Source organism: Anomaloglossus baeobatrachus, chromosome 5 (assembly GCF_048569485.1).
Source record: "Anomaloglossus baeobatrachus isolate aAnoBae1 chromosome 5, aAnoBae1.hap1, whole genome shotgun sequence".
Classification (NCBI taxonomy): domain Eukaryota; kingdom Metazoa; phylum Chordata; class Amphibia; order Anura; family Aromobatidae; genus Anomaloglossus; species Anomaloglossus baeobatrachus.
This window is the reverse complement of record NC_134357.1, coordinates 515594984-515739162: the sequence shown is the minus strand read 5'-3', so window position 1 is coordinate 515739162 and position 144179 is coordinate 515594984. Positions and strand designations below refer to the sequence as shown.

General features: G+C 49.1%; 1 pseudogene; it reads left to right on the top strand.

Moving 5' to 3' along the window:
- The first annotated feature begins 75138 nt into the window (after positions 1–75138).
- LOC142312865 (uncharacterized) lies at positions 75139–76690 on the top strand (annotated as a pseudogene).
- The last annotated feature ends 67489 nt before the right edge of the window (positions 76691–144179 follow it).

The window sequence follows — 144179 nt, the reverse complement described above, 5'->3', positions numbered from 1 at the left end:
TCATCTCCGCACATACTGGCCTCTATCATCTCCGCACACAATGCCCCCTCATCCCTGCACACACCGGCCCCCATCATCCCCGCACACAACTCCCCCGTAATCCCTGCACACACCAGCCTCCATCATCCCTGCACACATCGGCCCCCATCATCCCCATACACAACTCACCAGTCATCCCCGCACACACTGGCCTCCATCATCCTGGTACACACCGGCCTCCATCATCCTCGTACACACCGGCCTCCATCATCCTCGCACACACCGCCCTCCATCATCCCGCACACAACGCCCCCATCATCCCCGCACACACCGGCCCCCATCATCCCCGCCACTGTCATCCCCGCACACACCGGCCCCCCGTCATCCCCGCACATACCGGCTTCCATCATCCCCCTGTCGCGGGCGGGGAGGGCGCAGCGCTCACCACGCTCGGGTCCGGCTCTGGGCTGCTGCTTGCTCGCCGCTGCTTGGTGTCTCGAGCGGTGGGCCGGATCCGGGGACTCGAGCGGCGCTCCTCGCCCGTGAGTGAAAGGGGGGTAGTTTGGGGTTGTAGGGTATGGTCTGTGACGCCACCCACGGTTTGTGGTGAGGTTGGACACTACCGCTGCTAGTGACGGGGATCCTGGGAGCGATGGCAGGGAGCAGCTTGGGTGTTGTTTTCCCCCTCCGTGGGTAGGGGTTGGTTGTCCGGGGGCCCGGTGTGGTATGACGGGGGAGGCAGGGTTGGCGAGGTGCAGGGTCGCGGGGGCAGCGCGGTGCCAGATGGCACGGTGGTACTCACTCAGCCAATGACGAATACAGAGTCTCCGGTAAAACAAAGAGCTGGATGGACGGGTCCCGCAGCCGGCCGCGATGGTCACTCCCGTACGGGTGGTGGTGACTGCCTTTCCCTGCACCTGTGGTGTGTTTTCGGCCCCGATGGCTTCCCACCGGTAACCCGCTTCCCAGCTTGGATAGATGCCGAGGGAGCCCATTTTGCCTGCAGGCTCTGGCCCTGGGAATTGTAGCCTTGGCGGTGACTGTATTTCCCTTCTCGGTTTGGACGGTTGCCTTCAATAGGGTCTTTGCTGCTCGGAAACCCCGGAGGTTCCTGTCGCTAACGGATTTGACCGGTTTAACGGCGACTCCAAGCCTGGTCGGGGTCCGTAGGCCCTGCCGAATGGTGCTGGCTTCTTTTTGCTCCCCGGTTCAGTACCGGCGGGCCACCGCCCGACCCCGGTCCCACGGTTCTGCGTCGATCGGCCTCTCCTGCAGACGGCCACCACCGTCTGCCAACCTTGCTGTATGTACCTGGGCCACGTACCCGGACACGGTCAGACTGCTCCTCACTTGCCACTTACTCCTTCACTCTCCCTAACTGACTGACTGACTTCCTTTTCCCGCCTCCAGGACTGTGAACTCCTCAGTGGGTGGGGCCAACCGCCTGGCTCCACCCCACCTGGTGTGGACATGAGCCCCTGGAGGGAGGCAACAAGGATTTGTGTGTGCGGCTGATGTGCCTAACCGGGGTGTGGGGTGTGTTGTTGCAGTACCTGTGACGTCCTGGCTTGTCCAGGGCGCCACATTCCCCCTTGGTTAAATGCAGACCGTCCGCGGGCAACCCGTCCATCACCGGTTTTATTTTTGCAACTGAAAAAGATAAATATACGGTAAACGGCAAACATATTAACATAAGCATTTTTCATGAAACTTCCCTTAACGGGAGGCACTTTCTTTAACATTACCAACGGTACATTTTTATTAACAACACACGGCTTCTGCTCTCTCCCACCCAAACAACCTGGTCCTGATGCTGCCCGTAAGAAAATGGGCAGCACCCCTTGACCCCAGTCCAGTTCCAGGCTGCCCGAGCAGGTACGGGTACGGTATTTCATACCCTACGGTCACTTCAGGGGACCCACGTCCATGGGGAACCCCTGACCTCCGGAGGATGGCCACCGGTCCAGGTGGTGGCCGGGCCCCAGCCTACTCTGCTGCGGGCCCTTCCTCCAATCTGCCTCTCCGGAGGCGGCAACGGAATAAAGCCAATTATTTACATGCCACAAGTTTGTGGTTGCCCTGCAAGTTCTCAGGCATGTCCGTAAGCAGTTCCTTACGCAAACGGTGCAAAGGGTCCCTTCGGGGACTACTTGCCGGCAACGGCCGGTTCAATCACGTTTGCTAATCAGGTAAACATCTCGGTTGATTAATTTTCATTTACTCATTTAACAACGGTACTGGTGGTCCCAACGGGGACAACGGTGAAACGGGGGACCGCTGACTCTGGAGCGTCTACCACCTCAGGGGGTCGGCCCACTCAGGGACTGGATGATACATCGGGTTCTCCTTCCAAAAGCAGTGCAGTCTGGAGCCGCTGAACGCCGCTGGGAACGATGGCGGGGGCAGCGTGCTTGGAATCTCCTCTTCCATTAGCTGCACTCTCTCTGGGCCACCTGCTGCGGTGCTGGCCCCCGGCTCCCACGCAATCAAGGCTGGTTCAGGAGCTTGGGTAGCCGATCGCGACGCGGCACGGCCGCCGCGGCCCCTTGCTCACGGGCCCATACCACGGCAACCATTCTGCGCATCTCCGCCTTCCAATCCAGCAGCTGCTGCAAGCTCTGCGCCCTCACCTTCTAGCAGAACCAGCCCAGCTCCCGCTCCAGCCAAGCAGCGGTCCCGGCGGTGAGCTCACCCGGGCCGCAATCTTCAAAGGCTACTCCGCCTCGGCTCCCCCAGAGCTTAGATGCTCCGGTGGCGGCCACTCCCGCGCTCCAGCCCAAGGACGCCGCCATCTCTTCATCTGCGTCCCCCCTTGGTCTTTTCTCAGCACCTCCTCTTCAGGGGCGGAGTTTCAGCTTTCGTGCCTCCACTGCTCGAGAAGACGCTTGAGCGGGGAAATATTCGCGCCCAAGATGGCGGACTCTGACATTTTTTGGCCGGACACCTCCGGCAGGACACAAGGTGCACCTGTACCAGCCCGTAGAGCGGTAAGATCCTATTCGTGATGCCAATTTGTCGCGGGCGGGGAGGGCGCTGCGCTCACCACGCTCGGGTCCGGCTCTGGGCTGCTGCTTGCTCGCCGCTGCTCGGTGGCTCGAGCGGTGAGCCGGATCTGGGGACTCGAGTGGCGCTCCTCGCCCGTGAGTGAAAGGGGGGTAGTTTGGGGTTGGAGGGTATGGTCCGTGACGCCACTCACGATTTGTGGTGAGGTTGGACACCACCGCTGCTAGTGACGGGGATCCCGGGAGCGATGGCGGGGAGCAGCTTGAGTGTTTTCCCCCTCCGTGGGTAGGGGTTGGTTGTCCCGGGGCCCAGTGTGGTATGACCGGGGAGGCAGGGTTGGCGAGGTGCAGGGTCGCGGGGGCAGCGCGGTGCCAGACGGCACGGTGGTACTCACTCAGCCAATGACGAATACAGAGTCTCCGGTAAAACAAAGGGCTGGATGGACGGGTCCCGCAGCCTGCCGCGGTGGTCACTCCCGAACGGGTGGTGGTGGCTGCCTTTCCCTGCACCTGTGGTGTGTTTTCGGCCCCGATGGCTTTCCACGGCTTCTCACGGAACTGAACCAAATTCCTTTACCGCCTCCAGGACTGTGAACTCCTCAGTGGGTGGGGACAACTGCCTGGCTCCACCCCACCTGGTGTGGACATCAGCCCCTGGAGGGAGGCAACAAGGATTTTGTGTGTGCGGCTGATGTGCCTAATCGGGGTGTGGGGTGTGTTGTTGCAGTACCTGTGACGTCCTGGCTTGTCCAGGGCGCCACACCCGCACACACCGGCCTCCATCATTCATGCACACAACGCCCCCATCATCCCCGAACACACTGCCCCCCATCATCCCCGTACACACCAGCCCCTTCATCCCCTCACACACCGGCCCCCGTCATCCCCGCACACACCAGCCTCCATCATCCCCGCACACAACACCCCCATCATCCCCGCACACACTGGCCTCTATCATCCCCGCACACACCGGCCTCCATCATCCCCGCACACACCGGCCTCCATCATCCCCGTACACACCGACCCCCGTCATCGCCACACATACCGGCACTACCTGAGTGAAGTCTCCGGTGACAGCGCGGCTCACTACAGTTGTTGCGTGGAGCTGACATAGAGCGGTCGTGTTCTACAGCGCTCCCTGTCAGCTTCATGTAGCAGAGCTGAAAGCATCAAGTGGATTACTTCGGACCTGGATGGGTGTTTGGGGATTAATAAAGTGGTAAATGAAGGCTTTTTTTGTCTTTTATTCCAAATAAAGGATTTTTTTGTTTTGTGTGTTTATTTACTTTCACTACAGATTAATCATGGAAGGTATCTCGGGGAGATGCCTGCCATCATTAACCTAGGATTTAGTGGCAGCTAAAAGCTGCCATTTAACTACTTATTACCCCAATTGCCACCGTACCAGGGCAATTCGGGATGAGCTAGGTAGTGTCCCGGGACTGTCATATCTAATGAATGCGGCAATTCCGGGGGGCTACTGGCTGATATTGTTAGGGTGGTGGGCTCCCCATAACATGGCGCTCCCCATCCTGACAATACCAGCCTCCAGCCGTGTGGCTCTATCTTGGCTGGTATCAAAATTGGGGGGGGGGACTGCACGTCTTTTTTTTTTTTTAAATTATTTATTTATATATTTTACTGCACGATATAGACCCGTCCACCGGTGGCTGTGATTGGTTGCAGTGAGGCAGCTATGACTCAGCGTGGGGGCGTGTCTGACTGCAACCAATCATGGGCGCCGGTGGGCGGGGAAAGCAGGCAATATGAGATTGAATAATGAACGGCAGCCATTTTCAAAAGAGGAAAAGCCGCCGGAGCTTTGTGACAGCCGTGCAGCTGATTGGTGAGTAGGAAAGAGAGAGGGATTGTGCCGGGGACACAGGACGCATGCAAATACGCGACATGCGCACATAGCCTTACTGTGAAAAGCCACGCTTTTGGTGATTGAACCGTTATCGAACGTTAACTCGAACTGTCGAACGTGAAGCAAATAGTTTGAGTTCGTCGAACGACTCGAACATCGCCCAAAACAACTTGAATTTGAAATTGGTGAACGGTTCGATTCGAACATCGCTCATCTCTAGTGAGAACACAGATTTTTACAAAATTCAAGGGGATTACTCATGATTAAATTCGCTCATCGCACACATCTACTCCATGAATGACATACCTAAACAGTCTTGCCCTTGTGCTCTATACAGAGTAACCACACAGGCCCACCATGTACATTGTGTACCCATACACCTTTACTCCTTTAAGATGTATCCATCTCACTCGCCCCATCCCACAGGCTCCACTGTGTACCCATATGGTACCCTCCATCTTGTACACCTCTGCCCACTCCTGCTCCTACATACATGGCTCCACCTTATCACCCTTGTACATACCTGGCTCCAGCTCAAGCACCTCACGCCAAAAAATGCTCCACACCATCGAAATACAGCTCTGCCCCATCCCCCTTGTACACCCAGGGCTCCACCTCATCCACAGATGGCTCCACCTTATCCACAGATGGCTCCACCTTATCCACAGATGGCTCCACCTTATCCACAGATGGCTCCACCTTATCCACATTTGGTTTCACCTCATACACAACTTTGTTTTAGTGTTTTTGTTGTGTTTAGTGATGAGTGAATCCAAACTGTTAAGTTTGGGGTTGGTACAAATTGCGCTCATTGCTGAAAACCGAACACAGACTTTTTACTGTACGACTAGTTCCTGTTCAGGTTTGTCACCTGAATAAAGCTTGCTGAAAGGTTGGAGAGCAATTAGGAAGTTTTTAGGCTGTGATTACTTCTGGAGCCATTGCAGCCATGCCAAGTATTAGCATGGCTGTAATTTGCAAGGGAAAACACTGTAACAAAAAAATAAATAAAAAAGACATAGGCTAAAATCACATCAAATCTTTATAAAGCGCTAACATCTTCTACAGTGCTTTACATACTGTACATCAGGAACACTGTCCCCGTTGGGGCTCACAATCTAGAGTTCCTATCTCTATGTCTTTGGAGTGTGGGAGGAAACCAGAGTACCTGGAGGAAACCCACGCAAACACGGGGAGAACATACAAACTCCTTGCAGATGGTGTCCTTGGTGGGATTTGAACCCAGGACCCCAGCACTGCAAGACTGTAGTGTTAACCACTGAGCCACCGTGAGGCTACAAATGGAAGTTAAATATCAGTAAGAGCAGAATAGTTATACATACTGTGTTTCATGGGTTTTCACAGAGGATCACACTGCAGTCAGACTCTCTTCTAGACCGGCTAATTAAGGTTCAGGAACATTCACTGCTTTCCCTGCCCACCTTCTGTGCCAGTGTCTGTCAGTTTGCTATATAGTAGTGTAAAAATAAATAATTGACATCACCTGCTCACAGCCTTTATTGGCTGGTGACGTCACGCAGTTCAGCGGAGGTCACACCCAGGCTCCATTTTGGTTGTCAGTGATTCCCAAAGCCTGAAGAGAGCGTGTTTCTCTTCTCTCCAGGATCCGGATGTAGCAGTGCTGAGATCATTGTGGGCTCTCATATGGATTACATTGGATCTGCAAGGGTGTTTTGTAGTTTAATAAGTTTACCAAAGGTGTGAAAAAGGGTGTGTTTATTTTACTTCAAATAATTATATTATTTCAAATAAATAATATTTTCACTGTGTTTTGTTTATTTTCACTTACAAGATTAGTAATGGGGGAGTCTTACAGATGCCTCCCATTATTACTAATCTAGGGCTTAGTGTGAACTGTCATTAACCCCTCATTTTACCCTGATTGCCACTGCACCAGTGCTGGGTAAAGGCTGTAAATGTCACATCTAATGGATATGATAATTCTGGACAGCTGCAGGCTCGTATTTTTAGGCTGGGTGGTACCAATATCCATGGTGCTTCCCATTCTGATAATACCAACCCCCACTTGTCTGCTTTACCGTGGCTGGATATCAAAAGTGGGGAGACCCTACGATTTTTTTCCCCTCTGTTTTGATATCCAACCATGGTAAAGCTCACAGGTGGGGGCTGCAACCTGCCAATGTAGTTTTACCTGCACCACTGGTTATCAAAATATGGTGGAAGCCTATGTAATTTTTTTAAAATTATCTATTTGTTTTTACACTACTATACAGGACACTGGTTGGGTGGCATCTATAGCAGTCTGCAACCAATCACAGACACTGGCACAGAGAGTTGGCGGAGGAGGCAGTGAATATTCATGATTCTTAATTGGTGGGCATAGTAGAGAGTCCGACTGTAGCGTGAACTTCTGGGAAAGACTGTGTGTATTTAATAAATATATATATATATATATATATATATATATATATAAAAATAAACAAACTATACTGCATATATATATATATATATATATATATGCAGTATAGTTTGTTTATTTTTATATATATATATATATATATATATATATATGTCATGCTTTTACTACCATTTCACTTCCACCACAGTACGCTAGTGCTTACTATGGCAATTTTACAGCCCCGAACGTCACGTCCCCATTGTTATCCGAGCTGACAACTAAATGTATATAGAGAATCAGCCTGATAGTTCTAGTATAGCACTGGCTTTAGGTTATAAAGGAAAATCCTGGTGATTGGTTCACTTTAATTACCATAGTATGTATATTCACCTTCATCTCACTTTGAGCAAATGTAGCACCCACATGGCAAGGGGTTAACTTTACTCGTCGCCTGGATCGAAGACTGGATCGAAGACCCAGGTGTGTCTCTCACCCCCAAGCTGTGCCTTGACTGACTAAGTTTGAAGATGCTCCTTCCCTTTTCCCCAAGTGGTGCTCGTCCCCCAGGTGGTTGGCCTAGTGACCAAGAAAGTCCATGTCTCATGATGGCCACCCCCTCTCTACCCAAGACCATCCCCCTGGTGGGAAATCACCTAACTGTATGTGGTTTGTGAATGTGAGAAACACCAGCGATTAACCTATCCTTACCCGGGATGAGTACGACATCTTAAGGGAGGGGCAGTACCCTGTGGCGACTAAAGCCTCAGGGGCACCACAAAAACGTCCACACTTTCATTATTTGTTGAGGTTTTTTTATCTTGATATTTGTAAGTCAAATCCAGGAGTGGGTAAATAATGCAGCAGTGGTTCCGTGTTACTATTAGGCTATGTGCACACAGCGAGTATTTGGTGCAGCCTTTCTGCATCTCTTGGCAGGAAAACAGCATAATATACCTGCATTTTTGCTGTGATTTTGATGCATTTTTTTACAGGCGTTATTGGTGCAGATTAAATCTGAAAAGCTAAAAGAATTGCCATGCTGGTGATGTAAATCTGCACCAAATCTACAAGGAGAAAATAAGGAGCATGAGCCTGAGACTTCAGGAATCTCATTCACTTTGTTGGGATCAGGAAACCCTTCAGGTTTTGTCACAAATCTGCGAAAAAAACCCTCAGCAACATCTACACAGGACCCTGTACTTTTCCTCTGATTGTTCCACTTCTGGTTTAGTCTTAGGCCGATTTCACATTTGCATAATTTTTTAAGGGAAACGGAATTCAGCACAGATGCAGTACAGTAGATTAATTTACAGTGTATGCGTGACGCCATGCGGTTGTGTGCTTCATGAGTGACGCCCTGGACAAGCCAGGTAGTCACAGATAGAGCCCCGCACAACACCAGTCCCCTCACTAGGTAACACCAGCCAACCACATAACACCCTAGTCACCTCGCTCAGGGCTGGATGAACACACCGGGGGGCGGAGCCAGGTAGTTGGACATGCCCACCGAGGAGTTCAGAGGGCCTGAGGCACGAAAACACGGTTAGATCAGTTTTGACAGTTAGTTTGAGAGTTGAGTGGAGGGGGTCAGCGCTGTGACAGACTGACAGGTGCTAGCGTAGGAGCCCTGGTACCTCTGGCTAGGAGGCATATGGAGGCCTCTGTCTGCAGGTGCCAGGAAGACGGCTCGGTGGAACCGTGGTGGACCGGGACAGGGTAGTGGCCCGCCGGTACCGACCCGGGGCACAGACTCGGAAACCGGAGCACAAGAGGGGGTACTCAGTCCCTGAAACGAGGTCTAGAAACTACTGGACTGAGTTAATTAACTGATTGCGGTCTGGACTTTAGGTCCTTTCCCACCTGAAGTCCCTCATAGAAGACAACAGCCCAACGAGGGGGATAGAAAGCCATTGCCAAGGCTCAGAGATCCCACGGGCCAGCGTCTGCGGGCAAACGGGCTCTTACGACATCCACAAGCCGGAGAGTGGACTCCTGATGCTGCAAACGCAGGTAGTCCAACAACTCAAACAGGTGCAGGAGAAAGGCAGAGACCACCAACCGGGTGGGGGAACCTGACTGCAGTCGGCTGCGGGCACCGACCACCATCATCTTGGTTTACCAGAGACTCTCCAGCCGCCCATCTCCCTGCACCGCCAAAACACCCTCAACGGGTCCCGGGGCTACCATCCCTGCCCATGGAGGGGTTAACAACTTGCTGCATACCATCTCCCCCGGGTGCCCCGTAACTGCAGCGGTGGTGTCCACCTTCACCACATCCCGTGGGTGGCGTCACGAACTTAAAACACGGCTCCAGCCATACACCTACGTCCCCAAACCGCCAACCCCTTTTTGGTCGGAGTGACCGCAAGACCCCCCGGGTCCGGAGACCCCCGAGCCACCCACTGAAGGTCCGGACCCGAGCGGCTCGGTTGCAGCCGAGCACGGGGCGGCACACATGCACAACCGCATGTGTCCACATGGTGTCGCGCTTCCACTGTAAATGAATGTAACTGTACGGCATGTGTGCTGGATTCCGTTTACGTCAAAACGACGCAAATGTGAAACCGGCTTTACAAATCCTGAGGTAAAATCTCCCCAAATCCTCAGTGTGTGCACTTGTCCTCCTAGAGGAGCGCGGGGCCTTGTTGGGCTTTCTTGTAGCAATACATTGGGGTGTGGCTCTCTCGGGCTGTGCTCCTTTATCCTCCCAGATAACTCCACACTGGTTTATTCCCAGTCACACATGGCTCCTCTATCTTCCCCTGTCAGTCTGAGGCCTTGGTAAGCACAGAGAGGTGAGTCCCTGGAGTTGGGGCTCCACATTGGGCACAGCTTGTCCTGGCTGGATGGATTTAATGCTTTTTGATATAAAATTGGTAACTAAGAGCCTCATGTTTTATACGTGTATAGAAGAAGGAATTCATGTAGCCATTAATGGCGGTGTGCTGACCCATCGTGTATGTATATGATTATATATCACCACAGCTTATTTGTGCTCCTGTACATTAATACTACAGGTGTGCGGCTCTGAGCTTTCTTGTATGGATAATGTGACATCACAGGTCCTGTAAGCACAGAGCAGCCATATATCTAGTGTGCGGCTCTGCAAGTGGAGGGATGTGGAGAATCCCCATTACTGGGAACAGGCGCAATTAACCCCTTTGGTATTGAGACTATTTAGCTGTTTTTGTGTTGCCACCGTCTAAGAATAAAAACTTTTTTGTTTTCCTCTCGTAGATACTGTATATACTACATTGAAAGACAAAAAATATATATAGGTCACATAGTACGGTGCCCCTTATTTGGCCTCCACATACAATCCCACAGTACCACCCATTCCCCATAAACACAGAATCGACGGTATCATCCACCCCCCCCACAGTATGTTTCCCACTAACAGAATAATTTCCCCACAGTACAGCCTTTCCTACACCCATCAAACACACATGCACTATTATACTGCAAAGCATTTAATCTTTTTTTTTTTTTTTATCTACTTTATACTCTATGGCACCATTTTCAGGCCCCAGTCTTATTGCTTTATATCCTTCTTCTACCAGCCGTATTTCCGGTATGTGTGACATGTATTTTCACACATACCGAAGACACAGACACGCGCAGTTATAATCAACAGGTCTGCGCACTGGGCCTGCACAGACCTGTGTTTTCACAAGGATGTGTGCTCCAGATGTGGACATGTCTGTTTTCTGATGGCACCACAGATGTCATATGGACCGCACACTGATGTGGTCCATGTGATGTCAGTGTGACATGTACCAAAGGAAACACGTATCCCTGAAAATAAAGAATTTTCATACTTGCCTGTCTCCAACGCTGCTGTCAAATAAGGAATAACGTTTGGAACACCATTCTAAGTCCGAACTGGGTGCAAAAACCTAAAAAAACATCACTATGGGGAGATAAGGTATGCACACCAGTGACTATGTAAGGGGAATACATGAAATAGCAGAAACTGCTGTGTGAATACTGACTTGAAAAATCCAATAGCTATATGTAAGAGTGAAAATGTGAAAAAACGCTTCTGTGTCGCGGGCGGAGGAGGGGACGCCGCGCTCTCCCTTCTGCTCGGGTCCGGCTGGCACTGCGGCCTGCTGCTGCCGCTGCTCGGTGGCTCGAGCGATGGGCCGGATCCCGGGGACTCGAGCGGCGCTCCTCGCCCGTGAGTGAAAAGGGGGTTGTTGGGTGTGGGGATTGTTTATTGTCCGTGACGCCACCCACGGTTGTGGTGATTTGTTGGCACCACCGCTGCTCTGTATGGGGATCCCGGGAGGGATGGGATGGAGCAGCCAGTTGTTGTGTTGCCTCTCCGTGGGTAGGAGTTGGTGATCCCGGGGCCCAGTGATGAGTTGGGAGATGCAGGGCTTGGTGGGCGCAGGGACGCGGGGGCAGCGCTGTGCCTTGCGGCACTGTGGTACTCACTCAGCCTGAGACGATGACACAGTTCTTGGTAAAACACACGGCTGGAAAGACTGTTCCCACGGACGGCTGCACTTGCTTTCCCCAGTAGGTGACAGTGATGTCCCTTTGTCCTGCACCTAATGTTTCTGTGTTGGTAGCGATGGGTTCCCACCGGTAACCCGCTCCCCGGCTTGGGTATGGGCCGGAGGAGCCCTACTTTGCCCGCAGGCGCTGGCTCTGAGAAACTGGTGCCCTGGCGGTGGCGTTGTCTCTCCTCAATGGTTGGACTGTTGCCTTCAATCGGGACTTGGTTGTTTTGGAGACAGACGTCCCCTTCACTGACAGATTTGGCAAATTTACGGCGACTCCTAGCCTTGCCGGGGTCCGAGAGGCCCCTGCCCTGGTGCTGACTGTTCTTCGTATACTGCTCCACACCGCCGGGCCACTACCCGTCCGCGGTCCTTCCAGCAACCTCCGAGCAGTCCCCCTCCAGACTATCACCGCCGTCTGCTGACCTTGCTGACACTGTCCTGGCACACAGCCGGACCAACTTCAGGCTTTACTACTCTTTTTTTCTTCTGCTTCTCTACTACTGCACTTCCACTTCACTTAGCTTCTTTACCACTCCACTGTTTACTCCTTCACTTCCCTCACTTGACTCCTCTTCAGACTCTAGTCTGGCTTCAACTGCCTGGTTTCTCCCGCATCCAGGGCTGTGAACTCCTCAGACAACATACGTGTGCCAGATCATGACACACGGATGGCCATACGCATCTGGGGCGCCCCTGAGGCTTCCGTCGCCACAGGAGATATTGCACCTCAGCCAGAGGTGTGGTATCTCATCCCGGGTAAGAATGGGGTCAATTGCCGTAATTGTCAATTGCCAGCAACCCCCATAGATTTACTCATGGGGCCGTAAGTCCCATCACTGGTCCCAATGATGTGGGTGGGGCCTAGCCATGGGAAGTGTGGGAGGAGTCAGAAAGAGTAGAAAAAGGGAACTAGGAAGTTCAAGTTGAGTCGGTCTAGAGAGTCTAGGCAACATAAGCAAGGATGATTGACCTTAGGGAGATCAACATCCAGCACCACGGAGACACCATCACGTGTTTCTCAACGCAGAAGAAGGCCCCCCTGGGAAAAAATGCAAAACAAGACTGCCGCGGAAACACCATCACATGTTTCTCAACGCTGGCAGGAAACTAGCCAGGTCTTTCACCGGGAAGGAACAACCACTGGAAGGGCAGTCTCCAGTCAAGGATACTGCCTATGCCAAAACATGGTATCCATCCACAGACAGCTGTTTCAGGGTATTTGCCCCTCATTAGTGTGGAGTAGGAAACTGGCTAGTGGGAGCAATGCCTAGTAAAAGACTATATAAGCAAGGATGATTGACCTTAGGGAGATCAACATCCAGCACCACGGAGACACCATCACGTGTTTCTCAACGCAGTGATTCTAGAACAAGGCCCCCTGGGAAAATATGCAAAACAAGACTGCCGCGGAAACACCATCACATGTCTCAATGCTAGCAGGAAACTAGCCAGATAGTCTAGGCAGTCTAGTCAGTCTGTCAGGCAGTGAGAGAGAAGGAGTGAGGAGGTGGGCTGTCAGGAAAGAACAGAAGACCGAAAGGACAAAACAGAAGGAGGTTCCTGGTGGAGATCCTGGGGTCTAGTTAGGCCCAGGTGACACTGAAAGAAAAAAAAAAAAGGATTCCAGCGCCACGGAACGGCAATTGTCCCATGACCTGTCCCACTGACAACGTCGGGTGGAGGGATCTTGCTGCATTCAGGGATGGTCCCTAGACAGAGGGAAGAAAGACAATTCCTCAAAAGTAAAAACGAAGGCCTGGGAGATTGTTGCAAGCGTCCAGGGCCACTTCCCGCCACAGACACTTGGTGAACAGGGCAAGATACGACTGCGGTCAGCCCCCTTTGTACAGGCCCTGAGGTGGAGGCCAAGACCAGCTAAAACAGTTGAAGGCTAGGAAGTCAGTCAGAAAAGGACACGCACAAGAGGGGTACACCGGGACTGACCCTTGACCTATCTGGGATTGGCGGCAGCCACTGACAGCGGATCCTGGCATTCCGTGGTTGACCGGTCAACTGCAGTACTGAGACTGAACAGTGAGTAAAACATCTTAACTGCAAGCCCTGTGTTGTCTGGTTTATCCTGCACTTCGTTAATAAACACCATAGACTTTACCAAGCACCAAGAGGTTGCCCCGGGGTATCCGCTCTACCTGTGGAGAGCAAGAAACACCTCAGCTGCCATAACGCCAGCCCCGGAGGTCCCTCCCAGCAGCTGCGGCGCCATAGCCGCAAATTACCACATGTGGCGTCACGAATATTCATATAAACATTATCATCATCTCCCCAATATCGCCACATTAATTGACTCCACCAGGGTCACAGAATCGGGCCCCGCCATCGCTGACTACCCCGGACTAGTCCGGCCCGACACTGTGTCACCTAAGGCCCTGGGTGGGTGAGTCATCTTTCTGGCATCACGAACAGGATTTGAACAAGACCCGTTAACACGGGTGACGTGTGCCTTAAAGAACTGTGTTTAATAGACTGTTTGTTCGTGTGGAAAAAGCCGCCGCCATTAAAACTGCGCAGGAAGAAAGGGGGCGTGCCTGAAAAAGAGCGCGAAGATAAGCTCCACCCCCTCTGTGCCCTGTGGGTGTGTTGAAAAATGGTGCGCTAAGAAACTGACTGTCTGGCAGTTAATGCTGATACTTGGAGGAAGAAGCAGCTGCCAGAATGTACTGGATAGTGGGCGGAGGGATGCCGTCCGTAGTGGGCTGGGTGCCGGCCTGGCGCCAGGGAGTGGTCTATCCCCCGGCCCCGCCTGTGGAGTGGAGAAGGGTGCAGCCGAGCGTTGGTGACAAACGCTCGAGAGCAGACACGAGCGGCAACCGGGAAGGCTGCAGGAGCACAATGGCAGAGTGTTCAGTACCAGTACGCCCGGGGAGGCGTGGGAGGAAGACTCCGATCCAGGCGTGAATTACCGGATGATGGAGATGAGGCAGTTGGCCCGCCGGTTGCGAAAGCTCGTAGAGGAGGCCGGGCGGCAGACGGGGAAAGGCGCTGAACCGGAGTGTGCAGGTGACCCCCAGGTGGCATCCAGTGGAGCAGAGAGCCAGGAGTCCCAGACCGCTGCAACCAGACCGGGTAAGGGAAACATCACCCCTGCCGAGCTGGACCCGGGATCTCCCGCAGCGCTCCTGCCCAGTCCCCCTGCTGGTGAGTTAGAAGCTGCCACAGATTGCCTAAAGGTCTGGGCTGCCGCCGCGGAACCCGGTAGCAGATGCACGACCCCTGGCCGGCAAAGCCCCGATCTCATCCTGGGGCCCTTGCCTAGCCCTCCCACCGGGGAGCCCGGTGCCGTCTCACCCGGAGTAAAGTGGGACGCCACACCAGTCCGCGAGAGTGGACCGGTGGTACCTTTACGGCCGGAGATGACCGAAGCGGCCACGACCCTGGTGTGCCAGCGACAGAGCAGTTCAGGTTGGAACGAGAGTGCCGGGAAGTGAATCGGGCCAAGAAGGAGGCTGCCAACCTGGCTGACAAGGCCAGAATGCGGAAGGCAAAGAGAAGGAAGCACGGCCCAATTTGGAGGGGCCGCATAATCGATCTCGACTTAGAGAGAAGCTGGGGTTTTATATGCGAGCCTGGACTGGGCAAGGACATCTTTGTGTCCGGCCGGAAATAGAAGAGCACCTGCGTCAGGGCCACCCAAGGTGCGACGTAAAGATCGGCGACCGGGTCGAATACACCCGCTCAATGGGGACCCGAGGGTGGTATGCCCTGGACGTGCACGTCCACAGGGAGGATGCAGCACCAGTGCCCTCATCTTGCAGCCCTAGTATGAGCATCACCAGTCAAGGGACTCAAACCAGCCTGGCATTGGCATTTGTGCTGCCAGAAGATGAGCCCGAAAACTATTGAATGCACAGACATTTCATGTGAATAGCCTCTCTTACACCCCCCCCCCCCCCTTTGTTCTTTTTGAAGAAGTCACCTTTCCTGAATCCTTGGCCCCTGTTCTTTTTGAAGATGACCCTACCCCCCTCACTGCTTATGTTTTACCGGGACACTGGACTTTTTGTGGACAAAGTGTAAATGTATATTGTGTTTTATTTCTCTTCCTTATTTCTCTTCCTTAGGAAAATGATAGTCCAGTGGCCCACATGTCCATCAATATGTGTGGTCAGGACTCTAACACGTAAATAGTTGCAGCAGTTGTGCCCCCTACCAGAATTATGGTGGGAAAGTACTCCACAGCACTTGTGCATTTGGACAATAAAGTGCACTAAAGACTCCAAAGTAGTTTAAAATGTTTTGCAACGTTAAAGAAAAGTGCCTCCCATAAAGGGATGAAACGTTTATTGTTATCTTAGCATACAAAAATTTTGCAGTTAACACCACTGTATTTTTGTTTCAACCCGCGGCTGTGTTGGGATTTGCTGTGGGGGAGTGTGGCACACCTGAGCCTTCCATCGCCACAGGAGATATTGCACCTCAGCCAGAGAATAAGAATGGGGTAAGAATGGGGTCAACTGCTGGTGTACAGACAAAACTTGCATACACCGGGTCAGGGATATGAAGAAATGAAATTCCAGCATCCAGGTTCCAGATTATTTTAAAAAACGAATTTCTTTATTCCAAAATGATTTATAAGGTCATTCCATATGTATAAAAACAAGTGGCAATTATCAAACAGGTACGCGTTTCGGAGGATCACCTCCTTAGTCTGAGACCAGGTCTCAGTAAAAAAAGTAAAGTAAAACCGAAGGCCTGGGAGATTGTTGCAAGCGCCCAGGGCCACTTCCCGCTACAGACCCCCGGTGAAGAGGGCAAGATACGACTGCGGTCAGCCCCCTTTTGTACAGGCCCTGTGGTGGAGGCCAAGACCAGCTAAAACAGTTGAAGGCTAGGAAGTCAGTCAGAAAAAGACACACAAGAGGGGTACACCAGGATTGGCGGCGGCCCCTGACAGCAGATCCTTGCATTCCGTGGGTGACCGGTCAACTGCAGTACTGAGACTGAACAGTGAGTAAAACATCTTAACTGCAAGTCCTGTGTCGTCTGGTTTATCCTGCACCTCGTTAACAAACACCATAGACTTTACCAAGCACCCAAAGGTTGCCCCGGGGTATCCGTTCTACCTGTGGAGAGCAAGAAACACCTCAGCTGCCATAACACCAGCCCCGGAGGTCCCTCCCAGCAGCTGCGGTGCCATAGCCACAAATTACCACAGGTGGCGTCACGAATATTCATATAAACATTATCATCATCTCCCCAATATCGCCACATTAATTGACTCCACCAGGGTCACTGAATCGGGCCCCGCCATTGCTGACTACCTCGGACTAGTCCGGCCCGACACAGAGTCACCTAAGGCCCTGGGTGGGCGAGTCACATCTTCAACATGGCCATGCAAAACAGACGTGTTTGCACAGATGTGTGAAGGAAGACTTAGGCCAAATGCGCATGCCCAATTTTTTTGCCGTGTTTCTTTCAATTTTTTTATTGGTGCAGTTTTTCTGTCAGTAAGTTCAGACTTTTGAGTTTCCAGCACAGTCTATGAGAATTTAGATTTGCTGTACATACGTTTGTAGTTTTTGTCAAAACCTGACAAAAAAGCAGCAGCGTGTTCATTCTTCTTGCATTTTTGTCACCTATGTTCCCAGCGTCTTTTCTTATTAGTCGGCCTGGCACAATGTCATATACGTGTTGTTCACTGGATGGCCAATCGTCCAGAAATTCCAAGACGGTCTGTAAAAATAGGCACTTTTCTGCTCTGTCCATAAATAAATAAAATTTAAGGTGTCTGTGATGTTTTTAATTTTATTTTTTTTCAATTGAAGTAGAAAAAAAAAACTTCTGACATTTTGTAATTTTAAAGTGAATGTAGCTGATGTCTTTAGATCAGAATTATTGGCTGTAGACATCTATCACTTCTTAACTGTGGCTTAATAATATGTCGGTAAAAAATACAGTTTGTCCATTATTTTCATAAGTGATCCAGAAAAAAAAAGTCAAGTTGGCTACCCTGGTTGTGCTACAACAAAGATATTGCATGACATATTAATCCGAAAAGTCAAAAGGGATGCCAATTGGTCAAAGGAGGCACTCGGGGATCTGGTTTGGTGGCCATGAACTACAGATGCGGCTGCTGTTCCAGAATCCTGCAAAATCATTTTATTTATCTAACATGACACAAAGGGCCGGCTCCAGGTTTTTGAGGGCCCCGGGCGGAAGAGTCCCAGTGGGCCCCATAAACACGCAGACAGACACATGTACACAGATACGTACATATTTAAAGACAAACTCACAAAAATGCATATAAACAGACAAATCTATAGTCATATACACTGACATACATAGATACACATCATACATGCATACATACAGACACACACTGCTCTGCTGCATACATACAGACATAGACAGACACACACACTTCTCTCCATACATACAAAACATACGGACACACACATACTGCTCTGCTGCATACAGACACACACACACACACACACACACACACACACAAACTGCTCTGCTGCATACATAGACATAGACAGACACACACACACACACACTTCTATGCATACATACAAACATACGGACACACACACACACACACTGCTCTGCTGCATACAGACAGACACACACACACACACACACACACACACACACACACTGCTCTGCTGCATACATACAGACATAGACAGACACACACACACACTTCTCTGCAAACATACGGACACACACACACACACACACACACACACACAAATACTGCTCTGCTGCATACATACAGACACACATACACTTCTCTGCATACATACAAACATACGGACACACACACACAAACATATTGCTCTGCTGCATACATATAAAACCAAAAAAGAAAAAAACTAATACAAAGGTCTATAATGTATACAAAATATTTTATTAATTAAAACCATTTAATCTCAAGAGACACAGCTGAAGCTGGACAATAGGCGTCACAATCCATACAATCATATAATCCCTGTCTCAAAGCTCAATATAAATATGGAGTATATATATAAAAATATAAAACTGAATAATATATCACAACATTATATATGATCAACGATATAGGAGTTCATCAAGTTATATCTCAGACCAATAGATGTATAAATAAAAAACACATTTATCAGTTAATCATAAAGTGATAAGTATATAGATAAGCAAATCTTGGACCAATACATAAATGTGGCCAAAAATTATGGTTACTAAACAATAAAAAAGTGCAAAATAAGTAAATAAAAAAATAAAAAAGAGAGAGGAGAGAACAGTGTGTATACATATAAATATATTGTTATTTAAATAGTTAAAAGAACAGCCAAAGCTCCATAGATGGCTGGAGAGAGTTAATGGTATTACCAGTACTTAGAAAGGGAGGGGGGAGGGGTGGATGATAAGTTCCCCAAATGATAAACTCTCAAGATGGAGGGGATATAAGTATATATATATATAGAAATGTATTAACACTCTGGGACAAGGGGTAAATCTGAGAGCCCTTATTGAATGATACCAGGGACAGTAGCTGTGACAAGGATAAGGATATGCAAGTCTATTGGTCATGTAATAAGATTAGAGGTAAGTAAACACTGCAGCCTTGTCCAGTGCAACTATGATAATTACTGATGCATAGACTGAATGCCCTAATCAGAGGCACAGGCAAAAAACAAAGCCTGTGATCTGTGCATGGACTCTGAGCACTGGTGAGAACAGAGAAGTACAAGCAGGCACAATACCTGATAGCTGCAAATGTCACCAGACACTGATACAGGATTGTGACGCTCCCCGACGCTGGCGTTTCAGCGCCTCCTTCTTCAAAGGGGGAAGAAGAAGAAGAAGGAGGCGCCGAAACGCCAGCGTCAGGGAGCGTCACAATCCTGTATCAGTGTCTGGTGACATTTGCAGCTATCAGGTATTGTGCCTGCTTGTACTTCTTCGTTCTCACCAGTGCTCAGAGTCAGTGCACAGATCACAGGCTTTGTTTTTTGCCTGTACCTCTGATTAGGGCATTCAGTCTATGCATCAGTAATTATCATAGTGGCACTGGACAAGGCTGCAGTGTTTACTTACCTCTAATCTTATTACATGACCAATAGACTTGCATATCGTTATCCTTGTCACAGCTACTGTCCCTGGTATCATTCAATAAGGGCTCTCAGATTTACCCCTTGTCCCAGAGTGTTAATACATTTCTATATATATACTTATATCCCCTCCATCTTGAGAGTTTATCATTTGGGGAACTTATCATCCACCCCTCCCCCCTCCCTTTCTAAGTACTGGTAATACCATTAACTCTCTCCAGCCATCTATGGAGCTTTGGCTGTTCTTTTAACTATTTAAATAACAATATATTTATATGTATACACACTGTTCTCTCCTCTCTCTTTTTTTATTTTTTATTTACTTTATTTTGCACTTTGCACTTTTTTATTGTTTAGTAACCATAATTTTTGGCCACATTTATGTATTGGTCCAAGATTTGCTTATCTATATACTTATCACTTTATGATTAACTGATAAATGTGTTTTTTTTATTTATACATCTATTAGTCTGAGATATAACTTGATGATCTCCTATATGGTTGATCATATATAATGTTGTGATATATTATTCAGTTTTATATTTTTATATATATACTCCATATTTATATTGAACTTAGAGACAGGGATGATATGATTGTATGGATTGTGACGCCTATTGTCCAGCTTCGGCTGTGTCTCTTGAGATTAAATGGTTTTAATTAATAAAATATTTTGTATACATTATAGACCTTCGTATTCGTTTTTTTTCTTTTTTGGTCTTATCAGTAATCCCCGAAGTGGTCTCATGGTCCCTTTTGTACCCCTGCACCCCTAAAGACACAAAATAAAAAATCCACATAGATGAATACATAGGATACAATGCATATGTGTGTGTATATGTATATGCATAATAAATTTTATATATGTATATGTATATGTGTGTGTGTGTGTGTGTGTGTGTGTGTGTGTGTGTGTGTGTGTGTATTTTGGGGTGTGGTACGGGCGTCATCACTTAAACTGTTCTTTGTGATATTCTGCTGCATACATACAGACACACTGCTCTGCTGCATGCATACATACAGACACACACTGCTCTGCTGCATGCATACATACAGACACACACACTGCTGCTTCATCCATACATACAGACACACAGCTCTGCTGCATACATACGGACACACACACACTGTTGCTGCATACATACTGACACACACATACTGCTCTCCTGCATACATACATACAGACACACAGCTCTGCTGCATACATACAGACAGACACACACATACATACTGCTCTCCTGCATACATACAGACACACAGCTCTGCTGCATACATACAGACAGACACACACACACACTGCTGCATACATTACATACAGACACACACAAACTGCCCTGCTGCATACATACAGACACACAAACTGCCCTGCTGCATACATACAGACACACACTGCTCTGCTGCATACATACAGACACACACTGCTCTGCTGCATACATACAGACATGCACTGCTCTGCTGCATACATACAGACACACACACTGCTCTGCTGCATACATATAGGCACACACTGCTACAGACAGACACTGCTCTGCTGCAAACATACATACAGAGACACACACACATACTGCTCTGCTGCATGCATGCATACATACAGACACACACTGCTCTGCTACATGCATACATACAAACACACACACTGCCCTGCTGCATACATACAGACACACACTGCTCTGCTGCAGACATGCAGACACACACATACTGCTCTGCTGCATGCATACATACAGACACACACATTGCTCTGCTGCATGCATACAGACACACACAGCTCTGCTGCATACATACAGACACACACTGCTCTGCTGCATGCATACATACAGACACACACTGCTGCTGCATCCATACATAGACACACAGCTCTGTTGCATACATACGGACACACACTGCTGCTGCATACATACAGACACACATACTGCTCTCCTGCATACATACATACACACAGCTCTGCTGCATACATACAGACATATACACACACACACTGCTGCATACATTACATAAAGACAGACACACACAAACTGCCCTGCTGCATACATACAGACACACAAACTGCCCTGCTGCATACATACAGACACACACTGCTTTGCTGCATACATACAGACATGCACTGCTCTGCTGCATACATACAGACACACACACTGCTCTGCTGCATACATACAGACACACACTGCTACAGACAGACACATACTGCTCTGCTGCAAACATACATACAGAGACACACACACATACTGCTCTGCTGCATGCATGCATACATACAGACACACACACACTGCTCTGCTGCATGCATGCATACAAACACACGCACTGCTCTGCTGCAGACAGGCAGACACACACATACTGCTCTGCTGCATGCATACATGCAGACACACACATACTGCTCTGCTGCATGCATACATACAGACACACACATTGCTCTGCTGCATGCATACATATAGACACACACATTGCTCTGCTGCATGCATGCATGCATGCAGACACACACTGCTCTGCTGCATGCATACAGACACACACTGCTCTGCTGCATGCATACAGACACACACATACCGCTCTGCTGCATGCATACATACAAACACACACATACTGCTCTGCTGCATGAATACATACAGACACACACATACTGCTCTGCTACATACATACAGACACACACATACTGCTCTGCTGCATATATACATACTCGTACATACAGACAGACGTCCCACACATCTTGCTCTGAGGGGCCCACACACCTTGCTCTGTGGGGTCCACACACGCGGCTTCGGGGAGGGGGGCAGGGCATACATCACATGGGGGAGAAGCCCATACAGTTCACCGGGGTCCATAAATCGGGGAGTGGGGGGCACGTACAGCGAGTGGGGAGGGAAGGGGTGTCGCATATACCACTCAGGTCACGGAGGAGATGGGGCCCACACAGCGCCGGAGGGGAGCACTGTGCTGGGGGTCGCTGGTTGGCACTGCGCCTTCTTCATCTGTGGGACTGAGCAGGACGCCGTGCTGTAGCTCCACCCACAGATGAAGCTCAATCCAGGAGGACGCAGCGAACGCTGTGGTCTGCGTGCCTTAAAGGAAAGGCAGCCACAGTTTCCTGCTGAGGACTGCGGTCCCCGGAACTCGGCCCAGGGGCAGCAGAACTGACGAGGCCGAGTGGGACCTCATCAGCTCTCCAGGGCCCTGGCATGCCGGCCCTGATGACACACTTCCACTTGACCACTGAAGCCACTCACTGGCCTCATTAGTTGTGCCTGAATGCAGGACCGGAGTCACCACCCAGGCAAGTGATGGGGCCCTGGACAAATGGGGAACCCAATCGCTGTTGGCAGGGGAGGTAATCTTTTTGCGGACCCGGAGCAGATTTCTGGGGACCACAGTGCTCAGTACATCAAGCACATGGCTGCCAGCACTTTAAACCCACACTTGTAGTGCGAACACATGCACAGAGCATTCGCTTCTGAACACTGAGTGCACATCCATTGAAGAAGGGTGTTTGTGGGTGGAGTCGGCACACCATTTGATTCAGTCCCACAGATGAAGAGGAGCAGCAGCAACACCTAAGGCTGCTTTCACACCTCCGGTTTCTGCAATGCGGCACAATCCGGCACTTTGCAGGAAAATCGCAACCGTTTTTTTTTTGCTGCCGGTTGCGTTTTTTTCTGCATAGACTTTAATTAGTGCCGCATTGTGCCGCAAGGCCTTGCGTTCCATCCGGTTTTTGCCGCATGCGGCAGATTTAGCCGATGCGGCGGCCGGCTGGAACGTTGCCTGGCACGTTTTTTCGTGTGGCAAAAAAACCCGCATCGCGTCGCATTTGGCCGATGCGGCGCATTTTTCAATGCATGCCTATGGCGGCCGGATGCGGCGCGATGCGGCAATAACCGCATCCGGCCGCCGGATGCGGTTTTTGCCACTGCGCATGCTCAGTAGCATGCCGCAAGCGGCAAAAACCGGACTGGCCGCAAAGGAAAAACTTATGCAAAGGATGCGGTGTGTTCACCGCATCCGTTGCATAGCTTGCACAGCCGGATGTGTGAAAGTAGCCTAATGGGGTGTGTGTGTGTGTGTGTTCTAAAATTCTGTTCCTGTTTCCCTTACCAGGACTGGATCTCATGAGTTTGTGAGCTCTTTTTCCATAAGCAATAGCTCTACCATTGAGCCTCTGCCTGTACTGATGACCATAGAAGGATTTGGCAATCTTGACCTGTAGTGCAGGCAGGTAAGCCAGAAGCAAATTAATCAGTTACATAGAAATGCAGTATATATCTATATGGCTATGTAGGTGAAGGAAGAAGTCCGATTCTTTTGATCCTATAAAACTACTATAAAGAAATGAGAAAAAACTACAGAACTATAATTTTATTTTGCACCCCCCACTTGGGATCAAACTAGCAATTTTCAAACATATTACAGTAACCCCAGCTGTAAAGCCACAGGCTCTGCTGACATTAGAGAGAGGATTTTATATACATGATTCTGCATTGCAGCTTCTGCCTCCACAGCAGATTACACTGGACATAGAGATCCATTGTACAGAGCAGTCTCTGTGTCCTGTGTAGAGATGAGTGAACCTGTTTAGTAAAGATACACCAATTTCAAAGTCGGTACGAGCCTGAGCATGTTTGTTTGGGTTCTACAAACCAGAGCCCTTCCCCCAAAAGTTTGGTAATGTTTGTTGTTCGCTTTCTGCCCCAAATGATGCTCTCATTTCCAAAATTTCCAAAAATAGTTATTTTGTTTAATACCGCCCCTTTTTTTTTTTTAGCTGTGGATGTTGCTGCAGCAAACATCCACAAGGTTCAGACAGAAGAGTTTCTGTGATTGGCTGCCTAAGTCACATGTCCGTGCACATATAAATTGTGCACATATACATTGTGCACATGTTGGCTCAGCACCATTTTGTGAATGTGAAATGTTAGGGAAGCTGCTGTATCTGCTAGACAGTGAGCTTTGATATGGAAAATATGCTAGGTACTTCAGATACGAGAGATATAGTTTACTATAGGGATGTGCAATGTAGGGAAAGGTGTGTATGTGCCACATATCGGTACATTTCATGATTGAAATAGGGATTGGTAGTTGTAGTGACTGCTAAAGAGTTGCCAGTGAACCATGTAAATAAGTATTGCTATGTATTACTGGCTGCTGAAAAGCATGCAAACACAGTCATAGGTCTTGTTACTTGCTGGTGCGTGACTTAGAAAAATAGCAAGTGAATTATCTAAAAAGTGGTTGTTGGCAATTTTAATTGCCTGCTGAAAATTACACAGTTATATGTATTACTTGTTAGTGCCTGGCCTAAAAAATCCTAGGCAAGTATCTAAAGTGTTTTTTGCCAATTTTAATTGCCTGGTAAAAATTCTTCTAAAATAGTTATATGTATTGTTGCTCATTAGTGCCTGTTCTAAAAAATTTGGCAAGGAAGTAACTAAAGTGTTTCTTTGCAACTTAAATTGCTGCCACCTAAATTGTGCTGTGAAATACATGTATAGGTATTGTTAGTGGTGTCTGCTGAAAATTTGCTATTGAGCAAGCTAAAAAGGTCTTCTTGGCCCTTTACCATGTCTGCTCCAAATGATATAGTGAACCGCTTTTGTAGGTAGTAGGAGTAGGTTTTAGTGCCTTCACAATATTGTCAACTCGGGCAGAAATAAAAAATAATTTATCTTTTGTTTCAGGTGTCTGACAGGTGTGAGCATAGGGTTGAAAAACATCAGTTTCAAAGGGGAAGGGTACATTAACCATGAGTGGTAAATCACAACGAGGTTGTCGTGAAAGAAGGAATAGGCGGGATGTTGGAGGTGTACATGTGCAAGTTTTGTTAGTCAAAGGTCTAGTGAACAAATGCTGGTTCATACTTTCCCAAGAGAAATGAGAACAACTTCCGTTTCTGGACAGCCAGAAGTCTTAAAAGCTGGTCACATATGTTATCCTTTGGCCACCACAGGTCCGCTCCAAAGATTCCCAGACTGTTGAGAAGGAAAGCATATGCACCGATGCTAAAAATTTTTGTCAGTTGGATTCTGGCCCAGATGATGTAGGGTCCCAGCAGGATCCAGACCTTCGTCAACTTACATTAACCCCCAGGGGTGGAGGGGATGATGATGATTAGACTCAGATACCTGAGGCGCACGCGTACTGTATTGTGTCCTGTGACGTCTGGTCAGGAACAGGAGGAGTGGGACAACATAGAGCTTGATGATGGATTGTAGATCTCACTTAATGTGAACCCAGAGGCATGCAGCTGTGTAGCTCAGCAGATTAGGAAGAAGGTGAGGACATTACATTGGCAATTCCCGCACAAACACGTAGGCAGAGTTGCCTAGTCTGGGCCTTTTTTTTTGAGACTGTAAAGGATGACACAACTTTAAGTGGCAATGTTGTAATCAACGACTGAGTAGAGGCAAAATTTTAAAATAATTTGACAACTACATGTATGAACAGGAACATGCATGACCAACATGCATAACTGCGGGGATCTCACTGCGCTAAAATGCGGACTACCGGGCCTACCCAACCACCGGCCACCAAATCAACCGCGTCTGTTACTACTTCCTCCTCCTGTCATAAACACCTCATGAGCCAAGTAGTTGAGTGTCCAAAATTTGTGATCTTTACACAACATTCTTCACTAGTGGACGATAGCACCACATGTTTAAGTTTTAGATCTTGCTGATCCCTTTAAAAGCGTAGACCGCCTAATGTTCATTAAGATGAACAAGTTGTTGATGTCCAGTGTCCTTGTGGTGCTGCACTGTGAATTTGTTGTTTTGGAAGCTTTTCAAATCCCCCCCCCCCCACAGGTGTTTTCTGTACCTTATGTTTTGCCTCCAATTGAATCCAGTTGGGTCTGGCGAATGTAACCCTTGTACGGTTTGGCAAACTGAACTGTGGGGAGGGGTTAACTCATCTATTTCTCTATTCTAGAGGGAGTAATAAAATTACTAAAAATTTTAAAAAATTGCGCGCTTTTTTTTTTTTTTTGCTGAAATAATAAATAATACAAATCAGCAAATAACATGGACATATTTAGTGACCATGTAATTGTAACAAACACAACATATTTTTCTCTATAAAAACCTATAGAAAAAAGAATAATGTAAAGCTGAGGCTGTGTTCACATGTAGTGTAAATGCTGCAGGCTTTTTTTTGAAGATGTCCACAGCGCGCAACGCAATAACATTTTTTTCCCTGATTAGTTTGTATTTGCTGCATTTTTTTTTTCCCCCAGATATTTGATCCATGTTTGTTGCAGATGTGAATTTAAGTTTTTAATGCATTTTAATACTACAGAAAAGTCTAGATTCTGCATTTTAATAAGGCAACTGCAATTTTTTTTTTTGCTTTTTCTTGGGTCTACCAAGAATCCTATTGATGGGGGGAAAAAAAACCCCACCAAAACTGCACAGTTCAGCAGAGTCCTGTAGGCGCGCCGAGGGCAGAGATTTCATGATTCCGCATCCACGTGTGTGTGTGTGTTTTTTTTTTTTTTTTTTTAGCATAGTTAGGGGCTTCTATGTGGAGTTAAAAAAAAGTAACTGCAGTTTTTTTAAAGTGCAGAATCAAAGCTTTTCTGTACTATAAAAACGCAGATTAACGTCTGCATCAAAAGCAACAAAAAGAAAAGAAATAGGAAAAAGGCATAAGAAATGTAGCAAGAATACATTAATCAGAGAGGATTTTTATTGTATAGTTTGGTGCGGACAGCGGCAGAAAGGAAAACACTGGGTTTCTGCAACATATGAACCCTGGCCTTACAAACACACAAAAAAAATGTCATTGTGAAGCTTATATAAATATGAGAAGGTTCTGGCTGCTATGAATAAATGAATGAACAGTCCTGGGCATCTGTTGAACATCCTTAACTTCCAAATGGGTGTGGCTTGGGGTTTGGCTAGGGACGTGGTCAAAATCTGCCAAGGCATGCTGTTCTAGTTATGCCATCCTGTGATGTGTACGGTAAATACTGTAGCCTCCTTGTCTCCTGTGATGTGTATATACAGCAGTGACCGTGTGCTAGCAGTGACATTACCAGGCACGGCACACATACAAAATTAAAGGACTAATCTCAGTGTGGCGCCCCTGAGGCTTCAGTCGCCATAGGATACTGCACCTCACTTACGGTGTGGTACTTATCCTGGATCCAGAGGAGGTCGGTACCGGTTTTACAACACACAAACTGTCAGGTTGCCCTCCCCATTGGGGACTGGGCTAGGGTCGGGTCTTAAGGTAGTCACCAAACATGAGAGGGGGGGGCTGCCACCCATTAGTGACAGAGAAGCAAGGGAAGAGTGGCCACCAGTGGGAGTTAGGAGCTGACACAACAGTAAGGGAGTTCTTCGGCAGGAGAGGAAGTAAGCAGACTGGTTTTTCGGTAGCTCCCGTGGGACATAGGAGTTAATACGGTCGCTGTGGGGAGAGCTTCATTGCTCCCTCGGGACCGGCGCAGTGCAGGGTGCAGAGCCCTAGGGGGGAACAGACTTCACGTTGGATCAACAGAATCTGCAGGACAGGAGGATTGTACATCCCTTTGGCCACCACTAGCTCCCGGAGCACAGTAGCATGTAGGGTCCAGTGTTGTGCTCCAAAGTCAGAACCCACTGCGGACCCGTGTCACCTGCGCAAGGGATGGAAACTACAATCTACAAGAACCGGGGTCCCCAAGTAATTTCAGGCCACAGGGATCCATCTTTAACAGCGCAAGAAGGAAGGACCCACAGAAAACCAGACTGGTACTGACCTTCCAAGGATCCGGGATCAGCTGGGGCCCAGCATGGCAGAGACCGGTACCCTGAGGAACAGTGAGTAAAAAGAACTGAACTGCAGAAGCTGACTCTGCCTCCTATTGCCGTCGCTGTCGTCCCACGCTTCGGCGCCAGCCATCACTACAATCCTCATCATCTTCCCCGTAGCCTGCTTCAACTGTGGGGAGCAGAACCAACTTTGCTGCGACACTATTAGCCCCGGAGGGCAGCACCCGCAGCAGTGGCTAATCCCTGGCCACATACCACAGGTGGCGTTATGAGACAAACATCCTTCTTCATCATCCCTTTTATATTGTACACCTCGGGGGCACGAAGCCTGGCAGGGCCATTGTGCTATCCCCAGACCCGATATCACCGGCCCGGAGACGAGTAAAGTTAAACCCCTTGCCCTCTGGGTGGTACATCAGCCTTGCAGCATCGCTGCTGGCAGACACGGCCACACAGAGCATTGTGTGCGGCCATGTCTGTTAGCGTGATGGCCATCAAACAGCGTATCCTGCACAGCCACGTGTCTGAGGAGCTGGACAGGAGACAAGCGGAGCAGGTGAGGTGAGGCTTTTTTCCAGCTTCCCTATATTAAAGATATCTGTAATGTGTATGTATGTGTGCCGCCCCTGCAGCAGTCTCACTGCTCTGATCCGGGGGTTACTATGGCTCGATGGTCTCAAGTGAAAAGGGGGTATTTTACAGGGGATAAGAGTTCATGATGCCACTCGTGGTTCACGGTAAGGGGAGTACCGCCACTGTCGATGGGAGTACCCAGGGGAGATGGAGTGGGGCAGCCAGATGATGTTCCCTCCACGAGTAGGGGAGGCCCTGGGACTCGGAATGATGAGGTGTAGGGGAGCGCGGTGCAGTTTGGAAACAGGGGAGGACAGCGTACTCACTAGGGCTGTGTTGGTATGAATGCGACCAGAAAGCAGACTCGGACACAGTAGTAAACAAAGTCACTGGGTGACACTGCCACTTCAGGGGAGCTCATCCGAGAGTCCGCTCCCGTTGGTATTGCTGGTACCTCACCTCCATGCACTGTATTTTAGATGTTCTGAGTGACCCCTCTGCTTGAAACTGTCGGGGTCCCGCTCCCCACTGTTAAGCAGGGAAACTGTGCTCTCGATGGCTGACACTTGGGATTTCAGTGGGCCACATAAGCTGGAAAGCCTTATCTCCCTCTTTGTGCTCTTGCCTTTTGATCTCTGAGCTCTTGGGGAAAGTTCATCAAGACACTATCCTCCACAGGTTAATTATCAGGTTGCATGAAGCTACTCCCTGACTTAGGGTCCAGTACCCTGCCGTGCTCGGTCCCGGTTCGGTTACTAGGTACTCCGGTGCCGGCCGTTCTCCAAAACTAAACTGGGCACCCTTCTCCAATACCCTGCGACTGGGTCTCTGACTCCTTCGGTCCTAGACCACCGCCTGCAACCTAGCCAAAAGTCCCCAGGGAGTTCCAACTCCCAGCTCCTAGCTCTTTGGGAGCTACTACTGAACTGACTCTGCTCTGCTCTCCACTTCCTCTCACTGACTTCCTCCCTCCCACCAGCCTGCCTGACCTCTAGGCGAGTGGCCCTTTTCCAGCTAGACCACCCACTGGTGGGCCTGACAAGGTGTGGTGTGAGGTGTGACTAGGTTTTGGATGCTGATGGAGCAATAGCAACATTCAGGATCCCTGAACCATGGGGGGTTGAGTCCTGCACCAAGAGAAGAAAGAGGGTGCAGTACCCTGTGACACTCTGACTAGTTCAGGGGCGTCACATATGTATGATGTGTATATCTACAGTGGGGGAAATAATTATTTGATCCCTTGCTGATTTTGTAAGTTTGCTCACTGACAAAGACCTGAACAGTCTATAATTTTAAGGTTAGGTTAATTTTAACACTGAGAGAAAATCAAAAGTAAAATCCAGAAAATCATATTGTATAAATTATATAAATTTATTTGCATTTTGCAGAGAGAAATAAGTATTTGATCCCTCTGGCAAACACTACTTAATACTTGGTGGCAAAACCCTCTTTGGCAAGCACAGCAGTCAGACTTTTCTTGATTATGAGGTTTGCGCACATGTCAGGGCGAATTTTGGTTCACTCCTCTTTGCAGATCATCTCTAAATCATTAATATTTTGAGGCTATCACTTGGCAACTTGGAGCTTCAGCTCCCTCCATACGTTTTCTATAGGATTAAGGTCTGGAGATTGGCTAGGTCACTCCATGACCTTAAGCTGCTTCTTTTTGAGCCACTCCTTGTTGTTTTGGCTGAATGTTTTGGGTCATTGTTGGACTGGAAGGCCTCACCGTGGCCCATTTTTAATGTCCTGTTGGAGGGAAGGAGGTTGTCACTCAGGATTTTGTGATACACAGCACCAAATATTGTCGTATTGATTCAGTTAAGTAGTCCTGTGCCCTTAGCAGAGAAACATCCCCAAGAGATAATGTTTCTACCTGCATGCTTGACAGTGGGGACAGTTTTTTCTTTTGGTCACAGGCAGCAGTTCTCTTCTTCCAAACACGGCGAGTTGAGTTCAGCTCTTTGGCATTAAGTTTTGTCTTCTCTAACCACAGCACCGTCTCCCAATCACTCTCATAATCATCCAGGTGTTCATTGGCAAACTTCAGATGGGCCTGCACATGTGCCTTCTTGAGCAGCGTGACTTTGCGGGCACTGGAGGATTTTGATCTATTACGGCATAATGTGTTACCAATGGTTTTCTTGATGACAGTGGTCCCAGCTGCCTTCAGATCATTAGCAAGTTACCTCTGTGTAGTTTTAGGCTGATCTCTCACTTTCCTCATTATCCTGGATACCCCCCCTGGTGAGATTTTCTATGGTGCCTCAGATCAATGTCGATTGACACTAATTTTTTATTTCTTCAATTTCCTTACTGTGGCAGCTCCAGTCACCACAAAGTATTGCACCTCAGTTAAAGTGTGGTATTCACCTCGGGTAAGGAGGGGGTTAATCACCGGTGTTCCATATTCACACATTACATACAGCTTAAGAGCCTACTCACTGGGGGGATGGCTCAGGGTAGCTAGGGGGATGGCTATCACGAGGCATGGGACTTTCCCGGTCACTGAAACCAGCCACCTTGAGCGAGAGTTCCACTTGGAGTAGAAGTAGGAGCAACTCACACAATCTTCAGTCAGTCTTCCCGGGACATCAGTTCTGGTGACACGACACCACCATCTTCTCTTCATCTTTCTCTTTCACGGGGCCTAAGCTTGGAGGGGAATGCTCAGCCTGGGTTCCTTACTGCTGGAGGGGCAACTCTTACAAAGAATCTTTTTCAAACACCGGTGGCTTCTTCCAACTTATCCGAGGTCAACTGAGCCCATCACAGCAGTGATCAGTGCTACTGCGACAGCAACCGGGTTACTTAAAGAACTATGAGTAAAGACACCAGGAATCACAGCGGCTGACTCGGACTCTTATTACCAATACCCCGCGCCTCGGTGCCAATGTCACTAGTCCCCTCATCCATCCTCCCCGTGGCCCGCTCCACCTGTGGGGAGCGATACCATACCAGCTGCTACTACCATCTGCCCCGGAGGACGGCAACAGCAGCGGCAGCTAATTCCCTGGCCACGTACCGCAGGTGGCGACACGACAAACCTCCACCTCTTAACCCCCAGAGGTCACAGGTAACAACACACACCCCCACCCCAGTGAGGCACCAGCAGCCAACAAGTCCTGACCGCCTCCCTCAGGTCTAGCCAGGCACACCAGGTGGGCGGAGCCAGGCAGATATGCACGCCCTCCGAGGAGTCTGCTGGCCTGCGGCAGGGAAAGGACAAGTGAGTCGAGTGGGGAGAGGAGGAGTAAAAGTGGTGAGCTGAGAGTCGGGGGACTAGGACGGAGCCTAGGACCCCTTGGAATGGTCAGGCAGGCAGACGGTGGTGGCCGTCTACAGGAGTCCAGTCAGGGACTGAACTGCGGAACCGTAGGGATCGAGAATAGGGTGGTGACCCTTCGGACCCGAACCGGGGAGCTAACAAGTCAACCGGAGCACCAGGCAGGGTACTCGGACCCCGTTCTAGCCCAGAAGCAACCGGGCTCAGACAAATCTACTGATTGCGGTCTGGACCTCAGGGGTTCATTCCCACCCAAAGTCCCGATAGACGGCAACAGCCCACCGATTCCGGATAAGAGCCACCGCCAAGGGCCAGAGATCCAAAGGGCCAGCGCCTGCGGGCAAAAGGGCTCCTCCGGTACCCAAAAGCCGAGGAGCGGACTACCGTTGCTGAAGCATAGGAGTCACTATAGCAAATTTAAAGGTGCAGGAGAAAAGGCGACATCACCAACCTCACTGGGGGGACACACAGCCGGCTGTGGGCACCGAGCTACACCGAACTTGGTTTACCATTGACTCTGTGTGGTTTAATCGTGAGTACACCAGTGCCATCAGGCACCGTGCCACAAGCGAGTCCCTGCGTCCTGCAACTCCCTGATCCTGCCACCTGGCCCCGGGACCAACAAACCCCCTACCCACGGAGGGGTCAACACCAAGCTGCGACCCACCTCCAATCCCGGACGAGCCCCCACACTCTCACCGCAGCGGTGGTGCCCATCACCTCACCAGAACCCGTGGGTGGTGTCACGAACTGTTACCGGTCACCGCGGCTCCGGCCGTGAAACCGGTCCACCCCAAACAACTAAACCCCCCCCCCCCCTCTTTCCAGAGCGACGTTGCCCCCGACCCGGAGGCGCTCGAGCCACCGACAATCCGAGCCTGGATCCGAGTGGCTCGGCGGAGAGCAGCCGAGCCCCCAGGGCGGTACAGATCCATAGCTTCAACCTACATGAAGCGGTCACATGTTCACTCCAGTGCCATTTTCTTTTGCTTTTCACAGTGTAGAGCGCTCTGGTGTTTTTTCTTTTGCTTGTACACTTCATATCAGTCTTTTCTGTCATTATGTGTCTTTCTGCCACTATAATGTCCCACTTTCCTGCATTTTGTAATTTTGCACCCTTTGGTGCCTTTCATGTGGCACTAAGGGGTGCTTAGCCTTGTATTTAGCCAAAAAAATGAAAAAAAATGACGTGGGGTTCCACCTATTTTTGTAGCCAGCTAGGGTAAAGCAGACGGCTGCAGCCTGCAGACCACAGCTGGCAGCTTCACCTTGACTGGTAATCCAAAACTGAGGGCCACCCACTCTGTTATTTTAAATTTAAATAAATAATTTAAAAAAAAAAAACACGTGTTCCCCCAAAATTTGGATCACCAGCCAAGGTAAACCGGACAGCTGGGGTCTGATATTCTCAGACTAGGGAGGTCCATGGTTATTGGATTTTCCCCAGCCTAAAAAGAGCAGCCTGCAGCCGCCCCAGAAGTGACGCATCTATTAGATGTGCCAATCCTGGTGCTTCGCCCCAGCTCATCCCGTGCCCTGGTGCGGTGGCAAACGGGGTAATATATGATACCAGATGTGTAATGTCACCTGGCATCAAGCCCTGGGGTTGGTGAGGTCAGGCGTCTATCAGACACCCGACATCACCAACCCACTCAGTAATAAAAAAAAAAATAGACGACAAATACATTTTTATTTGAAAAAACACTGCCCAAAACATTCCCTCTTTTTTACCAATTTATTAGAAAGCAAAACAAATCCAGGTCTGCTGTAATCCGAGGGGTTCCCATGATGATCCATACCATAGTCCCTGTCCCAGTCAATGAAGAACAGAATGTTCCCCATTGGCTGGGAGAGCAATGCAGTGACCTGAGCTAACATCAATAGGTCAGCCCAGGTCACTGCAGGGCATGACAAGTGCTGCTGGCAGGAGCATAGCGAGGTGCATTACCTGCGCTGATCTCCGGCACTGCTGATAGCAGACCTGTCACTGACTTCAATGACCTTTACAGCCAAATATCGCGAGAGCCTGTGACGTCACCGCTAGTGACAGTCTCTGGTTGGCAGCGAGAGTAGGAGATGTGACAAGCGGCGGCCATGGAGGACAGTGACAGCTAAGGGCGGGAGGGCGGGACTTCATCACCACAGGTAAGCCAAGCGGGGTAATGTGTGTGGAGTGCCAGGTGGGCGGAGCCAAGCGGGGTAATGTGTGCAGAGTGCCAGGTGGGCGGAGCCTAGCAGGGCCACGTGTGCAGGTGGCGGAGTGCGAAATGGGTGGATCCTAGCGGGTCCATGTGTGCGGGTGGCGGAGTGCGAAGTGGGCGGAGCCTAGCGGGGCCATGTGCGCTGAGGACGCCAGTGCCGGGGACTGCATGGCTGGGGACAGGTGAGTGTGTGTGTGTGTGTGTGTGTGTGTGTACATGCCGAGTGCAGGAGGAGGCGGAGCCCAGCGGGGAAGTGTCGGCTCCCTGCACACGTAACTAGGATAAAGCTTTGCTTGGATACCCGATGTTTATCTTGGTTACCAGCTTACCGCAGGCTGCCAGCGATGGCTCCCTGCACACTGTAGCTGTAAAAAGCCCTGCTTTTGCTGATAGAACCGTTCTCGAACGTAACTCGAACTGCCGAACTTTTACAAAAAAGCTCGAGTTTGAGTTCTAACTAGAACACCCACCAAAATCACTCGAACCACGAACTGGAGAACCACGCTCAACTCTACTTGAGAGCTCTAGTTTCCAAAATAGTGTCATAAATGCAAAAAATATTGTCCAAAATTTGGTACTAACATGAAGTCCAATATGTAATTGTGGCGCCCTGGACTAGCCAGGTCGTCACAGGTACTACAACACACCCCCCCACCCCGAGACAGGCACATCAGCCAGACACACAATCCTTGTTGCCTCCCTCCAGGGGCTGATGTCCACACCAGGTGGGGTGGAGCAAGGCAGTTGGCCCCACCCACAGAGGAGTTCACAGTCCTGGAGGAGGGAAAAGGAAGTCAGATGAGGGAGAGGAAAGTGAGTAGGAGTCAGGAGAGGAGTGAAGTAGTAGTGGAGGAGCAAACTGACCGTGTCCGGGTGTGTGGCCAGGGCACCAAGAGCAAGGTTGGCAGACGGTGGTGGCCGTCTGCAGGAGAGGCAAATCGACGCGGAACCGTATGACCGGGGTCGGTACCGAACCGGGGAGTGAAGTGAAGCCAGCACACTCAGGCAGGGCCTGCGGACCCCGACCAGGCTTGAACCCGCCATTAGAAGTCAAATCCGTCAGGAAACCCCAGGGGTTCCGGTCACTAACAGCCAAGACCCTATTGAAGGCAACCGTCCAACCAGCAAAAGGAAATACAGCTACCACCACAGTTAGAGCTCCAAGGGCCAGAGCTTGGGGGCAAAAGGGCTCCTCCGGCGCATATACACACTGGGGAGCGGGTTACCGGTGGGAATCCATCGGGACCGAACATACACACAGGTCCAGGGAAAGGCAGCCACCACCAACCGTCCGGGAGAAACGACAGCAGCCGGCTGCGGGACCCATCCATCCAGTCGTTTGGTTTACCAGAGACTTTGTGTACATTTGTGGCTGAGTGAGTACTACCGTGCCATCCGGCACCGTGCTGCGCAGTCCACGCGACCCTGCACCTTCCCGACCCTGCCTCCCCGTCACCTCACCGGGCCCACCAACCCCTACCCACGGAGGGGGAGAACAACATCCCAGCTGCTCCCTGCCATCGTTCCCGGGATTCCCGTTACCAGCAGCGGTGGTGCCCAACCTCAACACAACCCATGGGTGGCGTCACGGACCAAATCCCCAAACCAAACTACCCCCTTTCACTCATGGGCGAGGAGTGCCGCTCGAGTCCCCGGACCCGGCCCACCGCTCGAGCCACCAAACAGCCATCGCAGTAGCGCCGGACCCGAGCGTTAGCGAGCGCAGCGGCGGCGGCGCCCTCCCCGCCCGCGACATAATGAAAAAACTATCTCAGAATCACTGGGATCAGTTGAAGCGTTCCAGAGTTAGAACCTCAAAGTGCCACTGGTCAAAATTGCAAAATTTGGACTGGTCAGTAAGGTGAAAATTAGCTCTGTCACTAAGGGGTTAAGATACTAACCGCAGGATACAGCAGTGGTGAACTGCCCAGGCCAAAAAACTAATGCACTACCAGGATGCAACCAGACTCCCAATAGATGGAGACATCACAGGTTCAAGAGGAGCAATTCACTCACACAACTCCCAAACATGGAGGGGGTGATCACTGGATGATAAAATTTGCACATAGGGCTCCGTTCACACTTAAAAGTGCATAGTAACACAGTCAGCAGCCTATTACACATCCATACTATTTGACCAGGCGCGCTGCCCGTGTGGCGCCCTGGACTAGCCAGGTCATCACAGGTCATCACAGGTAACACACACACACCCCCACCCCCAGCAGTTTACAGCAGTCATTCCCAGTGAGACCTGATTTCTTCCCTCGGGTTCAGACAGACACACCAGCTGGGTGGAGGTAAGCAGATAGGCACGCCCACCGAGGAGTCTAGCTGGCCTGAGGCAGGAAACAAGTTCAGACAAGTCCAGGCAGAGGAAGAGAGAGGAGGTCTGCAGAAGGGCAGACGCAGGCTGGGACCTAGGTTGGAGCCTAGGGCCCTCGTGTAGCCAGTCAGACAGACGGTAGTGGCCGTCTGCGGGAGTCGGGAAGACAGTCTTGGTGGAACCGTAGGTAGCCGGGACAGGGTGGTAGCCCTTCCGGTACCGAATCGGGGAACTAGCTGGAAACCGGAGCACAGGAGGAGCATAGAAGGAGGTGCAGGAAAGGACTCACAATACCAACTCAGGGGTCAGGGGAAAAACACTGCAGCCGGCTGCGGGACCCGTCCATCCAGTCGTTTGGTTTACCAGAGACTTTGCATATCTTTGTGGCTGAGTGAGTACTACCGTGCCATCCGGCACCACGCTGTGCAGTCCAAGCGACCCTGGCCTGGTCAACCCTGCCTCCCCGTCACCTCACTGGGCCCCGGGACCACCAACCCCCTACCCACGGAGGGGAGAGAAACCTCCCAGCTGCTCCCTGCCATCGCTCCCGGGATCCTCGTCAATAGCAGCAGTGGTGTTTGACCTCCCCACAACCCGTGGGTGGCGTCACGGACCAAATCCCCAAACCAAACTACCCCCTTTCACTCACGGGCGAGGAGCGCCGATCGAGTCCCTGGATCCGGCCCACCGCTCGAGCCACCGAGCAGCAGCAGCGCTAGACCCGAGCGTGGTGAGCGTAGCGCCCTGCCGCCCGCGACACCTGGTACTAATGTGCACCATATAGGGAAGGGGACTCCATTATGCAAGTCCAAATATAAAGGGGCCTGGCTGCACACTATATAAAATGTTATGTGCAAAAAAAAAATATATACAAAATATCTGAGGTATTAGTCGATATTATGGCCAAAATAACGGTATCATTGTGTGTGTGTGTCAGGTTCCTATATGGTGTCAGGATCTCATCATCTATTTCTCCATGGAGGAGTGGGAGTATTTAGAAGGACACAAAGATTTGAACACGGACGTCATGATGAAGGGTCCCCTGCCCCTCACATCACCAGGTAATAGACAAGAGCAAATACACATGTGTAGCGCCCAGGGATATGGGGTTCTCGGTCCCAGGCAGTACTTATACTCAGAATGTCACTTTGTTGGCCGTTGCCCGGTCCAGTGCCCTGGGCCCCTTTTGTTAATGGGGGGTATTTACAGGGGAGATGAGTTTTTTTTATGTGACGCCACCTGCGGTTGAGGATGGAGAACCGCCGCTGCTGAATGTGGGTACTCCCAGAGCTGGTGGTGATTGCAGCAATGATGTTAGGCCCTCCGCCCTGTGCGATGAAGAGTTACAGGGGCAATAACTGAGACCACATAGGGTTGTCTTTAACGGTCTCTACTCACTGTGGACCCAGGGGTGCTGTTTCAGGTCCCTTGGAGGACCAGGGCCAATGTAGTAATCCAGGTTGCTCTGTCCCCAGCACTCTCAGTTGATTGGGTCCCCGTAGCTTGGAGTGTTTGGGGGCCCGACTGTCCCTTTTGGAGTACAGTCTCCTTCTCCGTACAGCAGGCAGTGCGGACCCTGCGGGGAGGTAAGTGTCCAAACCCCGATCCTAGTTTACTGCTGAGGCCCCCGGATTATTTGGTTCGGTGAAGTCCGTGAAGGTGTCCTCACCGGGCAGGTATTTATCAAACTGTTTGAAACTGATGCTTGACCTAGGGCCCTGTGCCCCGTTCATGCTCCGGTCCCAGCGGTATCTCGGTACCCGTCCTGGCGACCTCTCTCCTGTGCCCCCGGGTCACCATTGCACGGACCCAGCTCAGACATGTCCGCACACCTCTCCTGTGTGCCACACTCTCCTAGACCAGAGGTTCCCAACTCCACTCCATGCTAAAGAAATCCTGAAAACATGCACTGTTGGTGTGCCTTGATGACTGGAGTTGGGAACCTCTGTCCTAGACTGACTCCTGACCCCTCCCACCAGGCTGGCTAAACCCAGGGACTTGTTCCCATGGCGACCATGCCCTTTACGTGATTCACCCTCTATGCCCAGTGTGGAGTGGAGAACTAGGATTTTGGTTGTGCTTTAGTGGAATCGGCATTGGTACTCCAGGTCCCAGTGGGTAGGTCCTGCATCCACAAGAGAATGCAGTTCCCTGTAGTTCCCTGAGGGTCTCAGGAGCACTACAAATGGTCTATAATTATCTGTATGTAAAGAATGAATTCAGTCCTTGTATATGTTTCCTCCAGCTCTATCCAGTAAGAGGACAACACCAGAGAGATGTCCCCGTCCTCTTCTTCCACAGGACTGTAATCAAGAAAATCCAGATGTTCCTCAGGATCAACAGGTAGATGGAGAGAAGGTGCATGAAATCTTCCTATAATGTGTAGACGGCTGTGAAGGTCTTGTGCTCAGTCTTGTTTTATCCACCAGTATTATATGTTTTATACTTGTGTAATGAACAGTGGAGATGTCAGGATTAGAGCTGATCATACATGTGACTTCTCCATCTGTCTATGACTTTAACAATATCTGTTTCAGGGTGAAGATCTGACCCATATTAATACTACAGACATATATGTGAGGGGTGATGAGTGGTGGAATGAGGAGATTCCTACAGATACCCGCACAGGTGAGTAGTAACCACTAAATTTAGAGAAGCCATAGATTCCACCCAGTCACAGTCAGTATACTGCCACAAACTCACTACATGCTGCTCGATCAAAAACTGCCTCCATTCTTTTGGGCATAACCCCCCCCCCCCTTTTTTTTTTTTTTTTTTTTTTTTTTTAAATTGAGATATATTTCTGCCAGAGCTTACAGGCTAGAGAGTCCACCCAAACCTCAGGAATAGAAGATATTGACCCTTACCTGCCCAAATATCTCTAAACCGTAAGGTCAAATGACTGAAAACGTACAATGTGTTGACAACTTAAAATATCTTGTGGAAAATGGTATAATCTCCATGATGGACCCCCTAAGAGAAAGCATGGGATAATGATATTGTTACCTCCTAGAATCTTTGCATCTTACTGAGTGAATCTACCTTCTCTCCCTTCTGTGCTGCTGAACCTGGAAGTAGGGCATTTAAGAAAAAGCATTCAGTGGTGATTTCATAATCTCAAACAATTGAATGAAGCAAAGTCAACAATAGTGATGGGTATACTCCCATCACTGGGACGATGTCTCTTGCTGCCCACAAGGGAAGTTCTTGTCTGCGTAGACATGACATCCCAATCTTCCTGAAAGGTTGCCCTCAGGTCATTGAGGTTCTGGGGTATAGAGTTAAAAACGCCTACACTGTGACTCAGCTGATCCCATAGGTTTTCTATGGGATTCAGTTCTGGAGAAAGTGCAGGTCGCTCCATTTGAAGTTTCAGTCTCTAGCAGCCGTTGCCTAATGATTTTTCCAATTAAGAATCAATAATGGAAAAAAAAGAAGAAAGTTTTGATCTTTTCTTTTATCTTTTTATTGAAGGAATAGGGAGTGCTGTACAATTGCAGAGAGTCCGCCTAAAACGTTTCGGCCTTACTCCCGGCCTTCATCTGGTCGGACAAACTGACTATTTATGTAGAAGTCCCAATATGAGCGAAAAAGGACCAGTGTTGGTATGGACAGTCACTTGTCTGGATGTGTCAAAGTATTATCTAGTGATGATTAAGGATGTTTCCAATCATCGGTCGGTGATAAAAACCGGTTGAATTATAAGTGGTTCTGTAAATCAGGAAGAGGGCTGCAGTCTCTGCTGTTGTGTGATGTTCACATTATGCACGGCTGTATGGAAATGGCAGGATGGCAAGATATCATCTGGCAGGAGCTATATAGCTAGTGAGAAGGGGAATTTAGTTGCTGCAGGTGGCACATAGAAGAGCGTTCCTAAATGCATGCACAGGACTATGTTATGTGGTAGAGGTGCATGTCACCTCACCAGACGCACGGCACACATGCAGTTCGCCTCCTCCATCGCTGGTCTACATAGAGGCTTTGGTATCCCCAGCAATCGCTATACCTCAAAGGCTTCCCACATAGCTCCTATCTCCTGACTTTGAGTGCTCCAGTTTATATGGAATTTATTGATCCTATGCACCTCTACCACATAACATAGTCCTGTGCATGCATTTAGGAACGCTCTTCTATGTGCCACCTGCAGCAACTAAATTCCCCTTCTCACTAGCTATATAGCTCCTGCCAGATGATATCTTGCCATCCTGCCATTTCCATACAGCCGTGCATAATGTGAACATCACACAACAGCAGAGACTGCAGCCCTCTTCCTGATTTACAGAACCACTTATAATTCAAGCGGTTTTTATCACCGACCGATGATTGGAAACATCCTTAATCATCACTAGATAATACTTTGACACATCCAGACAAGTGACTGTCCATACCAACACTGGTCCTTTTTCGCTCATATTGGGACTTCTACATAAATAGTCAGTTTGTCCGAAAAGATGAAGGCCGGGAGTAAGGCCGAAACGTTTTAGGCGGACTCTCTGCAATTGTACAGCACTCCCTATTCCTTCAATAAAAAGATAAAGAAAAGATCAACACTTTCTTTTTTTTTCATTATTGACTCTAAACTCCGGCACACTTATTTTTCCAATTATCTCCTTTTTTCGCCTGCACTTATTCCTCCAGAGCACCTGAGTTAAGTGACGCTAGGTCCTTTTCTGCTTTGGTTGCCTAATGATTTAACCTTTTATGAGCAAGAGCATTGTCATCCATGAAGATGAAATTAGGCCTGCGTTGTTCATGTAGTGGCACAATGACTGGATTAATTATGTTATTCAAGTAGTAGGGGATTATCACTTTACCAATAACATTATAGGGCGGTTGTGTATTGACTAGACTTTCATGCCTGCATATAACACCACCACCACCAAAGGCTCGTCTGGAGACATCAGTGGCTGATGCATACGCTCTCCTTGACATCTCCAATATCATTGGTGGCCATCATATCTGCTCAGTGTGAATAGACTTTTATCAGTGAACAGTATCAGTGTCGTAACTACAGTCTGATGTGCCCCGATGCAGAGTTTGAGCCTGGGGCTCCCTCTCCCACCTCATCAGATGTATGGGCCATGTTAGGGTGCCGCCCCCGCGACAGCCGACGGGCTGCTCGGATCCGGATCCGCAGTGGCTCGAGGGGTCTCTGGACACGAGGCGGGGTTGCGCGGCCTCTCAAAAATAAAAGGGGGGTTGAAAGGGTGGATTGGATAATGTTCGTGACGCCACCCATGGTTCGTGGTAAAAATTGGGATACCACCGCTGCTGCGTTTAGGGGAGAGGGGAGCGCCCGGGAGCGATGGAATGGCAGCTATTGCTGTAAACCCCTCCGTGGGCAGGGGAAGGTGTCCCGGGGCTCTGTGCTGGCAGGCTGGGGACTTGTTGGGAGCAAAGGAGCACAACGTACTCACACAGTCCAGAGATGCTGACACTGACACCAGGTAAACCAAAGTCTTGAACGCCCTGCAGCCTTAGTCCGAGCACGTTGGGTTCGTGCCCTTTTGGCGTTGCTAGTTGGTCTGAAGCCTTGTCCCTTGGCACTGTGTTTACACTTGGTGGATCCCTTTCGCCTAGAACTACTCGGGTCCCGCTCACCTGCGTGGCTAGCAGAGTGAGCTTGCTTTCAGGGTTCACGCTTGGGATTTTCTGGACAGTTTTGGGAAGTCCTATCCCTCTCAGTGCGCTAGTACCCCGATTTTGGAGCGGGTGGAGAGCGGTTCGTGAAGATTCCGTTCCCGTCGGGTGAATTACTGGGCTGCGTGAAGCTACTTCCCAGCCTAGGGTCCGCTTACCCTGTCGTGCCCTGGCCCCTGCTCGGTTGTAGCACAAGGCCGCCGGTCTGCCCTCCGTGTCAGTACCGTGCCCCCTGTCACTACCCCCTACGACCGGGGTTCCAGCTCCTTCCAGGCCAGACCAACGTCTGGCACCTGGGACGGTTACAGGATCCCAGCTCCGCAGCGTGACCTTTCCTGTCACTGCTCACTGGCACGTCTCTCTCCTTCTCCTTCTTCTCCTGACACTTCTGGCCCTCCTTCTACCATCCCTCCATTTGGGCAGCACTATTCCCTCAGGATTTGTGTATACCTGTTCTTAGCAACACCAAAAGGACAGGACCCGTAACCAAGGAGGAGTGGGTACCATGCAGAAGGGCAGATTGCACGGCACCCTTGTGACGATCTGATAGGCCAGGGCGTCACAGTAGCATTCTAAATCCTATGAAGACATACAAGTTGCCCCTCCTCTCTCTCTTTTATTGTGCAGTAATGTCCCCAATCCTGGGCCACTTCCTGATAAATATGTCCCCATCATGACCCTATCCTGGTGTATGACCCTGATCATAAATATAGCTTGGTATATATGGCCCCACCCTGGTATATATATCTCCATCATTGCCTATCCTGGAATATAGCCCCCCTCATTGTGGTATATAGACTCCATCATGCTATATAGCCCACTACCGCATTGCACACAGTAAAAAAAAAAATAAACAACTGTACTATGTGTTCACTTTCATAATGAAGCATATGGAATTTTGTATAGAGAGCTACGATGGATGGATAGACAGACAGACCGTATGGACAGACAGGCAGCTACATATTGCACACTATACAGGACAAAAATATCTTACACATAACACATACATAGAGCACATACCACATGATTAACATTATACTCACCTCCTTCTTGGCCTCCTGGAGTTTAGAAGCCAATTCTCTGGCCACAGCAGTGCAGGCGTCCCTCCCCCCTCTCTGTGTGGTGACGAAGGGAGCAGACAGGACACAGAGCACACAGGAGGAGAGGGCACCCTGTGCTGGAGCCTGTGCACTGCAGTAGCAGCAAGTGAAAGTGAACTGCTGCTCCCTGCGGCACCCTATCTGCTGGACGGAGCCCTGTGGGGCTGGTAGCCATGGTACTCGCCTACCCTGCGCTCCCTCGGCGTCATCCTGTGATGCTGGCATGCCGGCAACTGACTAGCGTGTAAGTGACACAGCGCATGACCTTTGGAGTGCCAGGATTCACCATAATGGGCTCCAGCTGATCCTAGGTAGTTCGGAGCTCAAGTCCGGTGAACCATGTATTAGTGCTTGTGAACCATGTATTAGTGCTCGTGAACCCTGTTTGGTGGCGTGAAGCTTTGTACCTTGGTCATTTGGGTCACCTTCCAGTGCATTCGTGTGTGGCTGTGGTGCTTGGAGTCACCACAGCCATTGGTTTTGCTAGTGGAGCCCGTAGGTTATACTCCTCTAGCCTAGGGACCAATCCCCGTGGTACGACCTAGTCCTTCCACCTGTAGGTTGTGTGGAACAAGGCCATGGAAGGTTGGCTCCCGTGGTCTCTAGGACCCTTTCTGTTGATGCCCAGGCCAAGTGGTACCTGCTCCAGGCCGCGGGTCTTAGCTCGTCCACTGCTTCTCAGACTGAAATCCACACTTCACATTGTGTTCCCACTTTGTACAATGTGTTTCCACTGCTACGACTCCACATCCCCCCCCCCTCCCCCCGGCTTCGGGTATAATCAATGCCCTCTGCTATGTCTGATGAGGTATTTCTGAGCTTGGGTGTTGTGCTTTGTGTGCAGCGGTGTTGACCTGTTCCTTACCCAGGATGGAATACCACACCTCTAACTAAGGTGCAGTACCTCTGTGGCGACTGAAGCCTCAGGGGCGCCACAGATGGGCAGACCAGGACTGTAAAAGTCCAGAAACACGCGGGTTCAAAAGTAGAGATGAACGAACTTGTTTGATAAATGTTCATCAATTTCAAATTCGGTAAGAGCCTTAGCTTGTTCATTCGAGCTCGGTAACCTGGAGCCCTTTTCCCAAAAGTCGGCAATGTACGGTTTTGTTCAATCACTGCTACCGATTTCAAAAAATGCTTTCTCATAACATGTTATACTGTTGTATAGGATTGTGGTGTTGTGTGATGAATGTGGTGATGTGTTTAAAGGTTGGAGGGAGTGTGGACTCAGGAGAAGCCAGATGCACGCATTTGTTTTTTCTTACCTTTATTTGCCGATGTTCCTGCAGCCAATCACACTGCAGCAAACATCCATGAGGTTCAGACACAAGGTCTTGTGTAATTGGCCACCTAAACCACATGTCTGTCTGCTTATAAATTGCGGACATGTGGCGTTTGCGCCATTTTGTGAATGTTTAAATATTGGGGAAGGTGCTGCTGCCGGAGCAGCCAGACAGTTAGCTTAGTAGGGTTTAATGATATTTAGTTGAAATAGATGGTGGGTACCTGCACATTTTGGAGGTTGTTTATGTGGTCCGTATGGAGGTAATGCAGATCCAAACTGACGTGTAGCATTCCACTGGTATGGGAAAAACACAAGGAAGTATGAATGAGTATGAGACAGTCAGGGACCTGTTGGTTGCAGTAGGACCATTTGTGTGGACTTATATTTACGTTCCCAGGTGGAGGTAGGACTTCTAGTGCTCCAAGGTTGTGGACTCTGGAGGGGCAGAAGGGGGTATGAATCACTAGAAACTTCCTGAAAGGAGTGATCAGTGAATAAAAAAGGGGGTCAGGATTAGTATTGTTATTACTGGTCAGAGTAATAAAACCGTATTGGTACCTGGCACATGGGGCTATCGGGTAGGGATGCCCAAATCTTTGGTGCCCAAAAGAAGGATTTCAGGCTGTAAATGCACAAGGATAACCTAACTGGTTATAGGCTTTATATTATTCCCTAGAGGGTCTGGTTGATGCAGGGAAAGAAAAAGAAAATATATAAGGAAAGTGCACATGCCTTACAGTGGTGGTGGTCTGCTATGTGACCGCTAGATACACAGGATAAGGCTTTGCTTGAGGGTGTGCTCAGTCACCGTGAGTATGAAGGCTATGGACGACCGGGTTTGCCCCTGTGAACCACGGTGCACGTGGAAGAGTTCTGGCCTGAAACTTTTTTCCTCCACTGACCACCCGCAAGGGGAAAGCTGGGATTATCCTTGATGAAGGTTTCATTGCCGTTGGATTGTGATCCTGTTTTGCCCCTCACTGGCTTCCATAGCCTTCTAGTGAGTGATGTCACCCAGCTTTCCCCTTGCGTGTGGTCCGTGGAGGAAGTAGTTTCCGGTTGGAACTCTCTTCCATGTGCATCACAGTTCACCGCTCAAACCCAGACGCTCACAGCACTACAACTTCTACCTCCACGTGGGAACCTAAAGGCAAGTGAACACTAATGGCTCTACGGTAACCAACAGATCCCTGATTGTCTCATGCTCATTTCATACTATCTTATGATTGTTCCATACCAGTGGAATTCTGCACGCCAGTTTGAATCTGCATTAGCTCCTCCTTAGGGACCACATAAACAACCTCCAAAATCGGAAGGTACCCACATCTACTTATATTCTATTCATTCTCATTTATTCCTAAAATATTCTCATAGTGTTTTCCAGCTCTATTAGCGCAGCAGGGATAAGTACTTGTCAGTGCTTGCTAAAGAATTGTCAGGGAAGGATCTAAATAGGTATGGCTACATATTATTGGCGGCTCCCAATTAAAAAGTGAAACCCATTTCTAGGTATTGCTATGTGTTATGGCCTCTTCCAAATTACACAATCACATTTTACAGGAATTCTTACTTAGGGCTGCCTGCTGTCCATTTTCTAGTCAACTAGGTAAAAAGGTCTTGGCAGTTCTCAGTGTCTGCTCTAAATTAGACAGTGTACAACATTTGGAGTTATCAGTACTTTTTCTGTGCTTTTACAATATTGCCAACTCGGGCAGGAAATGAATAATCATTTATGTCAGATGTCTGACAAATGTGGCTATAGAGTTGGCAAACCTCTGCTTGAAAGGGGAACTGTAAATCAACAATTATTGGTAAATCATGATGAGGTCAAAGCTCAAGTAAGCAAATGCCGACTCATCTGATTCCAAGAGAAATGAGAACGGCTCCCATTACTGGACAGCATACTCCACCAGATTTCTTTGGCATATTGCTTCAACTTTGAAATGAGCTTTATAAACAGCAGGTGCTACAGTAGATGGCAAGCGTTGCACCAAGTGGCCTCTCCTCCTCTTCCTACACCTCAACATTACAAACAGTTCCTTCTTTAGTTCAATTAACTTGTTTCTGCCACAAATCTCCAACTGGCAAACTGACTGTGGGGGAAGCATACAATGGCGAGTCAGCAGAGCTGTTCACACATTCTATCCTATGAGCATGAGAGGTCTGCTCCAAAGATTCGCAGACTCAAGAGGAGGAAAGCATCTGCACCAATGCCCAAATCACTTCATCCTATCAAGGATTGAACTCACAAAGGGAGTCCGAACAGGATTCCGACCCTCGTCAACTGACGTTAACCTCCAGGGGTGGAGGTGATGATGATGTTGACCGAGGTGCATGCATACTGTCATGTGACGTCAGTTCAGGAAGAGGAGGAGTGGGACAATATAGAGCACGACGATTAAGTTGTAGATCCCACATGGATCTGTCCCCAGCACTCTCAGTTGATTGGGTCCCCGTAGCTTGGAGTGTTTGGGGGGCCCCGACTGTCCCTCTTGGAGTACAGTCTCCTTCTCCGTACAGCAGGCAGTGTGGACCCTGCGGGGAGATAAGTGTCCGAACCCCGATCCTAGTTTTCTGCTGATGCCCCCGGATTATTTGGTTCGGTGAAGTCCGTGAAGGTGTCCTCACCGGGCAGGTATATATCAAACTGTTTGAAACTGATGCTTGACCTAGGGCCCTGTTCATGCTCTGGTCCCAGCGGTATCTCAGTACCCGTCCTAGCGACCTCTCTCCTGTGCCCCCGGGTCACCATTGCACGGACCCAGCTCAGACACGTCCGCACACCTCTCCTGTGTGTCACACTCTCCTAGACTGACTGCTGACCCCTCCACCAGGCTGGCTAAACCCAGGGACTTGTTCCCATGGCGACCATGCCCTTTACGTGGTTCACCCTCTATGCCCAGTGTGGAGTGGAGAACTAGGATTTTGGTTGTGCTTTAGTGGAATCGGCATTGGTATTCCAGGTCCCAGGGGGTAGGTCCTGCATCCCCAGGAGAATGCAGTTCCCTGTAGTTCCCTGAGGGTCTCAGGGGCGCTACACATGGCCTATAATTATCTGTATGTAAAGAATGAATTCAATCCCTGTATGTGTTTCCTCCAGCTCTATCCAGTAAGAGGACAACACCAGAGAGATGTCCCCGTCCTCTTCTTCCACAGGACTGTAATCAAGAAAATCCAGATGTTCCTCAGGATCAACAGGTAGATGGAAAGAAGGTGTCATGAAATCTTCCTATAATGTGAAGACGGCTGTGAAGGTCTTGTGCTCAGTCTTGTTTTATCCACCAGTATTATATGTTTTATACTTGTGTAATGAACAGTGGAGATGTCAGGATTAGAGCTGATCATATATGTGACTTCTCAATCTGTCTATGACTTTAACAATATCTGTTTCAGGGTGACTATCTGACCCATATTAATACTACAGACATATATGTGAGGGGTGATGAGTGGTGGAATGAGGGGATTCCTACAGATACCCGTACAGGTGAGTAGTAACTACTAAATTCAGAGAAGCCATAGATTCTTCTCAGTCACCGTCAGTATACTGCCACAAGCTCACTACATGCTGCTCGATCAAAAACTGCCTCCATTCTTTTTGGCATAACCCCCCCCCCCCTTTTTTTTTTTTTTTTCTTGAGATTTCTGCCAGAGCTTACAGGCTAGAGAGTCCACCCAAACCTCAGGAATTAGAAGATGTTGACCCTTACCTGCCCAAATATCTCTAAACCGTAAGGTCAAATGACCGCAAACGTACAATGTGTTGACAACTTAAAATATCTTGTGGAAAATAGTATAATCTCCATGATGGACCCCCTAAGAGAAAGCATGGGATAATGATATTGTTACCTCCTAGAATCTTTGCATCTTACCGAATGAATCTACCTTCTCTCCCTTCTGTGCTGCTGAACCTGGAAGTAGGGCATTTAAGAAAAAGCATTCAATGGTGATTTCATAATCTCAAACAATTGAATGAAGCAAAGTCAACAATAGTGATGGGTATACTCCCATCACTGGGACGATGTCTCCTGCTGCCCACAAGGGAAGTTCTTGTCTGCGTAGACATGACATCCCAATCTTCCTGAAAGGTTGCCCTCAAGTCATTGAGGGTATAGAGTTAAAAATGCCTACACTGTTACTCAGCTGATCCCATAGGTTTTCTATGGGATTCAGTTCTGGAGAAAGTGCAGGTCGCTCCATTTGAAGTATCAGTCTCTAGCAGCCATTGTCTAATGATTTAACCTTTTATGAGCAAGAGCATTGTCATCCATGAAGATGAAATTAGGCCTGCGTTGTTCATGTAGTGGCACAATGACTGGATTAATTGTTATTCAAGTAGTAGGGGATTATCAGTTTACCAATAACATTATAGGGCGGTTGTGTATTGACTAGACTTTCATGCCTGCATATAACACCACCACCAAAGGCTCGTCTGGAGACATCAGTGGCTGATGCATACGCTCTCCTTGACATCTCCAATATCATTGGTGGCCATCATATCTGCTCAGTGGGAATAGACTTTTATCAGTGAACAGTATCAGTGTCGTAACTACAGTCTGATGGGCCCCGATGCAGAGTTTGAGCCTGTGGCTCCCTCTCCCACCTCGTCAGATGTATGGGCCATTGTAGTGTGCCGCCCCCGCGACAGCCGACGGGCTGCTCGGATCCGGATCCGCAGTGGCTCGAGGGGTCTCCGTACCCGAGGCGGGGTCGAGTGGCCTCTTGAAAATAAAAAGGGGGTTGAAAGGGTGGATTGGATAATGTTCGTGACGCCACCCATGGTTCGTGGTAAAAATTGGGATACCACCGCTGCTGCATTTAGGGGAGAGGGGAGCGCCCGGGAGCGATGGAATGGCAGCTATTGCTGTAAACCCCTCCGTGGGCAGGGGAAGGTGTCCCGGGGCTCTGTGCTGGCAGGCTGTGGACCTGTTGGGAGCAAAGGGGCACAACGTACTCACACAGTCCAGAGATGCTGACACTGACACCAGGTAAACCAAAGTCTTGAACGCCCTGCAGCCTTAGTCCAAGCACGTTGGGTCCGTGCCCTTTTGGTGTTTCTAGTTTGTCTGAAGCCTTGTCCCTTGGCACCGTGTTTACACTTTGTGGATCCCTTTCGCCTAGAACTACTCGGGTCCCACTCACCTGCGTGGCTAGCAGACAGAGCTTGTTTTCAGGGTTCACACTTGGGATTTTCTGGACAGTTTTGGGAAGTCCTATCCCTCTCAGTGCGCTAGTACCCCGATTTTGGAGCGGGTGGAGAGCGGTTCGTGAAGCTTCCGTTCCCGTCGGGTGAATTACTGGGCTGCGTGAAGCTACTTCCCAGCCTAGGGTCCGCTTACCCTGTCGTGCCTTGGCCCCTGCTTGGTTGTAGCACAAGGCCGCCGGTCTGCCCTCGGTGTCAGTACCGTGCCCCCTTTCACTACCCCCTGCGACCGGGGTTCCAGCTCCTTCCAGGCCAGACCAACATCTGGCACCTGGGACGGTTACAGGTTTCATTGCCGTTGGATTGTGATCCTGTTTTGCCCCTCACTGGCTTCCATAGCCTTCTAGTGAGTGATGTCACCCAGCTTTCCCCTTGCGCGTGGTCCGTGGAGGAAGTAGTTTCCGGTTGGAACTCTCTTCTATGTGCATCACAGTTCACCGCTCAAACCCAGACGCTCACAGCACTACAACTTCTACCTCCACGTGGGAACCTAAAGGCAAGTGAACACTAATGGCTCTACGGTAACCAACAGATCCCTGATTGTCTCATGCTCATTTCATACTATCTTATGTTTGTTCCATACCAGTGGAATTCTGCACGCCAGTTTGAATCTGCATTAGCTCCTCCTTAGGGACCACATAAACAACCTCCAAAATCGGAAGGTACCCACATCTACTTATATTCTATTCATTCTCATTTATTCCTAAAATATTCTCAGCGTTTTCCAGCTCTATTAGCGCAGCAGGGATAAGTACTTGCCAGTGCTTGCTAAAGAATTGTCAGGGAAGGATCTAAATAGGTATGGCTACATATTACTGGCGGCTCCCAATTAATAAGTGAAACCCATTTCTAGGTATTGCTATGTGTTATGGCCTCTTCCAAATTACATAATCACATTTTACAGGAATTCTTACTTAGGGCTGCCTGCTGTCCATTTTCTAGTCAACTAGGTAAAAAGGTCTTGGCAGTTCTCAGTGTCTGCTCTAAATTAGACAGTGTACAACATTTGGAGTTATCAATACTTTTTCTGTGCTTTCACAATATTGCCAACTCGGGCAGGAAATAAATAATCATTTATGTCAGATGTCTGACAAATGTGGCTATAGAGTTGCCAAACCTCTGCTTGAAAGAGGAATTGTAAATCAACAATTATTGGTAAATCATGATGAGGTCAAAGCTCAAGTAAGCAAATGCCGACTCATCTGATTCCAAGAGAAATGAGAATGGCTCCTATTACTGGACAGCATACTCCACTAGATTTCTTTGGCAGCCGCATATCGCTTCAACTTTGAAATGAGGTTGATAAACAGCAGGTGCTACAGTAGATGGCAAGCGTTGCACCAAGTGGCCTCTCCTCCTCTTCCTACACCTCAACATTACAAACAGTTCCTTCTTTAGTTCAATTAACTTGTTTCTGCCACAAATCTCCAACTGGCAAACTGACTGTGGGGGAAGCATACAATGGCGAGTCAGCAGAGCTGTTCACACATTCTATCCTATGAGCATGAGAGGTCTGCTCCAAAGATTCGCAGACTCAAGAGGAGGAAAGCATCTGCACCAATGCCCAAATCACTTCATCCTATCAAGGATTGAACTCACAAAGGGAGTCCGAACAGGATTCCGACCCTCGTCAACTGACGTTAACCTCCAGGGGTGGAGATGATGATGACCGAGGTGCATGCATACTGTCATGTGACATCAGTTCAGGAAGAGGAGGAGTGGGACAACATAGAGCACGACGATGAAGTTGTAGATCCCACATGGTGTGAACCCGGAGGCAGCAAACTGAGCAGCTCATCAGATGAGGAGGATGAAAACGAGGATGTTACATTGGCGATTCCCACGCAAGCACATAGTGATACAACCATAAGAAGCACTGCATCCTCAGCCACAACTCTGGCTGTGGCCAGCAGCGGTCTCGATCTGCAGTTTAAAGGAAGGTTTACCTAGCCTGGGCCTTTTTTGAGACCGTAAAAGATGACCCAACTTTAGTTATCTGCCAACATTGTAAATGACTCGGTAGAGACGGTGTTGCACCCCTGGACTATCAGGTTGTCACAGGGTACTGCACAAACTGCCCTTCTGTGCAGTATTCCAAGTCCCTCATGGTTCTTGGTCCCTATCTAAATAGTGTTTCCTCCAACAGCAAATCAAATCCTAGATACACCCTGCACCACATCCACCAGGCACACCAGTGGACGGCTTGAGTGGAATAGAGTCGCCCACCTGGGGGGTCAGGGAGGGGAGGTGAGGAGTGTAGTAAGTTGGAGTTGGAGTTGAAGTGTGTAGAGAGAGTGAGTGGAGGTCGGGAGCGGTGGCTCCTAGAGAAGCTGTCTAGGTTGTAGACGGTGGTCTGGGCCTAGAGGAGTCAGACCCCCGATCGCAGGGGATTGTGGAAAGGTGCCTGGACCTGTAGAGGAGCACAGCCGGCAGCCTAGTACTATCACCGGTCTGGGACTAAAGGCACGACTGGGTACATGGACCCTAGGTTGGGGAGAAGCTTCAGGCAACCCGACAATTCCCCTGAGGAAAACAGAGCCTTTATGATCTGTTCCCACCCACTCCAGAATCTGGGCATTAGCGCAACGAGGGGGATAGGACTTTCTAATCTAAAACAGTCCAGAAAATGCTAAGTGTGAGCCCTAAGAGCAAGCTCCCACACTTAGCCACAGTGGGGAGTGGGGCCCGGCAAGTTCCATACTACTAGGCCACCTCGTTGAAGTTAAACTTAGTGCCAGGAGGCAGGTCACAGATTACTAGGCAACACTATAGGGGACGGGACCAAGACGAACTCGCCTCAGCGGCACCCAGAGAATTGGTTTACACGGTTGTCAGCGTATGCTTAGTGATTGAGTACGAGACCCCTGCATCCCACGACATCCCCCTCTCTGGGTCCCGGGACATCCCCTCTCCCCAACCCAGAGAGCTTCTGGCAGCGGGCGTCACAAGCATATATCTATATATATAATTGCCTTATTCTGTCTGTCTGTCTGTCTATCTGTCTGTCTGTCTGTCTGTCATGCTCCGAAATTGTGTCCTTACGGTGACACAAAGCTGATTGGCCGCTGGGCTCGCCATGGCCCCGCCCCCCACACGGATTGGCCTCTCGCCCCGGCTCTCTGCAGGCCCCGCCCCCCTCACGCAATGCACGCTCGCTGTGGCCCAACTGACACGGGCCTCCGATTCCCAGGTGAGTACACACACACATCAGATCACACTCACACTCACACTCACTCTCACACACACCTCACACACACCTCACACATCACAACATCCTGGGATATCGCTTGCTTCTACACCGGCTGCGTCAGGATCCCGGCAGCGCCAGACATAACCTTGCGATGCTGGGATCTTAACGGAGGCCGTGAAAGCTGGTAACCATTATACACATCGGGTAACTAAGGTCCCTTAGTTACCCGATGTGTATCATAGTTACCAGTGTACACCGGCTCACACTCACTCTCACACACACCTCACACACACATCACATCGCATCCACACATCAAGGTCCTGCAGCTGCGGAACATACATGACATAACAGCACACACATAACAGCACACACACACACACACACAAATCAGATCACACTCACTCACACACACACATCACATCGCATCCAAATACTCACAACATCCTGGGATATCGCTTGCTTCTCGGCGGCGATATTGTGCTGTGAGCTTCCAGGACCTGACGGAGGATCACATGGCCAGAAGCATGTGATATCCCCGGATGTTGTGAGTATCAGCGCGTATGTGCAATATCGTCAGTGTCTGTGTGTGTGAGTGTATGCGATCGGGTGTGTGTGAGTGGATGCGATCGGTTGTGTGTGTGAGTGGATGCGATCGGTTGTGTGGGTGAGTGGATGCGATCGGTTGTGTGGGTGAGTGGATGCGATCGGTTGTGTGGGTGAGTGGATGCGATCGGGTGTGGGTGAGTGTCGGCAGAGGAGCACGGCGTGCTGGAGGAGGCTGGGAGCAGAGAGGCTGATCTTGGGGAAGGCTGGGAGGGGGAGGCTGATGCTGAGGGAGGCTGGAAGGAGAGAGGCTGAGCAAACGTGCTCCATCCGCCATACTGCGCACTCCCCATCGTGCTGCATCCCACATGCTGCGCACTCCCAAACGTGGTCCATCCGCCATGCTGCGCACTCCCAAACGTGGTCCATCCGCCATGCTGCGCACTCCCAAACGTGGTCCATCCGCCATGCTGCGCACTCCCAAACGTGCTCCATCCGCCATACTGCGCACTCCCAAACGTGCTCCATCCGCCATACTGCGCACTCGCAAACGTGCTCCATCCGCCATACTGCGCACTCCCCATCGTGCACCATCCGGCATGCTGCGCACTCCCAAGCGGATGGAGCATGATGGGGGGTGCGCAGCATGGCGGATGGAGCACGTTTGGGAGTGCGCAGCATGCCGGATGGTGCACGATGGGGAGTGCGCAGTATGGCGGATGGAGCACGTTTGGGAGTGCGCAGCATGGCGGATGGAGCACGTTTGGGAGTGCGCAGCATGGCGGATGGACCACGTTTGGGAGTGCGCAGCATGGCGGATGGAGCACGTTTGGGAGTGCGCAGCATGGCGGATGGAGCACGTTTGGGAGTGCGCAGCATGGCGGGTGGAGCACGTTTGGGAGTGCGCAGCATGGCGGATGGAGCATGATAGGGGGTGCGCAGCATGGCGGATGGAGCACGTTTGGGAGTGCGCAGCATGGCAGATGGAGCACGTTTGGGAGTGTGCAGCATGGCGGATGGAGCACGTTTGGGAGTGCGCAGCATGGGGGATGCAGCACGATGGGGAGTGCGCAGTATGGCGGATGGAGCACGTTTGGGAGTGCGCAGCATGGCGGATGGACCACGTTTGGGAGTGCGCAGCATGGCGGATGGAGCACGTTTGGGAGTGCGCAGCATGGGGGATGCAGCACGATGGGGGGTGCGCAGCATGGGGGATGGAGCACGATGGGAGGTGCACACCTCCCCCCAACACACACACACACGCGCACTGCACAACACACACACACTAGGAATCACAAACAACGCCCTACACAGACACCCACACACACAGACAACGCTGCACACACAAATATACGCACATACTGCACAACACACACATTGCTCAAAACATACCTCCCCCCAAAACACACCACACCCACACAAACCGCACAACACACACACACACACACAACGCTACAGACACACAGCGCTCCACAAACAACGCAACACACATACAACACCGCTCTCACCCCCCGCGACACTCAGAACATGTACAGCGCCCTACACAAACACTTGGTAACTACACACAACAACATCTATATATATATATATATATATATATATATATATATATATATATATAACAAAAATCATACATGAACTACACAATACATAAATTCTAGAAACCCGATGCGTAGAATCGGGCCACCTTCTAGTATATATATAGATAGATAGAGATAGATAGAGATAGATAGAGATAGATAGAGATAGATAGAGATAGATAGAGATATATAGAGATATATAGAGATATATAGAGATATATAGAGATATATAGAGATATATAGAGATATATAGAGATATATAGAGATATATAGAGATATATAGAGATATATAGAGATATATAGAGATATATAGAGATATATAGAGATATATAGAGATATATAGAGATATATAGAGATATATAGAGATATATAGAGATATATAGAGATATATAGAGATATATAGAGATATATAGAGATATATAGAGATATATAGAGATATATAGAGATATATAGAGATATATAGAGATATATAGAGATATATAGAGATATATAGAGATATATAGAGATATATAGAGATATATAGAGATATATAGAGATATATAGAGATATATAGAGATATATAGAGATATATAGAGATATATATAGAGATATATATATAGAGATATATATAGAGATATATATAGAGATATATATAGAGATATATATATAGAGATATATATATATAGAGATATATATATATAGAGATATATATATATATAGAGATATATATATATAGAGATAGATATATATAGAGATAGATATATATAGAGATAGATATATATAGAGATAGATATATATAGAGATAGATATATATAGAGATAGATATATATATATAGAGATAGATATATATATATAGAGATAGATATATATATATATAGAGATATATATATATATAGAGATATATATATATAGAGAGATATATATATATAGAGAGATATATATATATAGAGAGATATATATATATATAGAGAGAGATATATATATATATAGAGAGATATATATATAGAGAGATATATATATATATAGAGAGATATATATATATAGAGAGATATATATATATAGAGAGATATATATATATAGAGAGATATATATATATAGAGAGATATATATATATAGAGAGATATATATATATAGAGAGATATATATATATAGAGAGATATATATATATAGAGAGATATATATATATAGAGAGATATATATATATAGAGAGATATATATATATAGAGAGATATATATATATATATAGAGAGATATATATATATAGAGAGATATATATATATATAGAGAGATATATATATATATAGAGAGATATATATATATATAGAGAGATATATATATATATATAGAGAGATATATATATATAGAGAGATATATATATATAGAGAGATATATATATATATAGAGAGATATATATATATAGAGAGATATATATATATATAGAGATATATATATATATATATAGAGATATATATATATATATATATATAGAGATATATATATATATATAGAGATATATATATATATATAGAGATATATATATATATATATAGAGATATATATATATATATAGAGATATATATATATATATAGAGATATATATATATATAGAGATATATATATATATATAGAGATATATATATATATATAGAGATATATATATATATATAGAGATATATATATATATATAGAGATATATATATATATATAGAGATATAGATATAGTACCCCCTTCATTTCAGTTGACACACGACTCCGGGTCCGGAGACCCTTGAGCCACAGCGAACCCAGGTCCGAGCAGCTCGGCTGCTCCCACGGGGGCAGCACACGTGCATGAACAGGGACATGTGCAACCAATGTACAATACTGTGGGAATCTTATTGCACTAAAATGCAGACTAACTGGCATACTGAACCACTGGCCGCCAAATCAAACATGACTGCTGTTTTCTTCTGATACTATTCTCACACAGGTCTCCAATCTCAAAACCTCCTCTTGTTTACTCGCTACAGTCAGGCTGAGTGAGAGCTTGTCTAGTGTTATGTAAGTGACCATGCCTGGTGTTTTTGATCCATGTGAGCCACCGAGCACACCACATGTTGCACAATCCACCATTACATCTCTGCCACTTACATCTCCATAAGTCTATTATACGGTCATGTACACCTTACTCCACCCTCTCTCTCTCAACCTCTCCCTTAATGTAATGTAACACATGTTCCGACAGTGCAGAGGGAATCCCCCCACCCCCATACAGCTCAACCAGGGCTCAGCGAAATCGGGCAGTGCTGAATTTAATATGCGTTGGAGAAGCAAATCACACTGCATAAAAGTTTTGGAGAGCCATCTGGGATCAATTTAGAAAATGTCTGTCTCCACTGAACCTGGAGCCAGGGAAGGCCATGTGCAATGATGTTGCAAACCTGATGGCAGCACTATGCCTGGGCCACATCACACACGTGCCTTGCATGGCTAACGTCCTAAACCTGGTTGTACAGAAATTTCTAGCCCACTATTCTAGCCTGGATGCACTGCAAGGCACAGCTGCTATATGCCCACTTCTGCTGTTTGCACCCCACAGCTAATCAAATTGCAACGCTGAAAAGGTATTTCGGCCTACCAGTTAACCGGTTGCTATGCAATCTGCAGACACGGTGGAATTCCACTCTGTACATGTTGCAGCAACTGTGACAGCAGCAGCAAACCTCGGTGCAGTATGCCTTCACTCATAGCCTGGGACCACACAGTACGGATGTGGGGTAATTCATGATTGTTGAGTCTGCACAGATGAAGGACTTCTGCACCCTCCTGCACCGTTTCAAAATGGATACAAAGATGGTTAGCACACTTTTGAATACTCTGTGGGAGGAGGTGGTGGTCCCATAGGAAGAGGAGGAAGTGTGTCGCCCTGGACAAGCCAGGGGCCACAGAGAACAACACCCCACACTCCCAGCAGGCACATCAAGGTCAGACAAAACCCTTGTTGCCCTCCTCCAGGGGCTGATGATCACACCAGGGGGTGGGCCAGGCAGTTGGTCCCGCCCACCGAGGAGTTCATAGTCCTGGAGGCGGGAAAACCAGGAGATAGAGTTTGGAAAGGAAAGAGAGCAGATGGAGTAGTAAAAGTGGAAAGAGAAAAGTGACAGCAAAACAGCCTGAAGTTGGTCCGGGTGTGTGGCCCGGACAGATCAGCAAGGTTGGCAGACGGTGGTGACCGTCTGCAGGAGTGGCCGATTGGAGTCTACCGTAAGGACCGTGGACGGGTGGTGGCCCGGCGTTAGCGGACCGGTACACAAAGAGAAGCCAGCACCAGTGGCAGGGGCCTTTCGGACCCCGGCAAGGCTAGGAGTCGCCGTGAAGTTGCCGAATCAGTTAGTGAAGGGGACCTCCGGGTTTCCAAACAGTCAAGTCCCGACAGAAGGCAACAGTCCAACCCAGTGAGAAACACCGCCACCGCCAAGGCAACCGTTTCTCAGGGCCAGCGCCTGCAGGCAAAAGGGGCTCCTCCGGCCCATATCCAAGTCGGGGAGCGGGTTACCGGTGGGAACCCATCGAAACCGTACAGACAGAGTAGGTGCAGGGAAAAGACAGTCACTGCTAACCTGCAGGGAACAGCAACACCGCAGCCGTCCGAGGGACCCGTCCATCCAGCTGCTTGTTTTACCGTGAACTGTGTCATCATCATTGGGCTGAGTGAGTACCTCCGTGCCGTGCGGCACAGCGCTGCCCCTGCGACCCTGCACCTCAACAGGCCCCGCAACCCGCCTGTCATCCATTCCTACCCCATCAACGGGCCCCGGGACAACCAACCCCCTACCCATGGAGGGGAGGATTAACAACCAAAGCTGCTCCCTGTCACCGCTCCTGGGATCCCTGTCCAGAGCAGCAGTGGTGTCCACACAATCACCACAACCGTGGGTGGCGTCACGGACAATCTTCCCTAAAACCCAAACCACCCCTTTTTCACTCACGGGCGAGGAGCGCCGCTCGAGTCCCCGGGATCCTGCCCATCGCTCGAGCCACCGAGCAGCAGCAGCAGCAGCCGGACCCGAGCAGTGGGAGAGCACAGCGTCCCCTCCTCCGCCCGCGAAAGAAGCAAAGGAGGATGAGGAAGGCATACTATTTCCTGTAATGTCCAGACAGTTATTGCACATGTGTTTGAGAGGGTGGAGTCCAAAAGATAAACTGGTAGTGAAGGTGTAGGAGCCAAGGAACAAATGGAAGAGGAAGATGTGATTGGCACTGAAAAGAAGATTCTGATAGTCTCTTTTGTCTGTGGTTGGTGGGAGGAGGCAAGCTTGAGCCTTGCCCTGCCACCAACAGAACATGAACTTAGATCTCATGGGAGCGCCCGACACATGAGTGCTGCCTTGCTGCAACATGATGTCCATATTGTTGGGATTAGAAATACAACACCTGGCAAAAATTATTGAATCACCTGGCTCTGAGGATGTTCATTCAGTTTGTTTAATTTTGTTTAAAAAAAGCAGATCACAGACATGGCACCAAACTTAAATCATTTGAAATGTCAACTTTCTGGCTTTAGGAAACACTAAAAAAAACATGAAAACATAATGTGGTAGCCAGTAACGGTTACTTTTCAAGACCAAACAGGGGGGAAAAAATTATGGAATCATGAAAAACAAGCAAACAAAAGAACATTCCAATACATCCCCAGTATTTTGTTGCACCACCTCTGGCTTTTCTAACAGCCTGCAGTCTCTGAGGTATGGACTTAATTAGTGACAAACAATACTCTTCATCAATTTGGCTCCAACTTTCTCTGATTGCTGTTGCCAGATCAGCTTTGCACGTTGGAGCCTTGTCATGGACCATTTTCTTTAACTTCCACCAAAGATTTTCAGTTGGATTGAAATCTAGACTATTTGCAGGCCATGACATTGACCTTCTGTCTTCTTTCAAGGAATGCTTTTACAGTTTTTCCTCTATGGCAGGATGCATTATCATCTTGATAAATGATTTCATTATTCTGATTCATGTTAGTCCACTTGGTGCAACAGTTCTTCAAAGTGTGATCACTCCTTTTTAGATGCAGACCAACAAGCAGATCTTATTTGATGCAGGTGTTAGTTTTGGGAATGAAAATTTACAGGGTGATTCCATAATTTTTTTCCCCCTATTTGGTCTTGAAAAGTAAGTTATTGGCTAGCACATTACGTTTTCATGTTTTTTTTGTTATTATTTCTTAAACCCAGAAAATTGCCATTTGAAATGACTTTACTTTTGTTAAAAAAAAAAAAAAAAGCAGATCACACACATGGCACAAAACTAAACAACTGAATGAACATCCTCAGAGCCAGGTGATTCCATAAGTTTTGCTAGGGGTTGTAGTGCTGACTACTGGGTTGCCACTATGTTAGATCCACGTTACAAGACTAAATTTAGCATGTTTCCTCCTGGAAAGGGACGTACAAATTCTGCATGCCTCCCAACTGTCCCAGATTCAGTGGGACTGTCCTGATTTGAGGGCTCTCTGCTCACAGCTCTTGTTCTGGCTCCTCCCCTCAGTGCATTGAATAAAGTAACTTCGTGCAGTGCATAAATTAAATTCTAATCTGCTTTGGTTTACTGGCAGAGGCCAGGACTCAAACTCATTATCTATAGGCAGCAGCTCTACCATTGAGCCACTGCCTGCACTAAGAAGCATAGGAGGATTTGGTAATCTTGACCTGTATTGCAGGTAGATTATTCAGTTACATAGATATATTGATGGATATACACTACATCTCTGTGTGGCTGAAGGAAAAGTCAGATTCTTTTTGTTCCCATAAAACTATAAAGAAATGAGAAAAAAATACAAATATATATATAGAAATATTTTTCTTTTATTTTTACCCTCCTTGGCTTCAAGCCAGAAACTTTCAAACGTGTTCTAGCAGCCCTTCTAGCTGTTGAGCCACAAATAATGATGTCAGAGAGAGAATTTGATACAGATGAATGACTCCACAGCAGATTACAGTGGACACAGAGATGCTGCTCTGTACCCGATCATGGAGGAACCAGCTCCCGGGACTGCTGAATGGGTGGAAGCCAAAGACTGCGAAGATGTGCCGCAGGATCCAGACCCAGGCTAACCATATGCTGGCAAAATGGATGGCCGAGATGAGGGATCTGGCTGCAGCTGTCCGGGCGCGCGAAGAGGAGATGGCCTTGGAGGAGCGGGTAAGCGACCCACGCCCCTATGTTCCACCGGAACCGGCCCACCAGGCTGAGGAGCTCTGTCTGTCCCCGTCCGCCATGTCGCCTCCCTCGCTGCCCGTACCTGCAGTTAGTGACCCAATTGGTCCGCTGCCCCAAGCAACGGCAGCGATACCCGTTCCATCTGCCTGTGAGGACCCAGCCACGGAGTCCTCTGGCCATGAGCACACCACTGCTCCGGCACCCGTATCAGCCCCACGCCAGACCAAAGCCCGGAAGACAAAGATGACATCACCCCCGCTCCCGAAGATGACGGCGGGCTTGATGACGTCGGCCAAGGCAATCCGCCCGGCCGCAACAGAGGCGACGCCTGACCGGAAGTCGGCACCAGCAAAGACGTCAACTGCTCCCCAGTAACCATTCCCAGCTGAGGCGCAGCCGGGATGCACCTGCAGGGCGGCAGAGCAGGCCGCGGATCAGCGGAGCCCTCCACTTCATGTTAAGCCAGCAGTGAGGGTGTCCGGATGATCCAAGCCCCTGAGCAGGAGGAGGCAGAGCACGGAACCAGTGCCCTGTATTGGGAGCGGCAGCAGCTGAAGACCGAGATCGTGGCCCGAGAGAAGCGGAAGGCCGAAGTGTTGAATCGTGCATACCGGGAGAAGGACAATCTCCGACAGGCAACCTTCCAGGTGCGGGGCCCGACCTATCAAAGACGGGTCCAGCATTTCAATGCCCAAAAAGGATGGGACTTCAGCTACGAGCCGGGCATGGATGCCGAGATATTCGTCTCCTGGAGGGATGTGACCCCACACCTACCTATTGGCCACCCGGATCGAGACCTGGAGCCCAGAGAGTTGGTCTCATACACCCGACACTGCGGAGAGAGGGGGTGGTTCACCCTCGATGTAAGGAAGTGGGTGAAAGTTGCTGATCAGTTGTACCTCCACCCCTCTCCGCCATCTCCAAGCCAAGATGAGGAGTAGGGTAGCGGTTCCCGGCTTCCCCAGTTGTTGTTAACCCCATTGAAGTTTCCTCACTTTTAAAATGGACCATGGCCGAGAACTGGCAGGCCAACCCAAAAACTTTTGGGCTTTGTAAATATCCCCTACCTACCTTCTTGTTGCTCGCAGCAGTCTCTGGAGAGGCTGATTGGGGGAAGGGCCTGCGGTAGAGTAGGCCGAGGCCCAGTCACCACTGCAACCGATGACAACCCTCCAGGCCAGGGGTCCCCTGACTTTGGGCCCGTGATAAGGACTGCTGGGTAAGGAACTTTTTACCCGGCCCGTGTGGGCGTCACCCGGACCAGTTCCTTGACTTGGGAAAAGGGGTGTGCACCAGTGTTAGCGGTGGCACCAGGGAACAGGTTGTTTTGGGTGGGAGCAATGAGAAGGTGGCCCGTTCCGTCCCGTTCAATTTGCAACGTTTAAGAATTGTGCCTCCCGTAAAGGGAAGAAAAATGTTATTATACTTGTTACCACTGTTTTTACCTTTCAGTTCCAGTTACAATAAACGTTAGTGGTCGGACAGCCCGCGGACGGTCTGTATTTAACCAAGGGGGAATGTGATGCCCTGGCAAAACCAGGTAGTCACACATTTTAGGCCCCCGCATAACACCATCCCACACAGGGTTACATACAGCCGACCTGAAATCCTAGTCACCCCCCTAGGGAAAGAAAGGCACACCAGTGGGCAGAACCAAGCGGATGGGGAACGCCCACCTAGGGGTCTGAAGAGCCCAGGGTGGGAAAACAGTCAGTGCATTTGAGTTGAGGGAGAGTTGAGAGAGGATTGGCGTCAGGGTCAGAGCCCTGACGCACTGGCTAGGTGGCAGACGGTGGTCCGTGTCTGCAGGAGATGGGAAGACAGCTGCCGGAGATCCGAGGTGGACCGGGGCGGGGTTGGAGCCCGCCCCTACCAACACCAGAGAACTGACCCGGAAACCGTGCACTGAGGGGGTACTTGGACCCTGAAGCCAGGACCGGGACCAACGGCCTAGCTAATTAACCAATTGAGGGCAGGATTATAGGTCCTGTCCCAACCAAAGTCCCAAAAGCAGACAACAGCCCACCGCGGAGGATAGAGGGCACCCACCAGGGCCCGGTAGATCCCACGGGCCAGCGTCAGCGGGCACGGCTCCCAACCAACGGACCGAGAGAGGACTCCTGTGTTTGACACCGGGAAGTCCACAACACAAAAACACAATCAGCCCAGGTGTGGGACCAGATACACCCGTCTGCGGCGGCCGGCCACCAACACCTTGGTTTACCAAAAGGACTTTGTGTTTATTGACTCCCCACATCAGTGCAACCTCATCCAGCACTAGGACAACCGAACTGTAAGTTTATTAGTCCCTGCAACCCTGCACACCACTGGGCCCCGGGGCATCCATCCCTACCCATGGAGCGGTTAATATCCAGCTGCCATCCCATCGCCCCCGGGTACCCCATAACAGCAGCGATAGTGCCACATCTCGCCACACACCATGGGTGGTGTCACAGACAGTTTATGGCAAATCCCGTACAAATACGTCCCCCTTTTATTTGAAGTGTCCGCGTGACCCCCTGGTAGAATCCCTCAAGCCACACTGCGGATCCGGATCTGAGCAGCCCGGCTGCTAGCACGGGGGCAGCACAAGCACATCCGGCTGTCCCACGAAAGTGTAAACGCCTAACTTTCATAGAGATAAATGGATGTTCACCTCTTTATTTTTAAAATGCAAATGTCATGTCAGGCCACATCCTGTATATTCCATGGACTGTACCTCACTGTTGGGAAAAGGCACTATGGGGAAATGGGGGGGGGAGGAGTGGCAATTGATGCCACTGACCTGCTGTCTGCCTCAAATGTTTTTAAATTCCAAGATGGGTCTCTAAGTTGTGTCTTCTCTGTACTGGCAGGGGTATGGGAGCACTAGCCATACACCGGTCTCTCATCCACATCAATATTTCTTATGTCAATAGTCTAAGAAGCTAACAGCTATGCCAAAACAGTGTCAAGCGTCTGTTTGCTATTTTGGATGCTTTTTGACCCCCTCTCTCCCTCCTAAAATTTTTTTTTCTCTTGGGTAAGGATTCTACTAGGGCATTCTACTAGGGCATGATAATCTTGTCCTTTGAACCCTAGTCGAGCACGACACCACAGCATAGTTTGTGTTGGGTTGCAAAATGACAGGACGTACATCGCAGATTTCACCTCGAGGATTACTGAACTGCTGCTGTGCTGATAACACTTTGATAGTTCTCTGCAATACTCTTTGCTGTGCTTATGATGCCGTAGGTACAGATTTGTGAAGAGCCTCTAACATTTCATCATAGCAGTTGCGCAGGACAGTCATACCTAGGATTACAGAGGTGTCTGGTTTTCTGGAACATTTATAACCAGAACTTCCTGTTGTGGAAGCTGGGTTTCTCCTGCACAAATAGTGGGTTTCCAATACCCTGTTATTGGTACAGACTGTCCATTAGTGGCTATGACATCTAACCACTGATCTGGAGGCTGCATAAGGAGGTTAGGGTCCCATTGTCTTTCAAAGGTGTCTTTGGCTATTGTGGTGACCTGGGAGCCAGTGTCTAACAGTGCTGTAAATGGGACTCCATTGATGCGAATGGTCACTTCTAGACTAGGTCCTACATATTTGGAAAACCAAGTAACATTTTCGGGACCTATCGTCTTTCCTCCCGAGGGGCGGTCCTCTGTCTCGGGGGTTGCTCTTTTAAACGCCAACCTTTAACGTTCCAAATGTCCAGCGCGATAACAATGTCTGCAGATTGGCTTACTCTGCTTGTCAAAACGGTCAGTGGATCGTCTCCCAGATGGGGTCTGATATTCTTGGCTAAGGCGGTTAGTAGGGAGTCCCATTTGGGTCCTGGGAGCAGATTCTATTAGTGGAACCTCTAGTCTTTCTATTTTCTTGCAGACCTCAGCTAGTCCGCTAGCTAACGCGGCCATTTGTTTCTGTAATTCCATCATAGTATTAGTATTTGGAGCCTGCGTTTGGGCGGCTTGCGATAGCGGGGCGCTACCACTTGGACAATTAGGCAAAGATTGAACTGATGCATCACTAGCAAAGGTGGATAGCTCAAGTTTTTTAGTCGCTGGGCGAAATTCTCTTCCTAAAATCTGAATAGCTAGTTCTTAGTTCCTTCCAGGAATTCAATCTGCATGCTGGAGAGCTAACATTTTTAGTTGACTGGTTTCTGTTGCAGACCCATCAATAAACTGCTCTTTCAGTACTTCATCTGCAATCCTAGCTTCCTGGGGCTCCACGTGTACGATGGCCCTCCAAGCTTCTTGCAAGGATAAAGCATAGTCTCGTAAAGACTCATTAACTTCTTGTTTTTTGCTAAAGAAATGTATTTTTAACTCAGATGCGGAGCGGACCTCAAATATGCTTTCTAACCGCTCCAGGATTTGTTCTACAGTCCTTTTCTGATCTCTGGGCTGGGACTTGATTTCTTTCAAAGGTGCACCCTGGAGTTGACCACTCCGGATTTCCACTTTTTGTTCATTTGTCATGGGCTACAGGTGAAAGAAAGCAGTCATTTTTTTCTCTAAAGTCTCGTAATGTATTTGTTTCCCAATTATAATGTGGCATCCAGGGAGCTCCCAAATAATAAGGCACGGTTAAAGGCATAAATGCAGTGGAGGCTTTATCAGAAGTGCTGTTGCAAAGGGGCTCATTCTCATTCTCGTCTGCCATTGTGAATTTCACTTGTTCACTGTTAATATACAGGTGTGTATAGTTTTGGGGTTTTTTTTTAACTCACCGTTGAGGTGTATTTTCACATCTGATGACAGTAGTGAATCCTCATCTGGTGTACAGCAGTACATGCAGGCACATAAGATTCTTCCTGTTCGTGACGCCAGTTGTAATTTGCCGCACCGCCTTGTGAGAAGCCGGGCCTACTACCTCAGAGGATGTTCAGGTCACGGTGTCTCCGATGGCTCCAGCAAATCCCTAGGTTAGGTGGCAAATTATGAAGAGGAAAATAACAGAGATAGGAGACTGAGTTGTGGAGATATTCGCAAGGTATAAGGCTGCTGAAGGAAGACAGACACCAAGGATTCTGTAAAAACGTGAATGAGGAACTTTACTGAAATCTTGTAACCAATTCTTTAGTCAAACAAAGTTGCTTTATCCATTTCCAATAGACAGTTATTTCATAGCAATAAAGAGTTCTCTTACACAGTGGACTAGTTCAAGTGTTTTTCCTATCCCGGCCTTGGGAGGATGGATGTCCCTATCAATTGGATTAACTGTGCTGGGTAGAAGAGGAGGAGGATCAGCGCAATATACTGCACAGTGCTGCAGTCCTCTTCCTTGTGTTAGAAAGTGGGTATACCTTGTTGCTTACTTTTTTAGTACTCTGTTGTTGCAGAAACGGGGCGCTCCGAAAAGGGTGCTAATTACACTCCCCACATATCTCAATAGAGATCTCCTTTTTATCCTGCATCACAGCAACTCAACCGCATCTATGGCTGCTTTCACACTATTTTTTTTTTTAGCATGCTTCATGAACATTTTTTTTTTTTCTGCAAAAGCGGATCCTGTTTTTTGCAGAGAAAAACACATGCATGTGTTATTTTGCAGGATCCTGTCACTTGAAGTTTATGGGCGGGCATTGGAGTCATGTGATCGGGAGTGAGGGGAACTGAACGTGAGACTGGGAGCCGGCATCTGACAGCTGCCGAGGCTCGTAACCAAGGTAAACATCTGGTAACTTGCTTGGATACCCGATATTTACCTTGAATACGAGCGTCTGCAGCTGCTAGGAGCCGGGCTCCCTGCACACGTAGCAAGGTAAACATCGGGTATCCAAGCAAGTTACCCGATGGTTACCTTGGTTACGAGCCTCGCAGCTCTCAGGCGGGGGAGAGAGGGAGGGTGAGAGAGAGACTGATCACACCAAGCTGGATTCTGGGCATGCTCAGTAGAGCAAGCAGGAACCTGTCTATCAGCATGCCAGCGTTCATTCGTTTGTGTGCAGTATAGTCAGGATCCAGCAATTTGCAGTATTTGGACGCAGCTCAAAAACGCTACAAGTAGCGTTTTTGAAAAAAGTTAAAAAACGGCAAGTCACTGTATCCTCACTATAATGCACTCAAACGCAGGTGAACGCATGTTGATGCGAGTCCATTGCAAATGCATTGAAATGAAAACGCATTTGCACTGGATCCGTTTTTGCGTTAAAAAAACGTTCAGGACGCATGTAAAAAAGTAGTGTGAAAGCAGCCGAACTGCTTTTTCTTTCCAATGCCTCCTCAAGCTCCACCCAAAACAGCCACTTCCTTGCTTTCAAATCCATTGCAATACAAATTGCAATACCAAACCAAGGCAGTAGAGGGCCGCACAAACACTAAAATAATTTACCTCCGCCCAAAGTGGGGAATAGGTGTCACAATTGTAATCACATAGATAATACAGAACATACATTAGTAGTGGCTTTTCTGGTCACTACACATTTAATGTTAATTTGACAAATTTTGAATTTAGTAATTTTCAAACTTTCAATAGGTAGGACTTTAAAACAGATCAATTAATAAATAGTTAATATTTTCCCTATTTCCTCTTTACGTCAGTATTCATTTTCAAATGTCCATTTTTTTAGTAACTTACAAGGCTTAAATTGTTGGAATACTTGTGTCGCGGATGGCGGGGCGCTGCGCTCGCTAACGCTCGGGTCCGGCGCTGCTGCTGCTGCTCGGTGGCTCGAGCGGTGGGCCGGATCCGGGGACTCGAGCGGCGCTCCTCGCCCGTGAGTGAAAGGGGGTAGTTTGGTTTGGGGATTTAGTCCGTGACGCCACCCACGGGTTGTGGTGAAGGTTGGGCACAACCGCTGCTGGTGACGGGGATCCCGGGAGCGATGGCAGAGAGCAGCTGTTGTTTTCCCCCCTCCGTGGGTAGGGGTTGGTGGTCCTGGGGGCCCGGTGAGGTGACTGGGAGGCAGGATATCCGGGGTGCAGGGTTGCAGGGGGAGCGCGGCGCGGTGCCGGGTGGCACGGTTGTACTCACTCAGCCACAAATGTACGCAAAGTCTCTGGTAAACCAAACGGCTGGATGGACGGGTCCCGCAGCCGGCTGATGTAGCTTCTCCTGAACGGTTGGTGGTGGCTGCCTTTCCCTGCACCTTTGTGTATGTTCGGTCCCGATCGATTCCCACCGGTAGCCCGCTCCCCAGCGTATATATGTGCCGGAGGAGACCTTTTGCCCGCAGGCTCTGGCCCTTGGAACTCTAGCTCTGGCGGTAGCTGTATTTCCTTCTACTGGTCGGACGGTTGCCTTCAATCGGGTCTTGGCTGTTAGGAAACCCCTGGGGTTCCAGTCACTGATGGATTTGACCTCTAATGGCGACTCCAAGCCTGGTCGGGATCTGCAGGCCCTGCCTGTGTGTGCTGGCTTCACTTCGCTCCCCGGTTCGGTACCGGCGGGCCACCGCCCGGTCCTACGGTTCCGCGTTGATTCGCCTCTTCTGCAGACGACCACCACAGTCTGCCAACCTTGCTCTTCGTGCCCGGGCCACACACCCAGACACGTTCAGTTTGCTCCTCCACTGCTACTTCACTCCTCACACTTGCACTTCCCTAACTGATCTGCTTTCCTTTTCACGCCTCCATGACTGTGAACTCACCAGTGGGTGGGGCCAACCGCCTGGCTCCACCCCACCTGGTGTGGACATCAGCCCCTGGAGAGAGGCAACAAGGATTTTGTGTCTGGCTGATGTGCCTGTCTCGGGGTGGGGGTGTGTGTTGCAATACCTGTGACGACCTGGCTAGTCCAGGGCGCCACATTTGCAGTAAGTGAAAAGGTGTGAGCGCCCGGAGGTAGTGGGTGGAAGCGGCTGGAGGTGGCAGGCGGGAGCACACAGAGTTAATGAGTGTGACCGCCTTAGTGAGCGGCCTGTTGACAAATATGGACGAATGACAATTTATTTTTTTATATATTTCTTTTTATATGACAGAACAGTGAAATGAAATCTTTCTCTACTCATTTGATATGGCAGAGCAGTGAAACAAAAACACAGCAGTGAAATGAATTTTGTTATATATTCAACACGTAATCCAATCCGTACACCAAATACGATCAACAAGAACAGAAAGATTTCATTTAATCATTCTCTTTTTCCATTTCACTGTTCTGTCATATTAAATGAAAAAAAAGATTCATTTGTAAGTTTTTTGGGTTTTTTTTTTTTTTTTTTTTTTTCTTTTCATGCACACTTTCTCCACTCTCGCCCATTAACTCCAAGCGCTCCCGCCCACTAACCTTCTCCAGTCCCGTTCACTAACTCCAGTTTGTCATGCCCAAGAATCTTGGCCTGTCTCTCCCACTATCTCTGCTGCTGCCCACTAACCTCAGGTGTTCTCACCTACTATCTCCACTCCCGCCCGCTAATTCCAGGTGGTCACACCCACAATATCTGCTCCCGCTCACTAATATTGGACTATCACCCCTGTGACGCCCTGACAAAATCGGGGTGTCACAGATGACTGCACCCCTCTTCCAGGTGCAGGATTCCCTCCTCCTTGGCCCTCCATCACAAACCCCCCACACGTACCTAACATCAGCCACAAAAGCCTAGTCACCCCCCCCAGGACAATAGGGACACATCAGTTGGCGGGGCCAAGCAGATGGTGACGCTCACCTAGGGGTTCTGAGGTGTCAAGGGGAAGGAATAGAGAAGAGTGGAGAGGAGACAGTGAAAGTGAGAGGAGTGAAGTGGTAGTCGGGGGTTGTAGCTCCTGGACTACTTGAGTTGACTAGGTGGCAGATGGCAGAGCAGGTCCACAGGCGACGGAGATCCGGTCACGGGAGACCTTAAGTGGACCAGGGCAGGATTGTAGCCCGCCAGTGCCGACAATGGGAATCCGGTCCGGAGGCCGTGCACAGTCGGGGTGCCTGGATCCTAGGGCAAGGAAAGCTTCAAACCCCTTGTCAATTAGCCAGCCGGGGACAAGGTTTCAGGCCTTGTTCCACCCGAAAGCCCAGAGAACGAGACAGAAGCCCAACGCAGGCGACAGGGTGTTCGCAACCGCCTACAGAAATCCCAAGGGACAGATCTTGCTGGCCACAGCTCCCAAAACCTAGAATCACCGGGAGTGGACTTCCCCGTTTCAAGCAGAGTAATCAAACTGAAGATACAAACATTAAGTGCAGAAGGATGGGACCCCTTTTTGCTGTACCAGGGTGTATTTGAGCTGACTAGGTGGCAGATGGCAGAGCAGGGCCACAGGCGACGGAGATCCGGTCACGGGAGACCTTAAGTGGACCGGGGCAGGGTTTTAGCCCGCCGGTGCCGACAGCGGGAATCCGGTCCGGAGGCCATGCACAGTCTTGGGTACCTGGACCCTAGGATGAGGACAGCTGCAAGCACCTTTCCAATTAACCAGCAGGGGACAAGATTCCAAGTTTTGTCCCACTAACAGCCCAGATAGAGCGAGACGGAAGCCCAACAAGGGGGATAGGGCATCTGCAAGAGCCTGCTAAAATCCCAAGGTTCAGTTGTCGCGGATCACCGCTCCCACGGAAAAGTCAATGGGAGTGGTCTTCCCCATTTCATGCAGAATAGTTAACACACAAGACACCACCCTAAAGTGCAGGAGGAAGGGCCCATGTTTTGTCCACCGGTGTGCGGGACCTGAGCACACCCCTCCAGAGGCTACCGGTTACCGGCAGTTGGTTTACTATCTGGACTCTGTGTGATTTTATTCAAAACAGTGAGTACACCGGTATCATCCAGTCCATCCCCGCAGATTGTGCCCGCTCAGTCTATCTCACCGACACCTGGGCCCTGGGACAACACCTCCCCTACCAGTGGAGGGGATACCATCCTGCTGCCCCGCTCCATCAGCTCCGGGCACCCCATACCAAGGCAGTGGTGGTGTCACCAACAATCACCGCAACCCACGGGTGGCGTCACTGACAAAACGTCCCCTATATAACAAATCCCGTTTTTCACTTGCAGGTGACCGATGGCTTCTCCTCTGTAACGCCTGCCTGGATCCACAGACTTAGACAGGCTGTAATGGACAGGCTAGAAGGAAGCCACTCACCAAGCAGGACCCCCAGAACCCTGAAACCCTTTAACACCTATACAGGGATTTGGAATTACACAGGGCCCTGGAGATCACTACCTGTGGAAGGCTACAGTCTGAGAGAGTAGTCGTCAGGCAGGGTCAAACCAGGAATTGTGGAACAGGGCCAGAATCGGCAGGCAAGGACGTAATCAGAAACAAGCAGAGGTCAAAACCGGATCGGGCAGCGAGGTACAAAAATAGCAGGCAGGAGGGTAGTCAGGAAACAAGCGGTAATCAGCACACGAAATCACAGGACGGAACAGGATCCCCAGGAAACCCATACCAGTGGATGAGCCGAGCCTGCGCCCACCGGCGCCGCTGGCATTGACTCCTCTCCCATCACCAGCACTATCCATGGCAGGAACATGGCGTCACCTGGCGATCGGAGTAGAAGTCGATGGCGTGGACTCCGGTTGTGACTTAACACCCTCAAGCCACCGCCACGACCCTGGATCCAAGCGTCTCGAGCAGCCCTCCTGCTGTGGTCTGTCCCCTGCCCGCAACACCCCCATTTTCACTGCTTCTGCCCACTAACTACAGGTGGTTATGCCCACAATTTCCGCTCCCGCCCACTAACCTTGGGCAGTCACCACACCATCTACGCTCCTGCCCACTAACTGCATCCCCACTCCCGGACACTAACCGTGGGCGGTCACGCCTACTCACTTCCTGTCTTCGATACTGCAAGTATGCCAAACTGTTTAGCAGCAAGTTTTCAAATGTTCAAGAATATTTACAAAACCTATGTGTAGTGGTAAAAAAAAAATCACTTTTGAGAGGACTTTGAAAGGCCTAACTAATATATAAAGGTGTGTGTGTATGTGTGTGTGTGTGTGTGTGTGTGTGTGTGTGTGTGTGTGTGTGTGTGTGTGTGTGCGTTCGCTAAAGGAATCCGCACCGTCGCATTTACAATCACGAAATTTTGCACAGACGCTTCGTGTGACTCTGGGAACGTCGTAGACTATGTTTTGATGGGAAAATTTAACCCTCCGCTTTACAATTACTCTCCAAAAAATGTGCCTCCATTAAAGTCAATGGAGATAGGAGTTACAGGTTATTATTAGCAGCTCTGATTGGTTGCTATAGGCAACAAAGGACATTCATAGTATAAGAAGCTTATATGTGAGGTAATATGATGTCAATGGGGAGATGGGGAAAGAGACAGACGGGAAACGAGACAGACAGACAGAGAGACAGACATAGAAATAGATAGACATAGACAGACATGGATAGGGACAGAGAGACACAGACAGACTGGGAGAGAGACAGAGAGACAGTTACTATCCCGGGCAACGCTGGTTACTACAGCTAGTATTTTATAAAATTAGACTTGGAAAACTGCAGCTGTGCGCCAACACACTAAAACACTGTAAACCTTTGAAAGTGATGCACTTCCTTCCATAAATGCATTCAATTTATCATATAAGCAAAAACACAAAGACCCTGCACTTTTTAATAAAATTCTATCCTACTGTATCTAAAACAATCGAACTCTGAACCTCAAGACCCATCTCTTCCAACAAGCCTACAACCTACAATAACCCTCAGTCCAATACACCACTGTGCAACCAGCTCTGTCCTCACCTATTGTACCATCACACATTCCCTGTAGACTGTGAGCCCTCGCGTGCAGGGTCTTCTCTCATATACCAGTCTGTTTTGTACTGTTAATGATTGTTTGTATAATAATAATAATTTTATTCATTTATATAGCGCTATTAATTCCACAGCGCTTTATATACATCAGCAATACTGTCCCCACTGGGGCTCACAATCTAAGGTCCCTATCAGTATATTTTTGAATTGTGGGAGGAAACCCACGCAAACACGGGAAGAACATACAAACTCCTTGCAGATGTTGTCCTTGGTGGGATTTGAACCGAGGACACCAGCGCTGCAAGACTGCAGTGCTAACCACTGAGCGACCGAGCCGCCCGTATACCCTCTTTCACTTGTAAAGCGCCATGGAATAAAGGGTGCTATAATAAAGAAAAATAAATATAAAAGGATTGTGCATGTATAGCTAAAATCTAGTATCATTGGATGCAGGTATAGGGATAGAATAAAGGGCGATATTATAAATAGTTATAGATGTGAGTCACATCAGCTCATTATGAGCCCTAAACATTAAGACCACATCCCCAAAGGGTTTATACAATAACAACAAAATGAAATCATCACCTATACATCGGCATTCTACTGTAATGCCAAAGTATGTGTAGCAATCCATAATTCCAGGGGCAGTGTAATGAATGGTATGTTAATAAATATACAAATTTCTTATGAACAAGAGGATTATCTGAGGAATATTGCTGTACCGCCGGCCATACTTACTACTGCCCTGTATAGCGGTGAACTGGAAACTAGGTGGATATATGTATCAGAAGACATGATGAGATGCCTCGGCCGACTGCGTTTTTAGCTAAATTGACAAGCCACAGAGATGGTGCTGGGAGCGTGTGACATCGCAATCCGGTACAGGGGCCGTAAGAAGATCATTCCTTCCTTCGTATTTTGGAACTGCATAGGTTCTTTCGTCAGGGAATTGCTGCACTGACTTCTCCAGCACCACGATTATATACTACTCATTACTCACAAACAGTTAATGCCTCATTAAATCCTATCTTTGATTTCTAAATCCTAGCTTTGATTTTTGAACACCAAGCTTCATCCAAACTGTAGTTTGTACACTGGAAGGTTAGGATCCCTCTGGATTGCTGTATTAAGGAAGCAGTGTGACTTTTCCAAGGACATTAAGCCACCATTTGTGTGGAAACCTATTTTGCCATTATGGTCGGACCTTCGTGAGGGACTTTGGTTTTTGCTGTATGAGTAGAAGTTTTAATTGGTATGATTTTAGGATGTCTATTTTTATGGCTTTTTAATACAATATTTGGGAAGCAATATTAACAGGCAGCATAACCTCATGATATACAGCTCATGGTTTAAGGTCTACTGTTATATTGTGAACTGTCTTACTGAATTGAAATTTCTATCAACCGTTTATGTACAAAAGAAGTAAAATTATAATTTTTAAATATTTATTTAAAAAAAAAATTGGTTTCATTTTTTGCAGATGACTGTACCAGGAGATCAGAGGGACAACAGACATCTTCATTTTTTAAATCTGAAGACTTTAATATCACACAAGATACAATAGATGTAAAAGCTACTTTTCCAGATATTACTTCGTTTTCCAGTGAAGATCTATCATCTGATTCTTTTAAACAAGTCCTATCTTCTGATTCATCGCAGATTATTAGGAACAATACAAATCAAAGTTCTCTTATAGCAAAAAAGCAATTTTCAAGTACAGAATGTGGAAAAAGCTTTCCCCTGACAGAGTCTCAAAAAGAGAAAAAAAAATCCTGTCCAGAATGTGGGAAATATTTTAACAAGAAATCACATCTTATAAGTCATCAGAGAATTCACACAGGGGAGAAGCCATATTCATGTTTAAACTGTGGGAAATATTTTAACATGAAATCAAATCTTGTAAAACATCAGATAATTCACACAGGGAAGAAGCCATATTCATGTCTAGACTGTGTGAAATGTTTTAGCCACAAAACAAGTCTTGTTAGACACCAGAGAATTCACACAGGAGAGAAGCCATATTCATGTTCAGAATGTGGGAAATGTTTTAACAGGAAATCAGATCTTATTAGACATGAGAGAATTCACACAGGTGAGACGCCATATTTATGTCTAGTCTGCGGGAAATGTTTTAGCCACAAAAGAAGTTTTGTTAGACACCAGAGAATTCACACAGGAGAGAAGGCATATTCATGTTCAGAATGTGGGAAATGTTTTAAAAGGAAATCGGATCTTCTTAGACATCAGAGAACTCACACAGAGAAAAAACAATATTCATGTTCAGATTGTGGGAAATGTTTTAAGCAGAAATCACATCTTGTAAGACATCAGATAATTCACACAGGGGAGAAGCCATATTCATGTTCAGAATGTGGGAAATGTTTTAAAAGGAAATCACATCTGGTAATACATCAGATAATTCACACAGGAGTGAAGCCACATTCATGTTCAGAATGTGAGAAATGTTTTTACACAAAATCAAATCTTGTTACACATCAGAGAATTCACACAGGGGAGAAGCCATACTCATGTTCATATTGTGGGAAATGTTTTAACCAGAAATCACATCTTGTAACACATCAGATAATTCACATAGGGGAGAAGCCATATTCATGTTCTGAATGTGGGAAATGTTTTAACAGGAAATCAGATCTTGTTATACATGAGAGAATTCACACAGGTGAGACGCCATATTTATGTCTAGTCTGCGGGAAATGTTTTAACCACAAAAGAAGTTTTGTTAGACACCAGATAATTCACACAAGAGAGAAGGCATATTCATGTTCAGAATGTGGGAAATGTTTTAAAAGGAAATCAGATCTTCTTAGACATCAGAGAACTCACACAGAGAAAAACCAATATTCATGTTCAGATTGTGGGAAATGTTTTAACCAGAAATCACATCTTGTAACACATCAGATAATTCACATAGGGGAGAAGCCATATTCATGTTCTGAATGTGGGAAATGTTTTAACAGGAAATCAGATCTTGTTAGACATGAGAGAACTCACACAGGTGAGACGCCATATTTATGTCTAGTCTGCGGGAAATGTTTTAACCACAAAAGAAGTTTTGTTAGACACCAGAGAATTCACACAGGAGAGAAGGCATATTCTTGTTCAAAATGAAGGAAATGTTTTAAAAGGAAATCAGATCTTGTTAGACATCAGAGAACTCACACAGAGAAAAAACAATATTCATGTTCAGATTGTGGGAAATGTTTTAAGCATAAATCACATCTTGTAAGACATCAGATAATTCACACAGGGGAGAAGCCATATTCATGTCTAGACTGAGGGAAATGTTTTAGCCACAAAAGAAATCTTGTTAGACACCAGAGAATTCACACAGGAGACAAGCCATATTCTTGTTCAAAATGAAGGAAATGTTTTAACAGGAAATCAAATTTTCTTAGACATCAGAGAATTCACATAGGGAAAAAGCAATAGTTATGTTCAGATTGTGGGAAATTTTTTAAGCAGAAATCACATCTTATAACACATCAGATAATTCACACAGGGGAGAAGCCATATTCATGTTCAGAATGTGGGAAATGTTTTAAGCACAAATCATAACTTGTAAAACGTCAGAGAATTCACACTGGGGAGCAAGTGGGAGACATTTTACAGACAAAATGAACCTTGTTAGAGATGAGAGAAAACACATCAGGAAAAAGAAACGTCTTTATTTAATTGATAGAACAATAAACATGTTTATATTGCAAATTATTTTAATATACAAACCTTTCCTTATTGGTAGGAATATCTGGTGGGATTGAGTTTTTTTTAAAATGACTTTCCAAGTGGAGTATACCCCAAGACAGCATAATAATAATAACAACATATCATAGGTGTCACCAACTTAATCCTACACTTCGGACACTCGGAACCTTTTATTATCCATATCAGACAATTATCTTTGGTGTCTAATGAATACGATGTATAACAAACATTTCCAAAATTCTTTACGCTGTTCAAGTATACTAGATTAGTGTATTTCATTTATTGGTCCTACTACATTCTCTTATTTACTTCTTGCTGGAGCAGAGGTCGGCTCATCCCATGCTTTCATTATGGCAATAAACAACCAGGATTATAATATATTATTACTGCAATTTCTCAGTAACAAACTGTTGTTTGTTACATTTTTAATACATCCCTTTTACCTTTTTAAGGAGTTGAACCACATATAAAGTAGATTTTAATCAATAGATCTTGAATTGAAAAGAAACCGCACAATTAATTGTGTTTATAATAATGTTCCCGTGATGCGAGAATCTTAGAAATGTGCCCCTGCTATGTACTGTGTAATGGATGTGACTTACAATGCAGCAACATGGTCTGATCAGAATACATCTCCTGGGCAGGGGAAGAAACTAAAGAGACTATACAGTCAGAACAGCATGGGATCACAGCTGCTGCTTTCTCTGAGGCAAAACATTGCTTAAAATTAAGCAAGGAAATGTTTTACCTCACAGCAAGAATAAGAATTACAATGTGAAATGCACCTTAGTGCCCCTAGCACATGACGGCAATAACTAGCACTGTAATGGGTAAGCACTTAACACACATATATAGTTGCTACTTTTATTCTGGCTTTTCACAGACTTTATTTTGTTCTTCCTTTTACTTATATCAACCTCTGTGACATTTTTTCTTATGTTACTTGTGGTCTTTATTCACAAATGTGCGATCAGCTTGTATCTGTACTTGGCCATCTTCTAGTGGTTATACCACATCATTACTGAGAGATTTCTGATTTGGATTCTGTCTGTGAACATTATTATTGCCAGCCATCTGTATTTACATGTGTGATCATATATACCTTCGTGCTATCCTATTTGTATTTCTCACATGTTTTTCGTGTTATCACACTTTTTGTATCCTCATCATTGACCTACTACCTTTTTCTTATGTATACCCAATGGATTGTTCCCATTTTTATGACTTTTTCAATAAAATTCTACTTCTACAAAAGTAGGAAAACTTAGTTTAGTAAATGTTTCCTGGGGTCACCGTATGCCACATTTGTATTTTTTATCTCTCCTTGTATCGGGATGTTCTCCAGTTTTTCTGGTCTATGGTCCATATGATTATCTGTGTTTCTAGTTTTTCCAAAAACATCAGCCATAGTACTGTATATGGTAGGGGCACAACTACAAGATTATCTCCACACATACAAAAATGGTGGGAAGAAGTAATTTTCAATCAAATTTTTATTACAAATTTTAAATGGAAATTATAACAAAATTCCCCCATACCTCTCCCTTCCCCTTATATAAAATTCTAGGGTAAGAATATCTACACAGACACCCCCTGTACAGAAATATTAGGGCTACAGCAACATCACATTTTATACAGAAAAATAGCACTACCTTCATAGTTCCCTATACAATCACATATTGATCAGACAAGGTCATCATATTTAGGTACCGTATTTTTTGTTTAGTAAGGCACATCTGATTATAAGATGCAACCGTAAATTTAGGGATAAAAAAGGTAAAAAAAAATGGGGTCCGTCTTATACTCCGTTGATGTCTTAGTGGACGGGGGCGGCAGTGGTGGTAAAGTGGGGTCACAGGAGGAAGGGGAGGTGCTAGAGTAGGGCAATGCTGCACACGCTGCTGGCAGTGGTTGGGCTGTGCTAGCTGCGGAGGCTGTGATGACTGTGTGTGGAGCAGGGCGATGTGGCGGGTGTCACAGATGCTCTGTCGGCAGTGCGGGCTTCAAAGACATGGTGCTAGGAGTCGAGGCATGCGCAGTTTGAGCTCTTAGCCCTGCGCCACCTCTGGGAGCCATGTTCCTTAAGTCCATGGCTGGGAGATCAATTGACCCGAATGCAGTGCATGCGCAGATGAGATCTTGAGCTGAGAGCTCCATCTGCCCATGTGCTGACTCCAGGCACCATTATTTGAAGCCAAAGCATCTGGGTTACCCGCTGCACTGCCCTGCTCCATACAGCCACCGCAGCCTACAGAGTAGTCAACACAGTCCCCACCACAGCTAGCACAGCACCCTCACTGCAGCCAGCACAGCACCCTTCTCCACTTCCCAGTAAGCTACATTAGGATTTTAAGATGCACCCTTCATTTTCCTCCCATATTTTTGGGAGGAAAGTGCGTCTTATAATCCAAAAATACTGTAGTTTCCAATATTCTCAGATGCTCTTTAGATCAACAAGATCAGTGACTGTAAAGACCTCATTTCATACTAACAATTTTGGAAATGTATCCCGCCATGGGGCCCAGATATTTTTTTATAATTGTCTCTAGTGTTTCTTTTCCAATAAATCCTTCTCATCCAGTAATGACTTTGTTAATCACATTTTATAGAAGTGTTTGTCGAAATCCATCTAAATATTATCAATTATGTGCAAGAAACAATAAATGTCCTACCGCAGTTTTACCGTGTGTGTCCAGTGTCATTTCTTTTACAAAGAAACCTTGAGTCTCCGATCAAACCTGCCTCATGTGATCTATTTACAGTTGTAGGTAGGACCACTCAACACCGTCCACCTTTTTATGCAGCGTCCAATGAGAATATGGCCCTACCGCTGTAGTTATCTGATGGGATCTGAAGGTGTGGAAAATGCCTAATATTTATGGAATCGGGTTTTTCAGGCATAAATATTGTTTTATACTGAAGTATGACAGTGGATAATATTTAATCTATAGACCATATAGCTCCAGATCTGCCAAACTTTGAGTTCTCCTGATTCTGTAGATAGACTTTCCAGTTTGGACTGATGATGAAATAAGATAAACTGATTCCCGGTCTCCGATAAGTTAGTTCTCTCACTAAGACCGGGGCCACACGGGGCACTAGTGTTATCCTTGCATGACATTCGGCTCACGCTGGCAGCACATCTGGAGCTGAGTGTCATGCTAGTGTCCCTGCGACTGAGGTCCGACCATGCGAGCGGACCTCAGCTGCAGGGGCGGGCCGACGCTGAGGAGGGGTGGGAGGGATTTATCTCCCTCTCTCCTCCGTAGCCGGCTATTGCGATTCTCGCTCTGCACGCACGGTACACCGGTGTACCGCGAGTGCAGTGCAATTTTTCTCTCGCCCTATACACTTTAATGGGTGTGAGAGAAAGAGTCTCGCATTTGTGGTGCCCCTGACCCGGTCAGGCGCCACTGAGTACTGCTCCCATACTGGGACAGTGCTATCAGGTAATCCTAACGGCCAGAATGAGGTGTGTACGCACAGACACATAGCAATAAGGTCTCCCACACATTTAGAGGGGACCCTTGGGTAGTCTCCAGAGGGGTATAGCTTTCAAATCTCATCAAGGGGTGTAGTGAAGGGGCTGAGAGCTAAAGTGCAGAGGTTGTCAGGAAATGAGTGGAGCGAGCCAGTCTGGTAGTGGAGCGCGGCGGTTGCTAGAGGATACGTGGTTACTAGTCAGACCCTGCGCGGTGTAGTGACAGTTGGCGGGGGAGAATGGTCACCTGGTAGTCAGAGTAAAGAGATGCTCCTGGTGACTAGGCACGTAAGGGGAACAGGTCCCTAGAGCAGACTTCAGCTTTAACTACCTGCTAAACCTGCCGGTGAGGGGAACTACAGGTACCTCACCAACCACACAAAGTCCGAGCCTCAGCAGCAACGCAGGGACACGTAAGGAGACAGAGCATGAAGCCATCTCACCTGGTCCACGCTGCCGGCAAACGGGCCAAACACGGGAGAAAAGGCAGTTGCGACTCCCTGGATAGACCCCCATGGTACTTCAAGTCAGGGGGTGATCTGAACACAGAAGTGCTAGGAAGGCAAGCTAACTGGTTACCCTCAGACTGGCCCAAAGGAGCCCCTGGTTCTTACCTGGTTGATCACAGCAACGCCCGAGTCAGCTCACAGCAACATCAAAGTGAGTAAAAACCAGTTAAGGCTATGTCCGCACGTTGCTTTTTACCTGCTTTTTACCTGCTTTTTGCTGCTTTTTCAACTGCAGCTTTTAATGCCAAAATGGTTGTGCTCTGGTTTTCAAGCAAAGTCTATGGGAATTTGGGTTTCTTGTCCGCACTATGCAGTTGAAACTGCAGCCTTTTTGTTGCAGAACTTTGGTCAAAAACTCAGCTTTGCAGTGCAAAACCCAAATGGCAAAAACAACTGACATGTCAATTGTTTTTGCCACGACACATAAAACTGACAGTACCTGTTGCCATACTAAAGAAGCCCTGTGGCATCCCTGAAGAGGATCATCACCCCTGGGGCATCACACATTCCAATCATAGTATACTGCGATTGTTTTCTCGGTCCCATTAGGGCTGAGAAAATAATCGCTCATGTGTGCTGACACACAGGATAAAATTGGTCCGAGTGGAATGCTATGTTTTATCGCACTCTACCGGCACCGTTTTTCTTGCCGTGTGGCTTAGGCCTAACAAAGTTCTAACAGTTTTCATTTTTTCCAAAAATATATATCTTTTTCCTTTTTAACCTCGTCACAACCCTATGACATACCGGTACGTCATTAGTCTCTTGTGTGATCACATGTTTCCCTGCACGTTGGCTAATCTGATTGACCGATGTACATAAAACAGACTCCGATGGATTGGAGATCCACCTGCGCCTGTTAATTAAATACCACTGTCAGTCTGTGACAGCGGGATTTAGCAGGGTGGCGGCGGGGAACTCGTCATTCTCCACCTCCACTGGTGGCTCCATGACATGATCACGGGGTGTCGTTGCGTTGTCAAGACAGCCGGGTGTCAGCTGAAGACCCTTGTCACTGTCATGATGTAGTTCCTGTGAAAACTGCAAATGGCATTCATAAAAGAGCAGGAAACAAACTGTGGAGCAGAAGCGCAAGATGGGATCTTGCCCGGTAAAGTTGCTTTCAGACATTCAGCATTTCGCCGGATTGCCGGATCCGGCACACTCCAGTACAGTGCAATACTGTACAATGGCATCGTGGCAACCTCCGGTCACATGCTTTGGTCACATGACAGCATGTGACCGGTGGTTGCTGCGATACCATTGTACTGTATTGCAGTCTACTGGAGTGTGCCGTATGCGGCAATCCGGCAAAATGCCAGATGTGTTAAACCACCCTATGGTAACAATAATTAAAAGTAGTTGCACTCACCTATTGGGGTTGTGCCAGTCACAACCCCTATATGCACGTATAGAAATGGCGACAGCCGCAGCCCCGAGTGGAAGCATAATGGTGTATAGGAGAAGAAATTGGGTATATGCCACGCTATCACCAAGCGCACATCCAAGAGCACATCCAAATCTCGCATCCACCCGAATTATAGCAATTCTAGCAAAGAAAGCCGATGTTAATGATTGCATCTCTTTATTCTTTGTACAAGTCAACGCGTTTCAGAGATCACAGTCTCCATCATCAGAACATCAAAGAACAGTATCTACAGTAGATACTGTTCTTGGAAGTCCTGATGAAGGAAACAATCATCTCTGAAACGCGTTGACCTGTACAAAGAATAAAGAGATGGAATAATTAACATCGGCTTCCTTTGCTATAATTGCTATAATTGGGGTGGATGCGAGATTTGGATGTGCTCTTATTGCCAAAATAGGTAATTCTTGCATTTAGATATTTTTCCTTCTTACGCTATTTACAGATCGGAATAATTTATTTGATATTTTGATTGGACTTTTACAAATTCAGCGATGCCAAATATGTTCAGTTGAGTGTCAGATTGGTGAGGGAGATGTCAGTGCCGGCTGATTTTCATGGACGTGTGAAAGAGGCCTAATACTGGGAACAGCTCATCAGCGGAGGTGTCGGGTGTTGCACCCCACCGATCAGACATTCATTATAAGAGTAGACATTCAATGCTAAAGTCCAGGACAACCCAGTTAATATGGTGTCGTCTTTTCATATTCAGGCCGACAGCCTATTACACAACAGAACAAATAAAAAGAACTTATGCCCCAAAAAATGTATTAACCCCTCAGTGACATCTGCAACACCGGCTGATGTCTGTCTCATAATGTCGGTGCGTCCGCAAGTATGATGTTGTTTGTCGTTCCTGCAGCTCCACACATCGCTGTGTGTGAAGCCGAAGGAGCGACAAACATCTCCTTACCTGCGCCCGCCGTCCACCAGCAATGCGGAAGGGAGAAGGTGGGCGGGATGTTTACATCCCGCTCATCTCCGCCCCTCCGCTTTTATTGGCCGCCTGCCGTGTGACGTCGCTGTGACACTGCACGACCCACCCCCTTAGGAAGGAAGGAAGGAGGTGGGTCGCCGGCCAGAGAGACGTCGCAGGGGAGGTAAGTGCGTGTGAAGCTGCCGTAGCGATAATGTTCGCTACGGCAGCTATCACAAGATATCGCATGTGCGATGGGGGCGGGTACTATCGCGCTCAGCATCGCTACCATCAGCTAGCGATGTCGCAGCGTGCAAAGTACCCCTTGGGGCGGATTTAACTGCTCTGTTACGGACAGTCCTTTTTTGTAAAATCTCTGAGGCGAAGAGCGGGGGTAGTGTCATGTCATGCGCCGCTGACCGAGGTGGAGGGAGGAGCGGGGAAGGGGGGGGTGCCGGTGCCAGTGGAGAGAGTGGACGATCATGTGAGCACAAGTATGAGATTTATATACTTCTGGCCACATTCTGATTTGATGTGTCCAGCCTCAAGCCTGCTTTACACGGGACGACCGATCGTGCGATTTCACAATCAATCGTACCCGCACCCGTCGTATGTGCGTTACGGGCAATTGATTGCCCGTGGTGCACAAACTCGTTAGCCCCCCGTCACATGTACTTACCTCCCGGGTGACGTCGCTGAGGGCGGTGAACATCCACTTCCTGAAGTGGGAGGGATGTTCGGCGTCACAGCGACGTCACGCGGCGGCTGGCCAATAGAAGCGGAGGGGCGGAGATGAGCGGGATGTAAACATCCCACCCACCTCCTTCTTTCCACATAGCCGGCGGGAGCCACGGGACGCAGGTAAGCTGTGGTCATCGTTCCCGTGGTGTCACACGGAGCAACGTGTGCTGCCACGGGAACGATGAACAACCGGCCCCATGTTTCTTAAACGATTTTATGAAACCTAGCGACGAGTACATGACTCACGATTTGTTTCGCTAGGAGGTGTCACACAGGCCGACGTCGCAAGCGACGCCGGATGTGCGTCACAAAAACCGTGACCCCGACGATCTATCGCACGATAGATCATCTCGTGTAAAGTACCCTTCAGTCAATTCATTGAGCATGTCTGTTCAGCACATGACCACGTCTATGTAAATTGCATACTTGCAGCTTCATAACCTCCCACTCTCACCGCCGGCACCAGAGAATCCTGACAGTGTGCAGTGTGCACACTGTGAGAATTCAGAAGGCTGCAGTCACAGAGTGACACAAGGAGTGACTGCAGACTCATCACAAATTTGGACAACCCCTTTAATGCTCCTAACAACATAAATAAAAACATAGTAACCCTTAACTTGTCAGACGGCTCAAGACTTTATGAAAGAGATTTCCACTACTTTAACATTCATGAGCTTTCCTTAGGATAAGTCACCAATGTCTGATTGGTCAGGGTCTGGCACCTGGCAACCCTGCCAATTCCCTACTATAGGTGTCGGTGGTGGCAGGTGACCAGAAGTGCTCAATTCTGGACCCGCTCCGTCTTCTGATAGTGGCAGCAGTTTCCTATTAAAATCAATGAGGTGGATGTGCAGTACCCGGCCGCGGACACCATCAGAGGACAGAGCAGATCCAGAAATAAGCATTTCTGACCATCTGCACCAAGAACAGCTGATCAATGGGGGTCCCATTGCGCTCACATCAGAAGCAATGCGCAAGTGGGACCGTGGCCTAATGATGGGACATAGTCAGTATCACAAATAAACATTTACATTCAGGTACCTTATAGATGATGTTGTCTCTAGTCATTTCTTTCTTTTCTTCACCTTGTCCTGATGCCATGATGACTTTTCACATTCACATCTCGTCTCTGCAAATTTAAATCTTCTCCGGTCTTCTGTAACACATCCCGACACGATGCCCCTAAAAGTAGCAGAATGATTATAATACTTCTACTTAAAAACATCTGCCCTACACTGTGCCCCAGAATAAATAATGGCCCCTCACAGTATTCTCTGCACAAAATATGACCCACACTGTCCCTCTTATGGTACATGCCCTCCACATTCCCTCTCTTTCCAAACTGAGCCTACGTTTTACAGTGTCCTTTACACTGTGTCCCCTTATACTGCCCAGTCTTTATACTGTGCCTTCATCACACTCCCCCTCCTTGCTATAACCTCACACTGTCCTCCCATTCTGCCTCCTCTCCATACCAACCCCCTCCACTACCCAGTCTTTATTCTGTGCCCCTCACATACTTCTCATCCCTTACTGTCTCCTCACTACCTCCTGTGTGTCCATATACTTTTCCCCCTCACTCCCCACCCTGCCCACTTGCTCCTCATACCAGGTCACTCTTTATTCTGTGTCCTCAAAATTTCTTTCCAGTTTGCTCCACGTCCTCTCTGTCCCTATGCATCACCCCTCATCCTCTCTGTCCCCGTGCATCACCCCTCATCCTCTCTGTCCCCATGCATTACCCCTCATCCTCTGTCCCCATGCATCACTCCTCATCCTCTCTGTACCCATGCATCACCCCTCATCCTCTCTGTCCCCTATGCATGAAACCTCATCCTCTCTCTCCCCATGCATGAAACCTCATCCTCTCTCTCCCCACACTGTGTCCAAAGATACTTCCCCCTCCCCATCCTCTCTTCCCACTATAATCTGTCCACAGATCGTTCCCTCCCCACCCTCTCCCACCATACTGTGTATATAGATATTGCCCCCTTCCCACCCTCTGTCCCCCCAAAGTGTGTCCACAGATGGTTCCCATTCCCTACCCTCTGTCCCCCCATAGTGTGTCCACAAATACAGTTAGGTCCAGAAATATTTGGACAGTGACACAAGTTTTGTTATTTTAGCTGTTTACAAAAACATGTTCAGAAATACAATTATATATAATATGGGCTGAAAGTGCACACTCCCAGCTGCAATATGAGAGTTTTCACATCCAAATCGGAGAAAGGGTTTAGGAATCATAGATCTGTAATGCATAGCCTCCTCTTTTTCAAGGGACCAAAAGTAATTGGACAAGGGACTCTAAGGGCTGCAATTAACTCTGAAGGCGTCTCCCTCATTAACCTGTAATCAATGAAGTAGTTAAAAGGTCTGGGGTTGATTACAGGTGTGTGGTTTTGCATTTGGAAGCTGTTGCTGTGACCAGACAACATGCGGTCTAAGGAACTCTCAATTGAGGTGAAGCAGAACATCCTGAGGCTGAAAAAAAAGAAAAAATCCATCAGAGAGATAGCAGACATGCTTGGAGTAGCAAAATCAACAGTCGGGTACATTCTGAGAAAAAAGGAATTGACTGGTGAGCTTGGGAACTCAAAAAGGCCTGGGCGTCCACGGATGACAACAGTGGTGGATGATCGCCGCATACTTTCTTTGGTGAAGAAGAACCCGTTCACAACATCAACCGAAGTCCAGAACACTCTCAGTGAAGTAGGTGTATCTGTCTCTAAGTCAACAGTAAAGAGAAGACTCCATGAAAGTAAATACAAAGGGTTCACATCTAGATGCAAACCATTCATCAATTCCAAAAATAGACAGGCCAGAGTTAAATTTGCTGAAAAACACCTCATGAAGCCAGCTCAGTTCTGGAAAAGTATTCTATGGACAGATGAGACCAAGATCAACCTGTACCAGAATGATGGGAAGAAAAAAGTTTGGAGAAGAAAGGGAACGGCACATGATCCAAGGCACACCACATCCTCTGTAAAACATGGTGGAGGCAACGTGATGGCATGGGCATGCATGGCTTTCAATGGCACTGGGTCACTTGTGTTTATTGATGACATAACAGCAGACAAGAGTAGCCAGATGAATTCTGAAGTGTACCGGGATATACTTTCAGCCCAGATTCAGCCAAATGCCGCAAAGTTGATCGGACGGCGCTTCATAGTACAGATGGACAATGACCCCAAGCATACAGCCAAAGCTACCCAGGAGTTCATGAGTGCAAAAAAGTGGAACATTCTGCAATGGCCAAGTCAATCACCAGATCTTAACCCAATTGAGCATGTATTTCACTTGCTCAAATCCAGACTTAAGACGGAAAGACCCACAAACAAGCAAGACCTGAAGGCTGCGGCTGTAAAGGCCTGGCAAAGCATTAAGAAGGAGGAAACCCAGCATTTGGTGATGTCCATGGGTTCCAGACTTAAGGCAGTGATTGCCTCCAAAGGATTCGCAACAAAATATTGAAAATAAAAATTTTTTGTTTGGGTTTGGTTTATTTGTCCAATTACTTTTGACCTCCTAAAATGTGGAATGTTTGTAAAGAAATGTGTACAATTCCTACAATTTCTATCAGATATTTTTGTTCAAACCTTCAAATTAAACGTTACAATCTGCACTTGAATTCTGTTGTAGAGGTTTCATTTCAAATCCAATGTGGTGGCATGCAGAGCCCAACTCGCGAAAATTGTGTCACTGTCCAAATATTTCTGGACCTAACTGTAGTTCTCTACCCCACCCTATTCTGTGTATATAGATTTTGCCCCTTCACACCCTGTCCCCCCACAGTGTGTCCACAGATGGTTCCCATTCCCTACCCTCTGTCCCCCCCATAGTGTGTCCACAGATAGTGCCCTCCCCCACCCGCTCTCCCCCGTACTGTTTCATAAATACTCCCCTCTCACCCCATAATGTTCCTCCATGTCTTCAGCTCCACAGTGGAGCACTTATCAGCTTTTCTCTGCCGCCTCCACGCTGCGGCACTGGCTTCCAGGTCAGCAGCGTGATCAGCTGACCTGATTACATGAAGCCATCATGCTGACCGGGAAGTCAGCGCCAGGGATCACCGCTCCAATTGTCCTCGCGTCTGACTGATACAAGGACAATTGAGCAGTGGGAGTCGCGCGCTGCACTTTCTATGAGTGCGGCTGTCAGCGTGACAGCCACGCTCAGAGAATAGCGGCTCCCACCCCGGCAGACTTCCACACCGCCACATCAGGCAGCCCGACAGCGCCTCGTTATCTCCCCCCTAGATACGCCTTTGGCTTGTGCCTCCGCTCCACAAATGGCTAATTTGTATAGTTTACACATTAGCCATGTGGACAGAGCTAGAGGTGCTCTTCAGATTTTCCGGTACGCCGTACCGGCTCGTACCACAGCAAAAAAAGCACTGGCGGTTTGTAGTCTCAGGGCATAGTCTCTAATGCTGTCCTGGGGACGCTGCCTGCTGTTGTAAAATGGCATCCTTAGCTCCGCCTCCGTGCGGGTCTCAAAGGCTACTTGCAGTTTATCAAATATGACGGGTACCAAGGCCCGATCCTTGTCAGTCCATGTTGTGACGACATGGACACTCAGTGCCTAGCATGGGTTAAAGTTTCTTAAATTCAGCCAGACGTATTGTTCTTCTGTGTGTTAACTCATGTTTGCTAAACTATTGTTTGGGACCAGACCTTTCGGAGCATTCATTGTAATGTAGTTGTGTAGTGCTAATCTAATGTAAATTACCTTAGTAGCCATTGTCAAGTCTGTGACTTGCAGACTTCATGTAAAAATCCTCAGTCTTTCTATCCACATCATTTAAATGAACATTATCCATGCAGCTTGAAATTCATCCAATAAGAGAAGAACCTTGTACAACCAATCCGACAAGGGCACAGTTTATCCTAAGGGAAGGTTATGGCTATAAAAGGGATTTCTTTAAGTCACCAGTGGTTGATGGATGTGCATGATCCAGTCTAAGCTCTTAGGAGCTGGCTAGGCGATCAGGACCAAGATACCTTGTGGACTCGGTCTAGGGACTTTGGCTCCGACTAGAGGATCACTTGGCTACATAGCTTCAACCTAGGGACTCCGGTTCTGATTGGAGACCATATCCACAGTCTAGGGATTTTGACTCCAGCTGCCAGGATTATATCATCATACTAGAGACTAGAGATGAGCGAACCGGTCGCGGTTCGGCTCGAGGTTGGTTCGCCGAACGGACCTCCCGTTCGAGTTCGGTTCGTCGAACGTTCGACGAACCGAACTCGAACTGCATAGGAAACAATGGCAGGCAATCACAAACACAGAAAAACACCTAGAAAACACCCTCAAAGGTGTCCTAAAGGTGACAAACAACTCAAACACATTGGAAAGTGACAAGGACATATACTCATGCGAAAACAAAACAGCTGGACAAGGAAAAAGAGGAGGACACACAGATATAGGCATGGCACGCCCTTCTAAAATCATGTAAAACACCGCAAGGTGACTCCAAGCGGAGTCTCCATTTTTTCCAAAAATTGGGCCACACACACACCCACCCCTTCAGTGGCAGCAGTTGTGCCCCAGTTGTACACTTCACAGCTACATTTGCATCAAGCACATTCAAAAATACGCCATTCTTATCCGTCCCCAGGATGACACCGGGGTAGGTAGCAAAGTCTTTCCTGATCCCAGCTCTGTTCATCTTGGCTTCTTTTAAAAACACATCAAGCAAGGGTTACTCCAAGCGGAGTCTCCCTTTTTTTCCAAAAATTGGGCCACACAGACACCCACCCCATCAGTGGCAGCACTTGGGCCCTAGTTGCAAACAGGATGTTTTGATTTGCATCAAGCACATTCAAAAATACGCCATTCTTATCCGTCCCCAGGATGACACCGGGGTAGGTAGCAAAGTCTTTGCTGATCCCAGCTCTGTTCATCTTGGCTTCTTTTAAAAACACATCAAGCAAGGGTTACTCCAAGCGGAGTCTCCCTTTTTTTCCAAAAATTGGGCCACACAGACACCCACCCCATCAGTGGCAGCACTTGGGCCCTAGTTGCAAACAGGATGTTTTGATTTGCATCAAGCACATTCAAAAATACGCCATTCTTATCCGTCCCCAGGATGACACCGGGGTAGGTAGCAAAGTATTTCCTGATCCCAGCTCTGTTCATCTTGGCTTCTTTTAAAAACACATCAAGCAAGGGTTACTCCAAGCGGAGTCTCCCTTTTTTCCAAAAATTGGGCCACACAGACACCCACCCCATCAGTGGCAGCACTTGGGCCCTAGTTGCAAACAGGATGTTTTGATTTGCATCAAGCACATTCAAAAATACGCCATTCTTATCCGTCCCCAGGATGACACCGGGGTAGGTAGCAAAGTCTTTCCTGATCCCAGCTCTGTTCATCTTGGCTTCTTTTAAAAACACATCAAGCAAGGGTTACTCCAAGCGGAGTCTCCCTTTTTTCCAAAAATTGGGCCACACAGACACCCACCCCATCAGTGGCAGCACTTGGGCCCTAGTTGCAAACAGGATGTTTTGATTTGCATCAAGCACATTCCAAATCCACAAGCATTTACTCTCCCCAGGATGACACAGGGGTAGTAAATTCCTTCTGGATCCATGACTTGTTCATTTTGATGAACGTCAGTCTGTCCACATTGTCACTGGACAGACGCGTGCGCTTATCTGTCAGCACACACCCAGCAGCACTGAATACACGTTCAGAGACAACGCTGGCAGCTGGACACGACAAAATCTCCAAGGCGTAACTGGAGAGCTCTGGCCATTTTTCTATGTTTGAAGCCCAAAAGGAGCAAGGCTCCAGTTGCACAGTCATGGCATCGATGTTCATTTGGAGATACTCCTGTATCATCCTCTCCAGCCGTTGAGTATGTGTCAGACTTGTTGTCTCTGGTGGCCTTGCAAAAGAGGGTCTAAAAAAATTATGAAAAGATTCCATAAAATTGCTGTTACCGGCACCAGATACGGTCCTACTGGTACGGGTAGACTGGTGAAGATGACGAGACCGTCCCATGTTTGTCAAGTTACAACTGGGAGATTCCCTCCCTGCACCTGCACGGTTGTTTGGTGGAAAAGCCGAGCTAAGATCGAGTAACAGCTTCTGCTGATACTCCTGCATACGTGCGTCCCTTTCTATGGCTGGAATTATGTCACAAAATTTGGACTTGTACCGGGGATCTAATAGTGTGGCAATCCAGTAGTCATCATCACTTCTAATTTTGACAATACGACTGTCATGTTGGAGGTAGTGCAACAAAAAGGCACTCATGTGTCTTGCGCAGCCATGCGGACCAAGTCCACGCTGTGTTTGTGGCATAGAGGTGCTACCCGTTCTTTCTTCCTCTGACATCTCCCCCCAACCTCTTTCAACTGAAATTTGACCAAGGTCTCCCTCATCCGCTGAGTCTTCCATGTCCATGGACAGTTCGTCCTCCATTTCTTCATGTTCTCCTGCACCTTGCTCAACATTTCGCCTGCTACTATGCGCCCTTGTCGATCCCTGTTCCCCATGGTCCCATGCCTGCTGCGTTGGTGATGATGAACGTCTGGACCTTGGTGATGTTGTTGTCCCTTGCACATATGAATCCTCCTGTAGTTCCTCCCCTTCATGTTGTCCCACCACCTGACTCCGAATAGTGTTTAGCGTGTGCTCCAGCATGTAAATGACTGGAATCGTCATGCTGATAATGGCATTGTCAGAGCTAAACATATTCGTCGCCATGTCGAAACTGTGCAGAAGGGTGCATAGGTCCTTGATCTGAGACCACTCCATCAGGGTGATCTGCCCCACCTCTGCATCTCGTTGGCCCAGGCTATACGTCATGACGTATTGCACCAGGGCTCTGCGGTGCTGCCACAGTCGCTGTAACATGTGGAGAGTTGAATTCCAGCGTGTCGCCACATCGCATTTCAGGCGATGAACCGGCAGGCCGAAAGACTTCTGTAGCGATGCAAGTCGCTCAGCTGCGGCGCTTGAACGCCGGAAGTGAGCAGACAGTTTTCGTGCCCTGTTCAGAAGGCCATCTAGGCCGGGATAGTGTGTTAAAAATTGCTGCACGACAAGGTTCAACACGTGAGCCATACAAGGTACGTGTGTCACCTTGCCCAGGCGAAGGGCCGCACCCAGGTTTGCAGCATTGTCGCACACGGCCTTACCAGGCTGCAGGTTGAGTGGAGACAACCATTTATTAAACTCGGACCGCAGAGCTGACCACAACTCCTCAGCTGTGTGACTCTTATTACCAAGACATGTCAAGCTAAAGACCGCCTGATGCCGTTGCGCTCGGCTGCCAGCATAGTAATGAGGCGTGCGTGATTCCTTCTGCGCAGTGAGAACGCTGGTGGCCTGACCAGGCAGGCTTGGGGCGGAGGTGGAGGACCCAGATGAGGTGGAGGATGCAGAAGCTGTGGCGGAACTTGGACAGACAGAGGATTGACACACAAGTCGTGGGGACGGCAAGACTTGTGCAGCAGACCCTTCACCATCTATCACCATAGTTACCCAGTGCCCAGTCAGCGACATGTAACGTCCCTGTCCATGCTTACTGGTCCAAGTATCGGTGGTGAAATGCACCCGTTCACACACAGAGTTTCTCAAGGAAGCGGTGATGTTGTGTGCGACATGCTGGTGTAGCGCGGGCACACCTTTCTTAGAGAAGTAGTGGCGACTAGGCATCTGGTACTGGGGCACAGCGACAGACATAAGGTCTCTAAAATCCTGTGTGTCCACTAGGCGGAAAGGCAGCATTTCGGTAGCCAACAGCTTACAGAGGGATAGAGTCAACCTCTTAGCTTTGTCATGGGTCGGAGGAAGTGGCCTTTTATTTGACCACATCTGAGGGACAGAGATCTGGCTGCTGTGTGTAGACGGTGTTGAGTAGGGTGTCCCTGGAAAAATGCAGGTTTGTGAGGAAAGTGCAGGCGGAGACATGATGTTGCCTTCATCCAACGTTGGTGCTATCGATGTCTGAGAGAGCTGTACACACTCACTTGTTTCCCCTTCCAAACCAACTGACGACCTTACAAGCAAACTGCCTGTTGCGGTTACAGTGGTGGAAGTTTTGCGTGGAAAAACAGGTGTGACAGCTGTCCCCACAGTCCTAGAAGATGAAGAGCGCGCGGATGCACTGGAAGGGGCGGGCGGTGGATGGTTCGCTCCGCTAGCCGGCATTGCAGCACGGTGAGCTTCCCACCGGGACTTATGATATTTATTCATGTGACGATTCATGGAAGAAGTTGTCAAACTGCTGAGGTTTTGACCTCTACTAACAGAATCATGACAAATGTTACATATCACATGAGTTGGGCGATCTTTTTCGATGTGAAAAAAGGCCCAGGCTAGGCAAGGCTTAGAGGCCATGCGACCTGTTGATCCACCCCGAATAATGCTCATAGGCAGAGTGGTGGCTGAGGATGCAGTTGTAGACGTGCTACCAGTGCTCCGACTCTGTCCAGGAAGGCGCAAGGTAACTTCGTCGTCGGTTGCATCCTCCTCCACCGCCTCTGTTGACCTCCTCGAGTGCCTGACTGGGGGTTGACAGTAGGTGGGATCTAGAACGTCATCATCAATTGTTGTGTTCGCACTCCCCTCCCCCTCAGACCGAGCCTCTTCTTGCCCTGACCGAATATTTAAGTTGTTGTCCCAATCTGGTATCTGCGTCTCATCGTCATCAGTATGCTCCTCATTGTCTATAACAACAGGTGTTACAGTTTGTGAAAAAGGGTCAACATTATGCTCAGAAACTTGGTCCTCACGGCCTGAATCAGAGTCACAAAGGTTCTGGGCATCACTGCAGACCATTTCCTGGTCTGTACTCACTGTAGCTTGGGAGCACACCTCTGATTCCCAGGCTATAGTGTGACCGAACAGCTCTGCAGACTCGGTCATCTCAGTTCCACCATACTGTGCAGGGCGGATGGAGACTTCAGAGCTGGGAGAATGCAAGTGTGATTGGGCTGACAACTCAGAGGACTGGTGTTTTTTGGATGCGGTAATTGAGGTGACGGAGAGGGCACTTGTTGGAGCACTTGAGATCCATTCAAGCATTTTCCTTTTTTGGCCATCATCTACCTTTGTTCTAGTTGTTCGTGTCCATAAAAAAGGGAGCACATCGGATTGTCCACGGTAAGTAGTAGACATCTTACTTTTGCTGGAACATGGTCTATCTTCAGCAAATGTTAATGGAGCTTTGCCACCTTTCCCACGGACAAACCCTTTTTTTCCTTTTCCAACACGCCTCTTCCCCTTTCCACCAGCATCTGTCATTTTGCCACTCATTTTGATTGCGACAAGATTGTGCACTTAAAATGTGGTAGTAAAAATTGAGAGGTGGTGAAGATTGCAGTGGTGGTCTAGCTTTATTAACAGCAGAATAATAAAGAATAAATATCCCTGACAATGTAACTTAGTTATAATTCGTTGGAGTGTGCAACGCAGGAAGACGTGCTGCAAATGTCTTGGCACTAGTGGGACTATAGCAAAGTCCAATAGCCACGTATAGGATGCCACTAGGTTCACTGAGTGTGTGCTAGTATAATGGCTTAGTTATAATTAGTTGGAGTGTGCAACGCAGGCAGATGCGCTCTGCAAATGTCTTGGCACTAGTAGGACTATAGCAAAGTCCAATAGCCACGTATAGGATGCCACTAGGTACACTGAGTGTGTGCTAGTATAATGGCTTAGTTATAATTAGTTGGAGTGTGCAACGCAGGCAGACGTGCTGCAAATGTCTTGGCACTAGTGGGACTATAGCAAAGTCCAATAGCCACGTATAGGATGCCACTAGGTACACTGACTGTGTGCTAGTATAATGGCTTAGTTATAATTAGTTGGAGTGTGCAACGCAGGCAGACGTGCTGCAAATGTCTTGGCACTAGTGGGACTATAGCAAAGTCCAATATCCACGTATAGGATGCCACTAGGTTCACTGAGTGTGTGCTAGTATAATGGCTTAGTTATAATTAGTTGGAGTGTGCAACGCAGGCAGATGCGCTCTGCAAATGTCTTGGCACTAGTAGGACTATAGCAAAGTCCAATAGCCACGTATAGGATGCCACTAAAAAACACTTAGTGTGTGCAAGTATAATGGCTTAGTTATAATTAGTTGGAGTGTGCAACGCAGGCAGATGCGCTCTGCAAATGTCTTGGCACTAGTGGGACTATAGCAAAGTCCAATAGCCACGTATAGGATGCCACTAGGTACACTGAGTGTGTGCTAGTATAATGGCTTAGTTATAATTAGTTGGAGTGTGCAACGCAGGCAGACGTGCTGCAAATGTCTTGGCACTAGTGGGACTATAGCAAAGTCCAATAGCCACGTATAGGATGCCACTAGGTACACTGAGTGTGTGCTAGTATAATGGCTTAGTTATAATTAGTTGGAGTGTGCAACGCAGGCAGACGTGCTGCAAATGTCTTGGCACTAGTGGGACTATAGCAAAGTCCAATAGCCACGTATAGGATGCCACTAGGTACACTGAGTGTGTGCTAGTATAATGGCTTAGTTATAATTAGTTGGAGTGTGCAACGCAGGCAGACGTGCTGCAAATGTCTTGGCACTAGTGGGACTATAGCAAAGTCCAATAGCCACGTATAGGATGCCACTAGGTTCACTGAGTGTGTGCTAGTATAATGGCTTAGTTATAATTAGTTGGAGTGTGCAACGCAGGCAGATGCGCTCTGCAAATGTCTTGGCACTAGTAGGACTATAGCAAAGTCCAATAGCCACGTATAGGATGCCACTAGGTACACTGAGTGTGTGCTAGTATAATGGCTTAGTTATAATTAGTTGGAGTGTGCAACGCAGGCAGACGTGCTGCAAATGTCTTGGCACTAGTGGGACTATAGCAAAGTCCAATAGCCACGTATAGGATGCCACTAGGTTCACTGAGTGTGTGCTAGTATAATGGCTTAGTTATAATTAGTTGGAGTGTGCAACGCAGGCAGATGCGCTCTGCAAATGTCTTGGCACTAGTAGGACTATAGCAAAGTCCAATAGCCACGTATAGGATGCCACTAAAAAACACTTAGTGTGTGCAAGTATAATGGCTTAGTTATAATTAGTTGGAGTGTGCAACGCAGGCAGATGCGCTCTGCAAATGTCTTGGCACTAGTGGGACTATAGCAAAGTCCAATAGCCACGTATAGGATGCCACTAGGTACACTGAGTGTTTGCTAGTAAAATTGCTTAGTTTAAAAAAGTTGTAGTGTGCAATGCAGGCAGACGTGCTCTGCAAATGTCTTTGCACTAGTGGGACTATAGCAAAGTCCAATAGCCACGTATAGGATGCCACTAGGTACACTGAGTGTTTGCTAGTAAAATTGCTTAGTTTAAAAAACTTGGAGTGTGCAATGCAGGCAGATGTGCTCTGCTAATGTCTTTGCACTAGTGGGACTATAGCAAAGTCCAATAGCCACGTATAGGATGCCACTAGGTACACTGAGTGTGTGCTAGTATAATGGCTTAGTTATAATTCGTTGGAGTGTGCAACGCAGGCAGATGCGCTCTGCAAATGTCTTGGCACTAGTGGGACTATAGCAAAGTCCAATAGCCACGTATAGGATGCCACTAGGTACACTGAGTGTGTGCTAGTATAATGGCTTAGTTATAATTAGTTGGAGTGTGCAACGCAGGCAGACGTGCTGCAAATGTCTTGGCACTAGTGGGACTATAGCAAAGTCCAATAGCCACGTATAGGATGCCACTAGGTACACTGAGTGTGTGCTAGTATAATGGCTTAGTTATAATTAGTTGGAGTGTGCAACGCAGGCAGACGTGCTGCAAATGTCTTGGCACTAGTGGGACTATAGCAAAGTCCAATAGCCACGTATAGGATGCCACTAGGTACACTGAGTGTGTGCTAGTATAATGGCTTAGTTATAATTAGTTGGAGTGTGCAACGCAGGCAGACTTGCTGCAAATGTCTTGGCACTAGTGGGACTATAGCAAAGTCCAATAGCCACGTATAGGATGCCACTAGGTACACTGAGTGTGTGCTAGTATAATGGCTTAGTTATAATTAGTTGGAGTGTGCAACGCAGGCAGACGTGCTGCAAATGTCTTGGCACTAGTGGGACTATAGCAAAGTCCAATAGCCACGTATAGGATGCCACTAGGTACACTGAGTGTGTGCTAGTATAATGGCTTAGTTATAATTAGTTGGAGTGTGCAACGCAGGCAGACGTGCTGCAAATGTCTTGGCACTAGTGGGACTATAGCAAAGTCCAATAGCCACGTATAGGATGCCACTAGGTACACTGAGTGTGTGCTAGTATAATGGCTTAGTTATAATTAGTTGGAGTGTGCAACGCAGGCAGACGTGCTGCAAATGTCTTGGCACTAGTGGGACTATAGCAAAGTCCAATAGCCACGTATAGGATGCCACTAGGTACACTGAGTGTGTGCTAGTATAATGGCTTAGTTATAATTAGTTGGAGTGTGCAACGCAGGCAGACGTGCTGCAAATGTCTTGGCACTAGTGGGACTATAGCAAAGTCCAATAGCCACGTATAGGATGCCACTAGGTACACTGAGTGTGTGCTAGTATAATGGCTTAGTTATAATTAGTTGGAGTGTGCAATGCATGCAGAGGTGCTGCAAATGTCTTGGCACTAGTGGGACTATAGCAAAGTACAATAGCCACGTATAGGATGCCACTAGGTACACTGAGTGTGTGCTAGTATAATGGCTTAGTTATAATTAGTTGGAGTGTGCAATGCAGGCAGACGTGCTTCAAATGTCTTGGCACTAGTGGGACTATAGCAAAGTCCAATATCCACGTATAGGATGCCACTAGGTTCACTGAGTGTGTGCTAGTATAATGGCTTAGTTATAATTAGTTGGAGTGTGCAACGCAGGCAGATGCGCTCTGCAAATGTCTTGGCACTAGTAGGACTATAGCAAAGTCCAATAGCCACGTATAGGATGCCACTAAAAAACACTTAGTGTGTGCAAGTATAATGGCTTAGTTATAATTAGTTGGAGTGTGCAACGCAGGCAGATGCGCTCTGCAAATGTCTTGGCACTAGTGGGACTATAGCAAAGTCCAATAGCCACGTATAGGATGCCACTAGGTACACTGAGTGTTTGCTAGTAAAATTGCTTAGTTTAAAAAAGTTGTAGTGTGCAATGCAGGCAGACGTGCTCTGCAAATGTCTTTGCACTAGTGGGACTATAGCAAAGTCCAATAGCCACGTATAGGATGCCACTAGGTACACTGAGTGTTTGCTAGTAAAATTGCTTAGTTTAAAAAACTTGGAGTGTGCAATGCAGGCAGATGTGCTCTGCTAATGTCTTTGCACTAGTGGGACTATAGCAAAGTCCAATAGCCACGTATAGGATGCCACTAGGTACACTGAGTGTGTGCTAGTATAATGGCTTAGTTATAATTAGTTGGAGTGTGCAACGCAGGCAGACGTGCTGCAAATGTCTTGGCACTAGTGGGACTATAGCAAAGTCCAATAGCCACGTATAGGATGCCACTAGGTACACTGAGTGTGTGCTAGTATAATGGCTTAGTTATAATTAGTTGGAGTGTGCAACGCAGGCAGACGTGCTGCAAATGTCTTGGCACTAGTGGGACTATAGCAAAGTCCAATAGCCACGTATAGGATGCCACTAGGTACACTGAGTGTGTGCTAGTATAATGGCTTAGTTATAATTAGTTGGAGTGTGCAACGCAGGCAGACGTGCTGCAAATGTCTTGGCACTAGTGGGACTATAGCAAAGTCCAATAGCCACGTATAGGATGCCACTAGGTACACTGAGTGTGTGCTAGTATAATGGCTTAGTTATAATTAGTTGGAGTGTGCAATGCATGCAGAGGTGCTGCAAATGTCTTGGCACTAGTGGGACTATAGCAAAGTACAATAGCCACGTATAGGATGCCACTAGGTACACTGAGTGTGTGCTAGTATAATGGCTTAGTTATAATTAGTTGGAGTGTGCAACGCAGGCAGACGTGCTTCAAATGTCTTGGCACTAGTGGGACTATAGCAAAGTCCAATATCCACGTATAGGATGCCACTAGGTTCACTGAGTGTGTGCTAGTATAATGGCTTAGTTATAATTAGTTGGAGTGTGCAACGCAGGCAGATGCGCTCTGCAAATGTCTTGGCACTAGTAGGACTATAGCAAAGTCCAATAGCCACGTATAGGATGCCACTAAAAAACACTTAGTGTGTGCAAGTATAATGGCTTAGTTATAATTAGTTGGAGTGTGCAACGCAGGCAGATGCGCTCTGCAAATGTCTTGGCACTAGTGGGACTATAGCAAAGTCCAATAGCCACGTATAGGATGCCACTAGGTACACTGAGTGTTTGCTAGTAAAATTGCTTAGTTTAAAAAAGTTGTAGTGTGCAATGCAGGCAGACGTGCTCTGCAAATGTCTTTGCACTAGTGGGACTATAGCAAAGTCCAATAGCCACGTATAGGATGCCACTAGGTACACTGAGTTTTTGCTAGTAAAATTGCTTAGTTTAAAAAACTTGGAGTGTGCAATGCAGGCAGATGTGCTCTGCTAATGTCTTTGCACTAGTGGGACTATAGCAAAGTCCAATAGCCACGTATAGGATGCCACTAGGTACACTGAGTGTGTGCTAGTATAATGGCTTAGTTATAATTCGTTGGAGTGTGCAACGCAGGCAGATGCGCTCTGCAAATGTCTTGGCACTAGTGGGACTATAGCAAAGTCCAATAGCCACGTATAGGATGCCACTAGGTACACTGAGTGTTTGCTAGTAAAATTGCTTAGTTTAAAAAAGTTGTAGTGTGCAATGCAGGCAGACGTGCTCTGCAAATGTCTTTGCACTAGTGGGACTATAGCAAAGTCCAATAGCCACGTATAGGATGCCACTAGGTACACTGAATGTTTGCTAGTATAATGGCTTACTTAGAATGAGTTGGAGTGTGCAGAGGACAAGAGGGTACAGTGGCAGGATTGTGGTGCTCTGGGTAGAGGAATGGAAGCCTGCCTTTCTATTCCCTCCTAATGGTGAAATGCAGGGAGGAAATCCCTGACCTGGGCTACACAGACGCTGTTGCTGTTTGCAGGACCTGTCACTTATGGCTCTCTGACCCTGCCGCTTTGAGCCCTTAAAAGGACTGCTAGAATGTGCTCTCCCTAAGCTGTCTAACGCTGTGTATGCAGCGCATACAGCTGTATCGGCGATAGGACAAAGGACGGAACTGCGACAGTGATGTCTGACACCAAAGACGCAGAAGGCAGATAATGGCGTTCGTGAAGAAAATGTCCGGTTTTATAATGCAGGGACATGTGACATGCAGATCCTATCACACATGCCGTTGCTTCTCTGGCTCAAAGTCCACTTAGGTGTGTGTGTGTCTGGGATTGGCTGACATGCTGGCCCGCCCCACAAGACGCGCGCGCTTAGGGAAGGAAGACAAGAAAAAAAAAAAAAAAATGGCGATCGCCATTATAGAAACAGCAGTGATCTGAAGGCGCTGTTCACGCACACTATACACTGAAATGTGATAATAGTTTGATTCACAGAGTGACTTACACTATTACAGCAGAAACCAAGCTAGGATTTAGCTGTTTTTTGGCTGCTAGAACCGTTCTCGAACGTTTCTAGAACTATCGAGCTTTTGCAAAAAGCTCGAGTTCTAGTTCGATCTAGAACATGCCCCAAAATCACTCGAGCCGCGAACTGGAGAACCACGAACCACGAACCGCGCTCAACTCTACTAGAGACTACTTAAGGAGATAACCCAGGTTGGGACAATCCAGTCAACTGGCTACAGACTTTGCAGTCCTCAGCCAGCTTCCTAAATCTGGCATTATTCCAGTTTCGGTGGGTGCCCGCCAAAAGCGGGGTGCTGCTGGATTGGAGTAAGTAGCCCTGGAAGCTCTGAAGCACGGACGTTCAAATCCCTGGTGAGCCAGCGGAAGGGTGAGACTCTGTTGCCTGTTACATTTGTGTGTTTTGCTGGTTATGTGCCGTTAATATTTTGGGGATCCAATGAAGTCTTAATATTGTGATTCCCTCACCCTGTGTTGTCTGAGTAGTGTTCTGCCCATGGGTAAGGAGGTCGTGCGTTCAGTTGGGATGAGCCCTGAGCCACGCTGTCTTTCTAAAGGCGGCTGGGCCAGCGGACGAGAGCACCCACTGAGCCCCGTGTGACACCATCGAGCAGCCGTTAACAATGGAAAATACTCACCAAATCGTCCATCGTTGACACATCGTTCATTTTAAAAAAATCTTTGATTGTTGAGGACGCAGGTTGTTTGTCGTTCCCGAGGCAGCACACATCGCTATGTGTGACAACTCGGGAATGAAAAACTACAGCTTACCTGCATCCACCGGCAATGAAGAACGAAGGAGGTGGGCGGGATGTTACGGTCGCTCATCTTCGCCCCTCCACTTCTATTGGGCGGCCGCTTAGTAACGCCGCTGTGATGCAACATGAACCACCCCCTTAGAAAGGAGGCGGTACGCCGGCCACAGCGACGTCACTAGACAGGTAAGTCCGTGTGACGGCTCCTAACGATATTGTGCGCCACGGGCAGTGATTTGCCCGTGACTCACAAACGACAGGGGCGGGTACGCTCGCTAGCGATATCGCTGCGTGTAAAGACCCCTTTAGTCAAAGCTCTAGTAAGCAATCACTGGATCGTCCAATCCCAAGAGAAATGAGAATAACTCCACTTACTACACGGCCTACTTTGGCAACTGCACATCACTTCAACTTTGAAATGAGGTTGATAGACAGCAGATACTAAAGTGGATGACAAGTGTCACGGGCGGGGGCGCAGACCACGTCAGGGGAGCTACTCGAGGTGCTCGGATCCGGGATCGTAGCCGGGGCTCGAGTAGCTGCCTGATCCGGGGCTCGTGCAGCGGCCCGCTGCTCACAACAATAATAAAAAGGGGGTATTTACAAGGGAAGAGTTTGTCAGTGATGCCACCAATGGGTTCCGGTGAGAGTTGGTGACACCGCCACTGCCTTGATACGGAACGCCCGGGGCTGATGGAGCGGGGCAGCAAGATGGAATCCCCTCCACGGGTAGGGAAGGTGTAGTCCCGGGGATCATAGGATGATGCAGGGTAGCAGGGAGCAGTCTGTAGAAATGGACCGGATGATTTAACGGCGTACTCATTGTGGCAATAAATCACACAAGTCCATGTAGTAAACCAAGGCTGGATGCCGGGAGCCTTTGGAGGGGTGTGCTTGGTCCCGCACACGGGCTGACAGGGCAGGGGCCCTTCCTCCTGCACTTGTAGTTTCTTGGGTGTTGACTTAACCTGCATAAAACGGGAGAAATCCGCTCCCTGTATTTTGTGTACAGTGGGAGCCGTTGCCCGCAAAAATCTGACACTTGGGATCTCTGTGGGTTCTGGCGGACACCCTATCCCCCACGTTGGGCTTCCGTTTTGCTCTCTGGGCTGCTTGTGGAACAAGATCTGGAATCTTGTCCCCTGATGGCTAGTCCTTAAGGTGCTTGCAGCGGTCCTTGCCCTGGGGTCCAGGTACTATGACTGTGCATGGCCTCCGGATCGGATCCCCGCTGTGGGCTCCGGGGGGCTACAACCCTGCCCCGGTCCACTTAAGGTTTCCCGCGACCGGATCTCCGTCGCCTGTGGCCCTGCTCTGCCATCTACCACCTAGTCAGTCGTTTCGTGGTCCAGGGGCTCCGATCCCTGACCACCCTGTCACTTCACTCCTTTCACTTCCACTGTCTGACCCAGACTCCTCTCAACTCTCTACTGACTACTGCACACTGTCTCTTCCACTCTACTGACGTGTTCCCTCCCCTGACACCTGTGGACCCCCAGGTGGGCGTTCCCATCCACCTGGTCCCACCCACTGGTGTGTCCCTATTGTCCTGGGGGGGTGACTAGGCTTTTGTGTATGGTGTTACCTATGTGTGGTGCTGTTGGTAAAATCCCAAGGAGAAGGTGATACCTCCACCCTGGAGGGGTACAGTCATCTGTGACTACCTGGTTTTGCCAGGGCGTCACACTAGCACTGAATGAAGTGGCCTCTCCTCCTCTTCCTGCACTTCAACATCACACACAGTTCATTCCTCAGAAATGCCACTCCATTTAAACTTGTTTGCGCCTGCGTCACCAATTGCCAACCAGCAAACTGACTGTTGCGAACCAGACATGAGCGAATCTCAGCGCGCGTGCAGTGGGGCGGGCCAGGATGTCAGCCAATCACAGACACACACACAGCTAAGTGGACTTTTTGCCAGACATTTTTGCTATGCTCTTTTTATAGCAAACAGTGCTGAAACTTAGTGGCATCCAAAAAGTGTCTGCTATACTAAATTAGTGACCCACTGGTGCCAAGCAAGTTCCACCACCTCTGCCTTCCATCCTCCTGCACATTTTTGCTACGCTATTTTTATAGCAAACAGTGCTGTCAGTTTTAGGGCCATAGTTGCATTCTCAGGGATAGTCAGTGTTTGTTCTTCAGCTGTCAATAAAGATAGACCACCTCTACGATATACACCACCTCTCAATTTTTGCTACCACATTTTAAGTGGCCAATCTTGATTCTAACAAAATGAGTGGCAAAAGGACAGATGCTGGTGGAAAGGAAAACAGGCGTGTTGGAAAAGGAAAAAAAGTTTGTGTCCGTGGGGTAGGTGGGAAAGCTACATTAACATCTGCTGAAGAAAGGCCATCTTCCAGCAAAAGTAAGATGTCTACTACTTTCCGTGGCCAATCTGATGTGCTCTCTTTTTTACGGAACCGAACAACTCTAACAAAAGGTAGATGATGCACAAATGGGACCCCCATTTCGGGAGTTGGTGCAGAGTGCTGCTTAGTGAAGATTCAATGTGCTTAACACAGTTTAATTGGTCACGATGACCCGTAGACTCTCAGTGAATATTACACAAAATACCAGTTTGTACCAGGCACACCTATGATTATATTACTGTAATAAAGATAATTACGTGCAAAGTATAATTTTCTGCTGAAATAAACATATTGATCAGATATTACTTAGCTATACCAAAACTGCAGATGTCAGGAATAATATTAAGACATGATCATGCGATGCATTAGATCATAATGGACTTTGGCTAACACGTCCATACATACACGTCCACACACCTACCTGTGTATAAATATGGGATGATTCGCTCAATAAAACTCATGGTATTTGCATTTTTACCCAGGCTCATTATTGACTCTGCGTCAATTGCACTCGGACTGCAGTCTTACCATCCAATTTGGCTACCTTCCAATATATCTAAATGGTCTGGCTTAGACCACCTTAACAATTTGGCACCCCAGATGGGACAGGAGAAGACAGGAGAAGACCCCAATACCTGAGACCCGGCACCTGCAGGCTGAGGACCAGAGGACACACAGACTCAAACACCGGTGTGGGTAAGAACCTTAGTTTCTTACAAATCTCTTTCTGTGTCTCCACTGCCTTCTATCCTGTAGCCGGATCTTGAGGTATGTTATAGCCAATCTTCCTGATATATCCTGCCCATATTATTTGGCAAAGAACCGTAGAATATCCAAGTGATACATGATATATATTGGATTGGATAGTTTTATGTGCTGTTACTTTGTTAAGTGTTTATTGTATGACTACCGTGTGAATGTATGAGTCTGCCTTGAGGGTGTAGGACGTTTTCCTATGGTGTCTGCCATGAGGACTTATCTCCCCTGTTGTACTGGCTTGCCAGAATCATACGAGGAGATGCCCAAAAACGGTATACCCATAAGGAACACCACCTCGAGACAAGAGTATAAGTTTTTCATCTTTGTCTTCTTGCTCTCTGTCTGTTTATGTGTACCAACTACCCCACATGGTATTAGAAAATATTGAGAAAGCTTTTGTTTTACTAGCTTGCCTATGATTGTTCTGTTTTACCCTCTGGTTGATGTATAAGATTTACACATCTGCAAAGATAAGTCTAGGGTACATACCGTCCCTCACCACAAGGCTTTAGGGGATTTAGTGATGTGACTGTTGGTGCAGTCATTGGCCAAGTCATAAATCTCAACATTGAGAGTCCACACACCTGAAAACTGATAGAGTGCACTGAAGTCAGTTTGGAGGTACCGCAAGTTGTAGGACTAGGGGCATGACTATTGGTGTAGTCACTGGCCAAGTTATGAGGTGCTTGAGATGCCAGTTGAAAGGCAGTGGAGGAGACCACGGGTAGTACCACACTAGATAAGACACAAAGGAAGACAACCAGAGGAAGGCAGGCAGAAATGGGTAATACACTTAGCCAGGAGATAACCATGAGGGTTATGGTGGCAGTGAAATAGTGAAAGGTCTAGGAATGAGTGGTGATTCATTGGACTCCGCTCTCTGGTAAACAGCTTTAGTGACAAGCACGGGATGGATTAATGATTAATGAATAACAAGTTAACTAGACAGGCAAAGGCTCAGTCTGAGGTTGCAAAGAAAAGACATCATGGAGCTAGAGTAGGAGACGTCTGGATGAAGGGACGGCCGTGACATCGCCCCCAGGCAGACCACATGAGGGGGAGATTGCGCAACTCCATAAAAGTGAGAAAATGTATTATCTTGCTTTGATACCCTGGTGTGTTCTGTTTGGGATGGGGAGTTTTTGGCTGCCAGAGTCCAGACACCTGATGACTGATCTCTGTGAGATAAGTCCTAGTTTTTAATCAGTTCATAACATCCCTTAAACGTCTGCATTATGTGAAAAATGTGTGTGTTTTATGTTTTCCGTGAAAATGTGAAAGTGAAAGTAAACTGTGTTGAATCATTCCGTTACTGTACACAACTATGTAAAGAGAAGGAAAAAGTGCTGGAAGTTGAATTCTGCTGGTCTTAAGAGTTTAACTGTTTTTAATTGTCTGAGGTACTACACTGAGGTAGTACATTGAGAATAGAATGGGAAAAAAAAAATCTGTGATAGGTTTGTTTGGATCATTTTGTCTTAATAAGGTATTTGCAGTGTTAACGAACTTTGGAGCTTGTAATCTCCGTAGACAGATTAGATGTTTGGAGTATTTCGAAAGGTGAATGGAGTTCCTTGTCACCCAAGTGATACTGGCTTTGTTACATACTGGTACTTTTTCTGATGCAAAATGTTCAGACTCAACGTTTCTGTATGTATTGCTGTAGACAATCCTGTGGGTTTGTTGCTGACTGAGGTCAAATCTATTTGTTTGTATATTCCTGTGAATATAGACAGTTCTGATGCAGAAGAAATAGGGGCAAGCCTGAAAAATATGTTGAAAATTTGCAAAAAGAGGAGTGTTAGTTTTTGGATTTGAAGACCGGGGGTCAAATTAGACGGCACCCAGTAAGTTTAGCATGAAGGAATTCGTAGGTGAGAAAAAGTGAAAAGCATGTTGATAGTATGGAAAATTCTCCTCAAGGGGGGGGGCAGGAATGGTTGTCCCTGGAAGGAGATTAGGTGGATAAAGGATGTCATGTTGAGCAAAAAGATTTTATAAGATGCTGAGGTATAATATAGAACGTCAAGGGAAGTGGAAATCATTGAGATGGATTAAATAAATGTAATTCTGAAGCTGTGAATACATGTATATTACCCCATTTATGAAATTGGCTTCTCCCAGGCTGATCAGAAAGCAATGCCCTCCACGTCTACATAAACCAATACCCTCTATTCCTGTCCTGAATCCATATGACATGCCCTATGTCTCTCCCTCCCCATCCTCTCTGGTGGCCATTTTAACCTGGCCAACACCCAGTTTTTTTTTTTTGTTTTTTTTTTCAGCCATCTTAGGACCCAAAAGCCACTGGTCTGTTTATTGCTTGTGCAGCAGGAGATGCAAAGGAGGGACATAAAGGCCTCACATTCACACAAATCCTCCAAATTAGCCTAGATCCCAGAACTCACAACCTCCAAAGATAACCCACCGATACTATCCTTATTCCCACCTCCTTTTCCCCTGGCAGTCCCACACAAGGTCATTCCGCATATGTTACATGGAAGACCCAGGAGGCTGCAGTACCAGTGAATATTCATTCTGACCTTGATTTACACTCACTGCCCTTACACTCTTCTACACATACTGATTTATATTCTTCAATTTAAGGTTCAGCTATAAAGAGAAAGCCAACATACAAACCAGGGTACAGTTCTTTTTCTCGGGTCTCCGAGAGCCCATACGCAAACACCTGCATCTAGTAACTCCTGATTACAGAAGAACCAAGGCACCTTCTTTCAAGTAATAAGAAGTGTGGAGATGAATCTAGCAAATCCCAAGACTACACCATGTACAAATGTGCTGCTTTCACAGTCACCTGAAGAGTATCATCATTCATCACATCATCTCCAGCTCCTTCCGCAGGAGCACCAACCTGTGTTTGCAACCCACTTATGCACCCATTGCTGGATAAGATCTCCGACATCATCCTAGAGCACCAGTTGAAGATCAAAGCTCTGCATGACATCACTGCAATTCTCACACAGACTCAGACAAAACACCTGTCTGCCGCCAGTTACGTGTGGCTACAGTTACTGCTCCCTGCCAACGTCACCATCTCCCAGTGTGTGGTCCTTAACCCTGCTACTCTTCTCCCTCTTCCAAGGGGGGAGAGTGTCCCATCTCTGACACCTTGGTGGAAGAGGTAGTCGACTCTGGCATAGCTCTACATGATTGGAAGACCCCGACTTAACCCTCTTCGTGGATGGATCAAGATATGCAAATCAAGAAGGACAGTTTCACACAGATATCGTGGTGATAGCAGAAGACGCTGTGCTGATAGGGATGTGGGTAGCAACTGCTCTATCTGTACAAGAAGCAGAAGTATGTCCTCTCACTGAAGCCTGCAAGATGGCAGCCAACATCTACTCTGTATGGAAGACAAGAGACTTGATCACCACCAATGAAACTCCTGTGCATCACCATGAGGTCACAGAAGTACTGCTTTGCTATTGCCAGGTAGAGTCGCGGTGATCAGGGTTGAGGCCCACATTGGAGGAACCTGAAGAGAAGCAGTAGGAAATTCCTTCGCTGACAAAACAGCCAAAGAAACAGCATTGTGCTCCTTAAGTGAATGAATGAGAAACATCAGAGACTGAGATAGTGTGCAGATGTGGGCTCCTGAAGACCATAGAAAGTGACCAGGAACCTGCTTTCATAAAGATATGTCAGGCCATGGGTAACAACTGTCCCTACACACCCCATACCACTTACAGAATAATGGGAGGGTTGAGCGGTTGAGGCAGTACAGGAAACAGGGAACACAAGGGCATGAAGTCTCCCCCTTACATTGTTCAGTGCTAGATACACCCTAGCAGGAACCACTAAGTTTAAACTCTATGAGATTCTGTTTGGAAGTGCCCCCAGATGCTAAATCTGTTGTTCAAGAAGTGAACTATTTGACTAACATACGTTCAGTTTTTTTTTTCCTCCACTCCAGATCTTTATCAAGAGATTCACCTAATGAGCCCTGGAACCAGATATGATGTGGCTTTCCAAGTCCTCCTGATGACCAACACTGCTGTAAAGGTTGAAAGGAGACCTACATGGATCCATGCATCACAGTACAAAAAGATGCCGGACTTGAGACAGAGATGGCTGTCTCTCCTCTTCTACTTGTTACATATTTTCTCTGATACATAAGCTGGTTGTATTTGTTTTGTCTTGTTGGTCAAGGAACTATAATTAAGAAAGATGGTTAGCATTGCATAGATACATTGCAACCGATAAATAGGTCATTATGTTTTGGTTAAGCAGCAGCTAGACCTCACCTGAGTACTGTACCGTTCCCCATAGACCCTAGAAGAGAGGTTTTAATTGTATATTGTCCCTTTACACTAACCAGACAACTCTTACAAAAAGATGCCATTTCTAGATCAGTTATATCCTCCTTATTATCAATAGTGGATACATTGTCTACCGAACACCATTAAACTGCAAGAAAATGACCCCCTATAATGATTCCCTGTTAACCAGTAAAATAAATAAATAAAAATAGACAATCGCCCGATGTCTACATAGATTTAAAGCCAGAAATCAAATAGTAACTAGGTTTTGAATCAATCCCCATAATACCGGTGAACAAAAACGTTTTATAAACTACACTAGAAATATAACAAAATAGCTGATCAAAATTGCTCCAACCTCTTTAATGACGTAGCAGAACAGAATGGTTTTAAATATGTTATTAGCTGAAAAAGGTGGAGTCTGTAAAATGTTTGGTACTTATTGCTGTACTTTTATCCCCAACAATACAGCTCCTGATGGAAGCATCACGAAAGCATTGGAGGGCCTAACATCACTATCCGAGGAGCTTGCAGAGAACTCCGGCATAGATAACATCTTCATGGACTGGCTCGAATCGTGGTTCGGGAAATGGAGTCAGCAGGTGTCCGGCCTTCTTATTTCTCTGGCAGTCGTAGCAGCAATACTCGTCACCTGTATTCCTTGTATCTGAGGACTTCCTAAAGACTGATCGATGCATCCATCACTAAGACTATGTACCTGGGAGTGAGACCTCGTGACAAAGACTATGAAGAAATGCTGTAATTAAGAAGAAGGATATGATCTTCTCTCACTGGGGGATTCGGTGAAGAAAATAATTAGGGAAATCCGACACTAGCCTTTTGCTTTTGTATGTACCTAGTGATTAGGAAGAATCATATCTTATTCTCAAAAGGAGGGACTAATGGGGCAGTGGGACCCCCATTTCGGGAGTTGGTGCAGAGTGCTGCTTAGTGAAGATTCAATGTGCTTAACACAGTTTAATTGGTCACGATGACCCGTAGACTCTCAGTGAATATTACACAAAATACCAGTTTGTACCAGGCACACCTATGATTATATTACTGTAATAAACATAATTACGTGCAAAGTATAATTTTCTGCTGAAATAAACATATTGATCAGATATTACTTAGCTATACCAAAACTGCAGATGTCAGGAATAATATTAAGACATGATCATGCGATGCATTAGATCATAATGGACTTTGGCTAACACGTCCATACATACACGTCCACACACCTACCTGTGTATAAATATGGGATGATTCGCTCAATAAAACTCATGGTATTTGCATTTTTACCCAGGCTCATTATTGACTCTGCGTCAATTGCACTCGGACTGCAGTCTTACCATCCAATTTGGCTACCTTCCAATATATCTAAATGGTCTGGCTTAGACCACCTTAACAATGCACAAAAAAAAGAACATGCTTGAATGGATCGCAAGTGCTCCAACAAGTGGCCTCTCCTCCACCTAAACTTCAACATCCAAAAAACAACAGTCCTCTGAGTTGTCACCCCAATCGCACTTGCTTTCTACTAGCTCTCAAGTCTCCACCCGCCCTGCAGAGTATGGTGTAACAGAGATGGCTGCGTCTGCAGAGCTGTTCAGTCACACTATAGGCTGGGAATCAGAGGTCTGCTCCCAAGCTACAGTGAGTACAGACCAGGAAATTGTCTGCAGTGATGCCCAGAAGCATTGTGAGTCAGATTCAGGCCCTGATGACCAAGTTTCTGAGCATAATGTAGACCCTCATTCCCAAACTGTAACACCTGTTGGTGGAGACAACGAGGAACATACTGATGACGATGAGGCGCAGATACCAGATTGGGATGACAACTTAACTATTCAGTCAGGGCAGGAAGAGGTTAGGTCTGAGGGCGAGGGGAGTGCAAACACAACGCTTGATGATGAAGTTCTAGATCCCACTTACTGTCAACCCACAGTCAGGAACTCGAGGAGGTCACCAGAGGTGGTAGAGGAGGATGCAACTGACGACGAAGTTACCTTGCGCCTTCCTGGACAGAGTCGGAGTACTGGAAGCACGTCAACAAGTGCATCCTCAGCCACCACTCTGCCTCTGAGCACAAGTCGGGGTGGCTCTGCAGGTCGCATTTCCTCTAAGCCTTGCCTAGCCTGGTCCTCGCAAAGGATCTCCCAAATCATGTGATCTGTAAAATTTGTCGGCAATCTATAAGTAGAGGCCAAAACCTCACCAGTTTGACAACTTCTTCCATGAATCGTCACATGAATAACAAGCATAAGTCCCAGTGGGAAGCTCCTTATGCTGCAATGCGGCCTAGCAGAGCGGGCCAACCACTGCCTGCCCCTTCCAGTGCATCCGCGCGCTCTTCCTCTTCTATGACTGTGGGGACAGCTGTCAGACCTATTCTTCCATGCAGACCTTCCACCATTTTAACCGCAACAGGCAGTTTGCTTGGTAAGTCGTCAGTTGGTTTGGAAGGGGAAACAAGTGCTGGTGTACAGCTCTTTCAGACATTGAGAGCACCAACTTTGGATGAAGGCAACATCATGTCTCCGCCTGCACTTCCCTCACAGACCTGCAGTTTTGCAGGAACACCCTACTCACCACCATCTCCACACAGCAGCCAGATCTCGGTCCCTCAGATGTGGACAAATAAAAGGCCATTTCCTGCGAGCCATGACAAAGCTAAGAGGTTGACTTTATCCCTTTGTAAGCTCTTGGCTACCAAAATGCTGCCTTTCCACCAGGTGGAAACAGAGGATTTTCGAGACCTTATGTCCGTCGCAGTGCCCCAGTACCAGATGCCTAGTCGCCACTACTTTTCCAAGAAAGGTATGCCTGCACTACACCAGCATGTCGTACACAACATCACCGCTTCCTTAAGAAACTCTGTGTGTGACCGGGTGCATTTCACCACCGATACTTGGACCACCAAGCATGGACAGGGGCGTTACATGTCGCTGACTGGGCACTGGGTAACTATGGTGATAGATGGAGAAGGGTCTGCTCAACAAGTCTTGCCGTCCCCACGACTTGTGCGTCAATCCTCTGTATGTCGAAGTTCCTCCACTGCTTCTGCCTCCTCAACTTCGTCTGGGTCCTCCACCTCTGCCCCAAGCCTGACTAATCAGGCCACCCGCGTTACAACTGCGCACAAGGAATCCTGCACACCTCCTTACTATGCTGGCAGCAGAGCTCAATGACATCAGGCAGTCTTTAGCTTGAAATGTCTTGGAAATAAGAGTCACACAGTGGATGAGTTATGGTCAGCTCTGCCGTCCGAGTTTCGTAAATGCACCTGCAGCCAGGGAAGGCCGTGTGTGACAATGCTGCAAACCTGGGTGCGGCCCTTCGCCGGGGCAAGGTGACACAGGTGCCTTGTATGGCTCACATGTTGAATCTTGTTGTCCAGCAATTTTTAACCCACTATCCCGGCCTAGATGGGCTTCTGCACAGGGCACGGTAACTTTCTGCTCACTTCCGCCATTCAACCGCCATAGCTGACTGACTTGCATTGCTCCAGAAGTCATTCGGCCTGCTGGTTCATCGCCTGAAATGCGATGTGATGACACACTGGAATCCGACTCTCCACATGATACAGCGACTGTGGCAGCACCGCTGAGCCCTAGTGCAATACGTTATGATGTATAGCCTGGGCCAACAAGATGCAGAGGTGGGGCAGATCACGCTGCTGGAGTGGTGTCAGATCAAGGACCTATGCACCCTTCTGCACAGTTTCGACATGGCGACGAATATGTTTAGCGCTGACAATGCCATTATCAGCATGACAATTCCAGTCATTTACATGCTGGAGCAAACGCTAAACACTATTCGGAGTCAGGGGGTGGGACAAGAGGAAGGGGAGGAAGTACAGGAGGATTCATATGCAGAAAGGATACCAACATCTACAAGGTTCGCCATTCATCATCACCAAGGCGGCAGGCATGGGACGGTGGTGGAGAGGGATTAACAAGGCGCATGGTAGCAGACAAAATGTTGAGGAAGGTGCAGGAGACCAGGAAGAAAGGGAGGACGAACTCTCGATGGACATGGAAGACTCAGCAGATGAGGGAGACCTTGGTCAAATTTTGGTTGAACGAGGTTGGGGGGAGATGTCAGAGAAAGAAAGCACGGTTAGCACCTCTATGCCACATACACAGCGAGGACTTGGTCCGCATGGATGCGCAAGACACATGAGCGCCTTCTTGATGCACTACCTACAACATGACCCTTGGATTGTCAAAATTAGAAGTAATGATGATTACTGGGTTGCCACACTATTAGATCCCCGGTACAAATCCAAATTTTGTGAAATAATTCCAGCCATAGAAAGGGACGCACGTATGCAGGAGTATCAGCAGAAGCTGTTACTCAATCTTAGCTCGGCTTTTCCACCAAACACCAGTGGTGCACAGAGTGAATCTCCCAGTTGTAACTTGACAAACATGGGACTGTCTCGTCATCAACAGTCTAACTGTATCTGGTGCTGGTAACAGCAATTTTATTGAATCGTTTCATAATTTTTTTAGACCATCCTTTGCAAGGCCACCAGAGACAACAAGTCTGACACATACTCAACGGCTGGAGAGGATGATACAGGAGTATGTCCAAATGAACATCGATGCCATGAATTTGCAACTGGAGCCTTGCTTATTTTGGGCTTCAAATCTTGAAAAATGGCCTGAGCTCACCACTTACGCCTTGGAGATCTTGTCGTGTCCAGCTGCCAGCATTGTCTCTGAACGTGTCTTCAGTGCTGCTGGGTGTGTGCTGACAGATAAGCGCACGCGTCTGTCCAGTGACAATGTGGACACACTAACGTTCATCAAGATGAACAAGTCACGGATCTGCAAGGACTTTACTACCTCTGTGTCATCCTGGGGAGAGTAAAGGCTGGCGTATTTTGGAATGTGCTGGATGCAAATCAAAACATCCTGTTTGCAACTAGGGCACAAGTAATGCCACTGAAGGGGTGTCTGTGTGGCCCAATTTTTGGAAAAAAGGGAGACTCTGCTTGGAGTCCGCTTGCTGTGTTTTTAAAAATGAGCCAAGATGACCAAGTCTTGGTGCAGCAAGGACTTTGCTACTGTGACGCCCTGGGCAAGCCAGGGGTCACAGGTTATAACACCACCACACCCTACACCCCAGTTAGGAACACCAAGGCTAACCTAAAATCCTTGTTGCCTTCCTCCAGGGGCTGATGTTCACACCAGGGGGTGGGCCAGGCAGTTGGCTCCGCCCACCGAGGAGTTCACAGCCCTGGAGGCGGGAAGAACCAGGCAGAACAGAGAACAGAGAACAGAGAACAGTTAAGGAAGTGAAAGTAGAAGGAAGTAGTAGTGGAGCGAAGGAGAAAAGCTGAAGTGACCGAAAAAGTGAGAGTAGTAAAGCCTGAAGTTGTTCCGGGTGTGTGCCCCGGACAGTGACAGCAAGGTCAGCAGACGGCGGTGATAGTCTGCAGGGGGACTGGTCGGAGGTTGCTGGAAGGACCGCGGACGGGTGGTGACCCGGCGGTCTGGAGCAGTATACGAAGAACAGTCAGCACCAGGGCAGGGGCCTTTCGGATCCCGGCAAGGCTAGGAGTCGCCATAATTTGCCAAATCCGTCAGTGAAGGGGACGTCTGTCTCCTAACAACCAAGTCCCGATTGAAGGCAACAGTCCAACCGTAACGGAGAGACACCGCCACCGCCAGGGCACCAGTTTCTCAGGGCCAGCACCTGCGGGCAGAGTAGGGCTCCTCCAGCCCATATCCAAGCCGGGGAGCGGGTTACCGGTGGGAACCCATCGCAACCATCATCATCTTAGGTGCAGGAAAAAGGGACCGTCACCGTCTCCTACTGGAGAAAGCAAGTGCAGCCGTCCGTGGGAACCGTCTTTCCAGCCGTGTGTTTTACCGAGAACTGTGTCATCGTCTCAGGCTGAGTGAGTACCACAGTGCCGCAAGGCACAGAGCTGCCCCCGCGTCCCTGCACCCCACCAAGCCCTGCATCACCCACCTCATCACTGGGCCCCGGGACAACCAACCCCCCTACCCACGGAGGGGAGGACTCACATCTAGATGCTCCATACCACCACTCCCGGGATCCCCATACAGAGCAGCGGTGGTGTCAACAAATCACCACAACCGTGGGTGGCGTCACGGACAATAAACTATCCCAAAACACCCATTCCCCTTTCACTCACAGGCGAGGAGCGCCGCTCGAGTCCCCGGGATCCGGCCCATCGCTCGAGCCACCGAGCAGCGGCAGCAGCCGGACCCGAGCAGTAGGGAGGGCGCGGCGTCCCCTCTTCCGCCCGCGACAACTTGGCGTCACGAACAGGATCTTACCGCTCTGCCGTTGGGTAGAGGTGCGCCTTGTGACCGCCGGAGGTATCCGGCCGGAAAAATTGAGAAGTCGCCATCTTTGGCGCGAAAAGTTCCCGCTCGAGCGTCTTCTCGAGTAGTAGAGGCGCGAAGGCCAAAATCCCGCCCCGAGAGAGGAGGGGCCGGAAAGAGGCTAAGGGGGACGGGAACAAGATGTCTGCGCCTGACGGAGCCGCTGGAGGAGCGGTGGTCGCAGCCGCAGTGGCACCCGTGGATGGGAATGGGCCTGCCCAGGTCCCGGCCGCGTTGGCGGGAGGTGCCACGGCCCCCGCTCTCGCTCAGGTGATGCCGTTCTCCTTGCCCTATGCGCCCGGAGCTACCTGGCTACCGCAGTATGACGGGAAGCCTGATGCTTTACAGGTCTTCCGGAAAAGGCTTAACCCGTTGCTAGAACTGTACCCCCTGACCGATAAGCAACGTGCAGCGGTAGTGCTGGGCCAGTTAACCGGTGCGGCTGAGCAGGAGGCGGAGACCTGGGCCGAGGGGGACCGGCTCTCTGTAGCCACCATCTTCGAGAAGCTACAGACTGCCTTTGAGACCTGGACTGAAGCTGAGCTGAGGATGCAGTTTTACCAGTGCCGGCAACAGTCTGTGGATAGCATTCGGGACTATGCTTTACGTCTGCAAACCGCCCTCCGCACGCTAAAGCGGGTGAATCCTATCAATGAGGCGGACAGCAACAAGATGTTAGTAGAGCAATTTGTGCAGGGGATGAGATCCCCTGAGGATCGCAAAAAACTCCGGCTGTTGGCCCTAGAACACCCTGATGTGGACTTTGCCGTGTTGAAGGAACGGGCCATGAAGGCACTGCAGCCTCCAGCTTCAGAAATCGTGGAGCCAGCCCCGTGGCCCATTGAGACGGCCCCCGTTGTAGTGGCCCCTGCTCTACCAACTTCTCCAATACCTACAGCCCCGAGCAGCACGATGGAAGAACTGGCAGCCCAGGTCCGTCGCATGGACGGAGACCTCACCAAGATTCTTGCTGCGCTCCAACCTTTGACCAGATCTCAGCCTACAGCACAGATACAGCTTGCCGACAGCCCTGAGGATGTCCCCTGGATGCAGCGGAGAAGTGCTAACAACCCGCAGAGCAGACCTCCAACCTGCTACAAGTGCCATAAGCCTGGGCATTACTTCCGACAGTGCCCGTTAAACGAGCAACCCCTGGGGCCCCGGGCAATCCTCAGGAGTAGAACCCCATGGCCCCCCAGACTGGCGGGACCGGTATATCGGGGCCCGGCCCATCATCCCCGTGGCTGTGGATGGCATACCGGTGATGGCTCTTCTGGACACTGGATCACAGGTAACCACCATACCATACACATTGTACCAGCGGTATTGGGGGACAGACGAACTGGCACCCCCCGATACTAGTATAACGCTAATTGCTGCTAATGGACTCCCATTGACCCAAGTGGGGTATAAACAGGTGGCTATGACAGTGGGGCAAGCTGAACTGCAACACCAGGGTATGATTGTGATCATGAATGAACCCAGTGATCATGACCCGAAGATAGTGCTAGGAACCAATGTGATGGAGCACTGTATGGGTGATGTGTTGGCCCTACTGCAACAGCTGGCCGCCACGGTGGCGGGGAGCCGACAGAGAGCTGTGCAGCGTGAGATCCGAGCCTTGATGTACCACCAGCATGTAAACTCAACAGGAGGAGAGATTGGTGGAGTGAGGGTGATGGATGTTGCTCCGTTGATTGTGCCCCCTAGGAGTGAGATGATGATTTGGTGTAGGGCAGCAGTAGGGCCTCAGGGGCGTGACTACCCTGCCATGATGGAGCCCATACCCTCCGAGCACTGGCCCACTGTAATGGCCGCCCGAGGGGTGGTGGACGTAAAGACGGGGAGAGTGCCCGTGAGGGTGCTGAACTGTGGGGAGGAAGAAGTCAGGCTTCCCCGGTATGCCACCATTGCCAAGCTGCTCACTCTGGATCCCCACACCATCCACGAAGCCATTCCCTCAGTCTCCCCACCTACTACCAGCACTTCCCCGCCTCAAGGGGAGGTAAAGGAGTGACACCAACAGCTACATGTGGGCACTGATGATACCCCTACACATCACAAAGCAGGGGTGTACAGGGTGGTGCGGGAGTATGAACAGGTTTTCAGCAAACATCCACTAGACTTTGGGCAGATCAAAGGGGTCCAACACCATATCCCCACCGGTGAACACCCCCCCATCACAGAGAGGTACAGGCCTATTCCCCCTGCACATTACCAGTGTGCCAAAGATATGTTGAGGAATATGAAGGAGGCAGGGGTTATTCGGGATAGCTGTAGTCCCTGGGCCGCTCCGTTGGTACTGGTCAAGAAGAAGGATGGTACCATGCGGATGTGTGTGGACTACCGGAAAATTAATCAGATAACCCATAAAGATGCCTACCCACTGCCCCGAATTGAAGAGTCTTTGGCCGCACTGAGAACTGCAAATTACTTCTCTTCCCTTGACCTCACCAGTGGGTACTGGCAAGTGGCCGTGGCCCCGGAAGACCGGGAGAAAACCGCCTTCACTACCCCGATGGGGCTCTGTGAATTCAATAGTATGCCGTTCGGGCTGTGCAATGCCCCAGGAACCTTCCAACGGCTGATGGAGTGCTGTCTGGGACACCTAAACTTCGAGACCGTCCTATTGTATTTGGATGATGTGATTGTGTACTCCCAGACGTATGAAACCCACCTAGAGCACCTGGCCGAGGTGTTCGCGTCCCTTGCCAAATACGGGATGAAATTGAACCCCTCTAAGTGTCACCTGCTGAAACCCAGAGTGCAGTACCTAGGGCACGTGGTAAGTGCAGAAGGTGTCGCCCCCGACCCTGAGAAGATCACTGCCATCCAAGGCTGGCCGAGACCAACCACAGTGAGAGAAGTAAGGCAGTTTCTGGGTCTGGTGGGGTACTACCGGCGCTTTATCAAAGGGTACACAAAGATGGCTGCCCCCATGCAAGATCTCCTTGTGGGACAGACCAAAGGTGGTAGACCCATCGGGGCCCCACTGGTGTGGGAAGAAAAGCATGAGGAATCCTTTTGCCAGCTGAAAGCAGCCTTGACCGGAGAAGAGGTTCTAGCGTATCCTGACTATGGCTGCCCGTTCATCCTCTACACAGACGCCAGCAATGTGAGATTAGGAGCAGTCCTGTCCCAGGTCCAGGATGGGAAGGAGAAAGTGATTGCTTATGCTAGCCGGAAGCTTCGGCCAACTGAAAGGAACCCTGCGAACTACAGCTCCTTCAAGCTCGAGCTCCTGGCATTGGTATGGGCTATCACAGAGCGGTTCCGCCACTACTTGGCTGCAACAAAATTCACCGCTTTCACGGAGAACAATCCGTTGACTCACCTGGACACGGCCAAGTTGGGCGCGTTGGAGCAGCGGTTGGTGGCCCGGCTAGCCAACTATGACTTCACCATCAAGTACCGAGCTGGTCGTGTTAACATTAATGCTCATGCACTCTCCCGAATGCCCCATTTGTCAGAAGAAGGGTGCGAGGATGACGACCTCGAGGAGATCGAGTTGCCTGCATTTCACCAGCCACCAACTGAGAAGGTACATGTACACCAACAACGGGTGGACCTGGACCCACGGTCCAGTCAAGAGTGGCAGGAGGCTCAAAACCAGGCGCCGGCTGTCCGCCTCGTCAAGACCCTGGTGGAACAAGGTGCCGTTGGGATGGACCCTGCCACCCCAGCTGAAGCCCAGCGCTTGTGGAAGGAACGGAAACGGCTGTACCTACATCAAGGGAAGCTGTACCGTGAGCTGATCAACCCGAAGACTCATGAGAAAATCTGCCAGTTGGTTATTCCCCAAGCTGATGTGGCTACTGTTTTGCGGGCATACCATGATCGTGCCGGACACTTCGGGTGGAAGAAGCTGGAGATGCTGTTGAGGGAGCGGTTCTACTGGAGTGGGATGCGGGAGTCGATAGAAGCCTGGTGCCGAGAGTGTGGTCCTTGCACGCTGAGGAGGAAGGACGAGACCAGCCAGAGGGCGCCCCTACACCCGATCACCACACATCAGCCGCTGGAACTGGTCGCCCTAGACCATGTCAAGCTCACCCCCAGCCGAAGTGGGTACGCCTACGCGTTGACCATCGTAGACCACTATTCAAGATTCATGGTGGTTGTCCCCGTCAAAGACCTAACTGGTCGAACTGCCGCTCGAGCGTTCCAGGCTTATTTCTGCCGACCACATGGATATCCAGAAAAGGTGCTTACTGACCAAGGCCCGGCTTTTGAAGCGGAGGTGTTCCACGAGTTCTGCCAGTTGTACGGCTGTAAGAAGATCCGGACCACCCCTTACCATGCCCAGACCAACGGCATGTGTGAGAAGATGAATCACTTGGTCCTAGGACTCCTCAAGACGTTACCGCTGGAAGAGCGGAACCTGTGGCCGGAAAAGCTACCCGACTTGGTCGACATGTACAACAATATCCCGTCCGGCTCAACAAAGTGCACCCCAGCATATCTGATGAGGGCTCGCTCCGGCCGCCTGCCGGTGGGCCTGGAAATGGGGTTGGAGGCCCCAGAAGCACTCCCTTCGACAGCTGAATGGGAAACTCGGCGGAGAGCACAATACCGGCAGATTCAAGAATATGTCGAGAAGAACTTAAGTCGGAGTCGGGAACTGCAGGAGCAGCGCTTTAATCAAAAGGCGTCTGCTGGCCCTTTTCAGCCCGGAGATGTCGTACTGAAGCGGAAGAGGAGAACCCACAAGTTGGATGATCAATGGGAACAGAACCCGTACGTCATACAGCCCACAGAATGGGAAGATGGGAAGGCCTACCAAATCAGTCGTGACCAAGGAGGCACTTTGGCCACAGTTTCCCGGGACTATCTGAAAAGGTGCCCACCAGCCTTAAGAGCGGCTGCAGAAGTACCGGCTCCAATACCAGCGGATAAGGCGAAAGAGGTGATCCACACTGCGATGGGAGACTTCCCAGCAGACTGGCCTACACAGAACGGCGCAGTGATTCTTCCAGTGATACTGTTCCCACAACCCGTGGATGAAGAAGTGATGGAAGCGGTCAACCGTGAGCCAGAACCAGTGCCAGTGCCCAGGGATGAACCTGTACCCAACTCCCCTATGCCTCCGCCTGCCCCACACGATAGCAGGGAGGAGGAACCGATTGTTCCCTCTACCCCACTGCCTAGCCCTACTGACACCGGACCCCGGAGGTCCACCCGTCCCAACCTAGGTAGACCCCCACTTAGGTACAGGGAGACCGTCCTTTAGAAAGGGGGGGGGGAAAGGTGTTTGACTGAGTTTTGTTTGAAAAAGTATGAAAAATGATGATAAGCAAAATGATTACCGTGAAAGTAACCAGATTATCAACCGTGATTTGGAAACTGTCCGTTGCCGGCACCGTTGTCCCCGTGGGGACCGTTTGAAAGTTTGCATAGAGAACTTTCTATGGACAAGCCCGTGAACTTGCAGGGCAACCACAAACGTTAAGTGGCATGTAAATAAGTTGTGTTATCGTTACCGTTTCCGCAATTACCGCCTCCGGAGAGGCAGGTTGGAGGGAGGGCCCACAGCAGAGCAGGCTGGGGCCCAGCCACCACAGGAACCGGTGGCTACCCTCTGGAGGGGAAGGACAGATCCCGCTCGGGTAACTTGTGCTGGACTGGGGTCAAGGGGTGCTGCCTGGGCTTTAGGGGCAGCATCAGGGCCAGGTTACTTGGGTGGGAGAGAGCGGAGACCGTAACCGTAAACCGTTTGCAACGTTTAAGTACTGAACCTCCCGATGTGGGATGATGTCATAAGTTGTTATGTTTACCGTTTTACCTTTTATATATTTTTCAGAAAATAAAACCGGTGTTGGACGGGCAGCCCACGGACGGTCTGCATTTTGCTATGGGGGAATGTGATGCCCTGGGCAAGCCAGGGGTCACAGGTCATAACACCACCACACCCTACACCCCAGTTAGGAACACCAAGGCTAACCTAAAATCCTTGTTGCCTTCCTCCAGGGGCTGATGTTCACACCAGTGGGTGGGCCAGGCGGTTGGCTCCGCCCACCGAGGAGTTCACAGCCCTGGAGGCGGGAAGAACCAGGCAGAACAGAGAACAGAGAACAGAGAACAGTTAAGGAAGTGAAAGTAGAAGGAAGTAGTAGTGGAGCGAAGGAGAAAAGCTGAAGTGTCAGAAAAAGTGAGAGTAGTAAAGCCTGAAGTTGTTCCGGGTGTGTGCCCCGGACAGTGACAGCAAGGTCAGCAGACGGCGGTGATAGTCTGCAGGGGGACTGGTCGGAGGTTGCTGGAAGGACCGCGGATGGGTGGTGACCCGGCGGTCTGGAGCAGTATACGAAGAACAGTCATCACCAGGGCAGGGGCCTTTCGGATCCCGGCAAGTCGCCATAATTTGCCAAATCCGTCAGTGAAGGGGACGTCTGTCTCCTAACAACCAAGTCCCGATTGAAGGCAACAGTCCAACCGTAACGGAGAGACACCGCCACCGCCAGGGCACCAGTTTCTCAGGGCCAGCACCTGCGGGCAGAGTAGGGCTCCTCCGGCCCATATCCAAGCCGGGGAGCGGGTTACCGGTGGGAACCCATCGCAACCATCATCATCTTAGGTGCAGGAAAAAGGGACCATCACCGTCACCTACTGGGGAAAGCAAGTGCAGCCGTCCGTGGGAACCGTCTTTCCAGCCGTGTGTTTTACCGAGAACTGTGTCATCGTCTCAGGCTGAGTGAGTACCACAGTGCCGCAGTTAAGGACAGTTAAGGCTGGCGTATTTTGGAATGTGCTTTATGCAAATCAAAACATCCTGTTTGCAACTAGGGCACAAGTGATGCCACTGAAGGGGTGTCTGTGTGGCCCAATTTTTGGAAAAAAGGTAGAGTCTGCTTGGAGTCCCCTTGCTGTGTTTTACATGATTTTAGAAGGGCATGGCATGCCTATATCTGTGTCTCCTCCTCTTTTTCCTTGTCCAGCTGTTTAGTTTTCGCATGAGTATTTGCCCTTGTCACTTTCCCATGTGTTTGTGTTGTCTTGGGAGTTGTTTGTCACCTTTTGGACACCTTTGAGGGTGTTTTCTAGGTGTTTTTATGTGTTTGTGATTGCCTCCCATTGTTTTCAATGGGGTTCGAGAGGTTCGTCGAACGGCTCACCGAACCGATCTCGAACGCAGTCTCCGTTCGACGAACCGAGTCGAACTCGAGCCTCTAGAGGTTTGCTCATCTCTACTTGTGATGTCAGGAAGAGGAGGAGTGGGACAACATAGAGCCTGATGACGAAGTTGTAGATCCCACTTGATGTGAACCCAGAGGCATGCAGTTATGTAGCTCAGCACATAAAGAGGAGGAAGAAGCTAAGGAGGTTACGTTGGCAATTCCCAAATGAGGTTTTCATTCATATGTGTAAGCAGGGGAAGCAATGCTGCCAAACTAGGGTGAAAATGAGTCACTCCAAGTCTGATGATGTAGCTACACTCTACAGGAAAATAGATACCTTTTCTTTCTACCTCACATACAAAGAGATTTTTAACTAAGTGCCACCAAAAGGCAGGTTGTCTTCACAGGGGTCTTCTCTGCAGGTGCCCCCTGTGCTGCCCCCCACCCGCCTGACAAAATAAGCATTGCTGATTCGGGATGATGCATCTCTATCGTTTAGGACATTGAGAGCAGACACCCTTTCATCCTTGTGAAGCTCAAGCCCGTACACACAATCAATTCCATCATATTTTATAAGATAAAGAAAAGAGTTGACTGGTACATAATCCAAAACAGTTCCTTTCCATTGAGTTATTGGATCACTGCCCTCTTTCCAGCCATACTGTATCCTGCAACCTACAATTACAGAGCAGGCAGGGACACCAGGCCAATGAACAATCCAACAAGTTTTATTGAGGCAGGAAGCATATGTGACGCCCTGGCCTATCAGGTCGTCACAGGGTATTGTGCAATCTGCCCTTCTGCACCGTATCCACTCTTGGTTACGGATCCTGGTCCTTTGGTGTTGCTAACAGCTTAGCCAGTCAAAATCCTAGAAACACGTTACACCAAACCCACCAGACACACCATTGGGGGACCTGAAGGGAATAGGGCTGCCCATATGGGTGTTGGTAGGGGAAAGTGAGAAAGTGACAAGAGAGTGAAAACAGGAGTGAAAGGAGAAGGAGGTGGAAAGTGACTCTCTGGGAGAGAGAGGTCACTGGTTCGGAGCAGGGCTCCTGGAGTTTACTAGGTGGCAGACGTTAGTCTTGGCCTGGTAGGAGCTGGACCCCGGTCGCAGGGGATCATGACAAGGGATGTGGCGCCCTGGACATGCCAGGGGCCACAGAGCACAACACCACACACCCCACACTCCCGGTCAGGCACACCGAAGTCAGACACAAAACCCTTGTTGTCTTCCTCCAGGGGCTGATGTTCACACCAGGGGGTGAGCCAGGCGGTTGGCCCCGCCCACCGAAGAATTCACAGTCCTGGAGGCGGGAAAAAGGGAGGAGATCAGTTTAGAAAGCGAAAGTGAGAGGAGTGAAGTGGCAGCTGAGCAGACTGAAGTTGGTCCGGGTGTGTGGCCCGGACGGAGCAGCAAGGTTGGCAGACGGTGGTGACCGTCTGCAGGAGTGGCCTATCAGAGCTTACCGTAACGACCGTGGACGGGCGGTGGCCTGGTGGTACCGGACCGGTGCGCAAAGAGAAGCAAGCACCATCTGGCAGGGGCTTACGGACCCCGGCAAGGCTAGGAGTCGCCGTGAATTTGCCAAATTCGTTAGTGAAGGGAACCTCCTGGGTTTCCCAGCAGCCAAGTCCCGACAGACGGCAACCGTCCAACCAAGAGAAGGAGACACCGCCACCGCCAAGGCAACTGTTTCTCAGGGCCAGAGCCTGCGGGCAAAAGGGGCTCCTCCAGCCCATATCCAAGCTGGCGAGCGGGTTACCGGTGGGAACCCATTGGAACCATCTACCGTACATAGGTGCAGGGAAAGGCAGTCACCATCAACCTGCCGGGAGAAACAACACCGCAGCCGTCTGTGGGACCCGTCCATCCAGCCGTGTGTTTTACCGAGAACTGTGTCTTCATCATTGGCTGAGTGAGTACCACCGTGCCGTGCAGCACAGCGCTGCCCCCGCGACCCTGCACCTCACCAGGCCCTGTAACCTGCCTGTCATCCACTCCTACCCCCATCACCGGGCCCCGGGACAACTAACCACCTACCCACGGAGGGGAGAACTAACAACAAGGCTGCTCCCTGTCACCGCTCCCGGGATCCCTGTCTAGAGCAGCGGTGGTGTCACCAATATCACCACAACCGTGGGTGGCGTCATGGACAATAATCAAATCCCCACAATCAAAATCTCCCCTTTTCACTCACGGGCGAGGAACGCCGCTCGAGTCCCCGGGATCCGGCCCACCGCTCGAGCCACCACCGAGCAGCCGCAGCAGCAGCCGGACCCGAGCAGTGGGAGAGCGCAGCGTCCCCTCCTCCGCCCGCGACAGGGGCACGGACTGTCGAGGAGAACAGCCGGTGGCCTTGTGCCATCACCGGGCAGGGGCCAGAGCATGACGGGTTACGTGGACCCTAGGTCAGGGAGTAGCTTCAGGCGTCCTGACAATTTACCCGACGGTGCCTTCAAGATCCGTTCTCCACCCACTCCAAAATTGGGGTACTAGCGCAACGAGGGGGATAGGACTTTCCACACATACAGTCCAGAGAATCCCAAATGTGAACCCTGAGAGTAAGCTCACCCAGTTAGCCATACTGGGGAGCGGGACACGATTAGTTTAAAACTAAAGGAACCAACTAGAAGACAAGGTGACAAGGCAAAGGTCACAGACTAACAGGCAACACCAACGGGCACGGGATCCAGGCGTGCTCCTTCTCAGCGGCAGCAGTGTCCAGAACTTTGGTTTACTACAGTTGTCGGTGTCAGCGTTATTGGACTGAGTAAGTACGCAAGTGACTCCTACCTTCCCATTGGCACATCCCTGTCACCATCACCGAGTCCCGGGGCATTCCCCCTACCCATGGAGGGGTTAAACACCTAGCTGCCCACACCATCGCCGCCGGGTACTCCCAATTGCAGCAGTGGTACTCCCCTTGGTTTGAGGAGCCATGCCCTCAAGCTAAATACATCTAGGATTAAAAGCCACTACAGGCTCGAAACGCGTAAGATGTTTTTTAATATGGATGTCCACCTAACCGAGTGTTAGTTTTACTGAACTTGAAATAAAATGGAATTTTAAATAATTTCATACTTGGACGTGATGCTGGAAAAAAATGTTTCAAACTACGATTTTTTTTTATGCAGACTGTTAGTTTGTGCCGAAAATCGACACATTTGCTATAATAGATTTGTGCTCTCTATCTGAGTTGCATGGCAAAGAATGCACAAAGAAAGCACATGCCCGTATAATACGCTGGTCTGAAGGATCCCTAAAATTAACTATGAATCTTTCCAGAGTTGAAGGATTTAAAATAGGTTACTATGTTGGCCTTTCGATTCGGACCTAGTTCAGACCACAATGTATGGACTGGCCGTCAGATCTCCCAACTAAAGCGTGACAGCTTCATATATTTAGATGAAAGTGTGATACTCGGGACACTGTTCAGCCAGTTCTTGCATTGTGGTCCTGTGCCGCCCCCGTGCCACCAGCCACCGCTGCTCGGATCCGGACCTTCTAAGGGGGTGGATCGAGGGTCTCCGGACCCGGGGGTCTCGCGGACATGCCGAATAAAAGGGGGGACGTAGATGTATGGGCTAGGCCGTATTAAGTTCGTGGCGCCACCCACGATGTGTGGTGAGGTGGGACACCACCGCTGCTGTTATGGGGCACCTGGGGGAGATGTAGTGGCAGCTGGATGTTAACCCCTCCGTGGGTAGGGATGGTTGCCCCGGGACCCAGTGTCTTTGTGCAGGGTATGGCTATAGCAAGGGCCGGCGCGCCTGAGCAAGCAGGGGGATGTTTGGTTACTCACAGTAAATGAATCACACGAGTCTTTTGGTAAACCAAAGGTGCTGGTGGCCGACCGCTGCTGCCGGTTGCATTCAGGTCCCCCACCCAGGCTGGTGGTCACTGTCCTTTTACTCTGCACTAGTTTTGTGGATGGTGGACTGCCTGGCCTGGCTCCCGGCTTGATGTGGCCTAAAGAGCCGTGCTGCAGACGCTGGCCCGTGTGATTTATGGGCCCTGGCGGTGGCCGTCTATCCCTATTGGTGGGCTGTTGTCTTCTATTAGGGACTTTGGGTGGGACATGACCTATATTCCTGGCTAATTGGTTAATTAGCTAGGCCGCTGGTTTTGGTCCTGGCTTCAGGGTCCGAGTATCCCCTCTGTGCTACGGTTTCCGGGTCAGTTCCCCATGTCGGTACCGGCGGGCTATAACCCTGTCCCAGTCCACCTCGGTTCTGCCGAGCCGTCTTCCCGTCTCCTGCTGATGGAGACCACCGTCTGCCACCTAGCCAAGGCACCAAGGCTCCAACCCTGGCACTGTTCAACTTGAACCTCCTCCTCCTCCTAGCCAAGGCACCAGGGCTCCAACCCTAGCACTGTTCAACTTGATCCTCCTCCTCCTCCTCCTCCTCCTAACCCCCAACCCCCCCCACCGGTGTGTCTGTCTTTCTCTAAGTGGGGGTGACTAGGGTTTCAGATCGTCTGTGTGTTTCCTAGGTGAGGGAAGGGTGTTATGCGGGGGCCTATCTGTGACTACCTGGTTTTGCCAGGGCATCACAGTCCAATCATGGTCCGATTTAAACAACCTTTTAAATGCCCCCTATGTAAGCGAATAGGATAATTTATGAATATACACCAAATATATAACACAGAGAATGCCGGACCCCGGGACTGGACTCAGGTAAAAAAAATAGGTGTGTAAGGCCAAAACTGGATGTGTCAAGGAGGAATCACACACATTTGATACCTAGTGGGGATTATGCAATATGCACAAATTCTAAATTGACAAACCTCGCAAATTTATCAGGAAAGTTCTGTTTGCTGATTTCATGAATCAAACTGAAAAAAAATGTGTGAGAACTAGAGATGAGCCACCCCCCTAGTGTTCGAGTTCGGTTCTGTTCGTCGAACGGCGGGTGTGTTCATCGAACGTTCGACAAACATTTGACGAACACCTTCGAACCCCATTGAAAACATTGTCAGGCAAACACAAACACGTACAAACACATAGAAAACACAAAAAAAAGATTCAGCTTACCAGCGTAGAAGCCACAGGACAAATCAGGAGGTTCACGGATCGATCCAGATAAGCCAGTTCTGGTATGAAGTACGTATACACAGAGTAAACTCCATCTACGGTGTCCAAAAGTGAAACTATTCAGAAGTCCTTATAGGGCAAGGACATGTGACATACACAGCCAATGACACATGCCCTTGCTTGTGTGCAAAAAATGCACTTTGCTGTGTGTGTGATTGGCTGACAGCCTGCACTGCCCCACTGTACGCGCGGTTAGGAAAAATAAATGGAACCCCCACCCCCGCAACCCCTGCACACTATACACTGAGTTTGGATATTATTATTAACATTGCGCACATTGCATAGTGTCCATGAATATAATTTTGCAGCGATTTGGCAGCACATGTGAATGTATTGTGACTGCAAAATTAATGCAGAATGTATGCGCGCTGGATGGTTGCTCTGCCATTCAGCTAGGCTCTATGCCCGCTGACAGCAGACACAGACAGTCACGCGATGAGAATGAACTCGGATGAACTTCATCCAACTTCATTGTCATCCTGCGGCTCTGTCTGTGTCGCAGCATGATTTGCGGTGACCGGTGAAGGACGCACCGCTGACCGCAAATCCCCTGAGTGTCTGAAGTGAGCCGTGCGATCAGCGCTGCCGTCACTGCAGTTTCTGGCCCCCATCATCTCCGCACACACCGGCCCCCATCATCTCCGCACACACAGGCCCCCATCATCCCCGCACAGAATGCCCCCATCATCCCCGCACACACTGGCCTCCATCATCACAGCACACAGCGTCCCAGTCATACCCGCACACACCGGCCCCCTTCATCCCTGCACACACTGGCCTCCATTATCCCCGCACACAATGCCCCCGTCTTCCCCGCACACACTGGCCTCCATCATCCCCGCACACAACGCCCCCGTCATCCCTGCACACACCGGCCCTGTCATCCCCGCACACACCGGCCTTCATCATCCCCGCACACACCGGCCCGCCCCGTTATCCCAGCCCACACCAACCTCCATCATCCCCGCACACACCTGCCCCCGTTATCCCCGCACTCTGCCCATCATCATCCCTGCACACACTGGCCCCCATCATCCCCGCACACACATGCCCCCATCATCCCCGCACACACAGGCCCCCTCATCCCCGCACACAACGCCCCCATCATCCCCGCACACACGGGCCACCATCATCTCCGCACACACTGGCCTCCGTCATCTCCGCACACAATGCCCCCTCATCCCTGCACACACCGACCCCCATCATCCCCGCACACAACTCCCCCGTAATCCCTGCACACACCAGCCTCCATCATCCCTGCACACACCGGCCCCCATCATCCCCATACACAACTCACCCGTCATCCCCGCACACACTGGCCTCCATCATCCTCGTACACACCGGCCTCCATCATCCTCGTACACACCGGCCTCCATCATTCTCGCACACACCGCCCTCCATCATCCCGCACACAATGCCCCCATCACCCTCGCACACACCGGCCCCCATCATCCCCGCCACTGTCATCCCCGCACACAACGACCCCAGTCATCCCCGCACATACCGGCTTCCATCATCCCCGTGTCGCGGGCGGGGAGGGCGCAGCGCTCACCACGCTCGGGTCCGGCTCTGGGCTGCTGCTTGTGTGGGGCCCCGAGGCTCGGTGTCGGTGCAGCGGTGCATTACCTTCAGGGACTCCACTCGGCTGGATCTCGTCACAGGTAGGAAATCCTCTATTTTGATTGTCGTGACGCCACTCTCAGAATTGCGGTCAATGGGGACCGCCACTGCAGGTTAGGGGTGCCTGGGGCTGATGGTAGGTGCAGTCAGTTGTAATAGCCTCCTGAGAGTGAGGCATGCCCCAGGGTCCCGTGTAGGTGTGTGGAACTACAAGTCGCAGAATGACTCACACGCACAAGCAGGATGTCTTTCAGGGATTTTACCCACTGATGGTGGCAGGGTGAGTAACCCGGGCGTAGCTGGGATGAACCAGGCTGGAACCAGGTGTCCTTCAGGCTGACTTATGAGGGTGGCTACCAACTCGCCTTCCTTAGCCCGTTGTGTTTTGGGGTAACCCCTGCTTGAAGCCCTGCTGGGGTCGCCCAGGGAAGTTCCTGGTGCCTCTCTCCCCTTCTTTTTGGCCCGTTTGCTTGTAGCCTGGACCAGGTCACTCCGGCTGCTTGCCTCCTGTGAGCTATGGGCCCCTCACTTTGGCTACGTGGCTGCGGACTCTGTGGTGTTGTCTTGGGGGTGTAAAGTGCCCCCTCATGCAGGTTTGGCAAAGGAAAGGTGAATCTATCCCTGCACTGGGACCTGCTACCCGTTTGGGCCTGGTATCTCCCTGACAGTCTCCTTACTTTCCACTCCGTTGCTCTCTCTTTAGCCGTGTGTGGATTTCGGGCAGCACTCCCAGGTGACCGTTCTCCCCCGTCGGTAGTCACTGCGCGTACGTTGTCAGAATTGTGTAGAGCTACAGGGTCTGCTTCTGCCCTCCCTGAACTTCACCACTCAACTGTCCTCGGCTCACTCTTCCCTCCTCTCCTGTTCTTGCCTACGTCACCTAGCAACCAGGCTCTCTACCACACCCCTCGAGTGGAGATGGAGGCTTCGCCCCCTCCTGGGATCCCCAGGGGTCCTCTCAAAGGTAAATGTGTGAGACCTGATCACTATGCGCCTGTGTAGTCACACCTCGGTCAGCCTTCTGGATTACCTGTTTTGTACTGTCCCCAGCATGGGTGCAGTACTCAGTGGTGCCTGACCAGGTCAGGGGCGCCACATTCCCCCTTAGTTATCACCAGCACGTCCTCGGGCTGCAAGACAACATTTTAAAATGCGTAAAACAGTAAAACATGGTAAAACGTTTTAAAACCATCAGGTACCATACATCACCACCCTCCACCCACAAGTCCGTTAACCCACCCTAAACCCTCTCAGGCGGCAGGTCACCGGTTTCTTTTGGTAACCAGGTCTGGGCCATCAGCTTCCCCAGACCTTTCTTCCCATCTGCCTCTCCCGTTGGCCGCGCCTTCAGCCACTTCTGGCAGGATGTAGAGGCGGCTTTCATGGTCTGGTGGTTTCAGGGTATACCTGGCCTGGTGGAGCCACGCCTTCAGCCACTTCTGGCAGGATGTAGAGGCGGCCTCCACAGTTGGTGCTGACCAGGTACCCTCTTTGTGGTGGAGAGCCAGGCCCCATAAACAGGCGTGCTCCCTGGTAGTGGTTGTACCTCTGGGGTAACTATAAACACTGCGAGAGTTTGTGGCTATAGCCAGTTCATAGCCTTAAGGTTCATGGGTTAAAGTGCAAAAGGGTTTCTCACATAAGTTCATGTGGGCACATGCTTGAACTTGTAAACGTTGCAAAACTGTACTTTAACTTGCTGTACTTCTTACTTTACTTTACATGGACTTTGCTCCTTCTTCCTCCTTAGTTCTTCTGGGCACTCCTCTTGTGGCAGCGCTAGGGATGGATTTTCATCAGCCGGCCAGGGCGGGGGACCCTTTGGCATGAATGTTGCAGGAGTCTTCCTGTGAGTATGCGGAGGGAGCAGATACCGGTCCACCATCTCCTTTGGGAAGTGGGCCTCTAGATCAGCCTTCAGCTTCCAGTATTCGGGGTCCTCCCCCAGCAGGGACTTCCTAGCAGGTACTTCCTTGGGCTGGGGAGCGGTGTCTGCTCTGGCCTTGCAGGCCGGGGTAAACAGTTGTACGGTCTTGTCTTGGCGGGCCGAGCCTGGCGTGGCAGCAGCCTGGTCTTGGCGGGCCGAGCAGGGCATCGCTGCGGCGGCCTGGATTGGCGTCGCAGCTGCGATGGGATCTGTGCGGGCCGGGCTGGGCGCTTCTGCGGCCTGGATTGGCGTCGCAGCTGCGATGGGATCTGTGCAGGCCGGGCCTAGCATGGCGGCGGCCTGGGTCAGCGTCACACCTGCGGCGTGGAGGAGGGTCGCGGCGGCAGCCGGATCTTTGCGGGCCGGGCTGGGCATCGTTGCGGCGGCCTGGGCTCGGCGGGTCGCACCTGGCGTGGCTGCGGCCTGATTCAGCGTTGCAGCGCCGGGCGCCTCTTCAGGGACCGCGGGCATGGCAGCAAGGGTCGGGGCACTCGCGCTGACAGGGGCAACACAGGACTCACCCATCGGTAACATCGTCGGGGCCTGAGTCGTCGCCGCTCGGTCTGGCACTCGTCGTGCGGTTCCCCTCTCATAGGCCTGAACCGCTGCAGCCATCTCCAGAAGCTCCGTACGTCCCTCGCTGATCTGCCATACGACCCTGGCCTCCAGTTGGTCGCAAAACTGGGCAAGTTCCCGATACCACCAGGCAGCGGAGCCTGGTTCTGGGTCTCTGCGTTCAGACGCCATTTCCTCTGCGTCTCCTTCTTCTAGTAGCAGGCTTCTGGCTCCCTTTCTTTCCCGACGTCTCTGAACGCCTCCGCTCTCATCACTTGCGAGGCCAGGACTCTTCAGGGGATCTCTGGGTAGCCACACCTCTTCGTGGGCGGTAACTTCTCCCAGCGCGGGCTGCTGTTGTTTTTCAGCGCGCTTTTCATGGTGGCAATATGGCGGCGCTTCCAATTTTCCAAGCGGACCGCCCAGGCACATAGTCACCTGTCTGAACAGGTCTAGTCCTTATCCTGTTCGTGACGCCAGAAGTGTGGGGCCCCGAGGCTCGGTGTCGGTGCAGCGGTGCATTACCTTCAGGGACTCCACTCGGCTGGATCTCGTCACAGGTAGGAAATCCTCTATTTTGATTGTCGTGACGCCACTCTCAGAATTGCGGTCAATGGGGACCGCCACTGCAGGTTAGGGGTGCCTGGGGCTGATGGTAGGTGCAGTCAGTTGTAATAGCCTCCTGAGAGTGAGGCATGCCCCAGGGTCCCGTGTAGGTGTGTGGAACTACAAGTCGCAGAATGACTCACACGCACAAGCAGGATGTCTTTCAGGGATTTTACTCACTGATGGTGGCAGGGTGAGTAACCCGGGCGTAGCTGGGATGAACCAGGCTGGAACCAGGTGTCCTTCAGGCTGACTTATGAGGGTGCCTACCAACTCGCCTTCCTTAGCCCGTTGTGTTTTGGGGTAACCCCTGCTTGAAGCCCTGCTGGGGTCGCCCAGGGAAGTTGCTGGTGCCTCTCTCCCCTTCTTTTTGGCCCGTTTGCTTGTAGCCTGGACCAGGTCACTCCGGCTGCTTGCCTCCTGTGAGCTATGGGCCCCTCACTTTGGCTACGTGGCTGAGGACTCTGTGGTGTTGTCTTGGGGGTGTAAAGTGCCCCCTCATGCAGGTTTGGCAAAGGAAAGGTGAATCTATCCCTGCACTGGGACCTGCTACCCGTTTGGGCCTGGTATCTCCCTGACAGTCTCCTTACTTTCCACTCCGTTGCTCTCTCTTTAGCCGTGTGTGGATTTCGGGCAGCACTCCCAGGTGACCGTTCTCCCCCGTCGGTAGTCACTGCGCGTACGTTGTCAGAATTGTGTAGAGCTACAGGGTCTGCTTCTGCCCTCCCTGAACTTCACCACTCAACTGTCCTCGGCTCACTCTTCCCTCCTCTCCTGTTCTTGCCTACGTCACCTAGCAACCAGGCTCTCTACCACACCCCTCGAGTGGAGATGGAGGCTTCGCCCCCTCCTGGGATCCCCAGGGGTCCTCTCAAAGGTAAATGTGTGAGACCTGATCACTATGCGCCTGTGTAGTCACACCTCGGTCAGCCTTCTGGATTACCTGTTTTGTACTGTCCCCAGCATGGGTGCAGTACTCAGTGGTGCCTGACCAGGTCAGGGGCGCCACACTTGCTCGCCGCTGCTTGGTGGCTCGAGCGGTAGCCGGATCTGGGGACTCGAGCGGCGCTCCTCGCCCGTGAGTGAAAGGGGGGTAGTTTGGGGTTGGAGGATATGGTCCGTGACGCCACCCACGGTTTGTGGTGAGGTTGGACACCACCGCTGCTAGTGACGGGGATCCTCGGAGCGAAGGCAGGGAGCAGCTTGGGTGTTGTTTTCCCCCTCCGTGGGTAGGGGCTGGTTGTCCCGGGGCCCGGTGTGGTATGACGGGGGAGGCAGGGTTGGCGAGGTGCAGGGTCGCGGGGGCAGCGCGGTGCCAGACGGCACAGTGGTACTTACTCAGCCAATGACGAATACAGAGTCTCCGGTAAAACAAAGGGCTGGATGGACGGGTCCCGCAGCCGGCCGCGGTGGTCACTCCCGGACGGGTGGTGGTGGCTGCCTTTTCCTGCACCTGTGGTGTGTTTTCGGCCCCGATGGCTTCCCACCGGTAACCCGCTCCCCAGCTTGGATAGATGCCGAGGGAGCCCATTTTGCCTGCAGGCTCTGGCCCTGGGAATTGTAGCCTTGGCGGTGACTGTATTTCCCTTCTCGGTTTGGACGGTTGCCTTCAATAGGGTCTTTGCTGCTCGGAAACCCCGGAGGTTCCCGTCGCTAACGGATTTGACCGGTTTAACGGCGACTCCAAGCCTGGTCGGGGCCCTGCCGAATGGTGCTGGCTTCTTTTCGCTCCCCGGTTCAGTACCGGCGGGCCACCGCCCGACCCCGGTCCTACAGTTCTGCGTCGATCGGCCTCTCCTGCAGACGGCCACCACCGTCTGCCAACCTTGCTGTATGTGCCTGGGCCACGTACCCGGACACGGTCAGACTACTCCTCACTTGCCACTTACTCCTTCACTCTCCCTAACTGACTGACTGACTTCCTTTTCCCGCCTCCAGGACTGTGAACTCCTCAGTGGGTGGGGCCAACCGCCTGGCTCCACCCCACCTGGTGTGGACATGAGCCCCTGGAGGGAGGCAACAAGGATTTGTGTGTGCGGCTGATGTGCCTAACCGGGGTGTGGGGTGTGTTGTTGCAGTACCTGTGACGTCCTGGCTTGTCCAGGGCGCCACATTCCCCCTTGGTTAAATGCAGACCGTCCACGGGCAACCCGTCCATCACCGGTTTTATTTTTGCAACTGAAAAAGATAAATATACGATAAACGGCAAACATATTAACATAAGCATTTTTCATGAAACTTCCCTTAACGGGAGGCACTTTCTTTAACGTTACCAACGGTACATTTTTATTAACAACACACGGCTTCTGCTCTCTCCCACCCAAACAACCTGGCCCTGATGCTGCCCCTAAGAAAATGGGCAGCACCCCTTGACCCCAGTCCAGTTCCAGGCTGCCCGAGCAGGTACGGGTACGGTATTTCATACCCTACGGTCACTTCAGGGGACCCACATCCATGGGGAACCCCTGACCCCCGGAGGATGGCCACCGGTCCAGGTGGTCGCCGGGCCCCAGCCTACTCTGCTGAGGGCCCTTCCTCCAATCTGCCTCTCCGGAGGCGGCAACGGAATAAAGCCAATTATTTACATGCCACAAGTTTGTGGTTGCCCTGCAAGTTCTCAGGCATGTCCGTAAGCAGTTCCTTACGCAAACCATGCAAAGGGTCCCTTCGGGGACTACTTGCCGGCAACGGCCGGTTCAATCACGGTTGCTAATCAGGTAAACATCTCGGTTGATTCATTTTCATTTACTCATTTAACAACGGTACTGGTGGTCCCAACGGGGACAACGGTGAAATGGGGGACCGCTGACTCTGGAGCGGCTACCACCGCAGGGGGTCGGCCCACTCAGGGACCGGATGATACATCGGGTTCTCCTTCCAAAAGCAGTGCAGTCTGAAGCCGCTGACCGCCGCTGGGAACGGTGGCGGGGGCAGCGTGCTTGGAATCTCCTCTTCCATTAGCTGCACTCTCTCTGGGCCACCTGCTGCGGTGCTGGCCCCCGGCTCCCACGCAATCAAGGCTGGTTCAGGAGCTTGGGTGGCCGATCGCGACGCGGCACGGCCGCCGCGGCCCCTTGCTCACGGGCCCATACCACGGCAACCATTCTGCGCATCTCCACCTTCCAATCCAGCAGCTGCTGCAAGCTCTGCGTCCTCACCTTCAAGCAGAACCAGCCCAGCTCCCGCTGCAGCCAAGCAGCGGTCCCGGCGAGGAGCTCACCCGGGCCGCAATCTTCAAAGGCTACTCCGCCTCGGCTTTGGGCTCAGAGCTTAGATGCTCCGGTGGCGGCCATTCCCGCGCTCCAGCCCGAGGACGCCGCCATCTCTTTATCTGCGTCCCCCCTTGGTCTTTTCTCAGCACCTCCTCTTCAAGGGCGGAGTTTCGGCTTTCGCGCCTCCACTGATCGAGAAGACGCTCGAGCGGGGAAATCTTCGCGCCCAAGATGGTGGACTCTGAAATTTTTTGGCCGGACACCTCCGGCAGGACACAAGGTGCACCTAGTAGAGCGGTAAGATCCTGTTCGTGACGCCAAGTTGTCGCGGGCGGGGAGGGCGCTGCGCTCACCACGCTCGGGTCCGGCTCTGGGCTGCTGCTTGCTCGCCGCTGCTCGGTGGCTCGAGCGGTGGGCCGGATCTGGGGACTCGAGTGGCGCTCCTCGCCCGTGAGTGAAAGGGGGGTAGTTTGGGGTTGGAGGGTATGGTCCGTGACGCCACCCACGGTTTGTGGTGAGGTTGGACACCACCGCTGCTAGTGACGGGGATCCCGGGAGCGATGGCGGGGAGCAGCTTGAGTGTTGTTTTCCCCCTCCGTGGGTAGGGGTTGGTTGTCCCGGGGCCCGGTGTGGTATGACCGGGGAGGCACGGTTGGCGAGGTGCAGGGTCTCGGGGGCAGCGCGGTGCCAGACGGCACGGTGGTACTCACTCAGCCAATGACGAATACAGAGTCTCCGGTAAAACAAAGGGCTGGATGGACGGGTCCCGCAGCCGGCCGCGGTGGTCACTCCCGGACGGATGGTGGTGGCTGCCTTTCCCTGCACCTGTGGTGTGTTTTCGGCCCCGATGGCTTTCCACGGCTTCTCACGGAACTGAACCAAATTCCTTTCCCGCCTCCAGGACTGTGAACTCCTCAATGGGTGGGGACAACCGCCTGGCTCCACCCCACCTGGTGTGGACATCAGCCCCTGGAGGGAGGCAACAAGAATTTTGTGTGTGCGGCTGATGTGCCTAATCGGGGTGTGGGGTGTGTTGTTGCAGTACCTGTGACGTCCTGGCTTGTCCAGGGCGCCACACCTGCACACACCGGCCTCCATCATTCATGCACACAACGCCCCATCATCCCCGAACACAATGCCCCCCATCATCCCCGTACACACCAGCCCCTTCATCCCCTCACACACCGGCCCCCGTCATCCCCGCACACACCAGCCTCCATCATCCCCGCACACACCGGCCTCCATCATCCCCGCACACACCGGCCTCCATCATCCCCGCACACACCGGCCTCCATCATCCCCGTACACACCGACCCCAGTCATCGCCACACATACCGGCACTACCTGAGTGAAGTCTCCGGTGACAGCGCGGCTCACTACAGTTGTTGCGTGGAGCTGACATAGAGCGGTCGTGTTCTACGGCGCTCCCTGTCAGCTTCATGTAACAGAGCTGAAAGCATCAAGTGGATTACTTCGGACCTGGATGGGTGTTTGGGGATTAATAAAGTGGTAAATGAAGGCTTTTTTTGTCTTTTATTCCAAATAAAGGATTTTTTGTTTTGTGTGTTTATTTACTTTCACTACAGATTAACCCCTTTAGGACGAAGCCAGTTTTGTACTTAATGACCAGGCCATTTTTTGCAATTCTGACCAGTGTCACTTTATGAGGTCATAACTCTGGAACGCTTCAACGGATCCCGGTGATTCTGACATTGTTTTTTCGTGACATATTGTACTTCATGATAGTTATAAATTTAGAACGATATTTTTTGCTTTTATTTGTGAAAAAATCGGAAATTTGATGAAAATTTTGAAAATTTTGCAATTTTCAAACTTTTAATTTTTATGCCCTTAACCCAGAGAGTTATGTCACACAAAACAGTTAATAAATAACATTTCCCACATGTCTACTTTACATTAGCGCAATTTCTGAAACAAAATGTTTTGGGGTTAGGAAGTTATAAGGGGTCAAAGTTCATCAGCAATTTCCCATTTTTTCAACAAAATTCACAAAACCATTTTTTTAGGGACCACATCACATTTGAAGTGACTTTGAGAGGCCTAAGTGACAGAAAATACCTAAAAGTGACACCATTCTCAAAACAGCACCCCTCAAAGTACTCAAAACCACATCCAAGAAGTTTATTAACCCTTCAGGTGCTTCACAGGAACTAAAGCAAAGTGGAATGAAAAAAAGCAAAAAATAAAATTTTACCTAAAATGTTGCTCTACCCCAAATTTATTCACTTTTAGAAGAAATAACACAACAAAATGAACCCCAAAACTTGTTACCCACTTTCTTATGAACGCGCCAATACCCCACATGTGGTCAGAAACCTTTGTTTGGACAAATGGGAGGGCTCGGAACAGAAGGAGCAATATTTGAATTTTGGAAAGCAAATTTGGCTGAAATAGATTGCGGGCACCATGTTGCATTTACATGTCCGCCAAGGTACCTAAACAGCAGAAACCCCTCACAAGTGACACCATTTTGGAAACTAGACCCCTTAAGGCTTCTATCTAGGGGTATAGTGAGCATTTTGGATACACAGGTACTTCACAGATTTTGATAACGTTACGTTGTCACATTGAAAATTTTCATTTTTTTCTCAAAAATGTTGCTTTAGCATCAATTTTTTCACTTTTTCAAGAGGTAATTCCAAAAATGTGACCCCAATGTTTGTTACCCACTTTTTTATGAGCGCGGTGATACCTCACATGTGGTCTGAAACCTTTGTTTGGAGAAATGGGAGGGCTTGGAACGGAAGGAGCAATATTTGAATTTTGGAAAGGAAATTTGGCTGAAAAAGATTGCGGGCACCATGTCGCATTTGGAGGACCCCTAAGGTACGTAAACAGCAAAAAAACACCACTAGTGACCCCATATTGGAAACTAGGCCCCTCAAGGAATTTATCTTGATGTTTGGTGAGTACCCTGAACCCCCAGGTGCTTTACAGAAGTTTATAACGTTGAGCCATGAAAATAAAAAAATAAAATTTTACCACAAAATTGTTACTTCAACCAGGTAGCTTTTTTTTTCACAAGGGTAACAGGAAAAAAATCACCATGAAATTTATTGCGCAATTTCTCCTGAGTTTGTTGATATCTTGTATGTGGTGGAAATCAACTGTTTGGGCACACTACAGGGCTCAGAAGAGAAGGAGTGCAATTTGACTGCAAAATTGGCTGGAATCAATAGCGGACGCCATGTTGCATTAGGAGAACCCCTGAGGTGCCTAAGCAGTGGAGGTCCCCCACAAGTGACCCCATTCTGGAAATAAGACCCCTCAAGGCTTTAATCTAGGTGTATATTGAGCATTTTGAATACACGAATACTTCACAGAATTTGATAAGCTTAGGTTGCCATATTGAAATTTTCATTTTTTTCACAAAAATGTTGATTTAGCGACACATTTTTCACTTTTTCAAGAGGCAACAACAAAACGTGTACCCCACAGGTTGTTATCTAATTTCTTGTGAGCGCAGGGATACCACACATGTGGCCAAAAACCTTTGTTTGGATAAATGGGAGGGCTTGGAATGGAAGGAGCACCATTTGAATTTTGGAAAAGTTGAAGTAAATTGCGCGCACCATGTCACATTAGCAGGGCCCCTTGGGCACCTATACATCAGAAACCCCCCACAAGTGACCTCATTTTGGAAACTGGACCCCTCAAGGATTTTATTCAGGAGTATAGTAAACATTTTGAATCCACAGGTACTTCACAAAACTGTTGCTGTAGCAAAAAATTTCTCACTGTTAAGGGGGCTTTACACGCTGCGACATCGCTAATGCGGAGTCGTTAGGGTCACGGAATTGGTGACGCACATCCGGCCGCATTAGCGATGTTGCTGCGTGTGACACCGATGAGCGATTTTGCATCGTTGCAAAAACGTGCAAAATCGCTCATCGGTGACATGGGGGTCCATTCTCGATTATCGTTACTGCAGCAGTAACGATGTAGTTCGTCGCTCCTGCGGCAGCACACATCGCTATGTGTGACGCCGCAGGAACGAGGAAGCTCCCCTTACCTGCCTCCCGGCCGCTATGAGGAAGGAAGGAGGTGGGCGGGATGTTCCGGCCACTCATCTCCGCCCCTCCGCTTCTATTGGGCGGCCGCTCAGTGACGTCACTGTGACGCCACACGGACCGCCCCCTTAGAAAGGAGGCGGTTTGCCGGTCACAGCGACGTCGCCGGGCAGGTAAGTATGTGTGACGCATGTGCGCGATGTTGTGCGGCATGGGCAGCGATTGCCCGTGTCGCACAACAGATGGGGGCGGGGTACCCACGCTAGCGATATCGGGACCGATATCGCAGCGTGTAAAGTAGCCTTTAGGCTATGTGGCCATGATCCAGCGACACGGCGTCTAGTACCCAGTGTCAGCCTCCTGCAGAAATGTGAGTGTTGTCCACGGGAGAACGCAGCTGCCCATGCCCACGATTTGGGTTCAGGCTGCTGTGGACTTTAGTTCTATTCTACCTGCAAAGAACACTCATCTCCGCAGCATAAATTGACATCCTGAGGCTCGGGAAGCTGCGCCACAGGTCGATTTATGCTGCGGAGAAAAGAAACACAGTGGGCACGGGATTTCTAAAAATCCTGCCACTGTGCTTCTACTGCACAACGCAGCGTTATGGACGCAGGGAAAACACTCTGCGCCCAAAATGTTGCAAACCCTGATTGTGGGCACACAGCGTAAAATGCTACAATGGATGAATGGATAGATGTCAAACATATATAACGTCCCACCCCCCTGCATATTCTAAGCTGGCGCCCTTTAGTGCCTTTCATGTGACACTAAAGGATGCCTAGCCTTGTATTTAGCCCAAAAAAAAAAAAAATAATTAAAATAAATGACGTGGGGTCCCCCCTATTTTTGATAGCCAGCTAGGGTAAAGCAGACAGCTGTAGCCTGCAAACCACAGCTGACAGCTTCACCTTGTCTGGTGATCAATTTGGAGGGCTCCCCAAGCTGTTTTTTTTTTTTAATTATTTATAAATAAATAATTAAAAAAAAAAAACAAACGTGGGGTCCCCCCAAATTAGATCACCAGCCAAGGTGAAGCTGACAGCTGGGGTCTGGTATTCTCAGGATGGGAAGAGCCACGGTTATTGGACTCTTCCCAGCCTAAAAATAGCAGGCCGCAGCCGCCCCAGAAGTGGCGCATCCATTAGATGCGCCAATTCTGGCGCTTCGCCCCAGCTCATCCCGCGCCCTGGTGCGTTGGCTAACGGGGTAATGAATGGGGTTGATACCAGGTGTGTAATGTCACCTGGCATCAAGCCCAGCAATTAGTTATGTCACGGCGTCTATCAGATACCCGACATTACTAATTGACAGTAATAAAAAAAAAATTGACAACAAAAAAAAATTTATTTGAAAAAACACTCCCCAAAACATTCCCTGATTGACCAATTTATTGAAAAGAAAAAAAAAAAATCCACAATAATCCATTTGGATGTCCCACGTCGCCTCTGGACCTTCTAGAATATGGGGGACACGTTCAGGGAACGTATCCCCCATTTTCTAGGAGGGCAGACCCTCCATTTGAGGAGAGTGGGTGCAAAGAATCTGCACCCACTCTCCCCGGGTCACAGCTGCAGACTCTGTGCAGCAGCAGCCAGCGTCCTGAACACAGGAAGCTGTCATCTGCTCGGCACATGTGACCGGCGTCTGCAGAGAAGGAGGAGGGGGCCGCGGGGGATCAGCACTCCGGTATGTATGACACCGGGGGACACCGGGGGACACCAGGGGGAGGGTAGGGGGGATCCCGGCAGGGCCTAGGGAGCAGGTTTCTGTCGCATGTGTGATGGCACATGCGACAGAAACCATAGGAACAGTGTAAATGCGACCGGCGCGCTGCTGTGATCGCCGGTGCGCGCGGCCATCTTGGATTTTCGGGAGGGGGTTGGGGGTCGGGGGGGGCACTTTGGGGACACCGGGGGACCGGAGGGAACCGGGAAAAAGATTTATCTCCCATCTGGCATGTTTGAACATGCCAGATGGGAGATAAATCATTTTTTACCGGCGCGGTCATTTACTATAACTTGATGATCGGTATACGGTGTATACCGGTCATCAGGTGAGCGGGGACCGGAAAAACCGGCCCGAATCATGATCTCCAGGGTCTCAGCTACCCCCGGCAGCTGAGACCCCGGAAATTTTCTGACTCTGGGGGGCGCTAGACCCTTTTTTCCGACCGCCGTTAAAAAGCGGCGGATCGGAAAAAGTACCCTTATTTACCGCCGTTAAAAGGCGTATCGGCGGTCGTAAAGGGGTTAATCATGGAAGGTATCTCGGGGAGATGCCTGCCATCATTAACCTAGGATTTAGTGGCAGCTAAAAGCTGCCATTTAACTACTTATTACCCCAATTGCCACCGCACCAGGGCAATTCGGGATGAGCTAGGTAGTGTCCCGGGACTGTCATATCTAATGAATGCGGCAATTCCGGGGGGCTACTGGCTGATATTGTTAGGGTGGTGGGCTCCCCATAACATGGCGCTCCCCATCCTGACAATACCAGCCTCCAGCCGTGTGGCTTTATCTTGGCTGGTATCAAAATTGGGGGGGGGGGAAAGTGCACGTCTTTTTTTTTTTTTAAATTATTTATTTATATATTTTACTGCACGATATAGATCCATCGGTGGCTGTGATTGGTTGCAGTGACAGCTATGACTCAGCGTGGGGGCGTGTCTGACTGCAACCAATCATGGGCGCCGGTGGGCGGGGAAAGCAGGCAATATGAGATTGAATAATGAATGGCAGCCATTTTCAAAAGAGGAAAAGCCGCCGGAGCTTTGTGACAGCCGTGCAGCTGATTGGTGAGTAGGAAAGAGAGAGGGATTGTGCTGGGGACACAGGACGCATGCAAATCCACAACGTGCACACAAAGGCTTACTGTGAAAAGCCATGCTTTTGGTGATTGAACCGTTATCGAACGTTAACTCGAACTGTCGAACGTGAAGCAAATAGTTTGAGTTCGTCGAACGACTCGAACATCGCCCAAAACAACTTGAATTTGAAATTGGTGAACGGTTCGATTCGAACATCGCTCATCTCTAGTGAGAACACAGATTTTTACAAAATTCAAGGGGATTACTCATGATTAAATTCGCTCATCGCACACATCTACTCCATGAATGACATACCTAAACAGTCTTGCCCTTGTGCTCTATACAGAGTAACCACACAGGCCCACCATGTACATTGTGTACCCATACACCTTTACTCCTTTAAGATGTATCCATCTCACTCGCCCCATCCTACAGGCTCCACTGCGTACCCATATGGTACCCTCCATCTTGTACACCTCTGCCCACTCCTGCTCCTACATACATGGCTCCACCTTATCACCCTTGTACATACCTGGCTCCAGCTCAAGCACCTCACGCCAAAAAATGCTCCACACCATCGAAATACAGCTCTGCCCCATCCCCCTTGTACACCCAGGGCTCCACCTCATCCACAGATGGCTCCACCTTATCCACATTTGGTTTCACCTCATACACAACTTTTTTTTAGTGTTTTAGTTGTGTTTAGTGATGAGTGAATCCAAACTGTTAAGTTTGGGGTTGGTACAAATTGCGCTCATTGCTGAAAACCGAACACAGACTTTTTACTGTACGACTAGTTCCTGTTCAGGTTTGTCACCTGAATAAAGCTTGCTGAAAGGTTGGAGAGCAATTAGGAAGTTTTTAGGCTGTGATTACTTCTGGAGCCATTGCAGCCATGCCAAGTATTAGCATGGCTGTAATTTGCAAGGGAAAACACTGTAACAAAAAAATAAATAAAAAAGACATAGGCTAAAATCACATCAAATCTTTATAAAGCGCTAACATCTTCTACAGTGCTTTACATACTGTACATCAGGAACACTGTCCCCGTTGGGGCTCACAATCTAGAGTCCCTATCTCTATGTCTTTGGAGTGTGGGAGGAAACCAGAGTACCTGGAGGAAACCCACGCAAACATGGGGAGAACATACAAACTCCTTGCAGATGGTGTCTTTGGTGGGATTTGAACCCAGGACCCCAGCACTGCAAGACTGTAGTGTTAACCACTGAGCCACCGTGAGGCTACAAATGGAAGTTAAATATCAGTAAGAGCAGAATAGTTATACATACTGTGTTTCATGGGTTTTCACAGAGGATCACACTGCAGTCAGACTCTCTTCTAGACCGGCTAATTAAGGTTCAGGAACATTCACTGCTTTCCCTGCCCACCTTCTGTGCCAGTGTCTGTCAGTTTGCTATATAGTAGTGTAAAAATAAATAATTGACATCACCTGCTCACAGCCTTTATTGGCTGGTGACGTCACGCAGTTCAGCGGAGGTCACACCCAGGCTCCATTTTGGTTGTCAGTGATTCCCAAAGCCTGAAGAGAGCGTGTTTCTCTTCTCTCCAGGATCCGGATGTAGCAGTGCTGAGATCATTGTGGGCTCTCATATGGATTACATTGGATCTGCAAGGGTGTTTTGTAGTTTAATAAGTTTACCAAAGGTGTGAAAAAGGGTGTGTTTATTTTACTTCAAATAATTATATTATTTCAAATAAATAATATTTTCACTGTGTTTTGTTTATTTTCACTTACAAGATTAGTAATGGGGGAGTCTTACAGATGCCTCCCATTATTACTAATCTAGGGCTTAGTGTGAACTGTCATTAACCCCTCATATTACCCTGATTGCCACTGCACCAGTGCTGGGTAAAGGCTGTAAATGTCACATCTAATGGATATGATAATTCTGGACAGCTGCAGGCTCGTATTTTTAGGCTGGGTGGTACCAATATCCATGGTGCTTCCCATTCTGATAATACCAACCCCCACTTGTCTGCTTTACCGTGGCTGGATATCAAAAGTGGGGAGACCCTACGATTTTTTTCCCCTCTGTTTTGATATTCAACCATGGTAAAGCTCACAGGTG